Genomic DNA, 144,179 nt, shown 5'->3' with positions numbered 1-144,179 from the left:
CGGTACAAATTTACATGCTTTCTAGCTGAAAGGAACTATGATGCAAATAATTGGGGCAGAAATTAAGGCGTTTAGTTCTTATTTTTGCAGCAAGATTATCTGGAGCTGGATTATGCCTGGGGGAGCTAGTGTGCACTGAAGTTACTGCCATCCTGCCTTAGCTGCTCTAAACGCAAGCTGTGTTGATTCAAAATGCTTGCACATGGTGCAACTGTTCCTCCCACTCAGAGCAGGGCATGCCCTCTGTCCCTTTGTTTTCCTTCCAGAGTATTGCTTCATTATTACGCTAAATTGCTGAAACATCGTTGAGTGTTTCATCATTCTTAATAGCTGATTTAAGTAGTTTTATTCTTATATACTCCAACAAGCCCTGTTTAGCAACGCTGTGTATTAGCTAATTCTGGTGTAGCCACTTGGGTTTAACCTTTCTAACGAGAATGGAGCGCATCTGTTATATGAAGATAGTAAATCACTTTAGTGGTTCCAGCAGAAGATTAGAAGATCCACCAGCACTGTCTGCCTGTACCTATCATCCAGCTGTAGCTTGCTGTGCAGTTTTTGTCCCAGTACTGAACTGTTTGAAGATTTATGGTTAAATACAAATTTGATCATAGAGTTTACATTCCACAAGTGACACAAGCAATTTAAAATGAACTTGACCTGACTTTTTAACCTTCTTACCAAGTTATGCAGACTGTTTGTACTGGCAGGAGGATCTAATGGTTGGGGTAAAAAAAGGGAAAGAACAAGACTCAATCATCTTATCTTAGCTGAATCACTGATTCACTGTGTGACCTGTGCAAAGCCCTCAGTCTCTACTGCCTTACTGACTTTTTTTTTTAAAGAGTACTCTAAGAGCCAAATATACTTCTTAAATTTATATCTGCTTTCAGAAGAATTATCTAAGCATAGAACATGTTGTACAATGCTAAAACCAACACAGACATACTGAAAATAAGATTATTTCTCTATTTTTAGTGTTCCAAAACATGAATTGGGCTACTAGTACAGTAACCTTATACTCAGGGCTGCCAATAATTCTTGAAAGTCACTACATCTTGCGTGGGTTTGGTCATAACTTTGATTTTTCTCACAATCCCCTGAGTTCCCAAGGACTGTCAGGTTCAGTCCATTGATCTCAACCTACGCTCTTTTTCTCAGAGCTAGATCATAAAAGTTTAGAGCCTCAGAACACTTTGAAAGCCTCCTCACCTGTCCATTCAACAAAGGCATGTCTGGCCCAGCGGCTCTCAGCTGTCTGTCTCAAGAATCACAGTATGAAGAAGATGACTGAATTGTGCTCTGTATGGTAGAGGCAGTGTCATGGAGATATTATTTATCCAGGAATCCCTCAGACTCTTGCGAGCAGCAGCTGCCATTTTGTATGCTGTTTCACACCTAGAACAATTTGCTACATGGACTGCTGTGTTCTTTGTAACAGCTCATTCTTATTTCTTATCCTTAAATTGATATTGAGGTAATATGCATTCAAAATGAAAAGACTGCTACTGAATCTCCTGACCTTGATTTTGCCACAAGCCTAGAGCACTCCTAGGCTGTGGCTCAACATATATGCCGCACTGCTTTTATTCAGAGTATATTCCTTGTAAGTATGGTCCACATCTTGCCGTCTGGCTGTGGGAAAAAAAAAAAACATGCCACAGATAATATTAGCATATGATGGAAATGCACTGACAAGAAAATAATGGTTGCAATATTAAGCATTACAAATGAAATACCTATTTCATTCTTCTTTAAAGAACAGCAAGAAATAACATCTTACCCACTTTTTCTTCTAAAGCAATATCATGGGCTGTCCAGGCTGAAGCAAGGAGGAAGGTTCCCTTTGTCTGCTTTCTTCACGACAGCAGCACTTGTACTTCAGTGGAGGTATGGAGATGGGCTGAAGTCACACCTTGCAGTAAGGATGCTGCCTTTTCAGTTCTCTTAGGATTTCCAGAGACAGACTGTCTGTGTGTGTGCAGCTCCACACCATCTCCCACAGTACAGAACAGGCTGCCCTTGCCAGAGCGGGACTGGCTGTGGAAAACTGGAGCAGAGCTAGGGGAAGGGGAGATGACAACTGTGGAGAGAAATAGCTGCTCAGAGTTCCCAGCAAGGGAAGAGAACTCTGCACCCTCTGGTCAAGTAGAGAGGAGAAAAAAAGTGTAACTACAGACACTTGATTTGAGCCACATATTTCTCTTTTAGAGGTTAATCAGTGTACTCTCTTACCTTTGTTGGGATTCAGAAAAGAACAAGAAAATAAAATGGTTTTGAGCAAAAGTCAGGTACATAGCAGTGAAAAGGTCAGTGCTGTAAGTGCACAGGGAGTGCTGCTGATCCAGTGATTAGAAATGAGCCACTGGGGTCACGAGCATGACTGAGGTATCTGTAAAATCTTTCATTACCCAGAGAAACCAAGTTTCTCTCTGTTAGTGTCCATTTAGTTCTTCAGCATGAACAGGACTGATTACACAATGCTGGTTTTTTTTACATTACCTTAGCAGCTTCTAAAGAGCTAACTATATGTTCATGTGTTTGATACTCACTGAAATTATATGTCATAGATCTTTTGGATAAATTTTGGTTTGGTTTGTGGGAGGGAGTTTGTTTTATTTTGGTTTGGTTTGGTTTTTCCTGGAAAGGCTCTGATACTAAAATTGTTCGTGAAAAAAAGTAACTGAATGACTCTGGGCACCATTGTGGGAATGGGGACAGAGGGTGGAAAGGGAGTGAGTAGCGGAGGATGAAAAGAAAAATACCATGTTCGGATTTAGACAAGGCAGGAAACAGAAAGACAATAGGAATATTGAAAAATATAATGGCTATGAGTTCTCTGTTGTGAAATTATCGTGTCCTTGCAGGTTTATTCTTTATGGATTTTACACTTCTTTGTAGGTCATCCATTCATCTTAAAGGTCACATCAACAACTAGGTACTGGCTGAAGCTTGGGAAATGACAGATTTACTGTTTTAGAGGAGTTGCAAAAAAGATTTTGCACTAACAATCTCACTGCTGTGCAAAGGGAAATAACTTCTTTGTTATGCATCTTTTAAACTGAGATGTGTGGTTACCTCTGTGCTGTAATACACTGGTGCAGGTATCCTCATTAATTGAAGGAATGCTAAGTCCCAGGTCCATCTCTATCTGAGCCAAGTAGCACTTCTTCTGTAAGACAGGTGGTCCCACAGCTACCTCTTGTGGGGTTCTTGTGATTCCCAGAATAAGCACAGTGGCAATCCCCTAAACTAGATAGATAAACTAGATGATAGACATCAAGTCTGATGTGGTTTAACATGCCCTCTTTCCCTGTTGGAAGCACCATGATGGCCGAACTTTCCACTCACACTATAGGTAGTTTGGGTAAGAGTGATGCAAGTTTCACTACAGCGACCCAATGGGCACCTCAGCCTGCTTGCAAAGTACGGGGGAGTTCAGTTGACTTATCTCTGCTGATTCTGTGCATGTAATATCTGTCAGATCCTAAGATGTCATGAGATCCACTGGGAATATTTCTACAGGACACAACACAGATCTTCACCAGCAGCTGTTGAAGTTTCACATCAGCTGCAGGAGAAGGCCAGAGCACTTGCCACCTCTCTGTGGAGCAGATAAATCATTGAGCAGAGGACAAGCCATTGAACAAGCCCTGTTCTTGCTGTGGGCTGGATTCTCTGCCCTGAGTGGCAGTCAAGGGGGCAGCCATCTGCACCTGGTCATCTGCACCAGGAGAGGTGCTAGGGTCACTCCTGCAATACCACCAGCATCACCCACTCTGCTGCAGTTTGCACCTCCTGCAGGAACCAAGGAGCAAGACCCCACCTCTTCCTGGCTCCACTGCAATCCTTACCCACTCCTGGAGCATCATACGAGTCCCAAGAACCAGAGGAAGAGATCACTGCTCCTTTACCAAAGAGAGGGGTAGTATTTAGTCATTATTTATCTCACCGATACAGTAACATTTCCTGACTCATAAAGTGGCAAAAGTCAGTGCTACCCCTAAAAACGGTCCACCTGCACCATTTGCAGAAACGGTATGGTGGTTACTGCCCAGACTCATGCTTACTTATTTCATGTTGTAGAGAAGGCAATGGGGTACATGTATTTTTGTGTGCATTTAGAAAATTGTGACACCAGGCTTCTTTGTACCTTTCTTGTTTCGATTTTAAATTGTGGTGCTATGCCACTTCTATGACAGAAGCTTCAAAAATAGGTCTGGAGGAGTGAAAGGAATAAAAGGCGTCAACATCTGGGAAACAAAAAGAACGGAAGTCCTCAGAACTCTATTATAAATTGTTACTAATGTTAAACTAAGGGAAAAGTGAAGGCTTGCTTCTACTGTACCCTTCCAGGGCACAACAGGTCACCTTTGATTTCTAAGATAAATTCCACATTTTTTAGTGTCCTCTGATTTCAAAGCTTTTTTTCGAGGTGAAAAAACATCATCCACATATAATTAATGGGAAATAGCAGCTGGAAGATCTGTTCAAGGTTGTACAGCATCTGAATTTCAGAAACTGGAAAGAAAATAAACCAGTATGATTTTGAGTATCTTCCCCTGATCTCTGGCTCATGCAGCTTTCCCCTGGGAGAGAGTGATTCTCATTGTCTGCTCAGTCATAGTACAGGCCCTGCATCTAATGGGAGGTGGAAACAGTCTCCTGTCTCCATCCCACTTCAGTTATAGCTTTTAAATCTGCACCCGTTCTTTCCAAGACAGCTTCCCTGAGAGAGCCGCGCAGTCTGCAGAATGCACAATGGGATGAGCTCAATGCTTTCTATAAAAAATCTCTGAGAAAGAAGGACAACACTTTATTGCTATAATAAAGGCCATGACACTGCTTTCTTACATTCACACTATATTTTTAGAAAGATCACACAGCCCAGATCACAAAAATAACAAATCTCCATGAGAATGTTGAGGCTTTCTCTTGCAGGCAGTTTACATTGTTAAGCTACTCTAAGTCACACTAAGATTTCACAGTCTTAATCAACTGTTGATTTTAATCGTTAAGTGTAATCCATCTGTTCCAAAATCCACAGGCTAGCAATGAAATTAGGATGGATGGTTGTATTGCATTAGACACTACAAGTTCTAAGCAGAGAACTGATCCTTGGTGCATGAAGCACACAACAAAAAAGAGTCTCCTCCCAAACACTGACACCTCTCAAGAATTGTTTGACACCTTGCAGGATGAGGACGCCTTGAATGCACTATTGTGCGCTAACCCTACTGCATCGATGTCCTCATCAGTGAACCTCTGAAGCCCAGAGCTCCTTTGCCATGGATAATGCTGCTGGGCATTCTTTTCCCCAGGACCCTGACTCAGGAGGCTTATGCCTGCTATCATCCTTCACTTGTCCAGTCCAGTCTCTGTAGAGGAATTGCTCTGCTACACTTCACCAGAAGCCACTTTCACCAGGTAGAGAGCAGAAGAGGAATAAGCTCCGTTCATGATTCAAGCAAGCCTCCAGAAAGCTGTGGAAATTCATAGCGGCCAAGCCACCAAATGAACCATCTGTCAGCAAGTGGCAGAAGACAACTATACCCATGGTGACTAAACATCTCCTTGTTACTGTCAGTAGAACAAATCATTAGAATTTTTTTTTTAATTTACACTTGTAGGCATTGTTTGTGGTGCTCAACGAGCTTTTGTCCAGTATTGTGCTGGGGCTGACCATTTTGAGAAGTATAGCTTCCACCTCTTCCATCTTGGAAAACCAGTAGAAGGGGAATATTCTGACTTGCACAGTCCCAGCTCTCAGTGAAGCAGGAGGACAGTACCATATGTCTTCTGCATCACCCCAGAGATAACCACTTACCAGGTTATCACTGGCAAAGAGCATCATGAACATATCATCTAGTGCAGCAACACCCACCTGTAGTAAAGAGGGGAAGCCAGTGGTGGGTAAGAAAAATGGGAAGGAACTGTCAGCGGTGGTCTAGGAGGTGGTACGATAATTAGGAGACAGGACTGGGAGTTAGCAAGGAACAGACTTGTCTCTCTAACTTGTCATGATAGGAAAATAATGAGTTATGACACTATCACAAGGCTTTAATCCTTTAGTATGTTGGTGTTGAAGGATGACACTTGGCGGCATTTGTAGGGACCACTGCAACAGTAACAACTAGCAGCTTATCATTGCAGGCTGAATGATCTGTTGTGCAGATCTTTTGTCTTTTTTTTTATTGCAAGTGTGTTAAACAAAACTTCTATCATGTTCTATCTTTCTACAGATAGGATTTCTGTTTCATACCCTCAAAGAAATACTGATGTAATCAAAACAAACAGAAACAAAATTGAAAGACGTCAGAAACATGGAACTTTAACAATAGTACTACCTTTGCAGACCATTTGTCAAATGCATTTGCCTTTTTGATGGGACATCGTTTGTTCTCTTTCTTTATATGTGTCTATACATATATATATATCTCAATTTTCAAATCATTATTTTCAAATAAACTATTTCCCAGGCCAGTATTCTGCTCAGTTCAAAGGACAGAACAAAGGGCACATTTGAATTCCTCTGCTGAAATCCATGAAAGACATAATGAAAACATGTCACTTTATATCAGCTGAGCGCAAATAAAAGTGACTGACACATTTATCTTGATTTCTTTCTCAACCACAGAGAGGTTAATGATTACAGGATTTAAAAAAAAAAATTAAATTGCTTCATTTCAAACTGCATCATTTTCCAAAGTGTGTTTAGTGTTTATTTGAAGGGTTCTGCTTCAAAGTATATCCAGGTACTCTAGAACAATGGCACTGGCTTAAAAAACATTCAACAAAACCACAGTGTCACTGTTTGGACTTGTCAATGGTCTTCCTTAAATATTTTTACAGTAGTGTGACTTGCCAAATCTAGCAGAGAGGCTTTCATAATCATATGTGTCATGCTTTATAGTTTTGTGCCACTGGCAATGAAATCTAGCATTTTTGAAAACAGAACCCCCTAGGAGCAAAAGAAAATCTGTCCTTGACATCTGACGCATCCCAGATCTCTAAGTCAGGGTCCCAGACACTAGAACACAAGCTCCGAGAAAAAAAATTTCTTTTTTCCCCAAACATGCACTTTGCAGTTAAACCCTCAAGAGTGCAAAGGGCAGCAAGTTAGTTAAGACGTGTAAGAGACATGATTTATTTTTGTAGGACAAAGACAACTTTGAAATGTACCTCTTATTCTTTCCCACCAAACTTACTCAATGTGGAAGACACGAAGACCAGTGAACACAAAGCAGCCGCTGCAGAGCCACGTCTAGGCAGCCCAGTGCAGCTCAGTCGGGTATGGGAGCACCGCCTGCCTGCCTGCCTGCCTGCCTGCCTGCCTTTGGCTGCATTCTGTAGGTAACCACAAGCTGCTGAGAGAGTTTTTTCTCCCTCATTTAGCTTGTTCAGTTAGAGCAACACTCTGCATTTAACTGCTACTCTTTTAAGGCTGCACCTAGACAAAATATGAAACTGATAAGCAACTGAGAGCTACACTTAAGTGGTAACAAATTGATCTTTGCATTTTTTAATAAACATAACACTCAAAAGAAAACCAACCAACTAAAAAAAAAAAAAACCAAAAAGAAAAAAGAAAGGGAAAAACCAGCTCTCTAAATACATTCAGGTTCTTTTACTGTACTGGAGAATAAAACTAACAAGGAATCTCTAGCTAAAGTGAGAGGAAAGCTATACGGCAGTTGTAATACAAACCGTATGGATATTTATGGCCTACTGCTTCTAATCCTTTTACACCATGCAGTTAGCAGAAAAGACTTTGGATAGATGTAGATGGATGTTCAGGCAGTGGAAACCACAAAGCAGCCAAAAGAGACCACACTGTATGGTTCATAGTCAGGCAACAGAGCTCTTTTTCCATCACAGGTCTGCAGGTGTAACTGAGTGCTTCAGAGAGCATCACCACTGCAGCACGTGCGTAATCACACCAGTCAAGACTTCACTGAATGAAAATTATCTGCCATGGCAGGAGGCATCAAGGAATGCAAAAAAAGGCACCTGCTGAGAATATTTTCAAATGTTGGAAAAGAAAACATCAGCAGTTTGAACTTTTCTGATCCTCGAATTACCAAATCCCCAAAATATCTCAGAGAAAAATAAATTATTCTGATTGTACCATTTTGTTTGTTTTGCAGAGCTTTTTTTTTTTTTTTGCTATTAAAAAAGAAAAGTGTAACTCAGTTAGAATTATTAGAGTGCTGTAACTCAAACTGGAATGTTTTTTTTTCTTTCCCCTTAATGTTAGGATTTTAAAACTTGCAGCATGCATGTTCTGAGTAAAGCCAAGTATTGTGTGAGCCTCGCTGGTTGCAATACTGAAGGCTGGCCATCTTGGATGTGTCTACAGTTTCCTTCACAAAGGGCTTGTGTCCAAACAGAAAGCCTGGAGCCAGGAAGCCCTGATACCTGGCCCTCGACATGACACAGACTCACTTGGGTAATCCGTGTAGGCTCGATCCTGAAAGATATTAAGTGCCTCCTGTGAGGTGCAGAGATGTGGCCCTGGCATGGATATCTGCTGAGGTGTCTCTTCTGGAATACCATCCATCTTTGCTGTTGCTGTGGCGAGGAGAAAATGATATGGAGGAGTTGGATGTTGCAATATTGTGCTTGCACTGCTGACATGCCAGATGGCAAAACAATTTATAGCACTGGGATGGATGATGTTGCTAGCTTGTCCTTTCTGCCTATAAAGGCAAAGAGAACAAAAACTACCTGTAACAACTGCCCTCTTTAAAGAGGCACGTACATGTCCTGGAGGGGCTAGGTGCAACTGAGCCACATTGGGCTCAAATAAGCAAACACTGGTTGTTACTGTTATGTATGTATTTTAAAATAGAGGAAGGTAGACTTAGATTAGATATTAGGAAAAAAAAAATATTTACACTGAGGGTGGTAGAACACTGGAACAGGTTGCCCAGAGAGGTGGTGGATGCCTCATCCCTGGAAACATTCAAGGCCAGGCTGGATGAGGCTCTGAGCAACCTGATCTAGTTGGAGATGTCCCTGCTTTTTGCAGGGGGGGTTGGACTAGATGACCTTTAAAGGTCCCTTCCAGCCCAAAATATTCTATGATGCTATGATTCTATGAAGAGCTCTTACACCAGATTAACTAAACCCAAGGTTGGTTTACAGGTCAGTTTACACAAGCGTGTACAAATGCACTGCTGACTTGCTGGGACGCTGAACAGTAATTCCCAGCTTCCTCTCCTCCTCTCCCAGCTTTCCCACCCCACAGCTCCTCACCAGGGACAAATTCACATCAGGCTTGTGTTCCTTTCATCCACTTGATAATTGTGTTACTTAAGGAATAATAGGCGAGCACTGAAGTTTGAAGCTGCTTTCCCTCCTATAACCATATTTACAAAGTAGATTACAAGATTTCAGCAGAGCATGCAAGTCTGGATCTCACGTAATGACAGATAACTTCTGGGCTTACATTACCTTTGCCAATGAATGCCTCCCACTACTGCTCTCTCATTACCTTTGCCAATAAATGGTGGCTCAGTTATTGATGCCTAATAACCGTACTGTTAAATAGGTCTATTTATGTAAGAACAATTCATCAAACAGAGCATGCAGATGTCAGTGGAAGTGGCAATGGGCAGGGTATCAAAGGCTCTGGATGTTTTCTGCTACTGGATGACTGAAGGTAGGGGTGACATTGCCCTCTCGTGGGTAATCGCTGAAATGGAAAATGGTAAGCACCAGTCCTGCTTTATTAATCCCGCAAGCCTCATTACAGCAGGCGCTTAAACCTCTCAACGTTTTCATTCCACGTGCTTAGGAGATTCAGAGTTGAGAACTCGTGGCACGCTGCCAGACCGGGACTTAGTCTTGGCTAGAAAACTCAGTGTGTTGGGTAGGACTACACCTCAGAGGCTGTGGCCTAGAAGCATCCCCATAAACACCAGGTATTTGAGCTCAGGATTCTCTTTACTGTAAGAATATGGGGAAAAGCACCAGGTTTTAGTGTTTTAACCTGAGAGTGAAAACACAGAGCTAGGCCACTGAGAGTCAAATCTGGCTAGGACTGCTTTGCTTTAAAAACACCCCTTCTTCTCTGTTCATCACCAAGTGTTTAACCTCAGTAGTTAAGAGGAGCTGATACAATACAGAGTGGAGGGGTGGAGGCTAGATTGGATTCATTTCAGATTATACATTATTTATTTATTTATTTATTGAAAATCTGTGGTATAGAGTGGGTGACAGGCCTGCCATGATGGTTATGAATTTTAAAAATGGGCCGTCCTGAGGTTAGGAAACATATCACCTTGTTAATCTGCACACAAAAGCCATAGTCATGGGAGAACTTTGACAGCCTCCTGCTTCTAAGAATTGCTAGAAATTTGACACTTATGCTTGGAAATGACAGGGCATGTTATAAAGAGACATATTATAAAGAGAGATGATTTTGATTTTTGCCTATATCTTTTCACAGAACCTGGTTGTAGAAGATGAGCTATTCAACCAGTAAACCTAGGATGGAGGAGGAGAAAAAGCAAGCAGGAGAGGGTAGATTGAGGACAGGAAGGCTGAGGACAACTTGGTTTTGCCTCTAGCAAAGCACCTTGTTTCCTGTGCCCAGAAATGTTTCTGAAGTCCACATTGCTGCAATGACAAAAATGCCATAATTGCTAATCTCAGAATATTTTCATGAAGGAGGCACATTGTTTATACAGGTGGGTGACTGTCAACAGCATACACAGAATTGTTACAGTAAGCATGGCTGCCACCCATTAATAAACATTCTCTTCTCGACACCAGAATAATATCCCCAGCTCCTGTCATCCACTGTGAAGAGCAGCTGCTAAGAACCACAGCAAAACTACATAAGAATACATTAAACTAGCAATGTTCTGGTTTTAAAATGACTTGTTTATCTCCCATTCTCCCCATATATATATAAAAAATGTTGGTAGGAACTGCAGTGACTAAGTAAAACCTTAATCTATCAAAGTCCTTGTTCAAAATGTCTCAATTTCAATTTATTTGGGATGGAGGATAAATACTGCGTGAACAAGCAGTATCTTGCTCAGAGAACAAACAGTGCTTTGAAGATTCAGCTGACTGTTGGAAAGGTGACATGAGAGATAAGCAGACTATCTAACAGATCAACCCACACAAAAAGAAACCACCTTGAGACAGCTTGTCTTTCAAGATAACACAATAAAGGAGAATGCAAGCACTTTTAAAAAATAGCTACCTCTATTGTGTTGGATATTGCATGTATAAGGTGTTTAGAGAGAGAGGAAGGGTAGTGCATCTCTAGGTGAAGCTAGTTGCATTAAAGTTGTGAGCAAAAGGAGCTATTTCAGGTCCACTTTTATAGTTGCCAGAGCTTAGCTAAGGAGATGATGTCATGCTGAGGCTGGCAGAGCAGCACCTGGGTTTGGTCTTGTGCTGACTCTGGGAGTGAAGGACAAGCAGCACAGCACCCACGTCTGCCCCTCATCCTCTGCCCTGTCGCAGCACAGCACCACAGGGCACATGAACCGAGCGGTACCCCAGTTTCCAAACCAGAGCTGGTCTGAAAGCCCCCCAGTGCCCCTCACCATCTCTTCTGGGCAGCAGGAGTCCCCAGGGCCCTCCACAACACTACAGGAGAATCAACCCTGGAGCTGTAATGGATCCTTCCTGACATGTCTGCTGGTGACAGAACACATTTTCAGTATCAAAAGGAAGTGCCTGGCCTCCTGGCTGTAGTGTTGTTTCACCAAGTTCTGGGTACCTGCTCACAGACCTGAGAATGTATTGTTTTCTGAGTGGGAAGAGGGTGGAGGTGTCCCAGCATAACCCCATCCCTCATGGATCCTCACATAACACACAGCCCCCAGCCTCTCCTGCTCCAGTCCCTGCTTGTCCTGACACTGCCAATGTATCCCAACTTAAAATTACATGGCTGCAAGAAAAAATTCAATTTCTCCCATTCTGGATCATCTCAATCCTTTCAAATGTCTCCCTATGTTCTTCACCCTGAGCTGCAGGTCTTCCCCTGTCTTCTCATCTGAGCCTGAGCTCTCTGCCCAGAATCCAGATGCCTGTTGCCCAGCTCCTCCTGCTTTGCTGCTCCAGGTACTGCTGCTCCCCCCGCCCCACACCACAACTCTGGCTCCTGCTTTCACAGAGATTAAAAACCACAGACAAAAGCTGCTTTTACCAAAAATTTGCCTGGACAAGACTCTGAGAGCAGGAAATGAGAACATGTCCTGGAAAAATGGGTGCAGTAGCCGCAGCACAAGCATATTTAAGTATGTGGTTAAGATAACCTGCCAGTATTCCCGTCTCTTTAAAATGGGCTTAGAAGGTACCTGCAATGACTCTACGTCCTTCCCATGTCCTACATTACGTCTGGTGTCATGAGTGTGCTGGAACGTCACCATTTTTCTGAGAGTAAATATTCTTTTCATATACTGGAACTATATAATTTTTCTTGGAGTAAATTGCGTTCCTCTCTTTTCTCTTTTTTAGGACATTCATACATTTGGTGCTGTGGGTGAGTATGTAATTAACATATCTTGCTGTCATGGTGTTTTTCATTCATACATCCCTGAAGAGGAACACACAGATCATAGAATCATAGAATGGTTAGAGTTGGAAGGGACCTTCAAAGGTCATCTAGTCCAACCCCCCTGCAAGGAACAGGGACATCCCTGACTAGATCAGGTTGCTCAGAGCCTCATCCAGCCTGGCCTTGAACGTTTCCAGGGATGGGGCTTCCACCATCTCTCTGGGCAACATGTTCCAGTGTTCTACAACTCTCATTGTAAAAAATTTTTTCCTAATATCCAATCTAAATCTACCTCTCTCTATCTTAAAACCATTACCTCTTGTCCTATCACAACAGGCCCTACTGAACAGCCTCTCCCCATCTTTCTTGTAGGCCCCCTTGAAGTACTGGAAGGCTGCTATAAGGTCTCCCCAGAGCCTCCTCTTCTCCAGGCTGAACAGCCCCAACTCTCTCAGCCTGTCCTCATAGGAGAGGTGCTCCAGCCCTTTTATCATCTTTGTGGCCCTCCTCTGGACCTTCTCCAACTGGTCCATGTCCTTCTTATGTTGGGGGCTCCAGAACTGGACACAGTACTCCAGGTGGGGTCTCACCAGGGCAGAGCAGAGGGGAAGAATCACCTCCCTCGACCTGCTGGCCACACTCCTCTTGATGCAGCCCAGGATGCGGTTGGCCTTCTGGGCCGCAAGGGTGCATTGCCTGCTCATGTTAAGCTTCTCATCCACCAGCACTCCCAAGTCCTTCTCCTCAGGGCTGCTCTCAATCCATTCCCCGCCCAGCCTGTATTTGTGCTTGGGATTGCCATGACCCAGGTGCAGGACCTTGCACTTGGCCTGGTTGAACTTCATGAGGTTGGCACGGGCCCACCTCTCCAGCCTGTCAAGGTTGCTCTGGATGGCATCCCTCCCTTCCAGCATGTCGATGGCACCACACAACTTGGTGTCATCGGCGAACTTGCTGAGGGTGCACTCTATCCCACTGTCCATGTCGCCGACAAAGATGTTGAACAGGGCTGGGCCCAACACAGACCCCTGAGGGACACCACTTGTGACTAGTCTCCACATGGACATTGAGCCATTAACCACCACTCTCTGAGTGCGGCCATCCAGCCAACTCCTTATCCACCGAGTGGTCCGTCCATCAAACCCATGTCTCTCTAGTTTAGAGAGAAGGATGTCGTGCGGGACAGTGTCAAAAGCTTTGCACAAGTCCAGGTAGATGATATCTGTTGCTCGTCCCTTGTCCACCGATGCTGCTACCCCGTCATAGAAGGCCACCAAATGGGTCAAGCACGATCTGCCCTTGGTGAAGTCATGTTGGCTGTCACCAACCACCTCCTTGCTCTCCATGTGCCTTAGCATGGTTTCCAGGAGAATCTGCTCCATGAAGCAGATGCATCAAGGCACAAACTCATTTAGCAACTGCAGCTAGAGGCTTTTTGGCTTTATTATATTTCATACTCACAGCAAAAGGTGGTGCTTTCCAAATATTTAGTCCCAAGAGAGCACAACTTTTCACACTCCCTTACGACCAACTTTTCCAATTGAAAACAGTATAAAGGAGGTATACTTTTCTGAATCACTTGCAGATAATTTACCATAGTTGTGCAATGAGTCCACAGACATAGTTTGGTAACCACTGGCTTAGGAATCAAATTGCACCACAATTCGTGTTCAGGTTCTGGCATCGCCACAAATTTTGCAGGCAACCTCCCTAGACACTTTCATTATGTCTTATTTTCCCCATCAGGAAAATGAACACAGATCGTATCAGCTGCTTCCCAGGACTATTGGGATGACTTGTGTTTTGATGATGGTGAAATCAGGGTGAATGTGACTAGACAGGCACAAAGTATCATTATTATATTTTACCATCAAATAAACCTTTCAGTTTAGAGTTAGTCTTCAGCAGACTTCAAGGAAAGTGGATTAGGAAATTAAAATAAATAGCCAAGGACTAAACAGCGAAGAATGCTTATCATCTTTCATTAAATCAGGTTTTGAGAAAAAGACTTTGTTTAACAGTCACGGAAAACAGGCAGATTCATCTACAAGAGAAGAAAGTCAAAACAAACAAATAGTCATGCAGGAAAAAAAACCCTCTGCCTTTAGCTGCTGCCTTGCCTTCCCTGCACTTGGGTAATGGCATCATTTGTCACAATGTTTTCAAACCCAGAATGCTTTAGCCACTAAAAAATGTTCATTATTCTTAATTTGTGACAACTTTCAAGCCATCATTTCCAGACTAGTTTACAGCTTTGCAGCTTCTAGTATTTGGAGGGAAAGGTTTTTCTACAAGACTAAATGAAAAAAAAACCAGGATTGCTACATTGTTTCTCATAAGACATTGTCTTCCTAGTGGGTGGATCATGTTGTTTAACTGAAGGCTAGGAAATGAACCTTAAAAATCTGCCCTGGAATCTGCTATTTTTCTTGTGCTTACTAGTTTCCATTTGTGAATCCATTTGCTAGTTTCATAGTGAGAACAATGATCTATGCATTTTTGCAGTTATGAGTCCTACGAGAAAAAAAACATTCTACTTTTCATCATTGCTACTTCCATCAATTTGCTTTTGCTGTTATTACACTCTATAGCAGCCCAGCTGCAGACTTCCACCTAGTGCAAAATAATGCAAGGGTACTGCTGATCCACATTTGCAATATTTAATGACAAGAATCATTATTTCTGAGCATATAGATAAAAATGCTTAGGCTTGTGCACTTTACATGGAGAATAATAGTTACTTTGGTACATAATGGGAGCTACTTTACATTGTATTTTCCTCTAAAATTATGGCTAATGTTTATGTCAATTCTGGAGACGCTCTCAACCAGTAACCACAAGTAAACTGAGAAAACAGTGTCCACAGAGATCAATGTCACAGTTGTGGTGAGATCAGTGCCAGGACAGAAAGATCATTTTCATTGCTGTGGTGAAAATCATCACTGAATTATTTAAATTCCATTTAAATTCTCTTTTCATAATTAAATTTAATTTAAATTAGGAATGGACCCTGTTCTAGCATAGGGGAGAATTGCTTTTCAAGTATCTGGTCTCATATGGACATTTGTGCATTCCAGGGATGGTTTATGAACGTGGTTTAGGGAGACTTTCACCTACCTGAGACAGACTGGTGAAGAGCTAACTTTCTGAGCACTGTCAGCCATTCCAGACATGCCTGTAACTAATAATATGTTACCTCACCCTCTGAACTAGAAAGAAGAGAGGGGAGGGAATAAAAAAGATTAATTGTTAAATTCATTTTAAATATAAACACTGGTTGATGATTGCTTTTGTTTTATACACAGGAGCAGATTTCCTGCTATGATAAACTAGAAGGCTGAGGAACCACCTGGAGTATTCGCACTGGGATCAGACAGTTACCTTGCAGGACATCAGGTCAATGAAGTTCTGTAAGTATTTATCACCCAGAGACAGAAATTAAAGACTGATAAGCAATTTTCTTGCAGCAATTTGGCATCGGATTTAGCAGAATCAACGACATTTGGATCTTCATGCAACGTTTAATGGAATAAAGTAAAACATTTCTTTAAAGAAGTGGTTCTTCATCCTGGGCAATCACTTCAACAGAGGGAAAAAAGGTGTGTGTTTCAAGGCTGTTAAAAATCTAGTAGAATAGTTTTTGTGCCTTTTTAAAATCTCAGAAGACCATAATAAGGTGCAAGCTTTGTGTGTCCATAATCTTTTTTCAATAAAATAGATTCTTAAGTAACACTTTAATTTTTGAAGATACGCTAGAAGATAGAGGGATTCTTACTATGGTGTGTATCAGGAATAAAACCAGTAAGAGTGGTGCTTTACTCAAGAAACCTAATAAACATGGAGTCAAGAGTGCACCACCAAATCAGTATAAGTGAGATGATAAATTTTTTACATCTATTTTTTGTTAAATTTTATATTTGTTACCTAGTGTCCCATTCTAGGTAACTGATACAAACCAGAAATGCTTTCCTGTCTGATTGAGTGGCCTCTTTGCTTTCTCAGAATTCTAGGTTACCCATGGTCAATCATCAGTTTATTTTCAAGGTCCTGTAACAGCAGTTCTAGACTTAAAGAAATTTTCTGAAGTATTACAAAAAATAAAATTAATAATTACCTTCATGCAGTTAATATACTGTTGGATAACTTAGTTTTTATGTGCTTTAAGATGAGCTATTTCTGGGGAAATCACTTGATATCGAATTATATAAATCGCAATTCTGCATATTTAAATCAGACATACCTATCCAGATCTTAAATTTTAAACCTACTTTTCCTTCTTAAGTTCCAGACTGTAACTCACTGATATAACTTCATACATCCACTTTTTTAAAAGAATCCATTTTACTTATTACATGTGTTGTAAATTACACCTAATACAAACAAAATAAGTCTGTTAGAAGATTTTCTCTTACTAATGCATGAAAACTTAGGAGCTAGTGTACTTCAGTACAAATAGTAAATAGGAGAGTGATAAATATGGATGACAAAAACTGGAGAAACACATGGGAAAGTGAAGGTTATATGCTGAAAACCAGCAGACGACTACTGCTCCAGGGCCGACCTCCCACATTAACTGACCCTGTGTTTTGTGGAGTCTGACACCTACTGAGATTAAAATAGCCTTTCTCAGGAGTCCTCAGGAACTGTGAATCTCTTCATTAGATAAAACTTATAAGGATTTGGAGAGGTATCTGAACATCTCAAGACAGCTGAACAGATAGGATTTCCCAACGTGGGTATAGCACGGGGCAGGAGAGCAGGTTGTGACAAATACAGTCTTTTCCCTCCTTCACCTTGTCTAGCAAAGAATCAAGCCTGTCTCTTTAAAACCCTCAGATGGGGATTCAGGTTTGGCTTCCGCTGCTGGGTCTCAGCTTTGTTGTTCCATATAGAAAGCATAGGCAATACAGAAGGGTAGGACTGGTCCCTCTTCTCTTCCCTCCTCCCCTCCATCCCCTGCTCCTTAGTCTGACCTACCCTTGGCCTTGGGTGTACAGCAACAGCTACAAGCCCGAAGGCAACTAGCCAGGCCAGTAGCAACTCCAAGCTAACAGACCTTCTGCCCTTCCCCTCTCCCTCCTAGCCAGGAGCAGCTGCAACTGGCTGTGTCTCTTGCCAGCTTGCTTAACTCTCAAACACCCACTCCCTTACTATTTTAAGTAGAAGAGACCCTCCCACATCCCATTTCAATAATCATCCTATTTCTATCCAGCATGATAATTGCACCACTCTTCTGAAAGCCAGGGGGATGCTTCTGGAAGCCCTGCATTAATGGATTATCTACATGCTAAGTGCAGTTGGGGTGTAGCAACAAATTGTTTGTCAACAAATACAATTTGTCAACAAATACAGCTGGCAATATACCATGGCATATTCAGACTGCACTTGATGGTCCATCAAGTTCTTTCTTTTAAGCTCTAACAGATTAAATACTTCTAACATAGCTCCTAGTGTCCTCAGATTTTATATTGCATGTTGTGTTTTGGCATCTGACCATAAGATAAGAATGTTCTAGAATGAGATTGAAAATATATACCTCAAACTAATAGCCTCTTTCAAACTCTTGTTTGAAATAGCCTCTTGTCAACTCTTTTTAAAACAAATCTGATAAGCAGATTACAAACCATAGCTTGATTTGTGAGCAAGGAGCATTCTGCCTGGATTCACAGAGTTGAATTCAGTCAGTCAGAAATTCCCACGGTTGAACTACAATAGAGCATAAATTGCCAAGAAGTGGCCTGAGCTATTACACTTTTATGCATTGCTACAGAAAATACCTGTCACAGAGTAAACATGCAGTCTACTATGCAGATTCAGGTCAGGTGGAAGAAGTTTATTTCTACAGCTATAGGAGAGAAGGCAGAGAGACAGAGATTCAGCCCTCTGTTCATACGAACTCTGACTTAACACAAGAGTACTAGGGTTTATATACATTTACGGCAGATATAAACTGCTCTGAGAAGGGCCTTGATATGGCAGGGCAGCATCTGCGTAGAAGGGAACTGTGTTCCAGCAGATGCACCCGTTTCTTCCTGATAACTCAGAAACTGCAGAAACATGCGGCCTCCACATACCTCTCACCATCTCTCACTCGTGATGCTGCTGTGTCCTTGACCAAATTTTAGGGATTAAGTGAGGCCTGCTTCCACATACCTGCCAGAAAGTTGCTTGGTTTTGGACGTGTGCTACAAGATTCAGATAAAGCTGGTGCTTACTCTCTCGACATGAGCAGAAAACCAAAGGTTTGAGGGCTTTTTCTTTTTTGGCCGATCTGGTTCATTTTCAAAGTCCCACTATCTTGAGCATAGGAAGATTCAAACAAAGACAGTAGAATTTTATTGTCACAGTCCCACACCTTCTTCAGCCTGGAGTTCCAACAACTTTCTCTGTAAGCATCTTTCACTGCAGTTACAGCTACTTCTACAGCAAGTAGTTCAGTTCTTTCTTCTTTCCACATGGGATACTTCTGCCTTGGTCTCTGCATGTGACCTCTCCTTCTGCACCACCCACAGTAAAATCCTCCACATACTCAAATTCCTGTGTGACTTTAAATGTGCAACTGTTTAGATTTCAAAACAGATAACATTTAGAAAAGAACAGTCTATTCTCGTGGAGTAGTGTGACAATGTGTCAACTTCAAATCTAAATTCAGATACTGTTAATGTGACTACTATGCTGCTGATAGGTGTTAATTAAGGGTGCTGGTTAAAGCAGCACTCATCACAACCACAGACTAGCTGCAGCGCTGAATATGGAGCCAGGGAACAGAACACGCGTGTTTCAGCATCCTGGGACACCAGGATACAACCAAGATCTCAACTCATTCTATTTGCTTACCCTTCCTGTCTTTGCTTTCCTCACCACATCAGACTACGTGTGATAGCAACTTCTGGAATTTGTAGAAAGAAGATACAGAGACTTAGAGGATGGAATTTTGCTTTGGTGCTGTCAACAGGATACAGTTGCATGCCTCCAACGGATATAGACTGTACTGGGTAACAAAATGTGTATGCACTGGCATTGCATCAGCTTACCTGGAGTTCCAGAGCACCCTTCAAAAATCTCAGTCCTCAGGGACAGCATTCGTTGTGTTACTATATTTTACACTGGGAGAAACTGGGAGCAGAGACCGAATCACTTGCACAATGAAATAGAGATTAGGAGCCCTAAGGTACCATTTGAGGCTTGGAATATTGTTTTTAATTTCAGAGTAAGAGGTAAACATAACCAGTAGATTGCTGCATAAATGAAGCGTAACTAAAAATATCTTCTTCTATGTTTAAGCAGGCAGGCTAATTGTTAAGGAAAGCTTAAGCCTCACACAGTCCTGTGAGAAACCTGGGTGCATTTCAACACCAAACTGGAAGTAATACCAAAGCACACAATCACACTAAACAGTCTTGTTTTGGGAGAAAGCACCACTTACTTGAGTAAAATAATTTCATATGAAAACAATTTTGATCTAAGCATAGCAATACTGATAAATTTTATTTTTGCACAGGAACTGTGCCCTCACATTATACTCAGAAAAATACTCATCTCAGAAAAATATTTTCTTTGATGCCCTATGTGTGGACTTAAGGTTACTGGTATGAGGTGGGTTAGGGAGGTTTAACTAATGACTACACAAAACAGCTGTTTATTGTTTCAAGGATCTATTCATTCATCAACATCTTACACTTACAAGTAGGCACCATTACTGGATCAGCATAGTAGAAACATTTCCAGGGCAGCACTTGTATGTATTCACAACCTGCCTACAATTTTGTTTATCTATCTGAATGGCCAGTGCTCGCATCTCAGTTCCTACTAGACAGGAGTCTGAGAACACTCCTGTGCTAAATTATTTCAACTTGTATTTGAAGTATTTCTTTGGAAGTGTGTTTAAATTCAGTTTTTTGGATAGAAACAGCATTTCCCATAGCAATTTCTTCAGTTGACAATGGCGGCATTTCTTAGCATCAGAGTCATGAATTGTATTGAACTTGATCTAGGGTAATTTAAATGAAACTGAGGCAGTAGAAGGCTTAAATCCACATCTGTATGTCCATCTTCATGAAAATTGACAGAAGAAAGTTTAGGGTTGCCTATTTATTAATACTGCCTGCACAGAGAACATGTAACAGCTAGAGCCGATTCTTACCAGTCTTAACAAATAATGCAGCTGTGCAAAAAGCAAAATCAGGTTGTGGACAGGGTGGAAATCGTACAAAAATGAAAAAGCTGTCATGAATGTATGAAATGTTACTTGTTTTTTGAAGAACAGGTGTTTACAGTCTACTCTTTCCTCTTACTGCAAAAACAGCTACTGATATTTCATTTTGTGTATACTCGTAGTTGACATGCAAAGTGAAAGATTGTTTATATTACAAATCCATATTCGAAAAATCATCATAGCACTTAAAGAGATTTCAAAGTACCCACTTTAGATTTATATTCTTCAGTCTAAACCTCAAAATTATAGAGTTTACGTGTCACAAAAACTTTAATTTCCATTTTTCTATTCCTAAAGAAAAAGTAGGAGTTTTGAGATAACCATAACTATTTTGTGCATAGGTATTTATCATGGTCCCATCACAGTCTAGCATAAGACTTTCAGTTTTTTTCTCTGAACTCCCAAAGGAATCATCTGTACCCAAAAGCTAAAACATGCAAGCCTGAAAACTCCTTTCATCACAAGTCATCAAAAAACTTGCAGTTAATATGAAAAAGTAAACACAGATTTTAAAAATATCATTTATGCACATATATTTTAGTATGTTCTTTGGACACCATCTCTTTACAGGATGCTATATTAACTTTGTGTGAGGCAGCCTGATACAAGCTAGAAGAAGGAAGGTGACATAGAACTTTCTACTTGCTTTGCCTTTGATTCTATTAACACATTCTGAGTCTTACTGAACTATGCAGAATGTGTATGTAACCTAAGCTGTTCTGTAGTTTTTAATGTATAACTATGCTCAGTAATAAGAGCATCCACAATTTACACTCTATGCAAGTGATGAATTGGAAATACAACATTGTCTTAAGCCCCCAATGTATCTGACTTGATATACGTCAAAGTCCTTCACTTTTGACTCCAAAACCTAATTCCAGGGGTACGAGAAGAGGTTCTCAGTGGACAGGGGTATGCAGCATTTCAGAAATGATTTGGATGGAAAAGTGACTGTCAACCACAGGAATTCTCTCTGTTAGACAAAAACTGGTAGGCAGATCACACAGGTAAAAGTGGCAACCCAAAGTATTATTCACTTGGGGTGAAACAAACCCAACCCCTTCCTACTCTGTCCAAAAATGTGAACCTTGTCTTAGACAAAAGCTGAAAGAAGAATGCAACTTTCCGTCAAATTAGAATCATAGAATTGTTGGAGTTGGAAGGTACCTTTAAAGGTCATCTAGTCCAACCCCCCTGCAAGAAGCAGCGACACCTCCAACTAGATCAGGTTGCTCAGAGCCCCATCCAACCCGGCCTTGAATGTTTCCAGGAATAGGGCATTATAAAAAAATACTTTCCTTATATCAAGTCTGAATCGGCTTCCTTCTATTTTAAAACCATTACCCCTAGTCCTGTCACAACAGGCCCTACTGAACAGTCTCTCCCCATCTTTCCTGTAGGCCCCCTTGAAGTACTGGAAGGCTGCTATAAGATTTCGCTAGAGCCTCCTCTTCTCCAGGCTGAACAGCCCCAACTCTCTCAGCCTGTCCTCATAGGAGAGGTGCTCCAGCCCTCTGATCATCTTCATGGCCCTCCTCTGGACTCTCTTCATCAGGTCCACATCCTTCTTATACTGGGGGCTCCAGAACTGGACACAGTACTCCAGGTGGGGTCTCACCAGAGCAGAGTAGAGGGACAGAATCACTCCCTCGATTGCTGGCCACGCTTCTTTTGATGCAGCCCAAGATGCAGTTGGCTTTCTGGGCTGCAAGCAAACATTGTCAACTCATGTTGAGCTTCTCATCCACCAGCACTCCTTCTTTCAGCTGTTCCCACATCCAAGCCCTCAATGTCAAGATCAAGGTCTGTTGTTACATTCTAGCTCTTTTGAGTATTTTTAAGGCCCTCATAATCTCTACATCACTATGTTTTCCAGTCTCTCTCTTACAACTTCTTCCAGAAATGCCTCACTCTAATAAGTGGTTTAGTGTCTCACACTGGGAAAAATGCTGTGTAAAAAGGTTTTTCAGGACTAGCTCCTTCAAATTGAAAGTTCTTATTTATTTAATTTACATTAAATTAATGTAAGATTGGTGCACCCTTTGTAATGTAATGGTTTCTTTGCCTTTTTTTTTTAAGTGCATTCAAGATACTCAAGCTTTCAGTGGCTAAATCCAATGACAGACTATTACTATTGCATTACCAGCTAAATGATATCTGATTTTAGCACAATTGAGAATGACCTGAAATTCTGTAACTAGATCAATGAACTGCTTTTTACTTTGTAATGCACAGAAAAGATGACTGTGGCATTTTATACTTGGTTCACACTATTAACTATGTTATCCACAGACTGATAATCAGCAGTTGTTAGAACTTAAGTGACTATAGTCACAGGCAAGCTTAACTTTCAGTTGGTGATCATGAGGAAAGGAATAAAATGTAATCTTCAAGTATGCACATGTGACACCAATTTTAACTCAATATAGATGTTAGACCAACTCAGCAGTTCTGCCTGGTTCGTGTTCTTCCACAAGCCAGCTAGCAGCAGTAGCAGGGCAAGAGAGGTGCTGCCAAACAGCACTGAAGCAAGAGTAGACAGCCATGACATCTTTTTAAAGTTAGTTTTGATTTAGAGCCCTTTTCTGCAGACTACGTAAGCATATACTTAAATTCCAGTGGCCACTGCAGCAAGGTGAAAGCAAACTTAAGTTGGCCCCAAATCCGTTCATTTTAACTATTTAATTTTCTGTTTTGAGGGTCCCTGTAACTGCACAGGAAACTATCCACAGGCAACATAATTTTCTATTCTTTTTTAATAGTGTCAGAGATTTGTTTTACTATTTTAACCAATATCGTTTACAATAATGATACTGCAAGACAAAGATGAGACAAATACAAATTATTTTGGTACAGCACACAAATCTGCGAATTTACACACATACATAAATTACACCTCAGAGAAAGCTAAGAGTGTGGCATCTCCCACAGAAAAATTTCCTGCAGTAAAGATTATTCAGTAGGGAGATAGCTTTGGTGATTAATGCTGAAAGACTTCTTGGACCCTAACTTAGAAAGAATCAAAATCACAGAAGAATTAAAAATTAATCTATGTCTATAATGTCAACAGAGAGAAGGTGCTTGAGGATTTGTATTTGAGAGACCAATAATGGAAAGAATTACTCTTGAAATTTTTGCATCTTGGGCATATAGCACTATTCTACCTTTTAAAATACATAGCACTGGTAAGTAATCTTGCCTTTAAAAATTCTACTAATATAAGCTTTTTTTTTTGACAATATTGGATGGGAATAGAACTATTAAAGTTTGACAACAGCAGGTCTCCAGGAGTAAAAAGGAATGCCTACTGAGTAGCAGGGCTGTACATGTTGGAGAAGTACAAAAATAAAAGATTAACAAAGAGAAAGATGGTGGTTGTGTATGCAATGCTAATATTTATCTCACATCTGAATCTGCCACCATGCTTTGCCACTTCCAAAATGGTATGTTCAGTGGTCACAGGAGAGCCTGCAGCATTCATCTGCAGCTAGTCAGCCTCCTCGAAAGTCATAGTATGGATCAATTCACAAAGTATCAGCTTACAATCCTTGACATTTTTCCTAGCAAAATAATTCTCCATAAATTTTACTAAAAAAATCAACACAGTAGATTGTTAAGCAATCTTAACATACATTGCTTCATAAATCATTTACTAATAATGGGCAACATCTTGTCCAGTGGAATAAGGACACTCCTCTTAACTTTAACCGATTCCTTTGTAAGTGTGCAGCATCTACCAATATCACCATGCTACTGTCTGTTGTCATGTTTTTTTAAAAAATACATTTTTCTTCCTCATTCAGAAAATGCACTAATATTCAAGGCAACTGCAACTCAAGGCAGAGGGTAGAGAGTTGCTAGTGAATTGAAGGTATTTAAGAAAGTCAAAGAGACAATTCTGTAAATTCAAATATTCATATGCTGCTAAGTTTAATTCCCAATGGACACACATTCAAAGTAATAACAAGCCTTACAGCTGTGTCACTGAGATCCCTCCTCTAATTTCACAAGGTGCTGCTAATAAGAAAATATTTTCCACTACCCTGTACTTAGTCTATATCATACATTATTTTAGCACTGACAAGGAAAACAAATTTTCTGAGCTTCCAAACACCGATGTGCAAAACCAACAGCCCTTGACTGAAGTCAAACCAGGTATTTTGTATAGTATACATCTTTGCTTCATCATTATGAATTTCCTAGCTGAGTTTATTTGAATCTGTGTTACTGAATTGGTGTGCCAATTATCCAAAGGACCCAACTCCATCTCAGTTTTAAAATACGGAGTTCTTCCATATACATACATATAGACAAAAAATGAACCAAGCTATCTTGGGCTAAGTGATGCCTGATATCTGTAAATTGGTCACAGTGGATGCTTTTGATAGGATTTATTGCCCACTCAGGCAAAATTATTTGTAAAAAACCTTTGAAAGCACTTTCATTGTTCTTTTCTCATCTTATGTTTGAAATCATTTGCCATTAGCTGGTCCCAGAACAGAGGCAGTGCCTACATATCACTTGCACAGAAAATTTAGTAGAGAGCTTAGCATTCATTAGAAAAGTACCTGAGCATTATTTATATGGTTAGATGGTGAACATTAGAAATTGTCTGCAGTATCCTCACCTCCCATTTTAAAAATAGCGATATGATGCTACAACTCAACTCCGCTGAACACTTCATAGATCTAGCACTTCTCATTTTAATTTCACATTTTGACATTTTGTGAGGAGTACAGGACTTTTTACATATATTCCCCGCCCCCTGCACACACATTCTTCAGGAAAAAAAAAAAGTGTTTTTCCTCCATTACAACAAAATGACACAATTGTGTTATTAAATGATAAAATTATCCACACATACTGATCTCATGCCTTCCTTGCCTTTCTCATGGTTAGGCAGAGGTTCCTCAACAAACAAGTGAGAAAGTTGTGGATCAGGTCAGTAAGGCAATGGCTTCAGAAGGGACATAGCAATCAAACAAGGCTGAAGTGGAATTCCTTCAAGCACAAGCATGCAAAGAAGTTTCTGCAGAACAACCATGTTCCACTGTTCTGGGGAGTCTGCACTTTTTGGTGCCTCGCTGAAATGCCTCTACACTAATGCATGCAGCCCAGCGGACAGAGTCAGAAGTCTGTGTGCAGTTACAGGACTCTGACTTCCTTGGGATCACAAGGATACAATGTATAGCTCACACAACTGGAGTGCTGCAATGAGTGGATACAGACTCTTTAACAAGCATGGGCTGCAAAGGCAAAGAGAGGGTACCCCACCTCATGTGAGAGGTTAGAGCAGCTAATCCCCCCGAGCTCCCCTGCGCAGGGGTCTCACTCAAGAGCCTACGGGCCATAATCAGCAGGCAGAACAACACAAGTGCTCCCGTAGCACATATTGTAAAATCAGCTTTCTGGTATCCCTGACCCTTGAGACCAGCAGAAAATCTGGAGCAAGGAAGACTTACCCTCAGAAGAGGGCCACCAGAGTATGAAGTACTTCACTAGCTTTGACACAGGCAAGTCCATGGGGCCTGACATGTCACACCCATGAGTGCTGAGGGAGCAGGCTGATGTCACCATGAGGTCATGTCCATTGCAAGACGTTCCTGAGGCTTGCAGAGAGAAAAGGCCACTCCCACCTAGCTGAAGAGCCAGGCCCAGAGGGTTGTGATCAGCAGCACATAGTACTGTTGGAGGCAAGTCATCATCTTCAGTAAAACACCATTAACATTAGAACCAAAGGGCAAACATAGCAAGAGAAGGGAAGAGTTAGTGTGTCAGTTTTAACTGTATCTTTACTGGCTGTGACTTGTAATAGTTAAGTAACCTGGGCTTGAAGTGTTGGTAGTGTAACTGCTAGTAACTGGACTACTAAAAATTATGTTAGTTTAAAGTCTTTAAATTCTAATTGACAAACTCTTGGCTTGCATAGGAAGTGTTTCTTTAGGGCACCAATTGCATTGATACTTGGCCTGGGACTCCAACCATGAAGACTGGCTGTCAAATTTGAACACGACTGGTGGAAAACAGGCAAACCAGGCTGTACTTCAGATGCAACATAAGCATTCGTCATAGCAAGCTGGTATAATTTTTGAAGTTTGCTTCTACACACTTGGGCAAAAGGACGAAATGGAAAATGCTTTCTTCTTAGACTTGACCTAACATTAACTTGGGAGATAACAACTTAGCTTACAGTGACAAGTTTAAAAATCCAGGGGTAAGGAAAACTCAGCAGAACTTAAATAAATCCCACAAAAAGTAAAATAAAAACAAAGAAAAGTATTTGTTTTGTACTGACAAATATGTCCTACTTTAAAATCATTACATTTTCTTATTAGCTTGTTAAGCTAGACAAGGAAGACACATTAGACACATACACTTCATAACAGTTATTTATTAAAGCAAACAATTTCATTCTCTTAATAAAATATATGTGCTAATTACCAGAAAAAAAACTGTCATCAAGAAAAATAGGTTTGTGCATATATTATTTTACTGTACAGACTTTGCAAAGCAAATGTTTGCATAGACTTCATAGTGCTCCATTATTACTGTCTAAACTAGCCTATCCTCCTGAAGTTCTTCAGTATTATCAGGAATGCTTTGGTTCATATGAATATAGTAGACATAACACAAATGAAACAGTAATTGCATTTTATGACTTACTGGAATAGCTAAGCTTCAGTTGAAAAGAAAATTGGTTTACAAGCAAAGATAAATAACCCTTACCCTTCTTGTTCTGAACAAGGCAACAGTCCTTTCAGAGCTCTAAAGTTTTCCGTAATGCCTTGTCTAGCTTTCATCTGCCAACTTCTTAGCTAGAAAAATTCTGAAAGATATCTGCACCCTCAAGCCAGTTCCGAAAACACGATAGCCCTTTGTCTCTGATCTGTTTTCTTCCCTTGTCAGTAATGACTTCTCCAGTTTGTTTCACAATCACCAGTTTAGGAATTGCTGTTATGTTGTATTTCTTCTTCAGATCACTGAGGGGAAGAAATTAAAAATAAAACACACCATTAGGGAGCATTTTAAGAAAACTCCTAGTCTTTCATGAAGAGTACTCTGGTCAGGATGCATGGGAGAGCAGGAGTGATGAGTGCCTGGGCTTCCTCAGAGCTTGAGGCAGTACACTGGGTAGTACAGGGAGATGAAGGCTGCAGCTGGGAGCTTACATGGTGAAACTTAGCTCAGTGAGTTTGAAGAGCTGCAGCACCCTTCCCATAACCTCTCTTCACTGTTGCCCATGGTCTCCACCACAGCAGAGACTGACTCTCAGAAACTATAAGTCCATGGAAAGAAAGTGTGACACACTCCTCCACTTTGTTTTTACTAGTCAGAAACAGATGTCTTCTGGTCCCCTTTTAGTGGACTTGGAGGAGAATCTTACTTAAATTAGCATTACACATTTATTCTGTACAAAGATGTTCAAGTGTGCCAATCCCACAGAGCTACTTCCTCTAATCTGCATTAAAGCATGATGCATAATCCTTTAGTATAAAAAGAAGAGATTGCAGAAATGCCTTAACATCCCTCAGCAAAACAGGTGTTCTAGATACAGAACACCTAGATACAGGTGTTCTAGATACAGAAATAAAAGCAATGAAAAGATCTGGAATAAGGGCCACCCATCCATCCAAGCTGTCTAAGAATAAAATTTCAACTCCTCCGCTGTCTGTCACATAGATGATAGTGGCCATTTCTGTATGTCAGGAGACAGAAAAATCCAGACAGTTTCAAATAACTTGGTCTTAAATAGCATACTGTTTTGTCATCCTCAGCACATCTATTCATTGAACTAGATTTTCACATTAGAGACCCACAAATGAAACAATATAGATGCTAATGAATTTATAATGTCCATTTTGGAAGGCAGAAGTTAGAGAAGATATCTTCTAGTACATTGTCTTCAGAAGTGATATTCCACAATTTCAGCAGTATGAATGCAAGCTATGGTGACAGACATGCTAGTATCTATAAGGAAAAGCGAGGAAAACAATCTACACCTAATACGCAAGTTGTGTAGTCTAAAAGAAATCCCAGAAAAATGTAACTAATTTTGAGGAAGAGGTCATGTGTTTCAGAAGTGATGTAAGAAATAGGTTAAGTGAACTGCAATAGATCAGCTAAAAGTAACAACCTCCCCAAAACAAATGTAATCTGTTGTATGGAAAATTCCATCCCTGCATTGCCTTGTATCAAAGTAAACAGCAATTAAGCACCTTTAGAAGAACCAGAGGATAGAGACAACAAGCAATAATGGAACTGCCACCTTCCAAAATATGTATAACATCACTCAAAGTTAAACACTAAATGGAAATGCAGTGCCTGAGCACTCTTACTACAAGGAACATCTGCTGTGTGAGGTTCAAGTGCCAAAAATTTTTGGTTAAGTAGAAAAAGAGATTTGTAGATATTGTTAAAAACTACAAGACATTAATATACAGACATTCTCTATGACTTACTGGAAAGAGTAGGAGTCTTAAAAATATAGACAACAAGACTTCAGTAAAATACTGGCCCAGACAAGGCATTCCTGAAATGCATCCTTCCTTCTGTATTTTTTCTTAAGAGAAGAAAAATCAACAAGTGAAGGATACTGTTTTGCCATTAAGTCAGATGAGCAACAATGCAGGAAGTATTACAGAAGCAGCAATAACATGGTCTAGCAACAGGTCTGCTTTCTTGGGAAACTCTGAAATAAAAGCCAGCAACTAAGAATCCCATAGTTCTTTCCAAAGTCTGCTAAAATGGGAGAAACCACATAAGATTATCAACTCATACCACTTGTATGACAAACAAGATGGGTGGAAGATGCATTTTACTGATTTTGTGGACAATAAAATAGCTTGAGATGCCCAACACAATTGTAGCAATCAGAGATGGAACAGTAGGAAATAATGTAATTTGCTATGGAAACTAACATTTTGATTTCCTAAGGGAATGTATGTATAGCTTATCCACTCCAGCACAGGCATCTTGTTTACACAGTTTCTGGGCTGAATGTTGCTTGCATCAAACTAGATCAAAGCACACACAGATTTTGCTTACGTTTGTGTGCAACTGGCAAAATGAATGGACCTGAAAAAGGCTCAGGAACAGTTCTGCAGATAATGATTCTTCATCACTTTTTAAGTGTATACAGGTGCTTACAAAAATTAACCTGTTAAGATCATCCTCTCCTACAGGGATCTCAAATCCTGTGACTCACCCACACAAACTATGTATGTATCATGGGACTAACTCCAATGACAATGATTAAATCATTAACCCTAAATACAAATATCACACACGCTACAAAGACAAACTCAATTCTCTTACAGTAAAATACCGTGATGTAACTAAAGATATTCTTAGAAATCAGTTACCTAGCTATTCCGAGACAGTGTCTTACTGACTGGGATAATCTAAGACCCAAACATGACAAAGCAGAGGAGGAAGACACAATAAATGGAAGACTGAACAAGTAACCTCTGTACAGACATAAGGAATCTTTTAGCCAAATACTTTGAGATATCAGACCTTGGCCACACAGTTTAGAACAGGAGACAACCTGCATTTGCATATGAAATATCAAAAAGATGAAATTAAGATTAAGTCAAGCTAGAAGTCATTGCAATTGTTAGGTCTTTTGATCCTTATGAGAAGGCTGGATGAAAGTTTGAGAGCACAAATTTTATATTACTAGGCAGTACTGGCATTAGCTGGGATGGAGCTTATTTTCCTCACAGCAGCTTGCATGGTGCTATGTTTTAGAGTTGTTTTCAAAACAGTGTGACAACACACTAACGTTTCAGCTGTTGCTGAACAGTGCTTACACAGCACCAGGCTGCAGCTGCACAAGAAGTTGCCAGGGAATGCAGTTGAGAGAGCTGACCCCAACTGACCAAAGAGATATTCCACACCATATGACACTGTACTCAGCAATAAAAGCTGAACAAAGGAGGAGGAATGGACAGATGTTTGTAGTTAGGGCATTCATCTTCCCAAGCAACCATTACACATGATGAAGCCCTGCTATCCTGGAAATGTTAAACATCTGCCTGCCAATGGTAAGTAGTGAATGAATTCCTTATCTTATCTTGCTTTGCTTGTGTGTTCACCTTTGCTTTATCTACTAAACTCTTTATCTCAACCTGTAAGTATTCTCACTTTGGCCCTTCAGACTCACTCCCCTGTCCCACTGGGGCAGGAACAGACCCAGCAGCTTGGTGGGGCTTGGCTGCCTACCAGAGCTAACTCATAACATAGGTGAGTATTTTTACATAAGAGTTTAAGATCTATACACAAGAGGGTTTTTGAGATACAGACAACCCAGGGTAAAGTTAGTATCATACTGGGAACATAAATGGTACATTTTTTACACACTTGTGTAATGTGTTATCTGACAATATTTGAATTTTAACAGCTTTCACTTGAAAGTGACAGACACTTTGCTAATCTGCTTCTAGCAGCATCTATAATACACAGCTGTATGTCTATTTTCTTTTAGCTGTGAACTTTCCGCATTGTTAAGTGTTAGTCACACAAACAAGCACATAATGTGGATGGGATTCAATTTTGAAGTGCCTGAGATTTTGGGATAGTAGTCTAAAAAGACTAAGAACAGGCAACAGCTATTAACTGCTCAGACACTTTCATTTACTTTCACTCTTCTCCTTTCACCTTCCTTTTTTAGCCCCCCTGCCCCCCATATATCCCAGTACATGCCAATCCACCCTCATACCTAAAGCTTCCTAATTAAGACATAAGCATACCCTTTTTATTTTTCTTTTTCAAGAATTCTTTGGGATTCTCATTTTCACTAAGGTCTACAGGACATGGACTCAGTAAATACCTATCTGGCACTGTGCAAGAACTACTAGCATGTACTAATCACTCTCACAGAGAATGAAACCTTTCACAGTAGAGCTCAGTATAAACACAGGAGTATGTCTTTGTATATAATAATTAAAACATCAGTCCCCATTTCCTAGCATTTGTTGTTGACACGTTCTGTCCTACTCTTGCTCTTCCTCTCTGCTATTCCCTTTCTCCTCCCAGTGCTCACTTCGTACTAGATTGTCTTCACACATCCCTGCAAGCACCAAAAGCTTGTGCCCCAGGCAGTGAAAATCAACATTAAAGCTGCAAAGAGTCAAGGCATCAGGAGCAGTATTTCGGATTAGACATGCCACAGACTACATGAAGTAGTAAAGGTGTAGTCCCACGTCAGGGAAAAGTCAGAGCTGACAGCATGGAATAATCTTAAGATCCTGCTCCACAGGTATATGCAAGGCATTACACTTCATACACTGCAAGTATGAATGCAGGCTATTTCTTAAGATGATAAAATTAATTCCCAAGAAACTCCACGCTTCCATCCATGAAATGTGTTTTAGATGGCAAACTTAAGATTGGCTCTTGTACCTAGAAGAGACTTCAGCCTATGCTGCAATTACGCATCTCAAACATGGAAGTCACCAGTTAGAATATTTTAACTTCACGGAAGACACTGAAATGCCTTCTTTACATAATCCACAAGAGAGCAACCAATTCAAGTTATTTACAATGGAACTTTAAATATATTAATGAATAACAAATGTTAATAAATATGTCAATTTTAATAAATATTAATAATTAAATTATTAATTTATGTGAGAATTTAAAAATTGTATTCCTACTTAGAACTAGTATCCAGCCAGAATTATAGTTTGGTTCAGTGAACACACATCCATCTGCTTTAAGTCTACAACAATTCACTACTATCTCTGAAGCCAAACTACCAGTTAATTCAAACCAAGCACCCTGAACATCTCCTTTATTGTTATATGCAAGAAACAACTTCAAAATTATTGCTTTTTCATATCCCTCTGCACTTTGCTCTTCAGTAAGCCACTTCAAACACTATGATCTCACAGCTATTTGTGACAGCACACGCTGTGTTTCTCTAAAGGATTCTGAAGACCATTACAGACTGCCACTGCAAAGCCAATTAAACCATCTCTGTACCTCCATTCCACGTGACCTGGTCAAGAGCAGAGTCAGAAATAGACATCTAATCCATAGAGGCTGAAGCTGTAAGCACATTCCCATGGTCTATACGAAACAGCTTGCTGGATGCACTAACTTCAAGTGCTACCTTTCCATCAGGAAGTTTGCCTGAATTCTATTAGGAGCAGTAGTTACCAAATACAGTTACTGCCTGCGGAGCCTTTGGCTTAAAAATAGACTAAAATAGCAATACTGTTTTCCATCATTCTCCAATGGAAAGTGTTGTTGAAAAGGCCTAACCTTAATTGGCTGCTGACATACAGGAATGAGCTAAGGAAGAACAAAATAGTTCCTGGCTTCAGGTGATTTGCTCTTGAGGTTGTCAAAGTGCACTGACAAAACAAGATTAGCAGACCTGCTCCACACTGAGTGAGTAGCCAGGGTGTTACTCAGCTCTGTGCCAGGTGGCACACAGGGATGGATCTAGAGTTAACAGAACACTAGCTGGAAGCACTGGAATAGAGTTCTCTGTTCAGCTAGGAATTTTGCTGCTCCTTCATTTTACTTTTTCCAGAGCACTTACAAGCTAGACAGCTAAGAACAAGCTTAGTAACAACTGCTGCTGTGCTGACAAAAGCAATCATAGAATAGTTAGGGTCAGAGGGGACCTTCAGAGGTCATCTAGTCCAACCTCCCCTACAACGAGCAGCAACATCTTCAACTAGATCATGTTGCTCAGAGTCCTGCCCAACCTGGCCTTGAATGTTTCCAGGGATGGGGCATCCACCAGCTCTCTGGGAAACCTGTTCCAGTGTTCTACCACCCTCATTGCACAAAAATTTTTCCTAATATCTAATCTGAATCTACCTCCCTCTATTTTAAAACCATTATCCCTAGTCCTGTCACTACAGGCCCTGCTAAAAAGTTTTTCCCCCATCTTTCTTCTAGGCCCCCTGTAGGTACTGGAAGGTCACTATGAGGTCTCCCCTGAGCCTTCTCCTCCGCAGGCTGAGCCACTTGATCCTCATTTGCCATTAGTTTGGTTTTGACGTGCTATTCACATAATCTTGTTAATATCTGGGGTCTTCCTTAACCCTTCCTCAAAGACTCTTAAAATCCTACATTAAGTACACAAAACTAGTTTTTCTTCATCGTGTTCTTCACGGATCTAACAGGCTAAAACCAGGTTACTGCTCTGAGGAAAGGGAGCTGTTGATTTAAGGCTGCTTTGCGGCTCACGCCCTTGGGAGCGCAGGGCGGGCCAGCGGGCGGCAGCCGCGGCTGGGCGGGCAGGAGGAGGGCACGGCCGGCCCGACGGGGCGCTGGACCCGCGCTTCACCACAGGGAAGCGGCTGCAAGCTGGGTGCCAGGGCGTTCAACGGGAAGGGAAGGGGCGGACCAGGAGGGCGGGGTGGGGGAGGTGTCCCGGGGAGGCTTCGCATCAGAGACGCCGCCGGTGGGTTACGCCGCTGTTAAAGGCATCGGCGCCCCGAGCCCCCTGTGCGGGGCTGCCCGCACAGAGGGTGGCGGCCGGGAGCCAGCCCACCCCGCCCCGACGGGAAGGCCCGGGCGGGGTCGGAGGTGGCCGCCGGCAGTACTCACTGCTTGTAGGGGTCGTGGAAGGGCAGGGCCAGCCAGTCCCCGTGCATGGCACGCATGTAGCCCGCCATCTCCTCGGCGCTGTGGTCGGAGGAGATGAAGACGACCTCGAAAGGGGCGGGGGGCTCGGTCTCCTCCAGCAGCTCCGTGTAGAAGTCGCAGAGGACGGGGGTGAAGTCGCGGCACGGCGAGCACCAGCCGGCGGAGAAGTACAGGCCCACGACCTTGTTCTGCAGGGCCTCCTCGGGGTCCACGCTACGGCCGTCCTTGCTGACCAGGAGCCGCCCGCTGAACACATCCACCATGCTGCTGCTGGCACCGGCCGGCCCCGCGGGACGCAGCGGAGCGGCACCAGCGGCTGCAAGTCCGGCTGAGCCCCAGCGCGGCCGCCCCACTCAGCCCCCGCCCCCCGCTGCAACAGCTCTGCACGAACCCCAGCCCACGCACCCACACCGCGGTCTCACCCCCTCAGCCCGCCGCTTTTATACCCGCCTGGGTCCGCCCACGGCTGACTGATAACGACGCTGGCCAGTGGCCGCGTCAGGAGGGCGTGGCCCCGCCCCGCCTGCTGCTGGTGCGGTCGGTGGCGGTGGGGGGAGGCAGCCCGCGGCCGCAGCACCGGGGGGCCGAGGGGAGGGCGCTGGCTGGCGGCCCGGCGGTGGCTGGCGTGAGGTTGCCTGGCGGGGCTGTTTGTTCCAAAGGTGTTTCTTCTCTTGGGCTCTGAGTGCCAAATCGCCTTTTTTGGGGGGGAAGGCAAATGCGATTCCAGACTTCCTAAGGCTGCTGAAGTTACCCAGCCCTTAACGGGTTTAAGCAGTGATCACCTTCACACCAACATCAGGCCTCTCCAGTGTGCCATGGATGTCCCCTTCTCTCCCCTGAAGATCTCATCACAAGGCTTGGTCAGCTTTGGCACTGGACTTTTCTTTTTCTTGTACATATGGCACTGGATTTTTTTTTTCCTGGCACGGAAAACCAGCCAAATTCTGCTTGTAAAAGGGGTTGCCTGTTCTCTGTCCAAGCAGCGCAGGAATTCTCATTTTATTTGAGTGGTATTTATCATGTATTTTATTTGAATAATGCTTTTTTTCTCATTAGCTGATACTGAGTAAGAAGTTAATAAAAATAGCATTATAGGCAATCTATAGCAATAGATGAATAGGCAATCTCTTCTGCCTAAAGCAACCTGCAAAAAGGAAATAAAACATGATTTGGCTGTAGGAGACTTAAATTACAGTTTAATTAAAGAGTCATGACAGGGTGATAACCACACGTGGTACATTGTCTAATCAAGACCATCTAAGGAACCTGAAGGTGCACAAGTCTGTGGGACCTGATAAGATGCATCCGTGGCTCCCAAGGGAACTGGCAGATGAAGTTGCCAAGACACTGTCCATCATATTTGAGAAGTCATGGCAGTCCAGTGAGGTCCACACTGACTGGAAAAGGGGTAACATAACCTCAATTTTAATAAAGGCAAATAAGGAAGATACAAGGAACTAGAGACCAACAAGTTTCACCTCTGTGCCTGGCAAGGTCATGGAGCAGATCTTCCTGAAAACCATGCTAAGGCACATGGAGTACAAGAAAGTGATTGGTTACAGTCAACATGGTTTCACTAAGGGCAAATCGTGCCGGACCAATTTGGTGGCCTTCTATGACAGGGTTACAGCATCAGTGGATAAGGGACAAGCAACTGACATCATCCACCAGGGCTTGTGCAAGGCATTTGACACTGTCCCACACCACATCCTTGTCTCTAAACTGGAGAAACATGGGTTTGACAGATGGACCACTTGCTGGATAAGAAATTGGCTGGATGGCCACACTCAAAGAGTTGTGGTCAACGACTCAATGTTCAAGTGGAGACTGATGACGAGTGGCATTCCTCTGGGGTTGGTATCGGGACTGACCCTGTTTAACATCTTTGCTGATGACATGGACAGTGGGATAGAGTGCACCCTCAGCAAGTTCACTGACAACACCATGCTGTGTGGTGCAGTCGACATGCTGGAGGGGAGGGCTGCCATCCAGAGGGACCTTGACAGGCTGGAGAGGTGGGCCCGTGCCAGCCTCATGAAGTTTAACAAGGCCAAGTGCATTGGGCCAATCCCAGGCACAAATAGAGGCTGGGTGGAGAATGGATTGAGAGCAGCCCTGAGGAAAAGGACTTGGGAGTGCTGGCGGATAAGAAGTTCAACATGAGCTGGCAATGTGTACTTGCAGCCGAGAAAGCCAACTGCGTCAAAAGAAGCATGGCCAGCAGGTTGAGGGAGGTGATTCTGCCCCTCTACTCTGCTCTTATGAGACTACACCAGAGTACTGCATACGGTTCTGGAGCCCCCAACACAATAAGGACGTGGGCCTGTTGGAGCAAGTCCAGAGGAGGGCCACGGAGATAATCAGAGGGCTGGAGCACGTATCTATGAGGACAGGCTGAGTAAGTTGGGACTGTTCAGCCTGGAGAAGAGGAGGCTCTGGGGAGACCTTATAGCAGCCTTCCAGTACTTCAAGGGGGCTTACAAGAAAGATGGGGAGAAACTTTTTATCAGGGTCTGTTGCAAAAGGACAAGGGGTAATGAGTTTAAACTAGAAGGAGACAGATTTGGACTAGATATAAGGAAGAAATTCTTACAATGAGGATGGTGAAACACTGGAATGGGGCTCTGAGCAATCTGTTCTAATTGAAGATGTCTTTGCTTCTTGCAGGGGAGTTGGACTAGATGACCTTTAAAGGTCCCTTCCAACTCTAACTATTTGATGATTATATTTTCATTAATTGCACCATACCCAGTGAAAAGATTATATATCTTAATGTCGTAGTTCAGCCCTGATCGGGACCAGATTATGCAGTCTCTCTCTCACTCCCCCCACCCTCTGAGAGAATAGGGGGAGATGATATAAGAAAAACGGTTCAAGGTTTGAGATAAGGACAGGGAGAAATCCTTAAAGTTACCGTTACAGGCAAAACAGACTAAACTTGGGGAAAACTATTCATTTATTACTACAAACAGCAGGATAATGAGACAGACAACAAGATAAACCTCCCTCCACCCCTCCCTCTTCCCAAGCTTAACATTATCACTACTACCTTCCCCGCCCCCGAGCGGCACAGGGGGAAAGAGGGAATGGGGGTCACGGTCAGTTCATCACGCATTGTTTTACGCCGCTGCTTCATGGTCGGGGGAAGAACTCCTCACATTCCTTCCCTGCTCTGTTGTGGGGTCCCACCCCTACGCCACAGTCCTTCCTGAAACTGCTCTGGCGTGGGTCATCTCTTCCATGGAGTGCGGTCTCTCCAGAACGGCTGCCACAGTGGGCCCTCCACGGGCCACAGCCGCCTTCAGGCATCCACCTCCCCTGATGCGGGGTCCTTCACAGGCTCCAAGTGGATCTCTGCTCCTCCGTGGACCTCCTCGGGCTGCAGGGTGACAACCTGCTCCACCATGGTTGTCACCACAGGCTGCAGGGGTATCTTGGCCAGGAGCTGCATTACTCCTCCACCTCCTTCTGAACTGACCTTGGCATCTGCAGCCGTTCCTCTCACAAGAAAAGTTCTTCAAAACAGGCTGGCAGACACCTCTCAGAATCTCTTCACATCGTCCAGCTCGTCTCCTCTCCACTGCTTGCAGCTGGGCTGGGCCGAGTCGGGCCCAGTCGGCTGCCTGGTGAGAGGCCAGAGGGTGAGGCCTGCAAGGCCCGTGAGGCCTGTGGCTCCCCCTCTGCACTTCTGCCCCTGCTCAGCTTCTTCATATCTTCTCTTCTCTTTTTTTTTTCCTGTTTTCCCCTTCTTAAATAAGTTATTGCAGAGGCGTTATGATGGAACATTCTGCTACCAATTGGCTCGGCCTTGGCCAGCAGTGGGTCTGCCCTAGGCCTGGCCAAGTCCACTGGACAAAGGGGAGTGACTTCTAGCAGTTTCCTACAGAAGCTGCCACCTTAGGCCCCCCCTCACTAAACAAAACCACAACACTTAAACAAAAAAATTATCAATATCCAGTAAAACAAATTCTAGTATTTATACCAGATACTTGAGTGTCTAATCATGACAATATTTCACATTAAAACTGTGTATCTAAATGTGTTCTAGGCTTTTACTATTTCGTTGGTCCTCTTTTTTTTTAAGCTACAGCCCCTGAAAAATTTGTCAATTTTATTTTCTGAAAAGACGGAGTTGTGACAAGTGTGATTCAAGTACTGAACACTAGAATTGAACTAATGTTAATCATGACAAGTGCTTGGTTAGGTAAATTGCAATTTGAGTTCATAGTGAAACGAAGTCCAATTTCTACATCTGAGCATCCACTAACCGTGCAGCATGTACTGTAAGAAATGGAATTCCTGTAGCGGGTAAAAGGAATGATCCTGTATAGGAGAAGATAACTGTACTACTTTCCTTAAATCATTTTAGTTTGGGTGTGCTTCCTTCCTTCCCTAAGCATACAAACACCGGAAGAAAGGATAAAAGTTTAAAATGTGTGCAGAAGACTGTATGGCTTGAGCCACACCCTGTAGATACAGAAGGCAGGCACATGCACACATACTAGCTTGTGAAGAAAATTGTGAAGTGTTGTCTGATATGCTCCAGATCATAAGTCTCAATAACAGTGATGCTAAAGTTCTTGAAACTATTTAAGGAATAGCTGCTAACATGAGAAACCAGATACCTTCCTCGGGAAACTGAAGGTGATCAACTCTGTAAGGACATCACAGATTTACTGAAAATGCTGCATATCACTGTAAGTCTTATCTTGCACCTGCCTTTGATTTGACTCCAAAACCAGTTCTCTATGACACTAGCATGGACCAATATAAAAAGTTTAATTTTGTGATTTATACTGAAGAGTCTAGAGCCTGTTTTGGCTACAATGAGAGTTTATTCTCATTAAAGTAGTTAACACTAACATGATTCCCTGTCTGCACTTGGACTGATAATAATGGAGGTTTTTAATGCAGAACCTGTGGTCCTTTCTCAAGGGAGTGTATTAGCTCTGAGATCACACTATCAGAAAGCTTGTAAACAATACTCATCCAGTGGAAGCCTCTGGGGAAGTCTAGGGTAAAATAATTGAGATTAAAACTTCTCACCAGAAAATATTGCATTTCTTATTTTGCTAGAAAACAAGATTCTTATTATTGAATTTACTATATTATTTTAATATGCCGGTATTTAGTTCAATCTTTTAATCTACAAGCAAGACTTTCAGTGTATTTGTACTCACATGGCAAAGATGATCCTACTTCCCTTGTGTGTTTTGCTTCAATTAACGTTGGAGGTAATTACATATCCAGGTTTTGATAAGCAAATGAGAATTTTAAACAATATATTAAGAGCTTGCATCAATAAAGTAATGGTTTCAGTTGTATAGGGTAGCACGCTGAGAAAGAGATAGAGAAGAAATGAAATGGAAGTAAAAAATGTTCAAACTTGCCAACTCCTGTATAATATAGTACATGATCAAGGCAGCATAATTCCATACACCTCTGGTGGCATAGCTAAGATCTCTATAGGCTACATACAAGTTAAACGAGGAGAAGGTTCTGAAAGGCTGTCCAGGTCTTTAATGAACATACCCTTCGCTCTCTCTGTTGCTCACCTTTTCTGTAAGTGGCGCTGTTCTGAATAGTAAATAAGACAATAAGCAGTCTCTTATGAGTGCAATTATAAGTTGTGATATATGCATGATGCTGGATTTTTCAGTGAAAAAGTATTAAACACAAGGTTTTGATCTGCTTATAATTCTTAAGTCGTCTGTAGGAAATGCATACCTGTGTAACACAATTGGCATTGACAAGTTGTATGCACATCCAGTGAAGCCATGAGGCAAAAGCTGACTACATTTACTCAAAGGAGAGTGTTACCTGGACGAGAGCTTGTTGGACCTGTGTTCAATTTAATCATTAGCACACTGTGTAGTGAATTATACTCTAATGAAAGAATAGAACTGACAAACCTAATCAAGATAGGATTTGGTTGGGCAAAACTATATGGAATCCATTCCACTGAAGAAGTCAGATTAGAAACTGACCTCAGACAATCCCATTGTGTGCAAATACTAGCCAGTTAGAAAAGCAGACTCCAAAGGAGACATCAAGGGAAGGAACACATAGCATAAAGGAAACATACCAGTGGATTAAAGAGCTAAATACATAGCAATCTTTGATACAACTAGATGAAACAGTTGGTTTTTAATTCAGTTTCACAGTACATATCAATATGCCTTACAGGAGAGTTTTTATAATCTGACTTAGTGATGAGAAAACAGGTAAAATTACTTTCTATAGTGTATACGGAGACTTACAAAGGAGAAGGAAAGAAAGATTTTTAGTCTTAACTCAATATGTTAACCAGTGAGCTGGGAAAAGAGACCAGGGCACAAAGAAATACTGAGCCAAAAAAAAATTTTCAATTTAACCATATACAATCTGCCAACTAAAACAGTTTTTGGATATTCATAGCACTCCTTAGAGGTGCTGCATTTGGTACCCTGGTTCCTCAGCTGAGGTCAGGAGACTCAAACACATGGGTCGTTATTATACAATCAGCAGTTACCTAAATACTTTGTGAATGCTCCTTCACAACTGTTCTTGGATCTACTTTCCCTTTGTAACTGCCAAACACAAATGAAATAACAGTATCTTTTTTTTTCCAAGTAGGAAAATTAACCAAGTAAGTAGTGCATACGTTCTGTAGATCACAATTTTATTACTGTTATTCAAACAGTACCTACTGACATAGTACCTAGTCTACCACGTCTGGTACCTAACAAAAAATTGCAGATATCAAAGGCTAACTGTACGGTAATTTTGCTTTGCCTGGATAAGAGAGATACAGGGAGGTAGCTTATCATGCTTACCTCAAGGAGACCCAGCATCAAGTTGGGACTGAAGAAGAGCTGTAACAGCTACCAATTAACGGAAACATCTTAGCGCAGAAGATACAGTTTAGGTAAGGAATATCCTCTTTTTTTTTAAGCAACAGATTGTTACAAATAGCAAGTAATAATTATCATAGATAACAATTGTTATACTAACATTTGGAACATACCCCAGCTTAATATGCATTCTTGGCATAAATAAACAATAGCACATACAGCAAGGAGGGAAGAATGCTATTACAAAGACTTATAAATTAGCTGGATCTGAGAGATTTCAAGGAATACTTTCTATTTTAATCAGGAAATACTCAAACTTACTAATAGATTCTAACTAAGCAAGAAATCTATTACAAGAAGAGCAACAACTAGGGCTACATTCTTTGCATTACTCCCTGGGTTTGAAATTATAGCAATCCTGAACAGTGGGAAAATAGAAAAGGCATAGCCTGTCTCAACCATTCTTTTTGTCTAACTTTATCCTGGCTAGTGTGTACCAAATTGCCAAATAGTGTTAGATAGTTTAAATATCAGTGCTGTAGCATTTCTGACTTCCAAACAGGTACCACAGGGATGGAGTTCAGAGTCATCTAATACAGCAGCAGCAGCATGGCAACAAGGAACAACATTTGTGCCTGCAGCAGTGGAAAAATACTGGCATACAATTCTGCTCAAGTTCATTTGAGTTCAGATACTCTTTCCTCTTCACTATTTTTACCCTTTTGGCACTTTAGTGTAATTAAGTAAACTTTTTTTTTTTTTTTTTTTTTTTTATGGTGAGACCTCTGATTAGGTGCATCCCTTTCAGGATCAGAATAATCCAACATTAGATCCTGCATTTCTGTGCCTGATGAGAAGTGTAAGGCTGCGTGAGACTTCCTGCAGAATCCAGCTCAGTCCTCTACAGTCACTAGCAACCACCATCTAACCCTCTTAGATCCCAGAGCTTTCGATGGAAGGAGGAGGCCTGATTGTCACAAGGTCTCTTATCACAAGGAGGGACTCTAGAGTTTTGGTGGTAGTTTCAGTTGCTCTGCTTAAGTAACCTGGCAAACACAAAAGTAAATGGCCTCTGCTGTATAAACACATCCTCTTCTGGCAAAAGTCGAGTAACAGGCTTCAGTCATGGACAAGCAAGCTGCCAATGCAGCTATGTTGCAGCTGCTAGTAGGAGCTCCTGACAGTTTTGTCAGAGCACGTTGACCTCACTGTAGTCACTGGTTTCAGGGGTTTGCAGGTATTCTCTAGAGAGAGTTTTCCATCTAGCATGCTCATTTTAATAAGAAATCTCGGGTTTTGCTGCTTGCATAAAGGGAATTTTATTTTAAAGCTGGAATTCACTGTAATTTATATTATACATGCTTTATCTAACCACAATTAAATTCCAAAGACCTTCCCATTGCACAGACATACCCAGAATACATAATATCCCTCAGCCTTTAATCTCCTGCTTTCTAATTTTAAAACCATTAGAAACAAAGAAATAATTAGGGGCTAAGACACTTAAAACGTGGTGTGTTTTTTTGTATTGAGAAAGAAACATCACCAGAAAATTGGCATAGGTTGAAATCTCCACTACAAAAAGAACAAGCCTAGGCAAAGACGACCTGTTCATTTGGTTGGACATGGGTTAAGAAAACAGTGACTGTATTTTACAGCTCTGAAATGACATTTAACTTGGCAGAATGAAAGATGTCAAAGACTCAGGTGTCACCTGCTAATCTCTCCGCCTCATGAACTTTGGTTTTCATATAATCACACCACTTTCAATTACATCCAAAATTATCCTAGCCAAGGGAAAAAAAAATCGTACACAAGGCTGTTGAGTAGAAGAAATCCTTATGCTATTGTGGTGGGTTAACCTTGCCTGGATGCCAGATGCCCACCCAGCTGTTCTCTCAGTCCGCTTCCTCAACAGAACAGGGGAGAAAGTGTGATGAGAAAGTTCTTCAGCTGAGATAAAGGTTGCTTACCAATTACCATCATGGGCAAGACCTGAGGAAAAGTTAATTTATTGCTGATTAACAATAGAGTAGGATGGTGACAAACAAAGACAAAATTAAAAATACCTTCCTCCCACCCCTCTCCTCTTCCCAGGCTCAACTTCACTCCTGAATTTTCTGCCTCCTGCATCCCTTCCCAAGTGGTGCAGGGAGCTTGGGAATGGGGTTTGATGTCAGTTCATAACACTCCATCTCTGCTGCACCTTCCCCCTTGCACTTTTCCCCTGCTCCAGTGTCGGGTGTCTCCCATGGGATACAGTTCTTCATGAACTGCTCCAGCATAGGTCCTTTCCAAGGGGTGCAGTCCTTCAAGAAAAGACAGCTCCAGTGGGAGTCCCCTATGGGCTGCAGTTCCTGCCAGAAAACCTGCTCCAGCGTGGGCTCCTCTCCACAGGCCACAGTTCCTGCCAGGAGCCTGCTCCAGCATGGGCTTTCTGTGGGCTACAGCTTCCTTCAGGGCATGTCCACTTGCTGTGGTGTGGAGCTCTCCACAGGCTGCAGGGTGAGTATCTGCTCCTCTGTGGGCTTCCACGGGCTGCACGGGGACAGCCTGCTTTATCATGGGCTGCAGGAGAATCTTTGCTCCAGTGCCTGGAGCTCCTCCTCCCCCTCCTTCACTGACCTTGGTGCCCTGTCTGCAGGGCTGTTTCTTTCACACCTCTCTCACAGCTGCTGTGCAGCATTTTATACCCTTTCTCTAATATGCTTTCCAGAGGCACCATCAGCTTGGCTGATGGGCTCAGCTGTGTCCTGTGGTGGCCTCACAGAGGCCAGCCCTCCAGCCTCCCTGCTGCCAACACCTTGCCATGTACACCCAGTACAGCTAATTTACATTCTTGCATCCCAAGAATAACTTAATCCCCAAACTTGTTCTGTGGCTGAAACAACTCAGAAAAGCAATTATTTAAACTCAATCATCTTTATCTTCTACTTTCCTATGAAGACATGCTGAGAGAGTTGGGGCTGTTCAGCCTGGAGAAGGGGAGGCTTCAGAGAGACCTTATAGCAGTCTTCCAGTACCTCAAGGGGGCCTACAAGAAAGATGGGGAGAGGCTGTTCAGTAGGGCCTGTTGCGATAGGACGAGGGGTAATGGTTTTAAAATGGAGGGAGGTAGATTTAGATTGGATATTAGGAAAAAAAAATTTACAATGAGAGTTGTGGAACACTGGAACAGGTTGCCCAGAGAGGTGGAAGACCCATCCTTGGAAACGTTCAAGGCCAGGTTGGATGAGGCTCTGAGCAACCTGATCTAGTCGGGGATGTCCCTGCTCCGTGCAGGGGGGTTGGACTAGATGACCTTTGAAGGTCCCTTCTAACCCTAACCATTCGATAATTCTATGATTCTATATTCCAGAAATCGGAAGGCTGTTAACTCTGAGACCGGCTGCTCCAGGGACGGTTCTGGGGCTAAGCCAGAGGAACGGAACACTGCAAGTGGGACACTGTGAAGAGGCAGAGAGTCTAGTCCAGGATGCGAAGACCTGGAAGATCCACAGATCACTTGCTGCTAGAAGGGCAGATCTATTGTCTGTATAGATAGGGAGTAAAGTTCTAAAGATGCCTCAAAGCGTAAGTCTTCCATGTTCACAGTGAAACCACATCACATGCTGCATCTCCAATTGGCTGAGGCACAAATTTTCTGCAGTGAGATTTTTATCACTCTTTAAGTGTTTTCCTTCCTTCCACACGACTGTGTTCTGTAAAAATCTCAGGCAGTGCAGTAGTAATTCTAGAGTTATAATTTTGTAATCTGCAAGAGTGTTATTTGTTGAACTGAATTCAGAATTTGGAGCATATATTGTGTTAGTCTGTGCCATTTCTCTGCACAATTTTATTATGTTTTAAATATGAGAATTTCCATGTGTTATCTTCTCCCATCTACACTGCTAGCCTTGTAATATCAAGTTAAAGACCAGGATAATGATGTTTGAATTTACAGCATAAGAAAATATTGCCTATCCTAGGCAGCAATTAATTTCCTTTTCTCCTCAGTAAAACCTAATACATGGTGTTTATTATATATTATGAGAACCCTCTTGGTTATTCTTACTCTCATTCTTTTGGAGTGGACTCTTCTTCTCAGTTCATCATCAGTAGATACTGGGTCCATTTGTTTTTCTCCCTGCCATCAGAAATTTTGCATCAAAGTAGTTAGCTTTTCCACCTTTTTTTTTTTTTTCAGAAAACTGCACCATAACTCTACTTTTTAATTTTATTATTGCTGCCTGCCAGCTTCTGAGTAGACAATAGACTGAGCCTCACTAACAATAGAAGAGAATTTCGTATCAGGCAGAACGAATATCCTTTTAAGGCAGAAAACAGAGAATGAGTGAATGAAACCTGAGATTAATGAAGATTCCCAGCAAGACAGAGTTTCAACCTTCCATAATAAAACATGTGGTAACATAGCAAAAAGTTACTTGTGTAAGGTGCTGTTGCTATCCTTTTTACACTTTTTGAGCACAACCTTTGAATCATTATGCATTTCCTCCTCTAGTGCTTTTGCTATTAGTGTTTTATTTTGTTCTTACTGCTTAAAAGGTTATTTTGCGTTTTAATTAATGAAACTCATGGAAGTTTAAGTTAGACATATGCTTCTATAAGTTAAAAATGGCTAGGAGTTAGTAAAGAGTATTGCGAAATCAAATTAATTAGAATTTTTATGGAAAGCATAACAACCAGTGTTCCCAGTGCATTACTCCAGTGGTAAAAGATTAAGTCTTTGTGAAGGTAATTTAAGAAGTCATCCCACAGTCCAGTTCAAAGGTGAGTATATACCATCGGCAGCTAGTTGGTCCACCACGACTAAAAATCACTGGCCCCAAATCCAGTTGAGTGAAATGTGTAAGGATCTTACCTTTCCTTTCAAGGACATATTTAAAGGTCTAGCTGCAATGTCATTGAGCTATCTTCCATACAAACATTAGGAAAAAAAAAAAACACAGCCCTCTCCCCTCCCAAAATAGTAGCTGTTTACATGAAATAACTTTGATTTAACTTTAATGTGCATTTAAAGTAAAGTTGTGCTTATTGTTCTAATTTATGAACAAAAATATGCCTCTCAAATGTCAGGTCTGGGTGGAACATTCTTAAGAAGTAAAAAAATAAGTTTGCACGAATCAAAGTAAATGTGCAGATGTCCACATCCATTACCAAAATTAGCTTTCAACAAGTTAGTCTTTAGTGCAGAGACCTGAGGAACAACATGGCACCAAAATGCATCAAAATGTTCAAAAAGGACTTGTAAAAGCCAGACTCCATTGAATATAAGTAAATTTAAGGCTTAATTGCACAGGGGTGGGGTGGCTGGAGCCAGTGCCAAAGCACACAGGTTTTCTACCTGCCACGCTACAAAACCATTCACATGAATTGTGCACAAGTGAAGTTATCCAAATCATAACTTACTTCAGAAAAATAATGTCTGTAACTAACATCTAAGTAGAATACAGAAGTATTAAGTAGACACTATCTTATTTACAAAGGTGAGACCCCAGCTGCTTTCTGTGGTGCATACAAAGCTGTATAACGTGCACAGGCAGCTACGTACTTTGAATTTGCAAGAGGCATCAAGCAATTCAGAGGGCAGTACACTATTAAAATGGGAAGAGCAGAGCCTGAAAAAAAAATGCTTAGTATCATGATTAAACTTTCCCACACTGCCAATCCTGAAATGAATTAAAATTGTGAAGTATTCATACTGGCAGAGAAAAGTTAAGTGATGTAACATGTCAAGGCAGGAACTTACTAACTGAAAAAGAAACAAGTCAGATTGAAAAAGTGCTTCCAAGTGTGCAAAAAGGGGGAAATTATATTATCCAGTGCTTGAGGATGAAAGTACATACCTGTTGTTTCCTTGACCTATTCTTACTTATCCTTTTAGACCTTAATGATCTTAAACTGCAGCAGCCCAACCTCCTCTAAAATATCCTTACTGAAGCTTATTGTTTCAAAAAAAAAAAGTCCACTACAGTCATCAGCAACTCAAACTGCTTAACAGCACGAATATTAAAAAAAATACTAGATTGCAAAATAATTTCATTCACTGAGCAGAGAAAGCAGCTTTTTTTCCCCCCTGAAAATATAACCTGTTCATATGCACAGAGAGGAACCTGACAGATGTGCAAATAGAGTACACTTGCATTAAAGCTGTAGCTCTGGGTAGGATTCATACTCTACCCTCCTAAATCTGTGGGACATTACTGTCTTCAAAACATCAACATTTGAGCTGCCTGTTAAGAGAGTTCCTAAGCAACCAGCTTTAAGGGGCAGTTTCATTACTGCAGTAATAGAGAACAAGACCATCTTTGTTTTTATGAAAAGAGATGCTACAAAACTGAGGTTGGTTTATCAGCTGTAATACAGAACAGGTTCAGGCATTAGTCATAACATGTTAGTGTTTCTATTTTTAACCGTAATTTAATGTAGCCAGCACACACTGATTAAAATCGGCTTTTCGGATGTGATGATCTTGCTAAAGCAAAGTCTTAGCCTCTCCCTAATCGGCAGATGTACACAATATAAATCTTCACTGGGACCAGTCTCTCAGGCAGCAGGATATAATAAACAGGACACTGAACTAAGGGAACTGAAGAGGCTTGGGCATTCATCCCAACCGCATGCTGGCATGCTCCAAGATCTTCAGTATACATCTAATGAGCTTGGTGTCAAAAAATGTATTTTGGGATATCTATAAAACACTTTCCTCTTTATTATCAGAAAAGAGGCAGGAACTAAGAAATCTGTTCAATATTGAAAGTCTGCTTTAGATATTTAACAACATAAAATAATTATGTCTTCATGCATTAATTGGAAGATTGCTCATCACCTCTAATTTGGATCAACTTTGCTTTTTTAATCAGCAGTAAAGCGTGCTTAATTGAATTTTGAATTTTATTAATACAAAGCAGACAAATGTATCACCTAAACACTACAAATGCTTCTGCTGTTCCCCACTGCTGAAATATTTTGTGTGTTCTGGAAACAGAGACTTCTTCACAATCTCCCGGAGGGAGTTTTTCTGTGTTTGGTAAAATACAATTTAAGCAGTATTATTTCCCTTATCCAAGGGAAATAAGTTCCATCTTATCAGCATTTATACTTACTTGGAAAAAAAAGAATAAAGATTTGGCTTTGCAAGCAAACTTATTTCATAAGGTAAGTATTATACCAGCATATATAGCTCAGCATTAAAATAATACATCCTTTTTAATTAGAAAACTGGAGAAACTGCTTCTTCACAATCTGAAACCACATCAGTACATTTTGCTCATGAGAACAAAGTTTACAGTCATAAGTTGCACATAAAGGGTTTATTTTAAATGTTTTAAGGATAGAGTTACATCATAATTATAAAAATTACTTACAGAATTAAGTAACAGATTTAAAGTGTTTATACTTCTAAATGCAGAGAACAGGGAACTGTCTACATTGTTCAAAATAAAATAAAAATAATGAAACCAAGCTCTAAAGATGAAGTCATTACCTAATTTTAAAATGTGAACACGAAGACCTTTGAACTATACACATACCAAGAACCATCCAAATTGCACTACTGATGTAAAATACAAAAAGCACAGCATTTTCAAGGAACCAGAAACTGTTATTTTACCATCATTCTTTTCCCTGAAGCAACTAGTTAATTCTATCTGAAGATAAAGCCTCTCTTTCTAAACAATTCGCTTAAAGGCTTCTACCTGTTGCAATAAAAAGGGTTTTCCCCATTATCCACTCCAACATAGTTTAGGGTTTGGCACTCAAAAAGAAAGAAGAAAAATGTAGTGTTTTGCTAATCAAGAGCAATTTTTTTTTTTTCTTAAACAGAATACATGGTTCCTTCAAATGCTGTATGACACAAACAACTGGAAAATTACCTTCCGTTGGCACTATGCTCGTCTCACCAGTGCATTTAATCCTACTAACAACCATTAAAACAGCACAATAAGCAAATTCACAAAAAACTGAACACAAAATAAAAACAGAACAAAACAAAAACCTAAACATTTTAACATGCAACTTTAGTTTGTTACATTGAACATTCTAACCCTCTAAGCATGCAAAAAAGGATGGTCTGCATTTAAGTTTTTTTTTTTTCCTTTTCAAAAGTTTTACATGGCAGCCTGACGTCACACACACGCACACACACAATATACAACAATACTACAGCAGGTAAATGTGGAAGGTGAATAACTTTTTATACAAAGATCCATGGCTTGTACTATCACAAGCCCTATGTGATTTTGGAAAGTAATGTTGAACCCCTATAACAAGGAACCAACATTTAGTTACCAGAGTAACGCAAGCACTGCATGCAGATCTGAAACATGAGCCTAAAACAAAGCCCAGAGCAGATGGGCAGGGAGTGGAATTAGTCTCAAGCCTCAAAAAGGTGGTTTAAGCTATCAAAAAAAAAAAAAAAAAAAAACCCAACAAAACAAAAAAAAAAAAAAAAAGAGGGGGAAAGAGGTAAGAAAGATGAAAAGAAATATCCACGCAACAGACAACGGGGACATCTAAAAACAACCATAAAATTTACACTTTATAGATTACACTCTGATTGGCAGAATACACGGTGCATTCAAGAGGCTTGCAGAAAACCCACAAATGCAAGCCTAATGCTAAAAATGTTCCAGTAGACCTAAACCTCAGATATTTCAAAACAAACCTTGTATTCCTCATATATATAGCCCAAAGTTCAGTGTACTAGGTTATTCATCTATCTTGTGTATTATCAATACACTCACTCATTCTTGTGCCACAAATATCAACTTGGGCTCATGGAGCCAGGCTCAGCTTTGAGATTTACATGCAGGACTCTTAAGAGTCAATAGAAAACAATTAACAGATCTGCAGGATGAAAACACTGTGTTGCAAATCTGTTCACTTTGTTCAAAACACAAGGAACATTTACGACTCAGGTACTTAGTGCTTAAGGACTGCATTGAGAAGCTATTCACTGAAAGACAATAGCCTGCCTTTGGTTGCCCGTGATGAAATACTGGACATAATGCAATATAGTAGCAATGGATAAAGAATTAAGGTATCATATTTATATGAAGAGTATTTATTACCATTCAACAGCATAATGAGGCACAAGCCTTAAGGCTAAAATATGAAATCAGGCAAAAAAATGGACAGAAAGGGGCTTAAACCACTGAGTCTTCAATATCAAGAATACCCACAATAGAGGTCATCTGGACCTCTGATCTCTGATTAACAGCACCTCTCCTGCATCCTTCCACTAATGGCATACGGTTGGATATCAGAGTATTTGTTCCTTCCATCAACAGTGTTGACTGTCTTCACACACCGTATTTCTGTGAAGCAGTTCTTTGAAACTTACAGAGCTCTGCCTTAATGTAACTTGACAATTTTGTTACTGTGCTGATCGTTGTTGCAATTCTGGTACTTTTAAAAGCTGCCACACTTAAAAAAATCCTAATCTTCATTTACAACTATCTTGCAAGATTAAAACCGTGAAAGGATTTTGCTGTGTGGGCTGCTATTTACATCCACAATCTAATGTAGATAACTGAACCACTGAGACTGCCTATAGCTTCCATTAGATAGTACACCACTGGCATGCAGAACTCTAGTGTTCATAGAATGAAATTCACATTAACAGCATACCTCAAAGCAAGTACAATGTACACCACAAAGGCAACAACAGGTTTAAGCTGTAGATTTCTCCAGACACTCCTTATGTGGAAAAGCCAGAAAGAGAGTAAGTGGGGAAGATGCCTTCTTGAACCAAAATGGTTAAAAACAAAACAACAAACAAACAAACCAACCAACAAAGAAATGCAACAGACTGAGCAGAAGGAAACAAATACTTCTCTGTCTCTAAAGCAAGTCTTCAATGTAAAAGGCCCTCCACCCCCCGCCCCCTGACATGACATTGTGTTACCATGTAAAATTTTAACTACTGTTAGGCTCCTAAGTTCACACACAAACATTCAGGTTTCTAGGTTCTGATATTAAATGAGAGACTACTGATTGCCAATGTGTAGTCCTAAAGTTTTCTGAAATAGCATATATACTGTTAAAGTTGTGGCACCAAGCACTTGGGTTTTGCTAAGAAGTATGTATAACAAACAAAGAAAGAAGTATATTTAGGATTGAAGGCAGCCCTGTTGCATTTATTTTACTGGTTCCTATAACCTGTAAATACGGGCCATTAACCTGCATTGTCTATTTAACTGGTTATACAGATTAACTATATTTTTATAGTTCAAAGCCTTTTCACTGAAAGGTGCGCAAGTCAAACACTTGATAACCTACTGCCTTGTGACTCCTGAAAATGTAGAAGTATTTCCATGTACTGCCAAGTTCTTAAAAATCTAGATTTGAAATAAAGTGTGGAAACACAGCAGATTGATGTTACTTGGGTTAGGCACACCTCAATGCTGCACAAACTGTTTAAACCTTTCAGAAAAGTCACCTCTGTCCCAACCCTGAAAACAAGGACTGCCAATAGCCAAGAAATTAAATTTAATGTTACAAAAGAAGGCATATCAAAATATCAAACTACACTTGCATGTGGCAGTTGAACAGTGAGTGCAAGGCTGAAGAAAATTAAAATTTATGAAAAAATTTAGATTAATGATTACAATACTAGATCAACTTTACACAGCTTGAATTTGCAGCTGTTCTTTGCTTTTAACTCCCTCCTGCCCAAATATATTGACCTCCTTCAAGAAAAGGAGTTCTCTTACACAAAATGTGTCATGTTTGTTAATATTATTCAGAACAAAACAGTTTTGCTGGCAGAGATTGTGGGTTCGCAGGGACATTTAAGCTTTCATTAAACTGGAAAGCAGTCAAGTCTTTGTGTCTACAAATTTTACATTTAATAGTTCCACAAATTTGGCAAAAGTTCACGATGACGTCTAGGATGTCTTCACCAAATCGTAGACATAAATATGGAAATCATCATCAAACTTGATGAAATAGACAGATGGTTTGGCTTCAACTTGATGAATGACCATGCCAGTCCTTTTAGAGCCATCTTCTTTGGCATATTCCACTTGTTTGCCTACCAGGCTGTCCACAACTTCACCTGGTTCCCGTTCTGCAGGAGGTGAATCATCTGTAACACAAAACAGCATACTTTTGTAGACTTTAATGTAATTTTTCAATATGGAAGACAACTGCAGACTCTTCTTTAAAACTTATATAAAATAATCTGAAGTTTAAAATACACAATACGTAGACAACTATTTATGTTCAGACAAGCACCTAATTATTGCCACGGTTATAGAAAGTACCATTGCAGAAAAATTTTCAAATAATACTGTCTTCAGTTTTATTAAGACAAAAGTAGCACTCTAATTGATAAGAGAAGTAAATCTTTTGACATGAAGACTTATGCAAAAGTTATAGAAAATGTCTGTGGATAATCTAAGCCACCAGCAGAAAAAGGCAGTGGGTCTTCTTAGCAGAAAGGCAGCCAAACTAAACCTTCCTCTTGCCACATACATTATTCAAAGTTTCAGTGCACTGCAACAAAAACATCTCCTCTAAGATGACAGTAAGTGTAAACTCCTTATTAAAAGGGGCTTTTGAGTCCATACTGGAAAAATGGTGTTGGTGAAGTATAACCATACTATTTGCTTACCTAGCAAAACCTAGCTAGACTATCCTTGTACTTCAGACGATGTCTATGCTAAACCTGGATACAAAAAGGCATGATTTGTAACATGCCAATTGACGAGGCGTTGGTTACAGGCCAATCACAGAACAAATGTGATAAAAGGCCAAAGCACTGTACTGGAGAACTGGAAGCGAACCACACCTTCTTTCTCAGCTTGTCTTCTTTTTGACTAGTTTAGATAAACTTCTGTTTTATATTTCAGTGCGGAATCTTCTTAGTAATGGTCACACCTGATGTGGCTTTTATTCTGGAAATCCTTAGATTTTAAATTAAAGTCTTTGCTCCAAGTTTGTGTTGAGAATCCCTTGCAGATTTCACTCATTTGCTTTTCAGTTCTGTGAGCTTTCCCCCAAAGGAGAAAAGAAGCCAACTGGGAATTAACAGATTGGCTTGTACTTATATTTAAGATTCGTCCACAAACTTAAGAAGTTTCTCTTTCAATTTTTGTTTCAGTACCTCCATAAAGGTACTGCCATACATAGTTATTATCCTCTTAATACCAGTTTTATGTAAAGAGTCTTTCCTGGCAGAGATGCAAGTTAAACACTTACATTTTCATTCAGAAGGAACTATGAAGTGTTGACAAAGTTTTAGTATCAGATCCTGCAATAAATTTTTCACTCACCAAAAAAAAAAAAAAATTAAAAGAAATGATGCGACTTTGGTCACCTCACATATAAAGTCTGTCTTTGAGAACAGAGCTCTAGAAATTACAGTTATAGTTGTATAGTTAAAACACTATGACAAGTTCCACCAAACTTACAGACATACTTCCAGGTTTGAAAAAAAACACTCTTAACATCCAATCACTGACTTAAGGACACAATTCAGAAGATCTGGAAAGCATTCAGATTCAAGGAAGCTAGAAAATACTTAGAAGTGTTTTGAAAACTAGTAAGCAGTAGATAGCAGTGGTGAGCACAGAGGAAAAAGTGTATCAAAACCAATTAATTCTTAAATTTAAGCCCTTTCCCTACCCCCACCTCCAAAGGTGTAAGAAAGCAAAGCAGACTTAAAATACATTCCAAGTCCTTTTTAACAGTTAAGACAAAGAACAAATTATTTGATGGTTCAAATCTGAAAGAGCTTGCTTTACTTCTTTAGGAAGAGGAAGGTCACTTTTTTCCATTAACATTTGTGGCTCACTCTTTACAAGCAGTAGATACATTGCTTTTTGTTAGAAGTGGGGGTAAGATAAACACTGATTACTACAGACATTATGCAAGTAAGTGCAAGTAAGTGCCACTTGTTTATTTAGCCAGCAGACTGTAATCAGTGCTAGATCTGAAGTCCACAGAAGTCTCAAACAAATTAACTGTAATTAATAGTTATGTAAAGCACTATGTAGCCAACCACTACAGTTACCCAGTTATTAAATTTCTTTAAAGCCCAGACTGCCTCTGTCAGAGAAGAATGTTTTGGGTACACAGGACAAATAAAAACAAAATATTCCTTACAAGCTTTTTTCCCCTTTTTTGTACTAGTTATCCAAATCTCTTAAGCGATACTGACTCTCTGAAAATCCTTCTATCACATTAATAGGAAAAACTTATCAAAAGATCTGGAAAGCATTCAGATTCAGGGTGGAAGCAAAGACAGGTAGCCTGGGAGGATTACAGAGAGGCTGCGTGATGAGCCAGGTATCAGGTGAGGCAGACTAAAGTCCTGATAGAATTGAATCTGGCCACGGACATGTAGGCCCCTTCCAGAAGGAAATGGGTGACCTGGCTACCTGGGACATGAACAAGGCTGAGGTGCTTAATGACTTTTTTGCCTCAGTCTTCACTGATAAGGGCTCTTCTTGCGCCACCCAAATTGTGGAAGGCACAAGGAGGGACTGGGAGAATGAAGAACTGTGCACTGTAGCGGAAGAGCAGGTTTAGGAGCATCTGAGGAACCTGAAGGTGCACAAGTCCATGGGACCTGATGAGATGCATCCACGGGTCCTGAGGGAACTGGTGGAGGAAGTTGCCAAGCTGCTGGCTGTCATATTTGAGAAATCATGGTGGTCTGGTGAGGTCCCTGATCACTGGAAGAGAGGGAACATAACCCCCATTTTTTAAAAGGGTAACAAGGAGGACCTGGTTAGCCTCATCTCTGTGCCTGGCAAGGTCATGGAGCAGATCTTCCTGAAAACCATGCTAAGGCACATGGAGTACAAGAAAGTGATTGGTTACAGTCAACATGGCTTCACTAAGGGCAAATCGTGCCTGACCAATTTGGTGGCCTTCTATGACAGGGTTACAGCATCAGTGGATAAGGGACAAGCAACTGACATCATCCACCTGGGCTTGTGCAAGACATTTGACACTGTCCCACACCACATCCTTGTCTCTAAACTGGAGAAACATGGGTTTGACAGATGGACCACTTGCTGGATAAGAAATTGGCTGGATGGCCACACTCAAAGAGTTGTGGTCAACGACTCAATGTTCAAGTGGAGACTGGTGACGAGTGGCATTCCTCCGGGGTTGGTATCGGGACTGACCCTGTTTAACATCTTTGCTGATGACATGGACAGTGGGATAGAGTGCACCCTCAGCAAGTTCACTGACAACACCATGCTGTGTGGTGCAGTCGACATGCTGGAGGGGAGGGATGCCATCCAGAGGGACCTTGACAGGCTGGAGAGGTGGGCCCGTGCCAGCCTCATGAAGTTTAACAAGGCCAAGTGCATGTGGGTTGGGCCAATCCCAGGCACAAATAGAGGCTGGGTGGAGAATGGATTGAGAGCAGCCCTGAGGAAAAGGACTTGGGAGTGCTGGTGGATGAGAAGCTGAACATGAGCAGGCAATGCGCCCTTGCGGCCCAGAAGGCCAACCACATCCTGGGCTGCATCAAGAGGAGCGTGGCCAGCAGGTCAAGGGAGGTGATTCTCCCCTTCTATTCCGCTCTCGTGAGACCCCACCTGGAGTACTTCATCCAGCTCTGTAGCCCCCAACATAAGAAGGACATGGACCAGCTGGAGAGGGTCTAGATGAGGGCCACAAAGATGATAAAGGGCTGGAGCACCTTTCCTGTGAGGACAGGCTGAGAGAGTTGGGGCTGTTCAGCCTGAAGAAGAGGCTCCAGGGAGATCTTATAGTGGTCTTCCAGTACCTAAAGGGAGCCTACAGGAAAGATGGGGACAGATTCTTCAGTAGTGCCTCTAGTGACAGGAAGAGGGGTAATGGTTTTAACATACAGGGATGTAGATTCAGATTGTATATTGGGAAAAAAAATTTTACGCTGAGGGTGGTAGAACACTGGAACAGGTTGCCCAGAGAGGTGGTGTATGCCCCATCCCTGGAAATGTTGAAAGCCAGGTTGGATGGGGCTCCGAGCAACCTGATCTAGTCGGGGATGTCCCTGCTTCTTGCAGGACAGATGACCTTTGAAGGTCCTTTCCAACCCTAATCATTCTACGATTCTATGATTCTACTTCTATAATAAAAAAAACAGTGGAAAACTGGTTTGTCAGTTTCCATTAAAAAAAAAAATCCAAGTACAAACTCTTCTACAGTAGTATGTACATATTTTAATCAAAATTAGGAATAATTGTGGATCACGCTTTTCCAGCATATGTCACTGCTGATAAAAGTAAAATATTTCAGCAGTTAACACGGATGTTTCTTGTTGTGCTACCACTTTTTTTCGTTTTGATACTTTAAAAAAAGGTAAAATTAAAGGGAGTGACAAACAAGATCTTTGTCAGCTCTTCTGCCCATGACTAACCATAGCCAAACATGAATATAAAAAGTTGCCACTTTCCAGAAGAAAAAAGTAACGGGCCTACTTACTCGAATCAGGCATAATGCGAAGGTCACCTTCTTTATAATCATCTAAGAGTTGGTACATGTACAAGACGGGATCTTTCTCATAGGTAATATAAAACCATGTGTTCATAATAGGAGCTCGAGCCAAAACCATCCCCCTCCACTCATCTTTTGAGCCATCTTCTGTCTCAAACATGTGTTCCACAGCTTTACCAATCATTGTGTCTGCCAGGTGGGCATCACTAATTCGAGATGAAGCTGAAATGACAGCATTTTGTAAGTTTATTCAAGAGCACAGATATATGTCTTTGTTATTAATGAAACTTTGGGGTTTGGTTCCTCCTAATACCACTCTAGAGACTGCTAGGATTTGCTTTGCACTCACAAGAACCAACACCTTATTCTGTTTATAAACTAACGAGTACTTGGGGAAATATTGGAACTTTGCAAGAGTGAAAAACCTGCAGTTTAACAACCCAGCGCCGATTCTGAAAATAAAGAAGTTATTTCACGTAGAAAATACCTCTTCCCCTCAATATTAGAAGTATTTATGTGAAGTACATGATGAAAACTGTGACATATTACTGTCAGACACACACCACAGACAACATAGCCAGGATGACTTAGAGTTTAACAGAAATATCAATGTTGGCTTTACATATGGTTGGTTCTTAGGGATTAGACTCTAAACAAAAAATAAAGAATGTACTGCATACTACTTGAAGACAGAAGACAGTATTGCAATCGCTGGTATCATCAGATCTTTGTGGAATTACAAAAATGTAAATAGAGCATTTAGAACACCTGCCACGTGACAAAAATGAATTTGACTAATAGCATTAAGTGGTCAGATGTTATCTTGGGGGAAGCCGGGAGAGATTAGTAGAGAACATTTAATAGTAAATGTCAGCTTCTATGTATATGAATCCAGGAGGAAAACCCAAAACACTTACCAACTCTGTCTGGGAGAACTTCAAGTGCTGAAACTCTTTCATCTTTGTGCAGTTCTAGTCCATAAACACAGTCAAATCCATCATACTTTATAAGATAGAGAGAGGGATTTACAGGAACTTGATCAAGAACTGTGCCCTTCCATTGTGTTACAGGTCCACTCCCTTCTTTCCATCCATGCTGTATTCTGCAGCCTACAATATTTCTTCGAGGCTGAGAAATAGGTTTGCTTGGTCCCACATTGTTTCTATGCTTTCTGCACACAGATACAAACATAATATTAAACAAGTACATACATATTGAATATTCTACTCCAGACAAGAGCTGTACGCTTTAACATTGCCATATCTTTTATAGCTTTATTCAAACTAGAGTATAAAGCACAGTACAGTATATTGGAAGAAAGAAAAACACACTGAAAAGTAGTGAAACATTTTTTATGTACTTTATGAGATCCGTTTTCTAAGAGTTGTTTCTAAAACTAGTTTGCTTAAGCAAAAATAACTATTTTAGCCCTTGCTACACTGAACATCAGAAGCAAAACTCACCTGATAAAGTTTCAAAGCACAAGGCTAGCTGGCAGTTTTGTAAGTTTACTATCTTGTTGCTCTCTGCAGAATAGAAAATGCAACTCCTGCCCCAGGAGGAAGTCCTCAGTGGAAAGATTATCAGTGGCTTACTAAAATTCTTCCAAGGCATTTGTTCTCCCTAACCTGTGTTTTCACCTGAAGGAAATTTAGCTTCCTTCTGCATATACAGATATTTTTGACTGCAAGTATTTTTAAAGATGTGGTAGCAACATTTCTTTAGCATTTCTTTTCAGGAATATATAGTATAGCAGTAGAAATATGATATGTAATGGTAATAGCAACAGAAGGGATACACCTTAATGTGGAAAATAAATACATACACTTTTTTGTCCTTCCTGTATTTTCATGGAACTAGCATGGAAATTCCCTCTAGCAAATAACAGTTGTCGTTCTGATCAACAGTCATGTAAGCTATTTGACAGTTTCAAATCACTGGAAGTGTTCCACAAGTTTTGTTTTACACAGCTATTAAAAACCACTAATTGACAATTTTGAGTACAAATGGAAGAAAATAAGGAACATTATGACAGTATATTGGTGATAAGAAATGAGTTTTCTATCTGCTTTAGAATGTTACAATGTGCTTATTCATTCCTACAAAGATTATTGCCTGATCAAAAATCTCATGAATGCCAACTAGTTGTAAAATAAATTTTTGGGTTACTAGTTGTAGCACACTTCATTTAAATGGCAATAAAATATGAACACCACTAGCATGCTTAAAAGTAACATCTAAAAGAGAAAATCAGTTGCAGAAAACAATATTTGTCCTTAGAATAGAGACAGTGACCAAAGAGAAACATATCCAGGAACAATGAATGCTCTCATAGAAATCTCTACATGGTCCAAAAGACAATAACAATCATACCACTGAAATTCTGGAAGCAGTCTTGCAGAATAGGACAGTCACTACATGACATTGGAATGTGTAATGCTGAAAATGCACTCATAACTACTAAAAACAAGACGTACTATTCCTTCCGCAGCTTGTCCTACCTGCAGGCTTTCATTCACCATGAAGATCTTAGCCAGGCGTTTTGTCAAATTTCACTTTTGTTACCATCTGACCTTTTCAGCAAGATCAAACTGCAGTTTTTGTATTCCTAACTTTGATAGCACAATTAGAGGAACTCACACCTCTTCCAGTTAAGAGGCACTCTTCCATAAAGTTGGTTCTAATTTTATGCAGAAACTAGGACACACTTTCAGATTCCAGTTCTTACTCAAGTGTGTGTATATATATGTATATTAAAAAATTGTTGTCATCTCAGCAATAGTTTACTATTACAAAATTAGATCAGAGATATGGTTCTTGGCACAATAAAAATATGTTTGTTTTGCATGCGATTAATTTATTTAGTTGTAATGAATTATAGTTCCATTCTGAAGCAGAATAAAACCAACTGAAGATTAAAAAAGTTAAAATACATAAAACAACGTCAGTTTTAAACAGTATGTCTATGCTACTAGTCATCTCATTATTGAAAAAGGTAACAGTAATACTGTTCATGTTCAACCTCACAGTCAATTTTACTTTCTGCTTATAAAGCATAATTGACTTTAATGTTTAAATTGCAACAATTAAGTGAAAAACTTCACACTCATTTTAAAAGGTATGATGGAAAAAGACTACATAACTGAGCTGAAACTGGTAACTACCTTTAAAATGCCTCAGAGAGCAGAAAGCAGTACCAATGTAATTACAAGTCAAGTACCTGCCAGGTGTACTTGCAGTTCAAATTTTTGTTTGAAAGTTGTACTACTGAACAGTCATTCACTCTCATTTGCAGTGGTTCATAACTAGAGTTTCAAACTAGTAAATTACCAAGCAAAATCTACTTCTTATTGCATCTGGACATGTGGTAAGAAACGCAAGCACAGGTTTCTAACTATCAATAAATAATAGAACAAACAAATAAATAAATAATAGAATATAATTCCATGTAAGACAGCCAAGTAACCAACTCAAACCCCTTATGTTCTCAACAGGGTGTCATTTCTATGATACACCAGGTAATACAAATGTACATAAGCTTCTATGATGCTATATCCTGAAGGTTTAACACAATTTTTTCCTTCAGTTTCATTAGAACTATGTTGAAAATTCCACAAAGATTTGGTCTTGAAGACTGGATAACAATTTTCCTAGACATGTAAAACATGGAGCCAGGAAAAGCAGAAAACGGCAAGACTTGGAAATAGCTCTTGACACATCAGACACATCCTCATTGTCAATGGCCCTTGACATTGACATTTCAGATCCTCTTCCTTGTCTTGAAGTTAGAAGCTGGTAAGTAAAACCCAGTTATGTGAAAAGATTTCATTATCAGAACAAGATGCTTTAGAAACTTTATAGAGACTACACAGGCAGGAAGAAATCTTCCCAGATTTTAAATCTCTATTTATATGGCCCTCACACAGGGCTACCAGGGAAACCTATGTAGTGCAGAACTGGAGTAGCAGCAGGAAAAAAAATCAGCTGTTGCTTCAGGCTTGTGCTTAAAAGACAAACTAGCATTTATAAAAAGGAGAATGGTAACTCCCAATAACTTATCAAGGAAAGCTATCCATTTAGGTGCAGTTGTTGGTTTTGTTCCCCCCCCACCCCGATCATCTCATCTCAGAAAAACACCACAGGGTAGAGCTAAGGAAAAAAAACAGATGGGTGAAAGAAAACCATATCCTTCAGATGTGCAAAAAAAGGCACAACTGTGAAAAACAGAAAGGAAAACTATAAAACAGTATAGCAGCAATGGTCAGTACAATTTCAAGTTTTTCACAGTGCCAAGTTATTAAAATAGACCCAAAACTTATTACAATTGTGATCTTATTACAGACTATCATTAATAGCAGAATGGTGATAAGAGAGTTGTTATTAACTACTTTTTATAATATACAGACTATGAGGCACATTAGTTGAGTCAAATTTTAAAGTACTTTCTACACTCCTTCAAAACCCATCATACAGATGTATGTATGCATCTTCAGATGCTGCCAGAACCAAGACTACAAGTTAGCTTAAAGTGCGATCAGAAATTAAAAATGGTTAAGTTCACTTTAGTTAAATTGCAGGTATTTATATATTTATATAACCTGCACCTCAAAGTCCTTGAATTGCCAACTACAAGAAATCTGGAGAACCTATGAAGAAAGGATTGTTTTACACTTACACTATTTCTTGTACTCTTCCCTTATGCACCAAAGGTGGAAAGAATGAGATCTGGGAGATTACTGACTGATCTGCTTGTCAGTGAGGTCAGCTTCATACTGGCAGAGATCACTGCCAGAGCACTGACACCACTGACAGTGCACTTGGTTACTGCCCTGTAACCACGGGAACCCTTTCCAAAAGGCACAACAGTTAGCTACCATACAGCAAAGAGTTCAGAAGACTCACCCACACTGCTCTTTCTATCACATCCTCAATTACTGAGTCATGCCTTGTTCCATCCTCTTGGCTCCCTCCTACAAACCTTTGAAAACTAGTTCAAAATCTCATTGATGGCCTTTGAGTACCAGTATGCTTATTCCTCTGTATCTTGACATGAGGAGTAACTAAATCAGTGACCAAGTATGCAATACTAACTCATAGTCTACAATAACAGCTCAGAGTAGTATCAGCGTATATTATTACATGGTCATCCATATACTACTCATTTATGGTAAACTACTATGGTTTACTACTTTGCTTCATTCTCAGAGAAGTTAGTGAGAAAAGCACACAAGAAATCATCTTGGTTTGGTACAAAAAAATCTTCACTAAACAGTTAATTGACAATTGGACTATGCTAAATTAATATAAAATTAAGCTGGATGGTTAAGTCAAATGCCTCAAAATCATGTAACTTAGGATCAAAACTTCTTACGCCCCATAAAAGCCTTTATGTGAACAAATATACAGCCTATTTAGGTATTTAAATAACTGTATTCCACCACAACAATAAAGACAAATCTAGCCACCCTCAAGTACAAAAGGCAACCCACCTCTGATAGTCTTCCCATCATACACTCCTTTCTCTGAGCGGTTGAAAGAGAACAAGAGAAATTAAGTTTTAACCAACTCTACCTGCCCCTAGACAAATAAATGTTTCTCTTTGCCTTCTATGAAGATAGATAAGAATGGATAATGATGAGCTGGTAGAAGGGATCAGATCAGTTTTATGCCAGGTGTTGTTTCTGGGACACAGTTAACACTGTTAGCAGTGATTGACTATGTTAACTGGTAGAAAATACACTTGCTGAACAAACTGCCTTTGATTGGTGCACCACTATACAACTTTACGCTTAAAACACAACCAGTAACATTTTAATAAGTTTCACACTTACCCAGCTTAGGTTTGTCCCATCAGAGATGTAGCCAGATATGATATTTTGCTGTTCGGCACTAAGACCAATTACGCTCAAAACATGACCTTTATTTTCACACAACTACTCACCAATGTTCAGCTGCTAACATTTAAAAATATTGTAGAGAGAAAAATACATGCCATGAATGTGTAGGATAAGCAGGTACCTCTCACACACAAATAGCAGCCTCCTTACAGAAGTATTTCTGTATATTCCTTATTTTAGAAAGGTGAAAAATCCTTTCAAAACTACAGTTGTAGTGAATTCAAGATTTGGTATTTCTAAGATTATTTGCAAACTGAGTTATCAGTTAGCATGCTTTGCAGTTTTTATCAGCCTGACGACAATGCAAGAACTCTGTGTCAGACAACAGAGATCCCACAGTATGCACTGCTAACTTCTAGCTCTCCACTCCTCTCTGAATTCCAGAATTACAAAATTGCATTCAAAGATAATTTCATACATACAGTCAAAACAATGTTTAGAATTTACTGTGGTGCACTGTTTCCTACCACGCTCCTGAAAGAGTTGAAAGTCTGACTCTACACACACATACAGACTGAATATTATTCCACGATTTTCAAGAACAAAGCGAGTAGAACAATACATACATATTTCTAGAACAGTACTTCCAGTTACTGAGAGCTATACTGTAGTAAAAATATTAACAACTTACTTGTGGGAAGTTCTTTTCTTCATCATGCTGGCAGACACTCCTGCATGACCTAAAATACAAATTATGATGGAATTATTGAAAAATAAAGTGTATATACAACGCCAAAAAGCCATCTTATACAGAAGTCTTCCTTTTGAATGTTAAAATTTAAAGAATTCAAACACTGAATTGGATTATGATTGATCAATGAACTGCTACAACAGGAGAAGGCTCTGCTGAGACAAACAAAGGCTACACGCTCATGAAGCTCAGGGATGAACAGAAGGAATTACTGACCACAACCATTAAAAAGAAAGTTGACCTTAACACAGCAGGGCGTGTGGTCTTTGTTCTAGGAAAATGGCTGCAACAGTTGAGCTGATCAATCAGCTCCAACAGTTAAGTGAATCAACTGGCCGTGTAACTGTTCATCCTTGAATTAAAGGGTGCATACAAATACATGTCTTCCTGAGTTAGCCAGACCAGCACTGGGGAAGTATACACACACCTCACCCTAACAGAGCATATAAACACCAAACAATGAACAAAACCAGCTTTGAGAAGAGCAACAGGCTTGAGCTGGCTTCAACCCATGTACTCCTTCTTAGCACCCGCGGACACTCAGGGCTGTGATGGTGAGCATGTTATAGAGACCAGTAAATAATATCACATTTGTATTGAGGTGCAATTCTATATTTCAATTATTATATTCTGCTACGTACTGGTGATTTTATGGTTGCAACGTTCTGCTAAATCAAAACCTAGTGCAATATCAACCCCCCCTCTCTTTTTTTTTTCCCCAAAAAAGCTATACAAACATTAAACTCTCCATGTATGCAATACATAAGAGAATCTGGTCAGGAGACCAGCGGATTCTTGATGCCAAAACCATGATGATAGTCTGTGACATGACAGGGTGAATGCTATTTACTAACAATTCAATAATACGGGGAATTCTCATTTAGCACTTCCGTCATGAGTAAGGGCCTAAGAGAGGTGCTATGAGTAAGGAAGGGTAGCAAAAAGATTGTCTGCAGACAGACCCCTTTCCATCTAGAGGGTGTGAAACATTGTGAGTGCTATCAAAGGCCAGAAAAAAACAGCTGATAAATTTGAAAAATAAGAATGCAGAAATCCTAAGTGGGATTTTTCATGGACAGAAGAACAATGAACTGATCCCAGTGGTACTTTAGGATTAATATGAAAAATAGAAAGCTTCTAGTAAGTTGGAGAGAAGAAAGGGAAAAGCAGGCTTGTCCTGCTTGTTTAGCAAGCTACTTGTGAGCAGTACTGAAGAAGTCAGCAGAGGAGACATGCAAGAACACAATGATTAAAAAAAAAAAAACAGTTATATCTTTTTGTAAGGTAACATCTTTTTATAAGGTGATGTGCACCTAGAAAAAAATCAAAATAAGTTCTTAGAATGAAAACTGCAGCCTCAGATCACATCCAATGCCCACATATGTAGGGATTTACTAAGGTCAACTCATATAGACCCTGTTGAAGTGATGGCTGCTACGTATAATAAGGATAATAAATGGCCAGGAGATGTCTGGCTTGATGCCGATTCCCCCAGTCTTCTCATTGTACTGGTTTTGGCTGAGTTAAAGTTGTATTTCTTCACGGTAGCTAGTATTGGGCTACATTTTGGATTTGTACTGAAAACAGTGTTGTCAACTCAGGGACGTTTTCATCATTGCTGAGCAGTGCTTACACAGAGTCAGTGAGTAGGCTGTGAGTGCCCAAGAAGCTGGGAGAGCACACAGTTGTGACAGCTGATCTCATCTGACCACAGGGATATTCCATACCATATGACATGATGCTCAGCAATAACACTAGGGGGCAGGGGGAAGGTTGTTGGGGGCCACTGCTCAGAAATGGGCTGGGCATTGGGTCTGTTGGTGGTGAACAATTGTTTTCATTTGTACCACTTGTCCTTTTTTCTTTGTTTTTCTTTTCCTTTTTTTTTTCCCTTACAATTTTTATTATTATTCTTTTTTTAATTATTAAACTTTTTATCTCAACTCCCAAGGTCGTGTCCCGTTCCCCCCCCCCCCAGCTTTTACCCTTCCAATCCTCCCCCTATCGCACCTTGGAAGGGAGTGAGCAGGTGGCTGTGCGGTGCTTTGTCGCTGGCCAGGGTTAAATCACAACACTCATGATGGTTATTCATATGATTCAGGAAAAGAGTGTAATTTTAAAGTGGTTGCTCCTGTAATAAAAACTGAGTAAACACCAGATGCATCCCTTTGTGAGAGGTTTTAACTTCTTAGTTAACTGATCTCCAAACTAAATTTTCGGTTACACCAGGAGACATACTTCTAAAATGGATGACTTCTTTATAGGGAGAAGGAGCAAATCAGGTTACGTTCGCCATGGAGGAGGCTCCAGATTTAGTACTAAGGGCTGGGGATTCTCCTACAAACCCTGCACTGCAGCAAGCAGACTTGCTATGGGGTGGTGCTGTCTGCCGGGCCAGGCAGCTCTCTACCAGACATCAGGGAGGGATTGGGGGCAGGCAAGGGAGATGGTGGTGGGAGAATACTCAAGAGTGGCAAATCTCCACGTTGAAATCTGCCATCTCAGACACACTGGACAGATCTGAGCCTGCAGGTCAGGACAAGCAGCTGCCAAGTCTCCTGCATGCTAGAGCACAGAGTTGGTCAGTTCGAGTCAGCCATGTGGGTTTTTACAGGGCTCAGGACAAAAGGCAGTGTGGTGGCTCACAACATCAAGGGGCCACTGTGTGCAACTGTTGTATTATGATTGTTACGACTTCACTATATTGCTCTGCTAAATCAGAATGCCATGTAGTGTCAAATACTTGCAATTTGTAATAAAACATTAAACTCTTCTTGTCTGCAATATTTGAAAGAACCTAGTCAGAATGCTGGACTGGCACAAGTGTAACTGATGTCTCACGCATACGCCTAGAATTTCAACTATGAATGCTTAAATTAACACCTACAGAGAAATATTTGAGTTTCTCCATAAGTCTAAACAAACCAATTTTTTAAATTTAACACTATATTCATGTTTCAAGCATAGTTTTGGAATATCTGTATTGAAAACTTTTATGATAGTAGTAGCATCACACAAGAGAGTGAAGCACTAAAATTATCATTAACCTTCAAAGTCTTTATTTTAGTCTTTGAATTTTTGTGTGAAAAACTAAAGAGGACGTATAAAAAGTCACAGAAATGGCAGAATTAAAAAAATACTACATCTCATGGTTTCAACACTCAAGCTCACATAAAATCCTCAGGAACTTGTATTTCCTGCTGTAATGAAATCTGAAATGTTGAGTTTCAAAAATTATGCCTTACATGCTAATTACTACAACACAGATCCTATTTGCAATTTTTTGCTGTTTTAAGACCAAATAGTTAAACTGTATGTTTATACGAACTATTAGCTGAAAATTAAAAAACAGTATTACAAAAAGATTGATGAGAAACCCAAAAGATTCTGGGACTTGAGTACAACTTCTAAATAAGCTTTCTGACCACACTGTCAGCTACCTCTCCTGCATATGAGATAGCTGCATTTTATTAATACATAATACAATAAAACATGTTTTATTAAAAATATGGTGGTGTTTTATTAGAAACAAAATACTTAGAAAAATAAATCTGTTCTTATAAAGTAGAGGAACTGCATTATCCGAACATGAATACACATGTGTTTTACATTACTGGCTGATGAGACAAGGTAAGGTTTTACACTAAATCAGCTCAAGCAGTTAAAAACACTACAGAAATAACATCCACATATTCTGCAGAACTGTTCAGCACAAATGTTGCTTTCTATCCTCCACTCAAGGACTTAGAACTGGTGCATAAGAAGGGAAGCCCAAAGCATTTAGTCTTCCAAAGCGAAGAACAGGAATGCTAGACATACACAGAAGGAAGATTTACTGCAGAAGCTGCAATAAACACAAAGGAGAAGCCATGCAGACCTCTGGGAATGGCTTGCCATGTCGCTAACTTCTCACCTTGGGAACCTCCTATTTTTGATAGAATTCAACTTGTTTATGTAGCGAGCTCTAAACCAAAGCAAATTAACATGACTAAGCATTGCTCAGCTTCTTATGTCAGTCAGTAATGTAAGATAGCTTCCAGTTTCACACACAAACTTATGGCATCTGGATGTTTAATGCAAATATAACAAGCTTTCAAGAAGATACCATAGCATGTATTTGAAGATCCTAGGACAAACGCACTCTCCTACAAGCCTATTTGCCAGAATTTATCTTTGTATTTTGAATTGTGTGAATTCAGTAACGAATGTCTCAAGGAGATGCAAACTGCTTTTAAAGACATCTCAGGTTACACTACTGAATTATGTAGCACTGCACTTCCCTAGGCAGTTTCAGAAATGGTAGCAAGAGTTCACTGAATCATGAACATTTCTGTCCTCTACAGCAGCTCTAAACAGAGGGAGAGAACAGCACAGAATCCTTACATTTAGTGTATTTTAGTAACAAGGTCAAAGTCAGAATTATCTGATAAATTTGCCTGCCTGAATCTTTCTTTATTCAGTATAATTCCTTCAGCAGTAGTTTTTCCACTGCTATTGGAAAGCTGCAAGAATTCTACGAGCTACTCACAGGCCCAAAGTTCAGTAACCTCTAGAGATTGGAGTTGTATCTAAACTTTGGGTGGGGAAAAGAAACATGGCACAGAGAGAGGGAATTGCTCAAGATGTCAACAGTACCACTTTATTGTTTATCACTTCAGACAGCATCCTCCTTACTGCTAACAAGATACACTCAATCAGTATACCTACAATCCTTGCAAACTTCAGTGAGTATTTTGAAATTAAGCCAATTAAAGAAGTCCACTTAAGCAGTTCATGCATATGTAACAGTAAGACAATCTGATGCAGCAGGAGCTTACACTGGCAATGGCACAAGACGACAGGCACAAGCATCAGCAGTGAAAATACAAAAAGTATGCTGAATAGCCTCTGTCACACAGAGAAACAGCTATGGACCCAAAAGCACCTCTAACTATTATCTCTTCCCTGTAAAACATGATCTGACCCATGCCAAGATATAACATTCGTTGAAAGCAGCTAATGTGAGGTAGTCTTTGAGTGGTTTCAAAAAAACCTACTCCTCTGAAGTGGTAAAGCCCATAATAATCAATTCACAATAAAACTATTTTAAAATGCTGCTTATTTTTTCTTTTCCCTACAGGAATTAAGAAATTAATTGGAAATATTAAAATTCTTCTGATTTGTGAGGATATCTTAACTCCCGTGTATTTTGCTTTTTTTTTTGCAAGAATAAAGCAAGAAGTAAAGCTACCACAAAACAAAACAAGCACAAGAAATCAGCTCTGTAGAAGACAATTTCCTAATTTAGAACTGCCAAGAGCTTGTAGCATTTTCTTTACAGAGATATTTATTTATAAATGCATGACATTTTAATGACTGATGCCTATGATGTTGTATTGCTATGACTTAACAACTAAAAACATTTTGAGAGAAAATACTTTCTTTTTCCATTAACTTTTACCATACACATATATTGCTATCTTTGGCACCAAATGATTGCAGAATATAACAAAGCAGTAACCTGGCTTATACAAATTCTTCCAAAACCTCCAGTACTATCTAAACAGCTTGAGAGAGAAGCCTAAGAAATATGAGTAATTAATTCTCTGTCAAGCCCCCAGTTCAAAGCAGAAAGGCATGTAAAAAATCCCTAACATTTCAAGGAATCTTCACACAAATCTTTCAAGAGAAAAGTACATTTACACATCAAGTGTTTTGTGGTCAAGCACAGTCTGGTCACAAGTGGTAATGTGACTTCAAAGACGTTAATACTAATTAGAGAACAATAAAGGAGCGTTATTACATTCTACACAGCATGAACTCCACTGACTGAATAGGTTTAAATTCACATTCTTTACCTCCTTTTAACTATGTAAAGGCAAGTTCTAATTAGAACATTCAGTGAAATTCCATATTTTAGATAATATTCAAAATACTCTGTACAATTAAATTGCCCTGAACATAAAAATAGAAAAAAATAATACTGAAAAAAGTAAATGGATTAGTTATAGCCTTGGTTGAAATAAGCAGCAAAGACTCAAACTTCAATGGATCTGAGGAAAGAGAAAATATTTCTCTCAATCACTTCTATAAGAGCACAGGAACACTTTTTTTTTGTAATAGAAAGTGAATACAAACTCCAACTTCCAGCCAAGAGCAAGAAAATTAAGCATTTGTCACATAGTCTGTAAGTTTTTGGAGGTTCAGTTAATTCTGCTCATAACAGATCCTTAAACTTCAACAGTAAAAGTAGAAACTAGGTTTCTGACTACTTCTCCTTTACTCTAGACAAAGACTTCAAGGGAAGTATATATGTCATTTCAGCTGGTGGCCATAGAAGGAGAGAATAGGGAAGGATAGGAGAAAGCTACGGGCAATATTTTTATTATTGTCACATCAGATAGCACCCTCTACTCAATCCATGAGAACCAGATAGGATCTTCAAAATACACCACAGTATCTTACACCGAGCAGCAAAAGCTGGATATTTTAAAGTTCTATCTCAGAATCCTCTGTGGTAATAGCAATAATCTCACAGGAATTACTCTGTATCTGGAGGCAACTTCAAAATTACTCTCAGGGACCTAAGAAATACGTCAACGTGCTGATTCACACCCAGTATTGCCTGACCTCAACTTAAAAGAATTCTTTTAGTCAAAGTAGACCAGAGATGAAATGAAATTCTGACTCTGCCAGGAGATTTCACTGCAATTCTAAGCAAGTCACATCTAGGAGTGGGATCTCTTTTCTTAGCTCACAAAGACAGTACTGAAACAACTTGTTTTTAAAGGCAAAAAAAAGGGACAAAAGATTGTATATGACTGAAAGTTCTTTTCTTTACTAAGAAATCACCATCCAGTAATGGCATTACAATTGTTCCTGACCATCAGGCAGTTTGGCAGGATTCTGTACCTCTGGAAGATAACTGCTAGGAAGGACTCTAGAATACCATGCATTTCACTTACACAGCATTAAACATGTGATCACTAGACTAAATAAGGCCAAATACAAATGTAAATAAAAGGGTAATCCATTTATTTTACAATGAATTACACTATATAATGTTAAGAAATATATGTATTCCTCTATATTGGAGACAGATACACACCAACATAAGAAGGATATGGACCAGCTGGAGCGAGTCCAGAGGAGAGCCATAAAGACAATCAGAGGGCGGGAGCACCTCCCCTGTAAGGCCAGGCTGAGAGAGTTGGGGCTGTTCAGCCTGGAGAAGAGAAGGCTCTGGGGAGACCTTACTGTGGCCCTTCAATACTTAAAGGGGGCTTGTAAGAAAGACGGCGATAGTTTTTTTAGCAGGGCCTGTTGTGATAGGACAAGGGATAGTGGTTTTAAACTAAAAGAGAGTAGATCCAGATTAGACATAAGTAAGAATTTTTTTTTTTTTTTTTTTTTTTTTTAAAACGATGAGAGTGGTGGAACACTGGAACAGGTTGCCCAGAGAGGCTGGTAGATGCCCCATCCCTGGAAACATTCAAGGCCAGGTTGGACAGGGCTCTGAGCAACCTTATCTGGTTGGAGATGTCCCTCATCTCTGCAGAGGGGTCACAGTATATGACCTTTAAAGGTCCTGTCCAACCCAAACTATTCCATGATTCCATAAGTTCAATAGTAATTTAAGTAGGGTAAATCCTTAATGCTCCCAAATAAGGAAAAATCCAAACTCAACCCAAAACATCATGATGACCACTTTAAAAGTCTACAAAAAGTCACAAGGATCACAGTAACATAGTGAATCCAAACACACAGAACATGGCCACAACTGCAAGACTGAAAGTCATTCTTCCCTAGTAAATAACCTGTTAACACAAAACTAAGGTAACCAAATTATCCTTCTAAAAAGAAGTGGGAGAGTTGCCACTTAAGCCACCCTGTTACTTTACCTGGTTGTAATTTTGATAGCTTTCTCCCTTTGAGACACTTTTTAAAAAATACAAAAACCCCAAACAATAATAATTTTAATTTATATCACATTGCAAAGTCTCTCTTCCAGCCATTAAAACACACATTTTATAAACTGATGAACTCAATTACTGCATTTGCTGTTCTTTTCAAAGGAAGAATTTGACCACTATCAGTGAAACTACTGCTGTGACAAACAAATGTCTCTCCTTCTTGCTCACTAGCTGCCTAAGTCCCTTGTCCAATCTTCATTGCAGAGTGGGCTACGCAGTCTCCTAATGACAACTGCCTGCTGTACTCCTTCCTGATGTATATCCATAATCAAGAAATAAATAGCAGATAATTCCACATCGCTTCTTTGCCCCCTCCCTACCCCAAACAGTAAAAGCTATCCAGGTTCAGCCCACCAAATATGACCAGGAGGAGGAGCAACAGCATGGAGGTCAGCAACTGTCTTCATCAAGAATGTAATAGCTGGAGACTGAAAGCCAGCAACATCCAAGCCTAGGCCACAGTTACACCAAGAGTCGAGGATGACCAAATACGTATGATTTATGGGTTGTATTTAATGACAGTGATGCTACAATAATTAAATAAGTTAAGGACTTCAGATGGGTTCGCAGAGAAAAAGACAAAGACAAATTCTAACTGTTGTAGAGGGATTTTAAAAAAACAAAAATGGCATCTAAAGTGTGTCAATTTTAATGTCAGTTTGTCATGGTGCCAGTTATATGACAAGCTATAATGGATAAATAATGGAAAATGTGACTCTTTCAAAATAAAAAAATGAGAGAGATAATTTATAGGCTTTTTTGAAGAGTCAAACAATCAGGAAGAAAAACTTTCTTCTCAAAATTTTCTTCTCAATATATTTAAATAAAATATCCTATCTTAACTATTTTGGCTTTCAAAAAAAAAAAAACAAACAAACAAACAATCCAGCCACATAGTCATTCTCTATACAAGTTTCAGGTTATGACACTTCAGATCTGTGCTATAGTTTTGTGGCTCATTGTAAGTGACACTGAACTAGTTAGGTAAAATTATTCCAACAGTTGCCTTAAAAAACTAGTGTCTGAATTCTCTGAACTTGGGCACAACAGTGCCCAGTTAATACTCAGTAGGCTGGACTGAAGTTAATTACCAGGTCAAAGCCTGCTCTCCTTTCTTCTCTTACAAATACATTTCTACCCCTACAAGGATTCCGGCAGTGTCAAGAGGAAGGATGACTCATCAGCCGATGGAATGGAAACTCACTGAACCAAGTGTTTAAGACTTTGCACGGGTCTTTCCTTTGAAAGAACTTATTAAAAGTATTTGCTAAAGTTACCTTTGAAATCAGTAAATGTTTCAACTGAGTGACAGTAAATTAACATTAATGAAAACTAATCACAGGCAAACATAGTTTTGAAAGTTTCCAAAGAGTTTCAGAGAAATTTTCCAGTATCAGTTGCTTCAGTTATCAATGAACTGGATGAGTATTTGAAAGCACCAGAATGGACTATTGCTTCAGTATTTTACAAATTAACTTTCCAAATTATACATGACAGTTTCTTGAGATTTTTAGAAAAGCACCAATTCACAACGGTTGGTGACAGAAAATACGCTGCATCATGTGTCTACAAAGTCTTTCCTTGCACAGGTCACTGACTAGGGAGTTTTGCTGCAGTACAAAATAGGAAGGGCACGTTCCTCCCACTGAAAAACACAAAGTAATTTCATAACAGAAAAAAAAAAGACTATATATGCAAAACTATTTATGTTATCTAAATAAGCTCAACTAAAAAGCAAATAATTGAACAGAAGAATGAACAACACTAATCTGTAACCTTTTAATCCTCAAAATGTTGGTCTGTAGAATAGCTGACTTGCAAATGATAACTTCTAGTCCCTGTCCCACACTAGTTCAAGCAGAATGCACGGTCGAAGCAGAGTCTAGCTTAATTTATACAGGACCAAGTATCAACCTACAGAACAATTCTTCATTGATCACTTGATGCTTTTTTTTTTGCATCACTGCTGAAAATCCTTACTACAGAGCGCACAAGACTGAGATTCATTATTCTTTCAAGCTGCAAAACTTTGAATAAGCCTAACTAGTCATAAGAGGATGAACGCTTACTCATATTTTGCATTTCTCTGAATAAAAAAATTACTTTAAAATACTTTGACTAGCCTATTTCAGTTTAGAGAGCACACAAAGTAGCAACAATATTTGCATTTTTTTAGTGTTTTCAAGAGATTCTCGTTTACAATTACTAGCTGACCAGCTTCCATAAAACCACGAAGTTTTACTCTAAGTTATAAACATATGGTGAATAAATTCCTGTTTACGATCCAGCACCTCTGCGATGAACAAAATAAATTTTCCCCTTAATATGTCAATGTAACCCTACAATAAAATTGATTTTGTTCCTCTTACAGTTCTAAGAAAACAGCAATATTATAGACCATATTAAACACTTCTTATATTTATGTCTGAAAATAAATTTGTGTATGCCTTTTCAATACATCAACTTTGATGTAAAAAGTAAAGGTTATTTTAAGACAGGAATGGTAACATCTCCATAAAACCATTAACATACATATATATACACATATAAATATATATATATATATATAAAAAATCTATAAAGTAAGAACACTTTTTACTCTCTAAAACCAAACAAAATCACCTAGAAAAACACCTCACCTGCATCAGCTCTGGACCGTTGACCTGGTGATTTTCCAAATGGGGTCTTCATTCATCTGTGTTTAAGTGAGCAGCAAAGCTGCTGAACTAGGGTGAAAATCCAGTTCTTCCCAACTCCCAGAATATAGTCTTACTCTTAGAATAAGACAGCTACTTATTAATCCACCAATCAATCATGAATTTGTCCTTCCTTAAATGTAGAAGATGCACTTTCAATTACAGTACTCTGAAAAACAAAACAGGTAAAGTATAAATAGTGTGATTTGAGACTTGGTTAAGGTAAGCATTAACTGACCTGGTTAGATAAAAATATTTTGCTTCACTTTAATGCTTGTATTCGTACTCACTAGGAAGTTCATTAATTTTCTATTACTCTGAAAACATTAAAACAGAGGGCATATGGGCAAGAATACAGCAAAACAAGTACTGGGGCTTTTACTTTTACCTCATGTTGATAGGCAAGTTCCATATCACATCAAAGTCAACTACATATAGAACGGAAAGCTTCTTAAAAACCACTGAGCCTCGTAGAGGGAAGAATGACCACCAGCTTAGAAGAAATTGTACTATGTTCACCAGAGGTAAAGCACAAATCAACTATTTCAATTTATTAGGAAAAAAAATCCTCTCACTCATACAGCAGAATAACTTTGCCTCACAGATGTTGAGGAAAAAAAAAAAAACAACTCTGGTGAAAAAATAAAAAAATCCAACACATAAAAGGTACCAAAACAGTGATTCCACTCCAATGACTACTCAAGCAACTAATTTTGTTGAGTAAGTCATCGGTTCATCGAAGATCTGCCGAAGTTTCTGGCAGTTCTCTATATCTAAACTCATGAGATTCCCTAAACATTTCGTCACCACATTCCTCTAAACGAGGGAGATAAGCGAGGACGACTTTCTAAAGTCCTTTTCAGAATTTAATTACAGAAACTTGTGGTCACTTGAAAATGTGAAGCATTATAGATTAACTTATTTCAGACTAACATTTTTGGACAGGAAATGTTCATTCAGATTACTTCAGTGCTGCACATGCCTAAAACAAGTGAGGTCAGATCATACTTTTAGCCTCATTTCTTTAAGAAACATCATTACTGTCATGATGCTCTCTGCAATCTGTTTATCAGTGCTGCTCTTCCCTCTTCTACTTCAGTTTTGGAAGTCAATTTTCAAACACATGTTAAAAACCAAGGAATATCCCTAACTAGTGATCCAGCTGAGGAAAAAAGCCTACCTTATGCTACTGCCTTACTGAATAAGGGAACATACAAGTACATGTCTTGAGGTATAGTAAAACTATTATGCAGAAAAGTGCACTTATATCTAACAACACTTGTCAATTTTTCCATGAACTGTACCCATTAACTTCTAGTAACATTAGAGCAATAGAGAAGAATACTCCTAGGAAAAAACAGCAATAGAGAGGCAAACATTCAGTAATTTGAAGTTTTTAGAAAGATCCGTACTTTGGAAGAGCTAACTTAGACATTCACAGTCAGGAATTTGTATGAATATGTGAAATTAAAGTTAAAAATTCATTTACAGGAACTTAGTAGTTTTTACACTTTTCATCTCTTCCTGAAATCCACCACTGTATACACAACAATGCTGAATGATATCAAGGCAACAATAGTCAACTTCTAAAAAGCACTTGAAGATGCAATAGGAAGCCTTTAGCTTGCTTAACTACTTCATTAGAACACAGTGTCACGCGCTGGTCACGGACTGGAGTGAGGTTTTGCTCATATTCTTGGGAACAGAATTAAGACTCAAAACAGAGTCGAACACCAGGTAACTTTATTTGCACAAGTAGTTCACAAATGCAAGAGAAAGAAAGGAAAGAGCAAAAAAAAACTTCCCTTGCAATAGCTACCACCACAGAATGGCAGTGTCCCACTGTTATGTCCGATGTTGGTCACTTCTGTTCTTTTATTGGGTCGTCTCATTGCATATTAATTGTCCTTTCAAGTGGTCTGCTTAACCGCACCCCTCACCTGGTGGTGGTACACATGCCCAATTGTCGTAGTTCAGTCCCAATCCGGACTAGACTACACAGTCTCTCTCACTCCCCCCACTCTCTGAGAGAATAGGGGGAGATAATACAAGCAAAACGGTTCAAGGTTTGAGATAAGGACAGAAAGAGACATAAGAGAAAATCCTTACAGTTACTGTTACAGGCAAAACAGACTCGACTTGGGGAAAACTATTCATTTATTACTACAAACAGCAGGATAATGAGACAGAGAACAAGATAAACCTCCCTCCACCCCTCCTTCTTCCCAAGCTTAACATTATCTCTACTACCTTCCCCGCCCCCGAGCGGCACAGGGGGAAAGAGGGAATGGGGGTTGCGTCAGTTCATCACGCGTTGTTTTACGCCGCTGCTTCATGGTCAGGGGAAGAACTCCTCACATTCCTCCCCTGCTCCATCGTGGGGTCCCACCCATATGCCACAGTCCTTCCTGAAACTGCTCTGGCATGGGTCATCTCTTCCACGGGGTGCAGTCTCTCCAGAACAGCTGCCACAGTGGGCCCTCCATGGGCCACAGCCGCCTTCAGGCATCCACCACCCCCGATGTGGGGTCCTTCATGGGCTCCAAGTGGATCTCTGCTCCTCCGTGGACCTCCACGGGCTGCAGGGTGACAACCTGCTCCACCATGGTCGTCACCACAGTATGCAGGGGAATCTTGGCCACGAGCCACATTACTCCTCCCCCTCCTTCTGAACTGACCTTGGCGTCTGCAGCCATTCCTCACAACAGGCTGGCAGATGTCTCTCAGGATCCTTTTTACATCTTATTCACTTCTCATCTCCTCTCCACTTCTCGCGGCCGAGCTGGGCCAAGTCAGGCCCAGTCGGCCGCCTGGCAAGAGGCCCATGAGGCCTGCGCCTCCCCCTCTGCGCCTTTGCCCCCGCTCAGCTTCTTCACATCTTCTCTTCTCTCTTTTTTTTTCTGTTTTCCCCTTCTTAAATATGTTATCATAGAGGCGTTATCACAGAACATTCTGCCACCAATCGGCTTGGCCTTGGCCCGCAGCCGGTCCGCCCTAGGCCCAGCCGAGTCCACTGAACAAAGGGGAGTGACTTCTAGCAGTTTCCTAAAGAAGCTGCCACCTTAGGCCCCCCCCACTGAACAAAACCATGACACCAATACTGTCTCTGGGCCCCTCTTTTCCTGGCCTTGAGTCTGGGCGCATGCATGGGGGTAGGGCTAAAGTTCTTGCCACCTGCTGTGCATTCAGGTTCACAAGAAAATAGAAAGCCTCTAGTCCTGTGGTTTGACTGGTGATGGTTTGTGTGGTTTGGCGGTGATGGTTTGATGTCCCGAAAATGCTGAGACAGACCTCCAACACAGTCTCTTACACCACCCTGTGGCTCAACGTTGTTGCCTCAGGGACGGGGTTCCATGGCGGCATAAGTAGTAGAGGAAAGGAGAGACAGAAAGGAAAAGAAGGAAAAAAACTCAACCATATTGTAATAGCTCCTTGCTTTTTCTTTATACTATTTAAAACATTATTGCTAGGCAAGTTACAAAACTAAAAGGAAAGGAGAGGTTTATCCAATTATAACTATAAAACTACAACATCAAACTATATATGTAATGTGACAAGAAAGACAAAAGTGAGATAAAATGCGGCAAAAAGGAAAGAGTAAGATAAGATGCTGGTCACAAGGAGAAAAAGAAAAAGCATAGAGGTAGAGGATGTGTGAGCTAGATCTATATAGTGCAAGCAACCTGGTTTCCTAAACTTTGTATGAGTGTCCGAAAAGATATAAAAGCTCAATAAAAACAAACAAAAATATTTTCTCCTAATTATAACATTTAAATAACATTTTTAAACTGATAAACAATATTTTCCTTAACAATAACATCTTAGATAAGAGATTGTTAATCAGCTCAAAGTAAATTATCTTAACACATCTAAATCTAATTAACAACATTTTATCTTATGAAACTAAATATGTGTCTCAGGCCAAGTTTGAGGCCTATGGCTCTGTGGTATCAGAAGAAGAGGGTGATTGTCCACAATGGCAGTCACAAGGCAAACAAATATAAATCAGGCTGGAGAGGAGGGCCCGTGCCAACCTCATGAAGTTCAACCAGGCCAAGTGCAAGGTCCTGCACCTGGGTCATGGCAATCCCAGGCACAAATACAGGCTGGGCGGGGAATGGATTGAGAGCAGCCCTGAGGAGAAGGACTTGGGAGTGCTGGTGGACGAGAAGCTGAACATGAGCAGGCAATGCGCCCTTGCGGCCCAGAAGGCCAACCGCATCCTGGGCTGCATCAAGAGGAGCATGGCCAGCAGGTCGAGGGAGGTGATTCTCCCCCTCTACTCTGCCTTGGTGAGACCCCACCTGGAGTACTGTGTCCAGTTCTGGGGCCCCCAACACAAGAAGGACATGGACCAGTTGGAAAAGGTCCAGAGGAGGGCCACAAAGATGATAAAAGGGCTGGAGCACCTCTCCTATGAGGACAGGCTGAGAGAGTTGGGGCTGTTCAGCCTGGAGAAGAGGAGGCTCTGGGGAGACCTTATAGCAGCCTTCCAATACCTCAAGGGGGCCTACAAGAAAGATGGTGAGAGGCTGTTCAGTAGGGCCTGTTGTGATAGGATGAGGGGTAATGGTTTTAAAATGGAGGGAGGTAGATTTAGATTGGATATCAGGAAAAAAATTTTTACAATGAGAGTTACAGAACACTGGCACAGGTTGCCCAGAAAGGTGGTGGGTGCCCCATCCCTGGAAACGTTCAAGGCCAGGCTGGATGAGGCTCTGAGCAACCTCATCTAGTCGGGGATGTCCCTGCTCCTTGCAGGGGGGTTGGACTAGATGACCTTTGAAGGTCCCTTCCAACTCTAACCATTCTATGATTCTATGATTCTAAAAAGACCCTTTTCCCAAGTAGAATACAATTTTTCTGCATCTTTGAAACCACAAGAACAAAATCCAATTGCCAGAACAGGGCCATCGGGTCCTTGTTGCCACTTGTGCAGTAAGAGTCCTGAATTCACAAATCCCCATTCTATCTGCAGTGGGTCTGTAGGGTGGATAGGTCTTAAAGCCTGGTGAGTCACAGCCTCAAAAATTAAGAGCCGTAAAGCCTCATCATGAAGGGGAGTCCACTCCCAAGTTGCTCTTTTTCACAACAGACCATATAAGGGCCATGCAATTATTGCAAAGTCTGGGATGTGTTTCTTCCAGAAGACCAATAATCCTAAGGCGTGCTGCAACTCCTTTTTATTTTCTGGAATTTTCACTTGATCTAGTGCCGAGAGGGTGTCTTGATGAATACAGACTGACCCTCCTTTCCACCATATCCCTAAAAATTTCACCTCATTTGCAGCAATTGTATCTTTTCCTCGGGAATCTTGAGTCCCAGCAACTCTAAGTGCTGTATAATCTTTTCCTATGTCACCTGCACTGGAATTTTTTGATCTCCTCCTATCAAAACATCATTGATACACTGATAAACTCTAACTCCTGGTTCTGGGGGAATTTGGGCTAATTCTTGTGCCAAAACATGATGTGCTAAAGTGCGAGAATGTTTGTAACCCTGAGGGAGGCAAGTGAAAGTATACTGCTCTCCCTCCCATGTGAAGTTAAAACGATTGCAGTCCCCTTCCTGCAGTGGAACCATAAAAAAACCCGTATCTTTTGCATCAATTGCGGCCATCATCTGATGAGCTTGTTCCTGAATAAGCGAAATGAGCTCAGCTATATTAGGCACTGCTGCTGTCAAAGGGCCAGTATCAGCATTGAGTCAACCATAGTCTATGGTCAGTCTCCACTTATCGTTTGGTTTATGCACTGGCCACACTGGGGAATTGTACAGGGAGTGGATGAACATTAAAACTCCCCGTGGTTTAAGATCCTCAATCACAGGAGCTATCCTTTCTCAGGCCCCCAATGGCAATGAGTAGCGTTTCACATTAGTCGTCTTGGACAGGGGAAGGGCAGGTGCCGCTTGTAATAAACGCACTTCTGTCCAGGACATCTAGGAGTTTTCTAAGGAGTGCCAAAAGACCGTGAGTTTTCCTGGATGTAGAACAGAATCATAGAATGTATAGGGTTGGAAGAGGCCTTCAAAGGTCATCTAGTCCAACCCCCTCATACCACTGTCTGCCTTTCAATACATCTATTCCCAAAAGACTTGTCAGAAAAGGGCCTATTGCAACCTTGGTGTGCACTGGATCTTCCGCCCTGGGCAACCATAATGTTACTGAGGCCACAGATACGATTGGGTTTCTCCCACAGCATTCAATAAGGTGTTTCGACAAAGTCAAAATTCCACATTGCTCTGCCTCAATCTGCATCAGTGCGGTGATTTGTGCTCCCGTGTCAATTAAAAAGGTTACTGTTTTTTTTTTTTTCCCCCGTGGCCCTACAGCCACTGTAATCAGTAAGTCTCCTCTCACATTTAAGGTGAGTTCTTTTATGAACATCCATCCCCTGTTTCGCCCCCCACCTTCGGGGAACGGAGGACCTAGTTTCCCTTCGCCCTCTTTTCTGCATCAGCTTTTTCCCCAAGGTTTATCAACGGTGGGGCACTTGGGGTTGTTTCAAAATTGACTTTTCACCCCAACCATGTTTGTACAAGTTTCTCTAATTTCTGGGTTGGAAGCCCATCCATTATATCTCAGGGAATGCCTGTCTGGAGCACCCATTGCCACCATTCCTGACAGCTGAGGTGTGTCCCTCTCCCAGGATCAGTAAGTTGGATCGACTTTGAATACTGACTTCTCTTGATCAGCGCCAGCCACCCTTCACTTTTTTCCACGGCTCGTATGGCTCTGTTTCAGGTCTTTGCCTGGATCACCAACGGCACTGTATTTCCTTCCGAAGTTAATGAGTTCTTGGACTACTTCTCCCGATTTCCACACCTTCCTCCCTGTCCTTCTATGATCAGGGGTCACTGTTCCCTCCAGAGCGCCTGTAAGTCTGTCTGCTACAGGAGTACTTTGTATCTTCCCCTGTAGCTGGATCCCAATGGGTTTCAGAGAATCAGGAAGTCCTTGAATTAGAGGAGTCATCCATTCTGAATCCACAGGCATCATCACTGGAGAGCCCTGGTTAGGGCTGAGCTCTCTATCATACATCATCTGCAAACAAGCCTCTTTTTTCACACTCTCTACCAGTTGATCCACCATACCTGTAACGGCCAGGGGGTCTCCCCTCTCCAAAGGGTTCGGCCCCCCCAGCCCAATACGCTGTCCTCTGTGTCAAAGATCACAGGGCCCAATAATTGTCAGTAGTTAAAAATACACCTGGACCCAAATATCCTTCTGTTTCCTTTTCTGACAACAAGATTCCCTCTCCCTCCGACAACGATACTCTCCAGACATATTCTGTTTCTGATTCCTTTGAAGTCCTTGCAAAATCCTTCCTTAATTTTGCCAACTCAGTTGCTGTAAATGGAACCTCTTTAGTAATAACTTGGGGACGACTGTCGGTTTCTCCCTCATACACATATTCAGTTTTAACTAGGGGATACATGTAAGGAGGGTTCTCTACAATTTCTTTTGCTCTCTGCAAGTGCCCCTGAGGGTAGATTTGCCTGATCGCTCTTCAACTTCAACTCCACCTCTCCACACTAGTTGTTTTCTCTCCACAGTTCTTCCCTCAATGTTTCTTTTAGTAAAACATTCTGGTGTTTCTCCTCCTCTAAAACATTCTAGTGTTTTTCCTCCTCTAACAACTGCTTGGTCTGTTTTAACTGCTCTCATAACAATTCAACTGCCAGTTTCAAAGAGTCTATCAGGGCATCATCTTGACACAATCTCTGCCTATCTTCCATGGCTGCTGCCAGACTTGCTCCTAAAACAGCACAAATTATAGATTTTTCCCTTTCCAGGCCTAAGTTTAGAGTCCTTCTGTAATATCACGATCCTATACACTATAGTCTGCAGTTGGAACCAATGATTTTTCGCCCTTTCTCGCCCTTGAAGAGACAGCCAAGCATGACAGTTTCCCAAAATGTCATCCAGTTTATTTACATCTCCATTCAATACATTCGCGGGGACCTCATCATGAACATTTCCAGATTTGCAGGCACTCATCCCACCAAAGAAGGGTTACCTAATCCTGAGAGGGCTTCACCTTAAATTTTTTACCGCAATTCCCCTCCACACTCTCTCAGGAGACCACACCTTTCAAATTTCCCTCAGAGACTCATCTTTTGCCCAATTCTATCACTCAGTAGCAATAAGCTATACTGTTACTGAAAAGCAGAAATTCCTTGTTTGGATGCATATAAGACAACTTATGAAACGATTTTTTTTTTTAGGGCAATTCTGTCCATAGCAGCAGATGCAGTAAAACCAACACAAGTAGCTTTTTTGGATCCAAACTGACACATCCGGAACAACTTATACTGGTCTTCTGCTAGCAACTTTCAGGACACAAGTGCCACTGCCTACGACCTACACACCAATTTCCCCAGCACCAAACAGCACAGGTCACCAGCAGTGCAGCTGCATGTTTCATTTAAACACAGGCCTTCTATCGACTTTTCATCTTGGCAGCTACTCACCAGCCCAGATGTTTTGCTTGTTTTTACAAACCTTCCTATATCATAGCACATTTATTTTAAAAATGTGGAAATTAGAAGACTACTTTGTCCAATCATGTTCTAATTATTGTGGAGTATTTCACAGAAGGTTAAGTGCTAGACTAAAAATGCAAACCCTGCAAACTGGCACTCATACCACTTTTAATAATAATAGTACAATGATACTTTCAGAGTAGGCAGGAAAACACAATATTATGACAGAAAAAAAATAAAGCTGTGCTGAAAAATTATTTTTGCAGCATAGAGGCAAAGGAAGGAAAAAACAGCATACACAGACTGAAGCCTTTACTATAAGCCAGCTTAACCCCCTCTATAAACTTAGTTGTTTAGAAACATTAAGATGCTTTTTATGAGCTTTTAACTCCTTGAAAGTGTAAGGACCTGAAATAATTCTCTAGCTTAACTTTCAGTTACCTTTCATGCTTGTTTTTTTTCACCAAATTACATGCATTTCACTGTAGCACACAGCACAATGTTTTTTACTGCGTTCCAGTGAAAGCTTCATGACCTTACTGTCAACGCAGGAGGGACGTTAGAGTTGTGAACATTAATCCTAATGGCACCAAAACCACAAAGTTAAGTGCTTCACTCCTAAATAACAAAACTAAATTTTACCGTCATGAACACAGAAGGCAATAGTATCAGAATATTGCTTTCAGCTTAAAGTTTGAAAGGAGAGGGAGGGTAATAGCACGTGTTGCTTTTACCTGCTATATACAGAACTGCAGATTCAGACTGTGCACCCTTTGATGTTGGTTACAGGCTCGCACCCCCTGAGGAGGCCTGCTGCTGCCGCCGGAGCTACCAGCGGGCCGGCCTCTGGCACCACCTGCCGGACTCCAGCACTGTAACGTCAGTATCTACAACATCGGCCGTGCGTGCAACTCCCCCACCGCAACTCTGCACCCGCAGCTGTTCACCGGGGGACCAGCACACCACATGATGCCACAAGACTGCTTCGTGGAAGGAGTCACTCTGAGACGTAATGCATCAGCTGAAGAGATTCCTTAGTAAGCAGTGTTTTGATCTCTGTAACTCAGCTCAGAACTACTGGTTCATGTCTCAGCTTCAGCACCATGCTTGCAGCACTAGCAAGCTGGATGGAGCATGTGTTACCCACGATCCCTAATTCTTACAATACAAAAAGAAAGAATCATCCTGTGCAAGTCTTCTGCACCCCGATCTCCAAAGTCAATGTTAATGTTAAAATATCCCCTAAATAACACGTGGAATAAAAATATATGTCCAGTTTTAGTTTGTGTTACCTTGTTTTTTTCTTCTCTAATAAAAAAAAAAAAACCCCAAACACTTTCCTGTGGTATAAGAATTTAGCCACTCAAATTCCATATTTATTTTGTAGTACCCTACAGGCTCAAGTAGCTTATTGGTTATTAAGAATGTTTTAAATTCACTAGGATTTTGTATGGTTAGTGACTTCCCATGTCTGAGAAGAAAGACTACAGTATGTAAACGCTGAACATAAAAGTGTCTCACAGCTTGACAACCATGAAGCGCAACATATTTCAGCTACGGATTTACGAGCTGAAAAACCCCAAATCAAGTACTGCTATCTCTCCCCTATGATAGTCTCCTACAGTTTTTCCTCTACCCATAGATATTTGTCTACAACTGTACAGAAACAAGCAGCATGGGCATGTAACTGTGTGTGTATACACATAAACACACACACAAATGCACACGTTTGGCTTTGAGCAACCTCATATAACGCAAGATGTCCCTGCCCATGGCAGAGGAGTTGGAGTAGATGATTTTTTAAGGCCCCATTCAACACAAACCACTCTGTGATTCTATGACAGGTATAAAAACATAAATAAAAATTTTAAGTTACCTTCACATTACAATGCTACAGTGATGCAACCACAGATTACTCAGCAGTGGAGTGAAAAGAACCTGAAATTTGTGCGAACTACTCTTGTTGACAGGGTGTCTATTCAAGTGGCTTTTGTTGAGAATGGGACTGTAAATACTGTACAGTTTCTGCTAAAGAGGAAGTACTATATGTGTACACTTGAACTCCAGGTATCAAACTGTTACACTACGTGATGATTCTAGAATTGAATAAAAATGTTTTTAACCTGTAAGCAAACTCCTGTATTTTAACTTTGTGTTAACAATACAGAGTGCAAGACAGCACACTGACATTTATATTTATAAATAATTATTAAAACATTTTGGCATAAACAAATAGACTATTTATCATAATGTAGAGAAAAAAAAAGTTTGCTGTTAAGTTCTGAAGAACTTAATATTATAGCACAAACCCAGGAAAGTTCACATAATTTAGGAATCTTAAAACTGAAAATGCTATAGTAGAAGAACAACTATCAACAGTAACACTGTTTTGAAGAATTATCCCAATGGTTCAGAATTAGCTAGGTAGCTTTACAAATGATACTAATCTTTCAGAACTCTATCTCAGGCAAGTTTGAATAAGTTTGGTTTAAACTGTCTTTCAGCATGTGTCCTTACCATAAAGTCAGAAACAGAATTTCATGATTTTTTTTTAATTAGCTTCATTAACTTGAAGCATTAGTACAGTTCTACAAGAACATATGCAAATTGTAACTTTTAAAGACTACACTCAAAATTCTTATACATAAAAAAGGAAAAAACATAAGGCAAAGCAAGAGAACTCAAAGTATGATTTCCAGCGTTTCCTATCCATGCTTTTTTTTTTCCTCTTGAATTAGCAAAAAGTAGCCGTTACTGAGACAACAATATAGTTTTGTTTCCACTGCATTTTCCTCATGACATACACCATTTAAGCAGTGTCTCACTTAATTCAATTTAGCATTTTAGAACTTTTATTTTTGCAACAGATGTAATTTGAAATAAACTCTGACAGTGTACACTTCAGTCACTTTGTAAAGGCAGCAGTAAGAACTTCATTAGAATCGGTATTATAAAACAGCACTTTAAACAAACTCGCTTCTCGTTTTAAAATTTCAGGGACTTAATGACCACCCTCTCAGTATCAGAGTAATTTTCAGAACTCCCACTCTACAGTTCTAAATTGTAATAAGAGCCCCAGCGAAGAGCAAAGGCGAGCACAGGATTCTCGGTCCCTATGTCAGAATGCACCTATTTCTGATTAAAAAGAAATTACATGTTAAATGCTAAAAAGATGTTATTCCCTTCAAAAGCTTATAAAAGTATTTTTAGCCCTGTCTGCATTACCCTTATAGTTACATAAAAAGTTACTGAGGGAGATGCAAGGTATAGAAGTGCGTTCTCGTCTGCTTTAGAGCACTCATCTATCAATAGCCTGGAACACAAAAAAAAAGCCAAGTAGGATTTTTCACTCTCCATGAAAAAACACCAAACAAAAAACCAAAACCCAGAGTAATCACATTTGACACTACTGTCCCTGACAACTGCTCTAAAATATGGGGAGAACACACTATATCCTATTGGGACATATTGTGCTGGCATCTGTTCCTCAAAATGCCCTGGATTACTAGGAGACAGATCAATTTCAGGAAGTTAACCGAAGCACCCTTCAATGAACAGCAGGGTGTTTGTCTTAAACATTCACACAAGTATACATTGCATTCTTAAAATAAATAAAATCCACAGGTGAAAAATAATGCTAACATGTAATTTCCCAAATGTTTTCCAGCCCAGGAAAACAGCTGATGGACCTGACTAGTGCCACAACAGTGAAACTGATTATTAAAGTTCAGCTGTCTAGAAATTAAGTACTGAAGGAGGTAAATTCTCTCCAGACAGTAAGAACAACTTTTTTGAAAGTTTAGGTATCTAGAAGTGAACTCCTACTTTTCAGAAATATATCAAGGTGGCACTTCCTAAAGCACGTCTAAATCCTACTCCAATTAAAAGAATTATTTCAGACTTTCTGATCAACTACAAATTACAGTGATATAATCTAATTCTCATCTGACTGGCTTGGTATTTCACCCTAGCCCTCAGTATAAACTCCATGCCCAACACCAATGTGGAATTCTGCCCTCAAAAAGTGGCAGTCTCCACAAGGGGCATAGCATAAACATAGTTCCAAGGGAATCTCCATGAAATGCACTGTATTTACACATACCAAAAATTTTACTCAGTGGGCCACAAGTGGAACTAGAGAGTAAATAGTATAAACTTCCTGGAGATGACTCAACTAGCAAGTCAGCTGTTAGCCCGGTAGAGCCTAATAGCTATCTGAACTTATGTACAGTGAACGCACATAAGTAACTAACTCAGATATACTTCAATTTACCTTCTTTTTTTTCCTGATTTAGAGTAAAGCTATTACAGGTAAGTAACTTTTGACCATAGTAGCAGCCAATATATAGGCACATATACTGTAGTACAGCCTGTACTGCAGTGCAGCCCATATGCCCTTCATATTATTTCTTCACCTCTTTCTCTCTCAGTTCCATCCTACCACTCTTCAGATAATCTTTACGTGTTTGCACAATACCATTGTTTTCATATGCCATTTGGGTAGTCCTTATAGAGAATACTTGGCTTTCCTCCTTTGCAGAACCTTTCATGTGGATGATAATATTTTCAGCATATTCAAACACATGACTTAATATTTTAAGTATGTACGAACATGTCATAAGAGAACTGGTATTTACTTTTGAGGTTACGAAGCCCTAGGTTGTACCAGTCTAGTTTTTCTATTTATTCTTCAGTGGGGGAGGAAAAAAGCCCTAAGAAAAAAATTTTTCAAACATTCTTAGCAAGCAAAAGCACAAGTCAAGCCAGATGCATCACAGACCTGGAAGTATCTTCCTACAGTTTCCTGCATATAAAAGTTCGGTAGGAATCTCAACATAACCTGTAAGAAGTTCCATCATTAACTCTCCACTATTATCCAAGTGAAAACACTGTGTGGGAAGCTTTAATGCACAGCAGAGTAATGAAATCCTACTCTAAAAGTCTACAGAGGTACGAGGTGAATATGTAAAAGTCTTCCCACACAGAGATTTCTTCTCTAGCTCGAAATTAAGACTGTAAGATGAGGATAAAGGATCAAGGCCAGAACTGATCAGAAGTTTAAAAGTGTCTTAACCGTTAGGAAGTGAGCCACATCTATTTTCTTACTGACTTCACAACTAGTCAGAGGACTACTTTTAGAGAGCACCATGACTAGACATTAAGAAGTTAAGTGCTACACAGAATTAGCTGTTACCCTACACAGAAGTTATGAAATTGAACTGGATGTCTCTGCCACTTAACATAGGAAGATCTGCAAGTGTTCTCAGAGGCTACATATTATGCTTCAGTGCCATCAACACTTCATGCAGCAGCAAAACGCAATTACCAAATTGTTAATAGTGACAATTTTAACACTGATATTATTGAAGTTTCATAACTAAACTTCATCACTTAGGTTATATCAAAATGACTTTACATATTCAAAATTGCCTAAAACTATGACTTCAGATTCTTTTAAAAAAGTAAGAGTGGTTAAATCAAAGAGAAAGTGGGAACGAGAACCCCAATACATACGTTTTTGATCAATGAAATGTGATAGATAAGCTTGCTACACAACATATGTTAAACTAGGAGACAAGTTTTCCCTTGATCTTACTTCAGCAAATTCTGTGCTACTAATGACACTGTAAAACACAGCCCATGACCAAGTTACAGAACTGCAATATTAACTGTTATAGCTCAAGCTGTTGAATCTCCAAGATAACAATGTAAATAATATTTAGATTTTACTTAATTTCATATTTTAGAGCAATAAAAAAATCTGTTCCAAGAATAAGCAAACAAAACACAAAGTGAAGAAGTAGTGTACAATACAATGCATCTTAAACCCAATCTAAAATAACTGAATGTTAGCTAAACAATTATATTTAAGAAAAGCACAATTCAGAAGTCAAACCCTGGAAATATCAAAGCTAAATTCAACTTTTTTTTTTGCATACAACACCACTTAAGTTAAAAAAGGATCTGTACTGGTTTTGGCTGGGGTAGACTTCATTTTTTTCATAGTAGCTAGCACAGGGTGTTTTGGATTTGTGCTGGAAACAGTGCTGGTAAGATACGGGTGATTCAGTTACTGCTAAGCAGTACTTACGCAGTATCAAGGCCTTTTCTGCTCCTCATACCGCTTTGCCAGCAAGTAGGCTTGGAATACAGAAGAAGCTGGGATGGAACACAGCTGGGACAGCTGACCCCAACTGACCAAATGGATATTCCATACAATATGACGTCATGCAGCCACAAAAATCAAGTAAAGATGACTCTGACCAGGAATAGAGGGCTCCTGCCTTTGGACACGTAGAAGAAAGGGACAAGAGGATTCAACGGACTGTGTAGATTCAATGGCCTGGCACATTAGTTCCACAGGAATATAAAGCTCTAGTGGACATCAGTGCACAGTGTACTCTAATACCACGAGACGACAGAGGGGCAAACCCCATCTATTTCTGGAGTGATGGCAGGATCCCACGAACTGTTTGTGTTGAAGGTTGAGGTAAGTCTAATTGGGAACGAATGGCAACAACACCCTATTGTGACTGGTTTGGAGGCTCCATGTATCCTTGGTACAGACTATCTCAGGAGAGGGTACTTCAAAGACTGAAAAAGGGTACTGATGGGCTTTTGGTATAGCTGCCCTGAGTTCAGAGAAGATTAAACAGCTACCTAGCTTACCTGGGCTCTCATAGGACTCATCTGTGTCAGGGCTGCTGCAGGTTAAAGAATAGCAGGCCCAACTGCTACCATGTTATGTTGGTTTTGTTTAATGAGAGAAGGCTATGGTACCAGCTTCTATAACAAGCTGCTAGAAGTTTTCTGTTCATCCAGTGGACTGTCGGGCCTAGGTCAGTCCTGCTGCTGGCCAGGGCTGAGCCAACTGGTGGCAGAATGTTCCCTGATAATGCCTCTGTGATAACATATTTAAGAATGGGAAGAATAAAAATATATATATATAAAAGGAGGAAGATGTGAAGAAGTTGGAGCTGGGGGAGAGAGGGGGAGGTGTGAGCCTTGTGGCCCTCAGCCTCTGGCCTCCCGGTGGGCAGCCATCTGGGCCCAATTTGGCCCAGCCTGGCTGCAAGAAGTGAAGAGGAGACATGAAGAGAACCTGTGAGGTGAGGGGTGGAAAGCTGGTCCGTAGAGGTGAGGAGTAGGACCTATTCTCTTTGAATTGCTGGAGCTCCCAAGACAGTTTCTCCACAGCCAAGACAAAGGAGGACAAGATATTTTCTTCATATTGCCAGAGCTGACCAGCCAATTCATCCACTCACTACACAAAACCAACACGTATGTTCATGCACCAGGGACAGTGTCACACCAACAGAGACTCCCTGGTTCCCATCCATAAGCTGACACAGCAACTGGAGAGTCAAGGAGTGATGAGGAAGAGTCATCCACCCTTTAGCAGTCCCCTATGGCCAGTACAAAAATCAAGAGAGAATGGAGGCTAACAGTGGACTATCAAGGCCTGAACAAAATTGATATGAGCCACTGAGTGATGCAGTACCAGAAACGCTAGAATGCCAGAACGAAATGGAGCCAAAGGCCACCAAATAGTATGCAACAATATGCAACAATGAATATCACCAACACTTTCTGTTTGGTTGTTTTTTGTTGTTGTTTTTGTGTTTTGGTGGTTTTTTTTTTTTTTTTTTTTTTTTAGGATCCCTTTGACAGCAGAATGCAGGCTACAGTTTGCTTTCATGTGCAAGTGGAATCAACTGCTCCGGGGGTGGAAACACAGCCCTACCATTTGTCAGGTATTGATACAGACTGCACTGGAAGACAGTGAAGCTCCGGAACACTTGCAGCATACTGATGACATCATTGTGTGGGGCAACACAGCAGAGGAACTGTTTGAGAAGGGGAGAAGAACAATTCAGATTTTTTTTTGAAAGCTAGTTTTGCTAGAAGACAAAGCAAGGTCAAAGGACTTGAACAGGAAATCCAGTTTTTAGGAATAAAATGGCAAGATAGGCATTGTCATATCCCAATGGATGTGATCAATAAAATAACAGCTATGTCTCCACCAGCTAACAAAAAAGAAACAAGCTTTCTTCAGTGTTGTTACAGAATGCATATTCTAGGTCACAGTCTGATCATAAACCCTCTCTATTGAATGACCCAGGAGAAGGACTAATTTAAATGGAGCAGCAGCAAGCCTTTGAACAAATTAGACAGGAGACAGTCTGTGCAGTAGCACTGGGCCAGTCCAGACAGGACAAGATGGGAAAACATGCTTTACACCTCAGCCAGGGATAATGGCATCACTTGGAGCCTTAGGCAGAAAGCACCTGGGGAGAGTTGAGGTCGACCTCTAAAATTTTGCAGCCAGGGATATAAGGGATTTGAAGCTCATTACACTCTAACTGGAAAACAAATATTAGCAGCATACGAAGGAATTCCGAGTTGCTTCAGAAGTAGGTGGTACTGAACTACAACTCCTTTCGGCACCTCAATTGCCTGTGCTCAGCTGAATGTCCAAAGGGAGGGCTCCCCTCTCCACATCGTGCAACTGACGTTACATGGAGTAAGTGGGTCACACCAGTAACTCAATGGGCTCGAATGGACAACTTTCTAGGGATTCTAGGAGTGATCACGGACTGGCTGGAGGGCCAAAACTTCTGAGTGCCACCAGTCACGCTGAAGACGTCCCTCTGTATAATAAATTACCAGAAAACAAAAAGCAATACGCCCTGTTTACAGATGGATCCTGTCATATTGTGGATAACATTTAAGGTGGAAAGCTGCTGTGTGGGGTCCTACAAAACGAGTTGCAGAAACTGCTGCAGGACAAAGTGAATTGACTCAGTCTACAGAGGAAAAAGCCACTCAGGCTGGCTTTAGATGCTGCTGAATGAGAAAAATGGCTAGTACTTCATACTGACTCGTGGTTGGTATCAAATGCTCTGTCGGTGTGGCAACTGACATCGCAGAGGTAAATACATCTGTGCTGCTGAATTATGGCAAGATATTGCTGCTTAGGTAGAGAACCAGGTCGTCAAAGTACGTCATGTAGATGCTCACATACCCATGAGTCATGTCACTGAAGAACACTGAAACAATAAGCAGGCAGACCAGGCTGCTAGAATTGAAGTGGTTCAGCTAGATCTGGATTGGGAACATAAGGATGACCCATTTATAGCCTGATGGGCCCAAAATGCATCAGGACATTTAGGAAGGGATGCAACATACAAATGGGCTCCTGATGAGGGATGCACTTGACTACTGATACCATTGCATAGGTTGTCCATGAATGTCAAACATGCACCATAATCAAACAAGTCAAGCGGCTAAAGCCTTTTTGGTACAAAGGACAACGGCTGAAATATTGTGATAGGGAAGCCTAGCAGATTAATTTTACCACTCTACCACGAACCCACCATGGCAAACACCATGTGCTTATAATGATGTAAGCAACTACTGGGTGGTTGGAAACACACCCCATGACCCATGCTACTGCCCAGGTTACTATCTTGGGCCTTGAAAAGTAAGTTTTATGGCGACACAGCCTCCCTGAAAGAACTGAACCAGACAGTGGGATGCATTTTCAAAACAACTTCATAAACACCCAGGCCACGGAGCATGGCAGCGACTGGGTCTATCACATACCAGCCTCCAGAAAAACTGAACGCAATAGACTGCGAAAACCTACACTTGAGACCAATAGGTGCTGGGACATTCAAGCACTGGGATACAGATTTAGCAGAAGCCACTACAGGATCTGTCAGTCAACCTGGTCCTGCCCTGGTCCCCTTGTGCACTGTGGCAGGAGGTAAGATCCCCATAGTACATACAAGGAACTTGTTGGAAAAAACAATCTGGGTTATTCCTTCCTCACAAAAGGTAAACCTATTTGTGGGATTGTTTTTGCTCAAGGACCAGGGACACTTGGTGGGTAAGGCAGAAGGATATGGGAGTTCAATGTGCACCCTCAAGGTGATAAAATCCTGGGTGAAAATAATCCATGATTTGAGTTGCATGCTACGGGAATTACTATAGCAGGAATTCTTTGTTGCTACCTAGGCTAAGAACAAGGGGAGGAGTTCACTGCAATACTAAATCCTATAACCTGGCCTAAAGGGACCAGCAGTGGAGATTACAAATCCATTACAAATTGTTGTAACACATGATTCAAGTTGCATGTTACAGGAATTACGATAGCAGGAATCACCTGAACCAACGGAGAACAAGCCTTAGAAGAAGCAGTGCTAGCGCAGCAGTGATCGAACCTGAGCTGGCTTTGGCATCCAATGACTCAATGCAAGACACCACCTCTCCTGGCCTGAGTGACCACCGTAACAGATCAAACCTGAAGTCATGAACTAAATGAGCTCAACTGACATTTTATGGACATTTTACAGAGGTAGTCCATAGACTAAGGGAATAATATCTGTGTATTACATCAAAGGATGGGAAGGGTGGTGGTAAGTAATGAGAATGTATTGGATAGTGTGAGACCTGAGCATGACTGAAATGGTATGGAATAAGAAGTGGAGAATGTACTTGTTCCGTCTGGGGTAGAGTTAATTTTCTTCACAGTAGTTAGTACGGGGCTATGTTTTGGATTTGTACTGAAAACAGTGTTGCTTACTCAGAGATACTTTTGTTACTGCTGAGCAATACTTAAATAGAGCCAAGGCCTTTTCTGCTCCTCACACCCCTTCATCAGTGAGTAGGCTAGGGGGTGCACAAGAAGTTGTGAGGAGATACAGCTGACCCCAACTGACCAAGTGGATATTCCGATATTCCACACTATATGGCATCCTACTCAGCAATAAAACTAGGGAAAAGGCTGGCGGCAGGTCACTGCTTAGAGACTGGCTGGGCATCTGTCAGTTAGTAGTAAGCAATTGTTTTCATTAACATCACTTGTATTTCTTGGCTTTTATTTCCCTCTATTATTTTCCTTTTCATTACAATTTACTATTACTATTATTTTATTTCAACTATTAAACGGTTCTTATCTCAACTCATGTTCCTCACTTTTAACATTCTCCTGCGGAGGGAGTGAGTGAGCAGCTGCATAGTACTTAGTTGATGGCCAAGTTTAAACCACAAGAGGCTTTAAATTACTTTAATTTGCTTAAAGACTTTTATTCTACAAAACTCCGGGAAATTTTTCTCTTACTCTAGAGTATGTAAATAATTACAAACTTTTTTCTCATAGTAGGATCCTTGGAACTTGCCAGAGTGCATTGCTATTTAATAAGAGGTAAACAAATAAGAAATGTAAAATCATGCACCTGTTACACTTACTTCACTCTAATCAGACATAGCTTTCTTTATAAAAACACAATTAATTCTTTCCATGTTCTTGAAAGTTCTGCTCTTCTCGCATTTCATAATGTTTTAAGTACATGGATAATAACTGTTTTAGAGGTGAGATAAGCCTTACAAGTGCGTAACAGAAGTGACTATTAATACTGCAAACGTACAATCAAGCGCTTCGATTGAGACTATCAGGTTAAGAAGTCTGTGCCACTGTCAGCACCTACCTTGTCTGGCTCTGCCAACATTTATTACACACCAGTTACCCTTCTAGATTGGCTGCCTCTCTTTTCCACAGTTTCCAAAGCTATCTGCCATGCCAGAACATTGAATTAAAGCAATAAAGAAGTCTTAACTTTTCTAAATGCTATTTAAAGACCTTGCTTCCCAAGCACTGCCTTACACTCCTTCTGGATTATTGTGCTCCTTAACTTCAGCTTCCAGTTTCCCTTGCATTTACATATGTCATTTTACCATTGAATTGCTTAGAAAAAATTCTCTAGTCATTTGACAATGACCAATTCAATTAGCTGCCCAACTCTTTACTTAGTTCCTCATATTAATACTCTCTTGGGATCACTGCAGGATTTTTTTCCTGTCCTAGCCTGTTTACAAAACTAGCTGCAGCACATGCTTCTCTGTGGTTTCTGGTTTCTCAGAGGGCCACTCATCGCTGACTGAAATGCAGAGTTTTTCAAAGGTGATGGCTAAAAGTTGTGACAAAACCATCAATAAAGACCCCCACCATAAAGCAGAATATATAATACAAACAGAAAAAGTCTTATTAGTTGTCTTCAGCAGCACAAAAACAACACTCCCAAATTACGTTTGCAATCCTTTAGCCCATGCAATGCTGGATAGAAAGAAAACATACATGGGGACTTCGGCAGCTCTGCTGCCAAACCCCAGTGGGTCTCTAAGTATGCACGAAAATTGTCCCGTCCTTATTTGTCCAGAGTTGAAGTTTTTCATTAGCAGTTCTCTAGGATGTTTTTTTCAATAAAAACATGTCATGCTCTTATCAAAGATATATATATACACTCCTTCTACTCTTTAGTTTCACCTCCCTCATCTAAAGGTTAAAGTATTTGATCAAGAAGACTACGGTTTCTTTCTGCAGAAAAAAAATGAAATTACTTTTCCTAGTTATATCATCATGGAGACAATTAAGCAATTTTGATTGATGTTTTATTTGAAGTTCACTCCAGAATAAAACGTGCAAATCTTAATGGCTGATCTCAGGCAGTCAAAAGCAATTGCAAACAAGCCCTCTCAAATTTGCACATATAGTAGCTTCCAGCATACATAAAACCATGGGCAGACTCACAGCATCAGTCCTCCAGCACCACAAAATTCTTATACATCCTCTTTAGAAGCATTTTCCAACCACACCATCATACCACCAGTCCAAAATGCAATAAAAGGAAGCAATTTTTAATCCCTAATATTACACCAGTGTATTTTGACCGGCTCCTACACACTGTTCATAATTCTGTTATAAGACAGATGTTTCTCCACAAAGTTACAGAACCAGTTGTCTCTTTCCTCTCAATGACCCCTCATTCAGAATTAAATTAATTAGACGAACCAAATTAATAAAAAGTCTATAGCAGAAATTCAGTTAATCAGCTACTACCCTAATAAAAATCTAAAGGTGAATATGCTTTCTAACATATTGTCAGCTCTTAGTTCACAAATACTCGGTTACAGTGAAGTACTGAATCTTCATTAATTAATGATGTTTGTCAGAAAACTTAACTGATATTTAACAAGTATTCAACAGTTTTAGCCAGCCAACAGCAAAATGCAGGATACACATAAGCAAGTAAACTGCAGTTTAAGTTTAAAAAAGAAAACATTTTAAAAATATTAGTTAAAAAAATTAAAGTATCCAAACTATTGTCTTTAAATGACAGCAGTATTTTCCATTACAATATAGAAAACTCATACACTTGATCTTGTATTACTAGCCACAACTTTAAGAACAGAAATGCAACACAGCATTTTAAAAATTTCCTTCCTGTTTAAAATAAGTAATTTTACCAAATTCTGCAAATAACCAAAATCAGTTAATATTGTTAAGAAGCAAAGTCTTGCCAAACACTTACTAGCCCTAATTTCACCAGCATTCCTCCCTTAATGAGTGAAAATGCAACTGAAAATAGCTGATTTTCCTCACCTTTCAGCCGCAAACACTTAGGAAGACAGCTAATGAAAACAAGCACCGGTCAGAATTAATTTCAAGCATGCATACAAAGGCATACACAACTACGTACTGCAAATGAGGGAACTATACTGGTTAATTCAAGTGACTTCTTCACCTTATGGGTTTAAAAGGTGGAACAGCTCTAAGCCCAGAAAGAACTTTACTACAATTGAGAGAAGGGGTTAAAAGAAAACTCCTAAGTAGGTATAAGCATTAATCAGTTGCAGCTGTGCATACTAAGACAGATGGTGCTTTATGCTTTACTAACTAGCCATTGTGTAGACTATCTAAAGCGAGAAGTCTTGTATCCCTCCCAAGGACAGTTCTTGATAAGAGCTGAGGGGCCTTCTGTATGAACCAGCTAGAACTGACCCTGCAGGTTGGACAAGAACCAAAGCATAACTGAGTCTGCGCAAAAACGAAGGGTTACTAGCGATGACGAAGAGGAGCAGCTCATCTTCATCCCCACGACCCCCCGACGACCACCACCAGGAGGCACTGCGCAAGCGCAGATGGGGGGAGTTTATGAAAATGACCCCTTGGGACTAATTTTAATACGAAGCAAGGATAGATCATGCATATGTATAGGTGAATTACAAAACTTCATGTATATGTAACACCTGGTTGTATAAATTCAAAGTGAGTTGCCGCGTCAGGCGCGCACGGTTTTGGCGGGGCTACCCCCGTGCTGCCCAGCACTGAATAAACATACCTACTTTACAATCTTACAGATTGTGGAGTCCGTTTTCCGCATGTCACTATAGCTAAAAACAAAATACGATTATCATGATAGATAAGCACTTTGCATACATAAAGCAAAGGACAGTCTTAAAGTATACAAAATGAGTAAGATAACCAATATTTCTAGAGAAAGAGCAAAATTTTTCCTATTTTATTGTTTTAGTCAGCAAAATAACTAAAGCTATCAGTTGCAGATCTACAGGAAATCCATTCCCATTCCGCACATGCAGGGGACAGTTTCCCTCTTACAGAGGATAATCAGGTAATACTGTTTTCTGATCCGACTACTACTCATTGCTTTAAGCATATCACTAACTACATAGGATTTTCTTCCCTGTTTTCTGCAGATAAAGTTTTCAGAGCAGAAACAGTTCTCATTTATAGTTTTCTTACTTCCAATAGTACCTTTTATAATGACTTAGGCATGACTTTTTTTTTACTCCACATGGCATGGAACCTGTAACAAAAACTACTGGTCTTAGAAATGCTTCAGGGATTGCCAGTCTCCTTTTTAGAGGCCAAAGAGTCCAGCTGTGAACAAGGCACTGTACACTTGGCCCAATTTTTCAGGAACTCAGCATCTCCCTCTCATGCTGTTTTTAACAGGAGCCAAGTATTGCAAAATCCGTTTTGGGATTCTCTACAAATACAGCGGTTTCTAGAAGGCCTTCAGAAGCACAAGTATTCCTCATGGTAGCTAGTTCCACTGGCAATGCATTGCATTGGGGGTTTTTTTGTTTGTTTGTTTTGTTGTTTGGTTTTTTTTTTAAGTTAAAAATTATTCTAATTCAGCCTCAAGCATGTGAGTTGCACTTCCTCATCAAATAGTCATACACAAGGCTGGGTCTTGCCAGTCCTCTAAAACAAAAACTAACTTTTCTAAGTTTAAAAGTCAACACCAAAAGGTTCTCCAGATCACCTGTTTTAACATTCGGCATAAACAATCATGTATTTTAAAACTCCCCATTTATATTATATTTAACATCTGTGCACCTGTAAAGCTGGCTGAAATCAAGTTCCTCTGCTGACGTCTCCTACTAACCCAGTATGATGCTTAAAAACAAAAGGCAAGAGTGTGACTTAATGTGATCTTGGTTTTGTGAAAAGTATTACAAAGGAATGCTTTTCTATATTGGTAGAATTGGGGATTGAGCTAATGTCTCTGCTGTAAGACTAAGATTTGGCCGAAAGTAAACCTTTCTGCTTTCTCTTCCCTAAATTCCCCAGGACACTGGCAATTAAATTACACTTCACTGACAAGTTGGTAAATTTTATTTCTTCTGTTACAAGCCTTAACACTTAATTATACTAATATGGAGGTAGTCCTGTCACCTAATAGAGTATAATAACCTCGGCCCTCAAAGCAAGATGAATTTATCACACCATAGAACTTTCTTCATACGGCTTAAGAAAAACATTATTCTAGCTTTTTTTTTGGAGAAAAGTGGAAGAGCAACTTTTTTTTTTTCCTCTCAACAGCAGACAACATGATCCATACAGCCCCACACCATTAAAAAAACCCGTTATACAAAAAAATCCCAAACCCTAACCAAACAAAACCCCCATAAACTAACTAAACTGAACTCTCAAGTTGTATTTGAGTTTCATCAGCATTAAAAATTTGATCATACTCTGTATGCTGAAGGCTTCAAAGACAGATAACAAGTGCTTTCCCCCTCCCTGTAACATATATAAAGAGAATCTTAGAGAAGTATGCCTTAAAAAAGTCCTCAAAATGACCACCTATTTTTAAGCAGTTTCTCTGATGGTAGGTTAAACTGATTACAGCTAAAGCCTATTTTCCAAGTCTTGTGTTTTCTATTTACTTTTCCTCTATACTTTCCAATTATATTTTTACAGCAGGGTGCCTAAAATTCTTCTGTCAGATTTTGTAAAATTTTCCATTTTATCTTTCAAATCACTAATGGAACTTTAATGAAAACTAATGCAAGGACATACTTAAGTATGGTTTATTAGAACTCCCCAGAAGACTACGTAACAAGTTATACAGCTTCTTCTACAGCTGAAGAAGCTAACGTTCCTAACAGAAGCTACCTCTCGGTGTGCACCTACAATTTATTTCTTATACTTACAGCTTCTGCAAGTAGGTTACATTGAGCGATGTTTGCATCTGAAGGCGGCTAACTGATTGATGAAATCAATCTGTTCTGATACAATACTTCACCGTATTTAAGAAAACAACTTCTGTTTGAAGAGATTACACATTTTCTTTCTCAAAATTCACAAAAGCTCTTGTAACCATTGTTACAGATCCTTAAGAGTAAGAATACAGTAATTTTTTCAAAACACAACAAGTAAATAATGGTAATAGTAATGACAAGTTTCCAGATAGGCAATCTGGTATACACAAAAACCTGAAAACTCACCACATATTACAAATGGCTGTAAGTATACCTCAATTTGCATCATGAACACAGACAAAGATGACCAGCCCAAGGAACTGCAACAGCAAGAACTCCTTCATTTTGCCCTCACTAGTTTTTAATAGCTGTGATTGACTGGACACCTCTCAACCCTCAGACAGGCAGCAATGAAACATGCCTTATTAGTTCTAATGACCAGAACAATGCAAGGTGTGGGACAATTCCAGCCCATTAGTGACTGATACTGCTGTTTAAACTGCTCAGAGAACTCTGAACTAAGAGGAGAAAGAATCATCCTTCAGCATGGCAGAAAAGTGTGGAAATAATCAGAAATACCATGCTTCAGTAAAATCTGTGAACATTTAATTGTCCATAAAATATTCTAGCACAGCTCCACAACAACATTTCAACTTGCAGCCTTATTTATGCATCAGGGCTAGAAGTCACTAAATTGAAAACAATACAAAAACCACTTTTATACTTAGTTTTGTGTTGGATACAACCAACAAATTAGTAACAGTTCTCTGAGCTTGCATAGCATGCAGCCTCTGTCACACCTCCATGTACATCACAGAGAGATGTTTGCAGTAGCACTGGAAGTGCAGATACACAAAATTGACTTCTCCTCCCTCTCTGCTACCAAATAAGCTAACCAGAGGCCTGCTAGTTCTTCCATCTGTGAAATTAAAAAAGATGGACATAGAAGAACAAAGGGGATGACTAACTTCACTTTCACCAGAAAAAGGTATACTTTCATCATGCTTTATCTATTTTTCAACTTTTGTTTTTCATATGAAAGGCAGCAAGAAGTTCCATTGGTGGATACATCGTTCAGACCAGTACTGTTTTGTAGGCTTAGCTCACCTCTGTCGAGAGGTTTTTGAAGTTCTTCATCTCTCTTGATGAACACCCTGGTGCCTCTGCAATAGATGATCATGTTGGCTGATCCAGCTCAACAGCCCATAGATCAAGGCTTCTCCCCATCATCTGGGTCTTTGAATCAACTGAAAACAGTTTGGGAAGCTCTGACCAAAGCCGCCTTCTTTATGTTTAATTATGTGCCACTCTATGTTCCTGGAGTTCTTCAAAAAAAAGAAGAAGAGCCAGGAAAAGCCTATAACCCACTACTAAAGGAATAATACATCAGTGGTTATGGAATTTACATCCAAAGAGCACTAATCTTTAAATGCTAATCCTCAAGTCATATGGAAAGTAGGTGACAGTGATAACACTCCATGTTCACTAAATCGGACAAGCTATCAATACATCAGCTGATGGCTACAATTAACTATAGAGATAGGATTTTGCCTGGAATAGAAAAGAGCTAATCACCAAAACAATGACAAAATAATTAAAGAAAAACTAAATTCCTGACATAAAAGCAGTTGAGAGTGGGAAATGACATACACATGCAATATCCAGAGTGCAGTAAGGAAAAACAACCTCTTTTCAATCACAGATTTGGAGTTTAGTCTCACAATAAACACAATTAACTTTCTGAAATTCTCTCCAAGTTTCAGGGAAAAAGGACTATACACCTATCAATTTAAGAACACATAAATGAATAACCTAGAAAACAACAGAAAGTTAAGTTGTCCAAAGACGTGTTCCAGAAAGCCTTGCAGGTTTAGTCTGGTTTTTAGGGCTTATTAACAATAAAGCTAGGTATTAAGCAATTGTCTAAAATTCAATTGTAACAGTTTCTTATTTGATCTGCCTCCCACCTTAGCAATGTCACAATCAGATTCAATAATAGTTGGCTAAGGGACTCAATGACATTTTTGCCATATGCTTGCCCTTTGAAAAATTCCTTCTTTCCCATATTAGTCAAAAAAACATACCAGAAAATAAACACAAGAATCTCCCAAATCTGAAATCTAGTGTTTAAAACACACATGCAATGGCTGTTCTACTAAACAGGAATCAAGCTAAAGCAGGAAAAAGATAATTGACCAGTGCCAAATGAGCTTGCAACAGCTTCATTACAAAACCAGAATGTGCTTGTCAACATCAACTAGTACAGGTTTTTAAATAAAAAGGTTTCTAGTCTATTTACTTTCCCACAGCTAAGAGCAAGTGAAACATCTATCTATACACAAACCTTTCAGTCATTCTTTGGCACAGTAAAATTAATTTTGAAAAAAAATTTGCACATTACTGCAATATTATGCACATCTTTAGTACTAGAACAATAAAGATACATACACCTAAGAGCTAGTTTAGAGCTCTAGTCTACTCTTCACTCAAGCTGCATGGATAAGCACAACTTCTGTTTATTGTGAATGATCTATTTATATCAACAGAAGGCATAGTTCAATTTCAGTGTTCTTCTGTCTTTCTACTATGGAACCATCATAAACAGCTATGAGAGTCTAGCCAAACAGCTTTAAAAGCAGTGGAAAAATTTAACACTTACTTAGTAATATTAAGATAAGATGTAATTTATTTTCACCACATCACTACAACTCTCCTCGTGACTTTACACAATACACCAGCACTCTGAAGCATAATGCCTTTTAAAAGCATCCACACAATTCCTTTTACAGGCAATGCAGAACTACTCACTGACTAAACCTTGTCTATGTTCCAATCTACTGATTGATCGATCATTTAATAAATGCACAGGCCTCCATGCTTAAAGAAATATTACAAGATAATGCCTTTATAAAAATTTGAAGAGATCTATTACTTATTCAGAGCCAGTAGAACCTTGCCCTTTATCCAAAGGTAAATTTTAGCTCACTGCTAACTGTTCAGTCTACTGCAAATTAGCTTGCATTTAACCACAAGGCAAGAACATGCACAGACATCAGGGTAACAAGCTGTCACAGGTCAGTGCAACTGCTTTAGGTTGCACACTTTTGCATCATGGCAAATACCAAGCAGCTTAGCTTCACCTTATTGATAGGTAGATATCTTCCTCTTTCCTTGAATCAAAAAACCCCCACATGCACAAAATAACCACTGCCCAGAATATGACAGCAGCACATTATTACTGCAGAAGCCATATGCCTGCTATTATTCTACGGTAAATGAAAGTGGACTTTAAGTTTTATAATGCAAGTATTTTGTCCTTACTCATGTTCTTACAGATGGAGTTGATCCAAATAATTTATTACAACTGTAATCAAGTTTACTTAGTTTGGTTTGCTAAGTTACAAAGACAAGTCTCTGGAAACTAGAGACGGAAAGGTCTATTTGAAAAAGTAAGACATTTATTTGTTCTCTGCCTAAGTGACTCCTCATAGGAGATACTTAGGTTAACTGCCTTTCTTTGAAGATTAAGTTTAATTGCCATCATGTTTGTCTGAGAAACATTGTTCCAAAGTCAAAAGGATCACTTAAACATTCTGGAAGAGGAAGACCAGGGCAAACATACCTGACCTTGCTGTTAGAAGGTAATGGAGTCGTAAGTTACTGCACTTAGCTATGTCTGTTAGATTACTTAATAATAGCAAATCAAACCCTTGGGTTCACATCTCTTTAGGAGGGTGGTTGATCTTTCCAAGTGATATTTCCAGAGTACAACAGACAGTTCTCAACAATCCAGCCTAGTAACGCTGCTACACACACCTTCCAACACTGAGGGAATATAAGTTTCATATAATATTTTAAAGAGCAGGGGCAAAAACAGTATCTACCATTTGACAAGACCACTTTGAACCTTTTTAGCTCACCAGTTGTCTGTGGATCATAAGCAACAAATTATTCTTGGACCTGTGTTCTGAGACCTTACAGCCTAGCACTGAGAAGACATCACCGCAACACTAAACTGGAAAATAACCATAATTAAAATATTTTCCTAAACCAAGTTTAAGAATTTGTCACATCAGTTAGTTTTGCAAAAGCAAATATTTTGCTGACATATTGAAACATTTTTTCTCTCTAATGCAGCAGGCTTCTACAATTCTATTTATTAAGACCTGAAGTAAAGAACATATTTTTCCTTCTGCATTCAGAGATGACAACTCATGCTTTAACAATCATTGATTCTAATGGTTTACATTCAATTTCTGCAGCTGTTTTATAACTTACTCCTGGCAAAATCACTATTTGTCTTCTAGATGAGCAGAGGCAGGCCACTAATTTGGGGAAGAGGGCCAGAAGACATCAAAAACAGCATGAGTGGAAAGTAAGCCAAGTATTATACATCAATACTTAAAGGGTTGTGCTACAGCAACTGCTTACCAGTTTTAAAAGCAGATAAAATAAATAAGCATTCCAATTCTTATTAGGACAAGCTATTATCCACAGCGGTGATTAGGAAGTCAAAACTTAATTGTTATGAACCTCAACCTAAGTAACCAGTATTGACAAATAAATAGTAATTTAGCACTTAAAACAAAAAAAGCAAGGCCACAAAATGCTTACAGGGACCAGGTAAGAAAATGCAGTTACCCACACTAGCTCCTTATATAACCAAAACTATGACAAGCTGTACTATGAACCCAGTATTCATAGATTTGAGACACACATGCCTAAACTTCTCCTGCATTCAACACCACAATAACTACAGCCATAACAGATAGTGTTTAATGAATCAGAGGTATCAACCTGGGTCTCTGTCAGACACAAATACTGACTGCCTATATGCCAATAAAAATGTAGTTATCTTTCTTAAATCAGCTGGGAGTAGAGGTAGGAATTAGAGTGAAGTTACCAAGTAAAGAAAAATTTATAAACATGATGATACAATTTAAATAAGTAGTAATTTTCATCCTATCTTTGAAATGATCAAGAAAAAACCTCACAAGAATAGGACTCAGACAAAATGACCTCTTGCCTTTAATCTGCATCTTGAAAAAGCTAAGCAATGAGTTATTAATTGAATTTGTCTTACCTATTTTCTTCACCTTCAGCCACTTAGCTTAGACTAAAGCAGTTCTCATACAAATGCATTCAAGTAACTGTTTACACTGGAAACGTAAATCACTTAAGTGAAAGCACTTGCTCTTAAGAACGGCAAGTCTCTTGCCATGGCTACTAACCAATAATGTGATCTTTGTTTTTCCAGAACAACTGCAGAATATTCACTCACTGTCTACAATGTTAATACAAGTCACAAGCTAAACAGGTTATCGGCTTTAAATAGTGAATAGCTGCAATATTACATCAGAATTGTAATATGAAGTAACAAAGCACTGAAAACAGAATTCAGTACTGTATTACAACCTCTAGCTATAGCTAACTACACCTTTTTTTTTATAAACGTGGAGGGTCAGCAGAACAGTACTTTAAAACAAAAATTGTTACTTATAGAAGAGTAGTATAGCTCTAAAGAAAATATAACAGAGATTTGTAATATCAATAATTTAAATACCCAAGTTAACACTGGGCTCATCAGGCAGGACAATGATTACTTAATAAACTGGTTTTTTTCTTAAAAGAGTAAAACCACTCAGCACTGTGAAATTATGTGGTATTTTTTCAGCTTACATACAGGTCTTTCAGATTTTCAGTGGAAAACACAACACAGCCTGCGTAAGGCAGAGAAGCGCGGAGGGGCAGGACAACAGGGAGAGAAAAATCAGGCTGTGAAACCAGTGACTCTCCATAAAAACCGTGGTGACACCAGAGCAGACTGATCCTCATACTGCTGGTGCTTTTCAAAACATGGAAGACAAATGCACAAAGTACTAGTTCTGAAACTGGTATGGTGTCTGCATACTTATGAAACTAACTGGAAGATCCTAAAATATTTAACAGGATGAAGAACTGTTTCAAGTCACTCTGAAAAGTTATTCACCAGACTGCAAAAAAATGTACTTTAAGAGAACATCTGCATGAGTTTGCATGCATTACATTTTTGCCCCAGAAACAGCTGCCTTAAACCACTGAATTCCTCTTGTTCTCTGGTAGCACAAAGTAATATCCAAAAGGAAGTCAAGACTTCAAGAACGAGGACCACCTTTGAACTACTTGTTCCCTAAAATACCTTGCTCCCACAGCAAACACACTTTCTTTTCTTAGACTTTGACAATAAGCTCTGATCAAAAACTCTACTTTGAAATTACTTCACTGTACATGCAGCACGAATAGAAACAAAATGAGAAAGTAAATTAATTTAAATAGGACTTCAGAGTGAGAACTTTCAGCAGCAGCAATAGGTAGAGGTAGACTTTTCTGTTTTTAGCTTTGTAATCCAATTTTCTCTCCAGAAAGCTTTGCATCTGACCTGAACTAGATTCACTAACGTACTTATTTGTATTTCCTGAGATTTTTGCATCAATCTGACAATACTGACAATAACAACAACCACAACCCCCCCAAAATCCCACACTCCTTTTTCCTCTTGTAAATGCACATTCACAGAGAGGACTAAATTGTCCTGTAGTACTTGAAATCAGGCTGAGTCTACTCAGCTGAGGAGCAGAGAAGAGAGACAGAAATTCAAAAAGGGAAAAGTGAGGTATCTTCCAATGGAAACAGGATCTTAGAAAAGAGGATATCCTTCCTCATAAAAGCAGGTCAGACTTTCTACAAGTCTGTCCTACTGATAAACAGAGCACACACAGGAAAAGGCAACCATGCCTCTGCCTTTTATGCTGATCCCTGCTTCATATTTAACCTTACACCATGCCCACCCAAAGTGTCCCAGAAGTGTGGTTAGAGTCTTAAGCATAACTGAAAACTATGACTTTTATTCACAGCAGTGTCTCCCTCCTGATTTCTCCTTCAATTAATTTTATACATATAGGGAGAAATAAAACAAAAAAAATCCACCTCAAATGAATCCATCTAAGTTCTGTTCTTCAAGCATGTTGCCTAAAACTACCTGTAATGCAATGCTTCCTTCTCAGCTGCTTCCTCAGTAAGGTCACAGCAAGACACTACCATTTAAAAATGTATTTTTCAGCCAACCATGTGTCCCTAGCTATACAAAATAAGTACAAATTCATTTAAACTCTCTCCATACAAGCCACAGAAACATACATATCATACCTAACTTACGGTAGGAGTGAATCCAGCTTGAACAGTTTGGAGTACACATGAACCAGAAGAGCCTAACTTTCCCTCTCTGTCTTACGGTTCGTACCTAACAATAAAGTATGGTTTTATTGACAAAATGGAGGCGCAGAAGATAGAGAGATGCAATTCATCTGAGGTGTGCTCCTGCAGTCTAGGGACTAAAAGAGATTTCTACCCTTATTCACTCCTAGAAAAGCCTTCTCCTGCTCCCTTCAGAAGTACAGAGATGACTCAGAGGACAGATATTGTGAATGCTCCCTCCCCCTACCAACACCATGTCAAACATACGAGCATCCAACAATCTGTGGTTTCCAAGTATATCAAACACCTGCATATTCCTTAATCCAAAAAGCACTTGAGTCAGATTTCTATGAAGTCGCATGAAAGGCAGAATTTACTGTTAAGCTATTTTTTCAATACACTCTTCTTAACAGAACATGGATTTCAACCGTCTCACAAAACCGTAGCTCACTAACAGGAAAACAACCATTAATGAATTTGTGCATCATCTTTCACCATTAAGACAAAGACTTCTGAGGAGTATTAAGGAAGGATAAAGTCATTATGTCAATAAAGGTCTCTGCAATTGGAAGGTTTTGAGAAGGAAGCAGTAAATTTATCTCTAACACACTTTCTCCCATTCTGATTTCACTTTAGTGTTCAGATTATGCCCTAAAACACACCTGGTTATGAAACAAGACAGGCAAGCAATAGTCCAGAATCACACAGGCATAGGCAACTGTCTTCCAAGTATTGGAAGTTACATGACTAATTGATTTTTACCATTCCTAAAAAATTTAATAAAGACAGTCTAATCTGCAAACATTTTTACAGTTGAAGCTGAAGACCAGAGATAAGTTACAGACATGCAGAAGAACAGACAATACTTGCAAGCATATGGTAGGTACTTACCTTTGAATACTAGAAGCCTAAGCACTGTATTGGATTTTAGCAGATACTATGTTTGTCAAGGCACTCAGAAAGGGTAACAAAAAAACATAACAGAATTAACAGAAATGTCACCAGGGAACTATTCTAGAACATGCCTTTTCCTATCCTACTTAGCTCACAACACTTACTTTAAGTCTAGAAAGCTGGAAATTTACATATTTCAAAAACTCAATAGCAAACACAGACTATACACTGGACTTAAGCTACCTTTGTTCCACATACTAGGGAAGAATTCTGTGCAGGGAACACAAATACTAAATTAGGAAAATGAATTCTGCAACAGAAATAATCATTTGATTTTAATAAATACCAGACCAGAAGTCTGACATCTAATAAATCTTTCAGTTCTTATCCACCTAGGGTAAGAGATTAGCATTCAGCAAAGTTCATTCTTACATTTACATTGGATCAATACAAGTTTGCAGGAAAAGAAAGGGTTTTTTTTTTTGAAAGCGAGTCAAATTAAAGTCTATATAGTTGAACTTACACAGACCTCAGCATGATGGCATAGACCTGTTAGAATAGCTTACTATGCTTTAGAACAAGTCAAATAACGTTGCTGGGGAAAAAAAGTCAAGCTTACTACTTATTCATTTTATATACAACTGGTCATATCTGGGAAGAGTAGTATCCCTCTAAGAAGCAGCATCAATGGTGGACATCAAATTGCCAGGCAATGTTACACTTTACAATCTAGTTAGCATAGTAATCTTAAAACAGACTGAACTTACAAACATTTCCTGTATCCATTAATCCTTCTGCTGTAACATGAATCTAGGAGAGAAAAAGCACGACAAGAGATAGGAAAAAAAAAAGCCTCTGAGGTACACATTCAGAGAGAACTGTCATCTTAACAGGCTACTCCCAGAGTTACATAGTTACTTAGCCACGATTGGGATCTCACAATTCAAGACTACCTCTGAGCCATTAGGAAAACTCTCTGAAAATAAAAGGATCAAAGAGCAAAACATTTCATTGGGGGACTTTAATTCTAAAGCACTTCCAAACTTGCAGATAAAAGCAGTCAGTCTTAGCCTTCACCAGACAGGTTCTCCAACACTCTGCCACTAAAACAAACTCCGGTGGAAGAGTGGCTGGAAAGCTGCCCAACAGAGAAGGACCTAGGGGTGCTGGTAGACAGCCAGCTGAACATGAGCCAGCAGTGTGCACAGGTGGCCAAGAAGGCCAACAGCATTCTGGCTTCCATTATGAACAGTGTGGCCAGCAGGAGTAGGGAAATGATTGAGCCTCTGCACTTGGCACTGGTGAGGTCGCACCTTCAATATCATGTTCAGTTTTGAGCCCCTCACTACAAGAAGGACATTCAGTTGCTGGAGCACATCCAGAGAAGGGCAACGAAACTGGTAAGGGGTCTGGAGCACAGGTCTTATGAGGAGCATCTGAGGGAACTGGGATTGTTTTATTTAGAGAAGAGGAGGCTGAGTTGCTCTCTACAACTACCTAGAAGGAGGTCATAGGGAGGCAGGTGTTGGTCTCTTCTCCTAAATAACATAAAGAACCATAGAATAGTTAGGGGTGGAAGGGACCTTCAAAGGTCATCTAGTCCAACCCGCCTGCAAGAAGCAGGGACATCTCCAACTAGATCAAGTTGCTCAGAGCCTCATCCAACCTGGCCTTGAGCGTTTCCAGGGACGGGGCATCAACGACCTCTCTGGGCAACCTCTTCCAGTGTTCTACTGCTATTACCATAAAAAAAAATTTCCTAATGTCTAATCAGAATCTACATCCCTCTACCTTAAAACCATTACCCCTCGTCCTATTGCAACAGGTCCTACTGAAGAGTTTCTCCTCGTCTTTCCTGTAGGCCCCCTTGAGTTTCTGGAAGATTGCTATAAGGTCTCCCCAGAGCCTTCTCTTCTCCAGGCTCAACAGGCCCAACTCCTCTCCTCATAGGAGAGGTACTCCAGCCCTCTGATTATCTTGTGGCCCTCCTCTGGACTCACTCCAATAGGTCCCGGTCCTTCTTAAGTTGGGGGCTCCGGAGCTGGACACAGTACTCCAGGGGGGAGTCTCACCAGAGTAGAGTAGAGAGGGAGAATCACCTCTCTCGACCTGCTGGCCACACTCCTCTTGATGCAGCCCAGGATGCAAGGGTGCATTGTTGGCTCATGTCAAGCTTCTCATCCACCATCACTCCCAAGTCCTTCTCCTCAGGGCTTCTGTCAATCCATTCTCTGTCCAGCCTATATTTTTACCAGTGATTGCCTCAACCCACGTGCAGGACCTTGCACTTGGCCTGGTTGAACTTCATGATACGACAAGAGGAAATGGCCTCAAGTTGTGGCAGGGGAGATTTAGGTTGCATATTAGGAAACACTTATTTACTGAAAGAGCGGTCAGGCACTGCAACAGGCTGCCCGAGGAAGTGGTGGAGTCACCATCCCTGGAGGTGTTCAAAGAATGTGTAGAAGTGGCACTTCAGGACATGATTTAGTAGGGATGGTGGTATTAGGCTGACAGTTGGACTCGATGATCTTGGAGGTTTCTTCCAACCTTAAGATTCTATGATTAAGAATAGTTAGGTTATCGCACACCATTAATCACTCAAGAAAGGTAGCTGTAGTGATTGAACCAAGGGCCCCCCAGCTGAGGTAGCTGGCACTGTTAACAATGGGACTACCAGCTACAACACAGTCAGAGAATAAGACCTGCCTAAAACTAGGCCAGAAGTGGTGAACTGAAAATGAAGAGACGACTTCAAAGACGGCAGCTGGATTCAACAGTTGGTCACCAATAAAAATAAATGTACTCCCTATGCAAGGCCACCATAAGTTAGCCATGTAAGAACAACTGTAAAACTAATGGAAAACATAACAACAAAGGAGTTACTAAAATGATACAATTCTATTTTGTTCAAGCTACCATATGGAACCACAGGTCTAAAGTGCAGCAGGCATTCTGTGTAAATCAAGTATTTACTGAATAATTCAAATCCACAGAACTGCCTCTGAAATAAGTATCTGCTCTCACCAGTACTTGTAGGTGCAGGTCCTTGAATACCATATTGGAACACTCAACAATAATGTTTAAAAAAAAAAAAAAAATCAAACAAAACAACCAAACAAAAAAAAACCACCCAAAGAGCTAATCAGCTCTTAGGAGTTATAAGCTTTATAGTCTTTCCAAAAAGACTGTAAAAATCTACTTGTAACTGCTTACAGTATACTGTTAGTAACTCTTACTCTACAAGCAGATCTCAAAAAAAAAAATTCAGAAGATACGTCAACAACAGCTCAACCACCTCGCAATACCTGCAAAGATTAGAACATGATTAAGTAATAATTAAAGCTAGTAATCATCATAGGTAACGACAATAATTTCTATTTATTTCAGCATTTTGTGAAACCATTTCAATAACGTTTCCACATAAGTAAGTCAAACAAGATGTCATATAGCACAGATTTATGGCAATTTCACAACATACATTAAAGGAAAGAAACATAAAAAGGTAACCTGGATTTGCAGAAACATTCTCCACAACCTGATAGCCAAATCAATTTATCTCCTGAATGCCTCATGCCATCAGCAAATTCACATTTTACATTGCAATGGAAAGTTAATTGGGACCACTACATGGTGAAAGGATTAAGTTCCAATTATATTATTTCATTATTGTTTGAAATGGATCAGTGACAAGGCCCCTTTGTCACTATAGTAAACTGTTCATAAATAAATACAAATCAGTGAACTACATTGTTTCAAGGAACTCAGCACTTATCCATGTCATAGAGATGTGAATGGAAGCAGTCTGCACATTTAAGTAAGGTCACATTCCCCATTCCTTTAATTCACATGGTATGCTGATAGCAAGTCGGAAACATCTTGATATACAGAAAGTACTTATTAGGAAAACCAACGTCAAGAAAGATAAGCATTTGCTTTCCAATCATAAAACCACCGAACTCTGAAGAGTAGTAAGGGAAGGAAAATGAGAAAAACAACAAACCAAAAAATTCTCTCACACCTCATATGAGAAACAAGCTATCTAACCATACAACAGGAAATAACTTTCCGTAACAGTGATGCTCTTATCTTGGTTCAGCTTCAGTGAACAGCTTTGGAAAAATGGTTTTTAAAGCACTTTGTTGAATAGGTTTTAGTCATCTACAAAAAAAAATATTCTTATGTCATACCACCAAGAAGTCACATTTGATCTTTCTAGTACCAGGGGAAAAAAAAAAAAAAAGAGAGGAGGCAAGGAAAATAAAAATGAAAGCATGAAGAGTTTACAGCAACAGGCTTCACTCTAAAGGAAAAAAAAAAAAGCTGCTTTTTTTTTTTCAGAAAATCTTACTGAAAATCTTTCATTTGTCAAATATTAAGCAAATTATGCATTACATTAAAAAACACTTTAAAACCGCTGTTGAATGAGGTAGATGTATACAGATCTGAACATGGCAAGGACTGCAGCTGGGCAACAGCAAAGAAAGATACAGGATAAGAAGCCGCTGGAAAAATACTACTCAGACTGAAAAAATACACAAAAAGTATTGATGTATAAGATCAACTAAAAGCATTTATTACCTTTAGGACTTTATATTGGTGATTTCATAAGTATTTAGAACTACAGTGAGTTGTGATTTACTCGATCAAAGATTGATTGAAAAGAATTTCTTGTTAAAAGAAGTTAATTTCTGACACCTTCCAGCAAGTTGATCATTCTTTTTTCCCCATCAGTCTCACTGCCCAATAAGAAAAAGTAAACAGTTTTGGAAAAGATTTTCTGCTACTTCATTTTTAATTTTGTTAAACACAGCCTAGTGTTATCCATAATGACAGAAACATTGGAGTGATACCAAAACCACACAGATTTGGCAAGTTCTTCGACTACATCAGGTCTTCATGGGATACTAAGACTCACAACATTAATTTTTGACCAACTCATCAACACAACCAAGATAGAAAGAAAAATCTTCTAAGTGTAATAGGAAAGAACACAATTGCAAGGTACAGCAAAAAAACTATAAACAAGAAATGTCAAAAAGCTAATGACATAGAGCTGAATTTTACAGAATAAAATTCAGCTTTAGCAACAAAACTACAACATAACATGACTGTTTTAAAGTGATCCATTATTTAAACAGGCATGTTGCAGCCAGTCTGTTTTTATTTTGTATGTTTTGCTCTTCAGCCTAAGAATCAGCTGAAGTATCCAAAAGCCTATTCTGATGGAGGAGCATTTCACACTTTTAGTGAGAGCAGTAATTTCAAAATTTGGTGGCTCTCATAACAAATGATTGATTAGCTACAACTAGTAAACTATTCTAATGGCTTTAACAATATTGCCTTCAGGTCATTAAATGTGGGGAAAAAAAAAAAAGTGCTGTAGGAATCTACTGATGTATCAAGTTACAGACTTGTGCTCAGACTTTTCCATCTAGAAGTAGTACAGTTGGCTCAGGAACCATGATGTAGATACACATTCCAAAATGATCTTGTAACTTGGATGACCCCTCAAGTTTTATGTTGTTGTAAACTCATTATTATAAATCACTTTCTCCTCACCTCTGGTTAATCAACGCTTGTTAATGGGGATGGAAAAAGCAGCAGGAAAAAAGTATAATACATGATACTTAATTCTAGCATTGAAGTGTAGTGTTTATTTCTAACTCAGTGTCAGTGCTTCTCCACTAGAAGCTTCCAAAGCAGAGCAGACAAAGACAACAGCTAGGACATTTATCACTTTAGGGCAGTGCTCATATACTAACAGAAGCCATGGCCATCCATGTGTATATGACTGAATAAAGATCGTGTCTTTAAATATAATCTCTGAAAAATCAAGCATTTACTATGGATTACAGTAACATCTCTAGAAAGCAGTATAAAGCATAGTGTCCTAGCACCTTCAGCATTCATCCTTAAGTTACAACCTAAATATAATTCTGGTCCAGAGCAGATCACTTTAGATATGCCCAAACTACCTTCAAACGTTATTTTGGTTTTACGTCATAAACCAAGGAAAAGAGAGAAAAAAAAAAAAAAAAAAAGCCATATTCATCGAAGCCAGAAGGGGGTGCTCTGAATGACTGAGGCGAGGGGGTATCGAACTGAGCATTTGCCTTGTGTTAGAAGAGGTCAGAAGCACGCTGCGTGGTTTTAGTTTGAAAGCTCCCTTCAAGTTCACGATGCCATGCCTTTTTTACAAAAAAAAGGAATCTGAAAAGCAGGAGCACTCCTTTTAGCTAAAAGGAAATGCTTCGGTTTGTGCTATTGTCATCACAAGGGCAAATTAAATCTGTGACAGAAAACTAGCAACACAAAGACCCAGCAAGCGTTAATTCCAGTTTTGTATCCCATGATCCGCGAACAGTTTAAGATACTGACATGGAGATACAGGGAATGCAAAGAAATCCAAAAAGCCTATGCTACGGTTTTTACCTACATAATGCCTATTCTGACATAACTAGTTCCGGTCTTTTTAATGTGACTGCTGAGTTGATACCTTAATATCAAACTACGTCCCGAAATGAAAGAAATGGCCCTAGATCATTCTGCAAGTCTAACATAGTATTCCATCTCCGCTAACACTTTGGTGCATCAGCCTCCTCCCACCCAAAAGGAGAAAAAGATACGCACATTCCAATCAAGTCTCTCTCACCGGGGCTCACCCAGTTCCCCTCTCCTTCCCTCCCTTCCTCCCTCGCCCCAGGCCTCGCCAGGTTCCCAAATCCCCTGGTTTTAGGTTTCATTTTGTTGTAAACAGCAAAACGAAAGGAGAAAGCGTCCAAAGCGAGGATTCTTACCCTTGAAATCCCGCCATGCGCGCAATAAGGAAGTTGAATTGTTTTTCCTCTTTTTTTTTTTTTTTGGATGGGAGATGAGGGGGGAGGGGGAAGAAACAAAAGCCTAAACGGAGGAGAGGCTAAGCGGTGGAGACAGAGGGAGAAGGCGGAGACCCTGGCGGAGGAGCAGGGCGAGCGTCAGCCATGTTGTGTGTGTGTTGGTCCAGTATTTACAAACCTGCAGCTGCAGCAGCGCTTGGAGTCTGGGAGCGAGGGGAAGGAAGGGAGAGAGAAAGGCGAGGAGGGAGGAGAGGCAGGCACAGAGAGCGGGAAGGGAAGGAGGGAGGAGGGGAAAGCGGCGGCAGCGGCGCCGGCAGACAAAGGATCGCAGCGCAGCCCGAGCGGGGCGGCACACGCTCACGCACGCACACGGGGCGCTTCAGACCGCGGCAGCGCTGCCCTCAACCCTGCCGCCGCCAGCCCGGGGCAGCAGCGCTGCTGCTCCCCCCTCCCGCGGCCCGGCCCGGCCCCGCCGCACCCACGCCCCCCTCGCCCGTGGAGCGGGCACGCTTCCCCCCGCCTCCCCCGGTGTGTACTATCAAGGGGTAGGCTTATCTGCCGGCGGCCCCTCAGCGGGCCCCAGCTCATATACAATAGCACCGCAGAGAAGAAGGGGGGGCACACTGGCCCCGACCCCTCCCCTCCGGCAGCGGACAGGGGGTGGATGCCGAGCGGGGCCCGTGCCAGGGGAAGGCGGAAGGCCCCCGGAGCCCGGAAGGGTGGGGGTTGCCAGGCAGCCGGGGCGCTGCGGGGGAAGGGAGAGCAAAGACGGCAACACGAGCCCGGGGCCCCTGCGGCCCCGCTCCCGCCCGCCTCCCGCGGCTTCCGGGCGGGGCGGTGGGCCACGGCGGAGCAGGGGGCCAGGGTCCGGGAAGTCGCGGGTGGATACATAATGTGAGCCCCGGGGGAGGGGAGGCGCGGCCGGACGGGGCTACGAGCGGCGGCGCTGGCTCCGGCTCCCCCCACAGCGACTCCCTCCGGCTCTGCCCGGTACTGGGCCGGGCCAGGCCAAGGGCGGCGCGACGGGCTGCGCTCTCCCCCCAGCTCCCCCCCCCCCCTCACCGCCGCCTCCCCTCCCCCGCCTTCCCCGCTCACTCACCTGCCGGCGGGACGGGCGCCCGGGGGTGCCAGGCGGGCGACCCGAGGGTGCCAGCGCTGCAGCCGCTGCCGCAGCCCCCTGCCTTGCCAGGCCGCTCAGCTCCTCCGCGGCGGCAACGGGAACGGCCGCTCCCCTTGTCTCGTTTGCCCCCCTCCGCCGCCGCTGCCTCCTGCTTGCCTCTGCCACATTTGGATCCCCCTCTCCTTACGCGAGCTCCACCGCCAGGATAGAGGCCTCCTCACCTTCCTGCCAAATAGTGAGCCACCCGCATCGAGCCGCTCAAAACACAGGGCCGGGCCCCGCCCTCCTCCCCCGCCCTGCACACCCCCCAACCATCCGCCGGCGCGCAGGCGCACTGTGGCTCCCAAACTGCGACAGGAGCGGAGGAAGAGGTCCCCTGCCCCGCCCCGCCCGCCGTCGCTGATCCCAGCGCGCTTGCGCGGCTACGGCCGCCGCCCGCCGCCTTGGGACTGCTGCTTCACCTGAGCGCTTCGCCATTGCCAGCTACCCACCGTAACGGCGGTGCCGCGGGTCGCTGCCCGAGCCCTCCGTCCGGTGGCCGGCTGCCGGGCCGCCTCGAAACACGGCCTACACGGCCCGGAGGCGGCGGACGGCCCTCGCCCCGCCTCCCTCCTCCCGCCCGCCCGCCGGCGTTCTGCAGCGCGCCCAGCGCCGCCTCACGGGCGGGCCGCGGCGGCGGTAACGGCTCACCAGCAGCGGCTCCTCCCCAGGCGTGCTGGGGTCCCGCGGCCTACCGGGGGCCCAGGGCCGCGGCTGGCAGCCTCACGGGTTTCGAGGTGCCCAGCATTTTCCCGTGAGTGGCTGCAGTGTCCGCGGTCGTTTCCCAGTCCTCAGTGATCTGGGTGGTTGTGTTCGTCCAGAGAAGCCTAAGGGTCTGCAGCTACCGAACAGCTAACAAGCATTTCACCTTACTAGGCAAGGTGTTATAGAGGCTCTTGAGCATACAAAGTGTAGTGTGATCTCCAAAAGAAAAGCAAAAGACTGCATTTTGCACTAAGTTGTCCTCTTGTCACACTTGAGGTGTCATTAGTGGAATGGAGAAGGCGTTCCTTCAAAACTTGAAGGATTTCTCTAAACACATGTCCTTGTTGTCTATGGAACACGGAAACCAGAAGGGCAGGGGAACACTTCAAAAATCCCAGCTGAACAAAAGCTCTGTTTGCAAGTTGTTGATGGACCATCCTGGGTGCTTCCAGATTTTGGCTACCAGTAAGCCAACGGACAATACGTGAGAGACCAGTTGATGGAAAAGTTGATCTGGACAGGCCGGAGGTGAGCTGTGTGAGGTTCAACATGGCCAAGTGCTGGGTCCTGCACTTGGGTCACAACAAACCCATGCAACGCTACAGGCTTGGGGAAGAGTGACTGGAAAGCTGCACGGCGGAAAGAGACCTGGGGGTGGGACCTGGAGGTGCTGGTAGACAGCCAGCTGAACATGAGCCAGCAGTGTGCCCAGGCGGCCAAGGCAGCCAACATCATTTTGACTTGTATCAGGAACAGTGTGGCTAGCAGGAGCAGGGAAGTGATTGCACCCCCATACTTGGCACTGGTAAGGCCACACCTCAAATACTGTGTTCAGTATAAGAAGGACATGGAGTTGCTGAAATGCATCCAGAAAAGGGTCTGGAGCACAAGTCTTCGGAGGAGTGGCTGAGGCAACTGGGATTGTTTAGTTTGGGGAAGAGGAGGCTGAGGGGAGCCCTCACTGCTCTCTGCAGCTTCCTGAAAGGAGGTGGGTGTTGATCTCTTCTCCCAAGTAACTAGTGATAGGATGAGAGGAAATGGCTTCAAGTTGCGGCAGGGGAGGTTTAGGTTGGATATTAAGAAACACTTCTTTACTGAAAGAGCGGTCTGGCAGTGGAACAGGCTGCCCAAGGAAGCGGTGGAGTCACCATCCCTGGAGGTGTTAAAAAAAGGTGTAGATATAGCACTTGAGGACATAGTTTAGTAGGCATGGTGGTGTTAGGTTGACCTTCAGATTGTATGATTCTGCGAAAACCTGCAGGTAGTCAAGACCCTTGTTCAGCAATTGCCAGGCCACAGATAAGTATCATCTACTGAACCGTTAGTGTTAAATCCTGGGACATCTATAAGAGAAGCAGCAAGCTTCTTAACTATCACGGAGAGCATTTTCTAATTCATGAAATGTGCACAATCTAGATAGAGTTAAACACGAAGAGGAAGTTCAGCAAGCCGTACCAGAAATCTTCAGATTAAACTCTGTGGAAGCCTTTAATCTTAGGAAAGAATAAAGTAAAATAATCTGTAGGCATTCTGATGAAAATATGACACAGTGTCATCAAATCCTACATTATTTGGAACATTGTTCAAGCATGGACTTCTAAGGGCCATGCATAGCTTCAGACTGACAACAAAATGGAAAACATCAGTGAGTAAGATCATGTTCTCCTCTTGATGTGTGGAAAACAGGCTCACAATCTGTAAGACTGTAAAGTAGGTATGTTTATTCAGGGCTGGGCAGCACGGGGGATCGCTCCTCCAAACGTGTGCAATGTGTTAAGCAACAGGTACAGTATTTATGCATCATAGACATGCATATTCATAGAATTCCCACGGACTCGGTTATGTATTAATTAGGTTTCCGAGAAATCATTATAATAAGTTTCCTCCCAGGACAGGTTATTCCCCTGTCTCTGCGTCCATCTCATGTCTGTGCTCAGGAGTCACAGTCTGTCTGGTGGTCGTTCTCTCCTTCTTATCACTATGTCCAGCTGCGTGGATTCAGACCTTTGTCCTGCTTTGTTCTTGCTGCCAGGGTGGTTTCTTGCTGACTTATCTTTGCTGGTTCCCAATTTCCTTGGTTATTCCACCCTGTCAGTTGGTTCTAAACTTCTTAAGTCCCCTTATCTTGGCCTCAGCCAGTGTGTCTGTACCCCCTCAGGGTGTTCCCATCTAACTTATTTTAGCTCTTGCTAAGAGCATCCTGAAAGTATCTTGTTAGGTTAAGTTTATGACTCTGCTGTTCTTTTTCTCAAGATTAGTAAATCATTGATCACTATTTATCAGCTTGATTCCTTAGTATTAATTCCTTCTTTCACTCTGACAAAGTTAAGTAATTTGTTCAACAATGAAAACAGGTGGACAGCTGGGGCATGGTCTGCTTTAAGAAATCAGATGGGTACTTTTTTTTGAACTAGAGCTTGGCATGTGTGTCATGATATGGCTTTTTTTTTCTGTTGCAACATCATAATACAACTTCCATTTATTAAGGGAGCCATAAAGTATTGCTATGTGTAGGGCTTTTGCTTGTGGCTAAGAGCCAGATGTACACATGGAGTCCAGGAAATGAAATTGATTTGGGGACAGGATGATTTGATTCAAAGGATGGGTACACATTTGGGATATATGAGTTTGACAGTAGTAAATGGGTAAGATCCAAATTCCCAATTCACACTTACAGATCACATCATTCATAAATGCAGAGTCTTTGACAGAAAATAAAATACAGGAACATGTATATACAGGCATACATATTTTGCTTTATATTGTTGCTGGCAAAACAGAACAAAAAATTGTATCTTTAGTCAGCCTTTTGTTAATTTCACAACTCCCAATTTCATCGAAGAGGAACTGTATCCCCAGTATTTCCTCTGATATATGGGTTCCCTGGAATCTGGGACATTACCTATTTACGATTTAAAGAAACTTACACAGGATGTCTTAACTAAAGAGAGAAGCTTCGAGAGCATTAGGAAAAGAGAGGGAAATAGATTGAGAAAGCCTGAAAAAGAGAGCTTCACTTTTGACGTGCGGAAAGCAGACTCCACAATCTGTAAGATTGTAAAGTAGGTATGTTTATTCGGCGCCGGGCAGCACGGGGGGTAGTCCCGCCAAAATCGTGCGCGCCTGGCGTGGCAATTCACTGTGAATTTTATACAACCAAGTGTTACATATACATGAAGTTAAAAAAACACGCCTATACATATGCATGAGCTCTCCCCGCTCTGTATTAAAATTAGTTCCAAGAGGTCATTTAGGTATTACAATTAGTTCCAAGAGGTCATTTGGCCAGTTTTAGCTGGCTCCTGAAGGAGGCCCCTTGGTTCTTACCAGGACTGTCCTTGTGCGGGAGGTGCAGGACTTCTCACTTCAGATAAAGAGTTCAAAGCACAAAGCAAGGCCCCTCGGTTGGGGAATGCAAGACTTCCCCCCCTCGGGTAGTTTTTACAATAGCTAGTTAGCAAAGGATAAAGCGCCATTTGTATTAGCATGGACAGCAATAATCAATAAATGCCATATCTATTAAAGTTTCCTTAGCCCCTCTTCTCACTTTCTCATAGGAGTAAAGTGAGGAGAATTGTTCCTTCCTTTCCTCTTCTGCCTCCCTCTTTCTGTCTCTGTCTCTCTCGTTGTATGCAGACTCCGTAGTTATTTGAAAAACTTGCACTGATTCTTGTGGAGTCTTTTAAGATTTACATAGTATAACAAAAAGAGGCGCTTAAAAGCTCTGTTTGCAGCAGTACCTGCAGACAATAAAAGTTTGCTGTTAATCGTGGGCTGAGTTAGGGGAGCCATAGATGTCTTCTTCTCTAGGGAACAAAAGGGAGGCTCCTGGAGAGCCATTACCTTGGAAAACCCTTCCAGATCAGGATCATCAAGTGCTAACAGCTCTTTCAAGAGCTAACTGCTTGAGAGAAGGAGTTAAAGAAATCTTAATAGATATGGCATTGATTAATTATTGCTGTGCATCCTAAGGAATCAAGTTGATAAATAGTGCTTAATGTTTTGTTAACTACTTGCTTAATAATTTGCTAACCATTGTGCAAACTATTTGAAGCAGAAAGTCTTGCAATTCTTCACGAAAGACAGTTCCCGGTAAGGACTAGGGGGGTCGCTTCAAGAACCAGCTAAAACCGACCCTGCAGCTTGAATGAAAGCCAAGGGATAACTGAGTTTGCGCAAGAACAAAAGGTTACTAGCGGTGACGAAGAGGAGTCACCTGCCTTCATCCCCACGACCCCCGACGACCACCACCAGGAGGCACTGCGCAAGCCCAGACAGGAGGAGTTTATGAAAATGACCCCTTGGGACTAATTTTAATACGAAGCGGGGATAGGTCATGCATATGTATAGGCGTATTGTGAAACTTTATGTATATGTAACATTTGGTTGTATAAATTTAAAGTGAGTTGCCACGTAAGGCACGCACGGTTTTGGTGGGACTACCCCCCTGTGCTGCCCAGCGCTGAATAAACATACCTACTTTACAATCTTACAGATTGTGGAGTCCGTTTTCCGCACGTCAGTTTGGCGAGCCAGCCAGGAGGATCTCTGCTTGGCTGCGGGATCGACTGCGGAGCGGACGCCCCTAGGCGCGCCCCGAGCACTTTCCTCGGAGGAGCCTCCGCTGCCAGCCGCTCACCGCAGGAGCAGACAACAACCTCCTGAAGCCGCGGGCCAAACGGTATGTTTAATGGTAGGGGCCTGTAAGTCGTACGCGTGGCTGGGGCAGCTGGTAAATCGCGCAGAGACGTCTGGCGTGCAGCATAGTCCTCGTTGGTTGGGTACCCAGGTTGGTTTGGGGCACCAGAGGGGACTCGCTGACCGATAGAGCGGCCGCTAGCGATCTTGGGGGTAGATCGAGCGAGTCCGAGGTAACCGCTGCATCCCATTGCTGGGAGCCAGGACGGACCTGCTGATGATCGGTACATGAGAAGCAGGAGAAGGGTAAGCGGGCCTCTTTAACCCGGATTTGGAGATAGTTTAACATCAGTAGGTGAGTTTGTTCTTGCAACCATTTTGCAGCTGCTTTAAAAGGCTGGTATGAATGAGGGATCCCTGTGCTGTATGGTTAAGAGAGTGTGGTTGAGTGATTGATTGTAAGTGTGGTGTGGAGGAGTGAAATAGTTAGTCTAAATTTGAATCATTCATTGAGACCCTCTCACAGAGGAAATATAAAATGGGTAACACTCAAGGGGGAATATTAAGGAAAAGCCCCCTGGGCTGCATACTCGCCCACTGGAAAGATATTGCTGGGGGTGGAGGTACGGAAAGTAAAAAGACTCTTATTAAATATTGCAATCAGTGGTGGCCATTGTATAAGTTAGAGGGTGAAGTCAAGTGGCCGTTCAATGGAACGTTGGATTACAATACTTTGTTGCAGCTTATGTTGTTTCTTAGAAGAGAAGGGAAATGGGACGAGGTGTCGTATGCAGATATGTTTTTTACCCTACGAAATCACCCAGAGTGGCAAAGGGACTGTGGGATGATATCCCCGCAGGATCCTATGGTGCTCGCACTCGAACGGGAGAACAAGGCGGGTGGGGGCAGGTTAAAAAGGTGCTGTTCATCATGCAGCATTGGGCAGAGGTGTACGAAAGCAGATAAAGTACGCCAGGTTCCAGAACAAGATTTAAGTGATTTGTTTAAACCTCCCCCCCGATCACAGGACCAGGACGCAGACTCGGAAGGGACATCGAATCCCCCTGATAGCCCTGTATCTTCCCGTACTAGACAGAAATCTGCTCCGACAATCTTACAAGCACCCCTCCGGGAGGCGGTGGGGCCGGATGGCGGAACAATGTTAATTAAAGTACCCTTCTCCACCGCTGACTTGGGAGAGTGGAGAAAAATTGCTAAAGATTACAGAAGCGATCCGGTAAGTGTGGCTAAACATTTCCAGTTCATTGTAAAACAACATAATCCGGACTGGAAAGACATACAACTGCTATTAGAATACATGACTGAAACGGAGAAGCAGTTGATTTTAAAAACGGCAGGAAATCTAGCCGAGGATTATTATAAAGTTACCGGGGGAGATGTTAAGGAACACTTCCCCCTCCAGGACCCGAAATGGGAGGTAAACGGGTCAGTACATATGGAAAGATTGCAGGAATATCAGGAGTGGATTTCGAAGGGGATGGAACGGGCAATCCCTAAGACTATAAATTGGTCAGCCTTATATGCAATTAAACAAGGTCCTTCCGAGTCTCCATCTGAATTCCTGGATCGACTGAGGGATGTGATGCGTCGTAGCAAGCCGCTGGACCCGGGGTCTGAGGTAGGGATACAGCAACTAGTTTCTCTGTTCCTGGGTCAGTCTATGGGGGACATAAGACGAAAGCTTCAAAAGTTGCGTCCTGCGGAAAGCAGGAATTTAGAGATATTGCTGGATGAGGCTTGGAGAGTGTTCAGTAATAGCGAAGAAGGGTATCGGCATGGACAAAGAAGGTTGGTGGCTGTTGTTCGGGGAGATGGGGAGTGGAGAGGTAGGCGAAATCAGCCTCGGTTGGGGTTGGAAAAGGATCAGTGTGCAATGTGCAAGGGCTTTGGCCACTGGAAAAAGGAATGTCCAAGGAACAAGAAAGAAGGCCGGAGGATCCCGGCGAATGTGAGGATAGCTAATGTGATAGAAGTCTGACGGGAAGCTGGGGAGTCTACCCTAGCGGATCCACTGGTTATAATTAAGCTAGGGGAAAAACAACAACAAGTAGAATTCTTAGTAGATACAGGGGCAACATATTCGGTTCTGAATCAAGCTTTGATGCCCCTGGGAAATGATTATGTCATGGTAAAAGGAGCGACTGGCCAAAGTGAAAAGGCATATTTTTGTAAGCCTCTAAAATACAAATTGGGAAAACAATGGGGTATCCACAAATTTTTATATATGCCCAGCTCCCCAAAAGCACTTTTGGGGAGAGATCTATTGGAACAATTGGGAGCAAAGATTATATTTGAAAAAGGAGAAATTACTCTGGAGGTAAAAGATCAGCAATATATTCAGATATTGAGTCTAACCTTAACCAGTCTCCCCTCAGAAGGAAAAATTAATGAGGAAATCCTAAACCAAGTGTACCCGGGGGTATGGGCTACTGATGTACCTGGAAGGGCGAAAAGTGCTCCACCTGTTGAAGTTAAGGTTAAGAAAGGCCGACGACCGGTAAGAATTAAACAATATCCCCTAAAGAAGGAAGACAGAGAAGGAATCCGGCCAGTGATAGAAAAATTTCTACAGTTAGGACTATTAAAGGAGTGTGAGTCAGAATTCAATACCCCTATATTACCTGTTCGGAAACCCGATGGGTCATATAGGGTGGTCCAAGACTTACGGGCGGTGAATAAGATAACTGAGGACCTCTACCCAGTAGTGGCCAATCCATATACCCTGCTGACTGTGTTGACACCTGAACTAATTTGGTTTACTGTTTTAGATTTGAAGGATGCTTTCTTTTGCCTCCCTCTCCATGAAGCCAGTCAAAAATTGTTTGCATTCGAATGGGAAAACCCTAAAAGTGGTCGGAAGACCCAGCTCACTTGGACGGTGTTGCCACAAGGATTTAAAAATAGTCCTACCATTTTTGGGAATCAGCTTGCAAAAGACTTAGAATCCTGGGAAACCCCATCTGGGGAAGGAAAATTGTTGCAGTATGTAGATGATATCCTGATTGCCACGAAAACAGAGGAAGACTGCATGGCATGGACGGTGAGTCTGTTGAATTTCTTGGGACTCCAGGGATACCGTGTCTCTAAGAAGAAAGCCCAGGTAATGCAACGTAAAGTGAATTATTTGGGCTATGAAATTAGTGCGGGGCAGAGAACTTTGGGACAGGCCCGGAAAGAGGCAATATGCCAGACTCAGAGACCTCAGACAGTAAAGGAGTTACGGACTTTTCTGGGAATGACCGGGTGGTGCCAATTGTGGATCTATAATTATGGACTGCTTGTTAAACCACTGTATGCTCTGACAGCTACTGAGCAGAAGCACCTTGAGTGGAACAAAGAGACTGAACGAGCCTTTGAGCTACTGAAAAAGGCGTTGATGTCGGCCCCGGCCTTAGGACTCCCAGATGTGAGTAAGCCGTTTCTTCTTTTCTCCCATGAGAAACAGGGTATTGCCCTGGGAATATTAGCACAAGATCTGGGTCCATGTCGACGGGCAGTTGCCTATCTCTCTAAGCAGTTAGACGCCACTGCAAAGGGTTGGCCTGGATGCCTACGGGCGGTTGCAGCTGTGATACTGAACATACAGGAAGCCCAAAAGTTTACCCTGGGCCAGAAAATGACTGTTTTGGTGTCTCATACAGTATCAGCAGTACTGGAAGCAAAGGGTGGGCACTGGCTCTCTCCACAAAGGTTCCTGAGATATCAAGCTGTATTAGTAGAACAGGATGATGTGGAAATCGTGGTCACTAACATTGTCAACCCAGCTTCTTTTCTCAGTGGGAACACAGGAGAACCAGTGCACCATGACTGTTTGGAAACCATCGAAGCAACATATGCAAGCCGCCCAGACCTGAAGGATAGCCCCATGGAAAATGGGGAAAACTGGTTCACAGACGGGAGCAGTTATGTCTTAAATGGCAATCGACATGCGGGATATGCCATCACTACCAGCCAGCAGGTAATAGAGTCAGGGCCTTTGCCCATGAACACCTCCGCACAGAAGGCAGAAATAATTGCCCTAACCCGAGCCCTGGAGTTGGCCCAGGGCAAAACTGTGAACATTTACACGGACTCAAAATATGCCTTCGGAGTTGTGCACGCACATGGAGCAATCTGGAAAGAAAGAGGACTATTGAACTCCCAGGGAAAAAATATCAAACATGCAGAAGAAATTTTGAAGCTACTAGAAGCTGTCCAGCTCCCTGAGAAAGTGGCAATTATGCATATTAAGGCACACCAGAGAGTGAGCTCCGATTTGGAGAAAGGGAATGAACTGGCGGACAGAGAGGCAAAACAAGTGGCCAAAATGAAGGTAAAAATAGAAGGGGCTCTAATTCTTGATAGGCAAATCTCTCTAGAAGGTAAGCCAGAATATACCAAGGAAGATCAGAAACTTATCACAGACTTGGAAGGGTCATATAATGAAGAGGGGTGGGCTTATACCCCACAGGGAACACTAATTATTCCCTCTTGTTTACTGTGGCACTTGATACAGGAGGAACATAGAAAAAGGCATTGGGGAACAGAGGCTCTGTATAAATATTTGATAAGGGAAATCGTGGCTAGAAACTTATATACCACAGTGAGACAGGTGACTCGACAGTGTGACCTTTGCCTCCAGACTAATCCAAAAAATACTCCCAAACCAGAAATGGGCCAGATTGGGAAGGGCAATGGGCCTGGACAACAATGGCAGGTTGATTTTACAGAACTTCCAAGAAAAGGGGGGTATCGCTATTTGCTGGTATTAACTGATACCTTTTCAGGTTGGCCAGAAGCGTTCCCAACTAGGACAGCCAAGGCTCGGGAGGTAACTAAAGTGTTGGTACAAGAGATAATACCACGTTTTGGGGTTCCGGCAACCATATCCTCAGACAGAGGACCACATTTTGTCTCAAAAATAGTGCAACAAATCAGCCACCATTTAGGTATAGATTGGCAACTTCATACCCCGTATCGCCCTCAGTCGAGTGGCCAAGTAGAGAAAATGAATCACTTAATCAAACAGCAAATTGTGAAATTGGGACAAGAAGCAAACTTAACGTGGCCTCAGTCACTCCCTTTAGCCCTTCTGCGTATACGAACGAGACCAAGGGCAAAGGAAGGACTGAGTCCCTTTGAAATTTTGTATGGACGACCCTATGGAATACAGAGGGGAATGTCTACGCAAGCTGGGGATGAAATTATGACTTCCTACATGGTGGCATTGGGCAAACAGCTCAATAAAATTGGAAAGCATGTAATTGGGACCCGGGGAAGAGGTCTAGATGAACCTGTGCATGATATACAACCTGGAGATTATGTATATGTAAAGTCTCTTGCAGAAAAAACCTTGGAACCACAGTGGGAAGGACCATACCAGGTACTCCTCACCTCCTTTACAGCAATCAAGATCAGAGAGCAGAATGCCTGGATACACCACACTAGGGTAAAAAAGGCACCACAAAAACTCTGGACTTCTGAAGTTCAGGGACCCGTAAAGATTAAACTGAGAAGGTAGAATGTGGATTAAGGTTTGTGTAATCCTGGTAAATCTACAAATGATGAACATAGCTGACAGTAAAAGAATTTACTAATTTTCTAGAAAAGGGGGGACTGAGAGAAGGAGTTAAAGAAATCTTAATAGATATGGCATTGATTAATTATTGCTGTGCATCCTAAGGAATCAAGTTGATAAATAGTGCTTAATGTTTTGTTAACTACTTGCTTAATAATTTGCTAACCATTGTGCAAACTATTTGAAGCAGAAAGTCTTGCAATTCTTCACGAAAGACAGTTCCCGGTAAGGACTAGGGGGGTCGCTTCAAGAACCAGCTAAAACCGACCCTGCAGCTTGAATGAAAGCCAAGGGATAACTGAGTTTGCGCAAGAACAAAAGGTTACTAGCGGTGACGAAGAGGAGTCACCTGCCTTCATCCCCACGACCCCCGACGACCACCACCAGGAGGCACTGCGCAAGCCCAGACAGGAGGAGTTTATGAAAATGACCCCTTGGGACTAATTTTAATACGAAGCGGGGATAGGTCATGCATATGTATAGGCGTATTGTGAAACTTTATGTATATGTAACATTTGGTTGTATAAATTTAAAGTGAGTTGCCACGTAAGGCGCGCACGGTTTTGGTGGGACTACCCCCCTGTGCTGCCCAGCGCTGAATAAACATACCTACTTTACAATCTTACAGATTGTGGAGTCCGTTTTCCGCACGTCATGCTCTTCCTAGTTCTCTGTGGATACTGGGAAGGAGACTGCATGATCATGCATTCCTGTCCCTTGCCCATCACAGGTGTGGTGATCTCTGAGCTGGCATGAGAGAGTGTTCACTTGATTGAGAAGCATTTGAGATTGGCTGCCCATCAAGCCCATTTCTTCTTTCTTCTGAATTGCTAACAGCTCCTGCCCAACTCACCCTTAGGCATGGCAGTGCAAACCTAACTTCTTAACCCTTGCGGCTTTGGGTCTGGTCTTCTGCTTCAGCCAGACTGTGTCAGTCAGTGGATTGCCTGAGTGCAAGCTTTGAGCTCTGGGTTACACTTTTTGCTCCATGTTGGTTGAGCACCTTTCAGGGAATTTTGCCAGCGAACGAACTGTGAGTGACAAGAAGTCAGTGTCTCAAGCTGCACAAGTTTTAATTTCTTCCAATAAGCCAGCCATAATATTGCAAGAACCGTAAGCATTTGAAATAGTAAAATTTTTATTATGGGATGAAGCATGATTGAGAACATTTGGTTAGCTGAGGGTGACCAGCTGAGCAGTCTCCCAACGCTCATAATTGCCTGGCCTGCCTACCTAAGCAGTGATGCTGGAATTCATTGGTTGTTATGGAGGAATTTGAAGAATGCTGTTTCTGATTTGCTTTAACCAATCAAACTGTTGGTGTAAACTGGAGTGAGTGAGTAATGTTTCTAGGAAGGTGAGACCTATATGTAAGGAAATAGGAGATAAAATTTGGTAAATTTGAGGATACAGCTTAATAATGCTATACTATCCAAGAGATAAAAGTTAAGAGTTAACCAATAGTAAATGAATGTATTGTATAAACCTGCATGCTTTCCCAATCACATCTCTCTTGAAGAGGAACTTAGAAGGATAACAAAAGAAACATCTTGCCCCAATAAGATCACAAGATTAATGGACTGCCAACAAGGCGTGAAGTCAGCAGGATGCAACAGTAACTGGGGAGAAGGCAGGAGGGGGAAGATTGTGATCAGGGACTTAATTCAGGGTGAAAAAGACTTGCCCTCTTGCACCTGTAAGGAGCATGCGTACTAATTTACATAGCAAGTGAGGATAATTTAAATATAACTAGCCAATGAATCTAAACTTATGCAGGCTTTCACCTATAATGAGATAAATAGATTGTAATTTCAGTGTCCAACAGAGCTAACTTTGTGGAATACCACCTTCCTCTCTTTTCTGGCAGAACTGTAGATAAATACCTTGACCCTGGATGTGTATCGGTTTTCTGTACTGGGTAAAGATGCTGCATTTTTGGACAACACAAGCAGGGCTATAAAGTCAGTAATCTCATGTATATATCACTGAGATATTACAAGAGAACTGTTCAGATAAGCAACCACTGGTGCATTTTCCTAAAATTAAAAGAATCATAGAGTAGTTTGGGTTGAAAGGGACTTTCAAAGGTCATCTAGTCCAACCTCCTTGCAAGAAGCAGGGACATCTCCAACTAGGTCAGGTTGCTCAGAGCCCTGTCCAGCCTGGCCTTGAATATCCCTATCTGCCACCTCGCTGGGCAACCTGTTCCAGTGTTTCACCACCCTCATTGTAAAAAATGTCTTTGTTATGTCTAGTCTTAATCTACTGTCTTTTAGCTTAAAACCATTGCCCTTTATCCTATCACTGTAGGACCTTCTAAAAAGTCTGTCTGCATCTTTCCTATAACCTCTCTTTAAGTATTGAAAGGCGGCAATAAGGTCTCCCCAGAACCTTTTATTCTCCAGGCTGAACAATGCCAAGTCACCTTTCTTCCTAGGAAAGTTGTTCCATCCCTCTTATAATTTTTGTAGCCCTCCTCTGGACCTGCTTCAACAGGTCTGTACTTTTCCTGAACTGAGGGCTCCAGAGCTGGAAGCAGTACTCCAGGTGAGGTCTCATGAGAGCAGAGTAGAGGGGGAGAATCACCTCCTTTGACCTGCTGGTCATGCATCTTTTCATGCAGCTCAGGGTATGACTGGCTTTCTGGGCTGTGAGTGCTCATTCCTGGCTCATGTATGGTTTTTTATCCACCAGTTCCTTCATCCTCCAGGGTGTACTGATGCCAGGGATTATCTCGACTCATTTGCAGGATCTTGCACTTGGCTTTGTTGAGTCTCATGAAGTTCTTAAAGGCCCACTTCTTGAGTTTATCTGGAGAAGAACGTAAGTAAGTACAAGCAGTTCTGGTGCACAAACGATCTGTACTAGCATAAACTATAGAGGAGTTATTCTCCTTTACTATATCAAATGTACAGAAGGAAGAATCAGTGAGATGTGGCAACAAACAAGTGTTATGACTTTCTAACCTTTGATCTTCACCAACAAAACCAAGAGTTCTGTTTGTGACAAGCTTCCACATTCACAGTTTTAAAGCTTTCTCGGTATCATAGTGGTTCATCTCATTAGAATACATACTGAATCCTACTTTGCTTGTAAACCCAAGTGGATCACAGAATATACTTTCAATATGTCTCGTAGCATCTGAAATGAGAATTACAGAATCATAGAATGGTTAGGGTTGGAAGGGACCTTCAAAGGTCATCTAGTCCAACCTACCTGGAAGGAGCAGGGACATCTCCAACTAGATCAGGTTGCTCAGAGTCCCGCCCAGCCTGGCCTTGAATGTTTCCAGGGATGAGGCATCCACCACCTCTCTGGGCAACCCGTTCCAGTGTTTTACCACTCTCAGCATAAAAAAAAAATTCCTAATATCTAATCTGAATCTATCTCCCTCTATCTTAAAACTGTTACCCCTTGTCCTGTCACAACAGGCCCTACTGAACAGTCTCTCCCCATCTTTCCTGTAGGCCCCCTTGAGGTACTGGAAGACTGCTATAAGGTCTCCCCAGAGCCTCCTCTTCTCCAGGCTGAACAGCCCCAACTCTCTCAGCCTGTCCTCACGGGAGGGGTGCTCCAGCCCTCTTATCATCTTTGTGGCCCTCATCTAGACCCTCTCCAATTGGTCCATGTCCTTCTTATGTTGCGGGCTCCAGAACTGGACACAGTACTCCAGGTGGGGGTCTCACGAGAGCGGAGTAGAGGGGCAGAATCACCTCCCTCGACCTGCTGGCCACCCTCCTCTTGATGCAGCCCAGGATGCAGTTGGCGTTCTGGGCTGCAAGGGCACATTGCTGGCTCATGTTGAGCTTCTCATCTACTAGCACTCCCAAGTCCTTCTCCTCAGGGCTAGTCTTGATCCATTCTCCACCAAGCCTGTATTTGTGCCTGGGAATGCCATGACCAACATGCCTGGGCACGGGCCCACCTCTCCAGCCTGTCAGGGTCCCTCTGGATGGCATCCCTTCCCTCCAGCATGTCAACGGCACCACACAGCTTGATGTCCTTGGCAGATTTGCTGGGGGTGCACTCTTCTACTGTCCATGTTGCCGACAAAGATGTTGAACAGGGCCAGGCCCAACATGGACCCCTGAAGAACACCACTTTTGACCGGTCTTCACTTGGACATTGAGCCATTGACCACCACTCTCTGAGTGTGGCTATCCAGCCAATTCCTTATCCACCGAGTGGTCCACATGTCAAACCCATGCCTCTCTAGAGACAAGGATGTCATGCCAGGTCAGTGTCAAATGCCTTGCACAAGTCCAGGTAGATGACGTCAGTTGCTTGTCCCTTGTCTGCCGATGCTGTAACCCCATCCAGGAGAATCTGCTCCATGACCTTGCCAAGGCACAGAGGTGAGGCTGACTGGCCTGTAGTTGCCCGAGTCTTCCTTGTTCCCCTTTTTGAAAATGGGGGTTATGTTGTCCCTTTTCTAGTCATTTGGAACCTCAACACACTGCCACAACTTGTAAACATGATGGCCAATGGCTTGGCAGCTTCATCCGCCAGTTCCCTCAGGACCCGTGGATGCATCTCATTGGGTCCCATGGACTTGTGCACCTTCAGGTTCCTTAGATGTTCCCAAACCTGCTCTTCTGCTACAGTGGGTGGTTCTTCATTCTCCCAATCCTTCCTTTTGCCTTGCGCAACTTGGGTGGTGTGTCTATCCCCCAATCATAGTTGATTTATGTCTAGATGATAAATAGCACTTAGCAAATTGCTGCATTCAATTAGAGAAATTTCATTCATGGTTGGTGGAGCTTTGATCAATGCTACTACCTCTGTAAGAATGTTACCCATTCTGGCTTGTCTAATCATGCCAGTGATTACAGTCTGTAATACATTCTGAGCTTGCATATCTGCGATAGCCATAAATATATTATTATCCAAAGATACTGAATACTTGTAAGCATGAGCTATTCATAATTTCCTATGATATTTTCTGATGTTGGAAGATTTTTACTAGTGTCTTGCTGCCTGGTGCCCAGTTGGTCCATATAATTGGCATGAGGTCCATTCGGTTTTTCTACTTTTTGGTAGCATAAGAAAGCTTATTAGGAATGGCTTAATTCTGCAGTGTTAACAGGAGACAAAGCTGCTCCATTAGGACCTATCTAGACCTTCCAGCCTTTTTTTAAAGTTGGATTTGAATGCTTTTGAATGCAGTGGGTTGGTCCATCTCATCCATCCCTGTAGGCTTATTTTCCTTTAGGAAGCACAGTAGAGTAGGATATGGTTATGGAGATTTTCAAGCCATCTAATTGCACTTGGACTTCTTTAAGAAAAATTTTTGAGTTTGTGAGGGTTTTAGTAGGCTGATGTAGTTTTAAGTACATGGAGACCAATAGTGGGATACTTTAAGTCATAGAGTGATGTGTCATTAATGAAAGGATGAAACACATGCATTGTTTGATTCGTTCTTCCCCAAACCAATCTATAATTCCCTTCTAGATCCTAACATTAAATGACACTTTATTGAAGTTTCTGAAGTGGGTAACTGACATAGCTTTTTTGGAAGTGGTTCCACTCAATGGGATGAACCAGTCCAGGACCTTTCTTATTCAAATCTCTGTCTTTAATTGTCTAGTTATAGGGAGTTCATTCTGCCATGACTTTAATGGTTTTAAGACTGCTGGGGTTGGTCAAACCAAGGTACCATTGCTTGGCTCTTTTAAGACTTGAGACCCTGTTTGAACAGCAAGATAAAAGGAGAACTCAGAGCCTAGGCGATAGCTGACAGCACCACCTTACAAGTCTCAGCATAAACATCAGAGATGATACTGGCATCTGGGTTTTTCTCTGCGTAATTCTGCAATAGTTTACAAGCCATAATAATTCCCTTTTGATCACCTGGTAAAGGACGTGTGCTGTAATAAAAGGATAGCAAATCTCCAGAGGGATGCTGGATGCTTTTAGTCCATCTGCCCCATAGAAAACATGGGGGCATTGGTATGTTTCAGTCTTCTTGTGACCATCAAACCGTTGCATATGACAGTCCAACACAGTACTGCTTCATTCAGCAGCTCCAAACGGTTAGAGGCACAGGTCTCAGTTGCTTATCAATGGATTTAGTGATCTTGGCTGTTGTGGCTCTCATTGCATATATCAACCAAATGCGCAGATGTGACTACATTTTTCCTGTGAAGAACAGAGCTAGAGAGGGATGTTATTGCTAAGCCACTTGCCACCCTCACTCCCTGGTAAAGGATAAAGTTATAATGAAAATGTTTGGAACTATTTATGTTCAAACACCTGTTACCACACCATGAAAAGATGAAATTAGTGTTACTCAAGTCCATTCTGGGAATTCACTTGTCTGTGGCAGCTGAAGGTTCAGCTTTCTGTTCCTTCAGCTGAAAAGCAGGGAAGTATTTTCTCCATGGCCTGCCATGCCTGCCCTGTGAAATTTCACCCTGATAAACAGCAGCACTAACCTTATCCATAATATAGGCTGGTCCATCCTACTGATGTGTCACAGAATGTTTGTTCACAGGGAATTTTCTGTACATTACTGGCTGGTGTACACCACATGTAACTGGTTTGCTGTCACATCCTAACCTCTTGTCTGTGTCCAGTTGGGCTTTCCCAACTTCCTATGTCTTGGTGAGCCTCCACTGTTTCTTCCACTAATGTTTCTACCCACTTATCTTTAACTACCTTGTGTTCCCAAGGGTGGGTAACTATCCCCAACCACCAGGACTTGAGCATTTTCATTTGCCACTCTGTCGTAACTTGGAAGAGAGTATAACCATGAGTTGCTTTAGATGTTCACAATGCTGATAAAATAATGCAGTTTCTCATCCCAATTCCTGCCATTAACTTTGCACTATTTTCTTAAAGCTTCCTTAACTCTGCATTTTCATATGTTCCAGTAAATGCGAAAACGTGGAGTGCCCTGCTGGGTTCCCTGCAGGGTGGGGAGCCCTGCAGGGTGCCCTTTTTTTCTTAGGACTTTGCACTTTCACGTGTAACTGTTCAGACAAACATTCTAATCGGGTGCCACGATCAGAATCTGTGGTGTGGGGCGTACCTCATCATGAGAAGATTTTAAGTAACAAGTTTGCAATGGTGGTTGTAGCGTTGGTTTTTCTGAAAGGATCTAATACTGTCAAGATGAATTAGTTGTTTCGAGCTGTCACTGACAGATGTCCCACAGTTGTACTCATGAGCATTTAATACATTGGTGCTGGACTGAGACATTTACTCTGGAGTAATCTGCATAGGTTGTGCACAAAGAAAGGCATTTCTCACACCAGCGATCTACATCCTTCTTCCTATTAGGCCACAAGCCAGTGTCCTTCATTCTGCTTAGTGTTTGCCTTAGCTCTATGGCCTTGTGTTATAGTTTAGCCTTGCTTGGGACCAAACTACGCAGTCTCTCGCTCACTGCCCCCATCCTCTGAGGGAATGGGGGAGAGGTCATATAACAAAAAGGCTTGAGGTTTGAGATAAAGATAAGGAGACATCTTTAAAGTTACTGTTACAGGCAAAACAGGCTTGACTTGGGGAAAACTGTTTATTATTAAAACCAAAGCAGGATAATGAGAAAGAGAACAAGGTAACTTCCCCCCCACCCCTTCCTCTTCCTGGGCTTAACTTTGTTTTCAATTATCTCTACCTCCTTCTCCCCCAGTCAGCACAGAGGGGAATAGGGAATGGGGATTATGGTCAGTTCATCATGCATCTTGTTGCTTTACACCGCTCCTTCCTCCTGAGGGGAAGAACTCCTCACATTCCTCTTCTGCTTCAGTGTGGGTTCCCTCCCATGGGCTACAGCCCTTTGTGAAACTGCTCTGGTGTGGTTTGTTTTATTATGGGGTGCAGTCCCTCAGGAACCAGATGCCCCAGGGCGGGCCCTCCATGGGCCACAGCCTCCTTCAGGCATCCACCTGCCCCTGCATGGGGTCCTCCATAGGCTGCAGGTGGATCTCTGCTCCTCTGTGGGCTTCCATGGGCTGCAGGGGGACAGCCTGCCTCACCATGGGCTGCACCAGAGGCTGCAGGGGAATCTTGTCAGAAGCAGCTTTACTCCTCCCCCTCCTTCTTCACTGACCTTGGCATCTGCAGCCGTTCCTCTCACAAAAAGTTCTTCACAGTTGGCTCAGGCAGATGCTTCTCAGGTTCTCTTCACATCTCCTCTTCACTTCTTGCATCTGGGCTGGGCTGAGTCAGGCCCATTCGGCTACCTGGCAGGAGGCCAGAGGGTGAGGGCCGCAAGGCCCACAAGGCTTGTGCTTCCCGTCTCTGCCCCACTTCAGCTTCTTCACGTTCTTCTTTTTTTTTTTTTTTTTCTTAGCTTCTTTAATACCTTATCACAGAGGCGTTATCAGGGAACATTCTGTCACCAATTGGTTCGGCACTGGCCAGGGTCTGCCCTGGGCCCAGTCAAGTCCACCAGACAAAGGGGAAACTTCTAGCAGCTTCTTACAGAACCTGCCACTATAGCCCCCCCCCTTACTAAATAAAACAAACACACCTTGCTAATGTATGAATTAAATTACATGCTGTGTATTCTGAAACACAATCCACTGCTTACTGTCTTCTCTGTCTGCAGCCCAGTAGCTGTTACCTTCCCATACTGTGATGAATTGACCTGATTGATCTTTTCCTGTTTCAGCCAATTCTTTAATCTCCACATCTCCTTCTGGAAGGTACGTAAATCCAAAATTACTTCCAGTTCTGCCCTGAGTGTGAGTTATGACAGCTGCAACAGGGACGGAGTCAGGATTCTGCTTTGTGCTGGGCTTAGACTTGTATACAGTTTACTTGGCCGTATTATCAGCAGAATTTGTTGTTACAGTATACTGCTGCTGTTTGCTGTTTACTATGGACAGGAGTGTGTGTGATCCAGATTACTCCTTTTGGGGTCTAGGTTAGATTAGGTATTTGTTGCCATTTATTATTGTGTGCTACTGGTTTGCCATCTGAAGACTCTAGATTTCTTGCTAAGCAAACAGGAGGCCAGACTGTTGCCAGGCATGGTCCAGTCTGAGACCATATAAACTGCCGGAAGAACATTTATCAATTCAATCTCAAAACCTCAGACATTGCCTGCAGCTCTGAAGTTTATGCATATTGAGGACATGCTGGACCAGACACAATACTGTACCACCTAGGACATAACTGCTTTGTATCTTGTTTTGGTAATACCCTTGTCATGAAAGGGGGATCCATCTGTGTAGCAGATAGTAAAACCTTTTTTATAGCTTCCTCTGTAAAGGAAGGCTCAGAGACTTTACTTTGGGGAAGGGAAAAGTGTACTTCTCTCTCCACCAGCAACTCATATAAGGCTACAGGTTCTTGGTGTGCAGTTTTGAAGCTGGTGTCATGATTTACTAAAGCTGGAGTCCACTGTGCAATTCTGGGGTTGCTAACGTGACTGTCCTTGATTTTAGCTGAAATTATGCCAAAGAGGAGTGTGCAGTTTGTGTACACCTTTGGAACTTCCGATTGAATAATTCCAATGCTTCAGGCTCCATACTGGGGCAAGGCAAACCTTTTCACATGGGCTGAACTTCTGTTTACTTACACCCAAAAGTCTGAATGTATATGCAATAACCATTGGTTTCCCTATTGAATTTGAGAAAGGGTGCCTCCTGTGCTTCCAGGGGAACAAGCTACCTGAAAGTAAAAGGGAGGAGAAAGGTCTGTGTGGGCTAATGCAGTGGCCGTATTTAAGTCTTTTAAATTATGAGTGCTTTGCTCTGTTCCTTTCCCCACATCCATCTACATTTTTTCTTGAGTAGCCTCTTATCCACCTGTTAAAAGTTTGTATCTGGATTGACTAAAATGCTTATATCTTCCCTAAATGTGTGTACATCTGTATTAGACAGACTTCTGTGAGCCAGCTGGGCTACCTCTAAGTACATCTACATTTAAGCGTGAATGCATGCTGCACACTCAAGTGCACAAGTCAGAGTGTTTCTGTGTAAAGAACCTAACTGATCTACAGTGGACTTCGCCTCGTGGGGCTTCTGTTGGACTGTTTCCCTTACTTCTTCCTGAACACTTGTTCCTCTATTTCCAGTCATAGAATCATAGAATGGTTATGGTTGGAAGGAACCTTCAAAGGTCATCTAGTCCAACCCCCCTGCAAGGAGCAGGGACATCCCCAAGTAGATCAGGTTGTTCAGAGCCTCATCCAGCCTGGCCTTTCAACCTTTCAGGTTACTGTAGGGTTAATGGGATGGAGTTCCTTCAGCTCAGGGCTGGAAGGAGCTCCTGGCCGTGTGTCTTTAGGAGAGGTGTAAGAGACTGTGTGGAATGTTTGTGAAACATCAAACCACCACCTAAACAATGGAACATCAGTTAAACCACTAGAGTCTTCCTGTTTTCCTGCAAGCCCATCCCCTTATCTTGCAAGCCAATTCCCATTATTTTGCAAGCCAGTCAAGCCACAGGACTAGAAGCTTCCTGTTTTCTTCCTATTTTCCTGCAAACCTGAATGCAGAGCTGATTCTGAGAAATTTAGCCTTACCCCTACTTACGCGCCCAGACTCAGGCCAGAAAAACAGAGGGGCCCAGAGACTATTGGGCATTCGTATCACCACCAGGTGAGGGGTGTAGTCAAGCAAACCCGCTCTTGGAATATGTGACATGATTCTTGGAAGGACAATGAATATGCAATGAGATGAACGACAGAAGGACAGAAACAACCAACATCGGACAAAACGTTCTCCCACCGAGTCAACTGGACTGTCAGGACGCCGCAGCTCCGTGGTGGTAGCTGTTGCAGCTGAAGCTTTCTTCCCTCTTTCCTTTCTTTCTCTCTTTTCCTTGCATTTGCGAACTTCTTGTCGGGTAAATAAAGTTACCTGGCGCATGACTTCGTTTTGACTCTTAATTCTGTTCCTGAGAATACGAGCGAAACCTCGCTCCGGTGTATGAGAGGTTAGTTCAGCCGCCCCTAGCCTCCCAAACTTGTCTGAGGTCGGCTAGAACGCAAGGGAGCCTTCCTCTCATCTGAAATCGGAGCATGACAAGAGGGTTCCCAAATTTCAGAATAAATTCTTGGGCAAGAAGGTTTGCAGGTTAGGAAAATAACAGGAATTTCTTCTGTCCTCACAACAGTTATTAACCCTTCATGCAAAGAAATATTTCAGTTGGATCTTCAATTATTGTATTGTACTGATGCATCAATTGGATCACTTTACATTGCTTTGCTAGAAACTGAGCTGCTGCTATAGTTTGTTTTAAATAACTTTCTAAACCCTCCTATTTCTAATCTTGCACTTTTCCAACATCTAACTCTAGTTGTTTAGTTTGTAAACAAGATCTAAGATCTTCCTCTTTTCTAATTAAGGTAATGTTTTGTTCTGTTAATTTAGGAATTTGATCCTCCTTCAGTTTCTGAATTTCTTTTTCAAAGTTCTTTGTCTCCTCAAATTTTTCTCTTGGAAGATCCCGTGCGTGATATGAGGTGTACAACAGCGTCCAAATGGCACAAACTTTGTTTATACAGCCTTTCAGTTTTGCCGATTTGCAATGACTAATATATGCTTCACAGGCAGCAAAGATGGAATCTGTTGCTTTAAAGCAGCCAGTGCTCCAATAGAGGACCTCTTATAGAGGTTGACACACTTTTCCTCCTTAACATATTTTTTAGAACAACCTGCATGGTCTGTTTTATCTTGTGCTCTTCCTGTACTGCCTTTACACAAACACCATCAAGAATTTTGTTCCTCCAACAGGCTAAGTTACAAGCCCATTTGTTTTACCACAGAGCAGGATCAATACAAAAGGTTCAAATACCAAAATACTCCACAAACTTAAGTTTTGCCTGATTTATTAAAATAGAGAAGGTAATAAAGGATTAGTAGTGATTATCAACAGATTTAACAGGAATAGCATTTAAAGGTAATGCATCTAATCATTACTACGTGAAAATAAGTATAGTGACTAAGAAAGATGCATCACCAATTGCCCTATTAATACGTTACCATCATCCAGATCCACAGTCGCTGAGGAGCCCTAGTTGCAGTGAGGATTTGGAGAACCTGTCCCAGCAACTGGGAGATCCTAAGCAGAGTGTCTACTCGTAGGTGAGGTCTCCAAAGTGGCTGCAAGAGGGTCCAGCCTTTTATAGTGCTAAATAAAGAACTTGCTTTCATTTTTCTAAAATGTGGAACCACCTGGTTTCAGTTAGCCCGTTGGCCCCCCATCTAGAGCTTGGCCAGAGCTCAAAAGAGGAAATAAGGCAGTTGCTGTGATGTAACACTTCTCTCTTGCATATCTCCTGTTTTTCGTGCACAAGGCCAAAGAGTTGTAATCCATTCTTATGATGTACTTTCTCACACTCTGTGTATACTGAAGAAGTTACAATTAAAACAGCACAATCCTGCTGACCATAGCAATGCCATACGGATCATCCATGGGTCAACTCTGTTAGTCAGGCCTGGTCACTTCACCATTACAATGATATTGTTTTCTGTAAGAACCAATTCCAGATATACTCTTCTTTACAGTTCCGTTGCTTTTGAGCATCCAGAGAACCAGACCAAAATGTGCACTGCTGGTAACCTGAGTTACCGCCCTCAGTCACAAGCCTTCCAGTTTTACCACAGGACTTGTTTCTGAGTTTATGGGCCACAAACCAAAGATGGGATGTGGCTGCTTCTTGAATGAACTACTACTTGAGCCCAACCAAATGTTGTCTTGTTGTTCCTGAAGTCATTAGACCAAATGTGAAATCAACAAAAGTAATTTCTGGAGGGCTATCTGTGCTCAGGAGCAATGCTGTGACTGGAAAGGAGCTGTATAGCATGACCTCCCTCCCTTTGGGACCAATGACTAAGTTTGAGAGAGAGAAAGAGAGAGAGAGAGAGAGACAGGAGATATAACCACCTGTGGATCCGGTGGTGTCCCGTTGGTCCTTCTTACTCTGGGTGTCTTGGTGATGGGGGTCCCACTGTCGCTTCTCATGGTACCATTTTTATACAGTCCAAGTAAAAAAATTTCCACCCAGTTCCAAGAAACTTTATGCATATGCATGATGTGTGTATTGCCATGCAAGGATGGGTGTGGTTGGTTTGGCGCAGGCTCCGTGTATCCTGGGTGGTGGCATGGAGACTATTTCGGGGGGTTGCATCTGACGAGACCCTCCCAAGGTTGATGATCTAGCAGCCTGCACATGCACAGTTAGTTGTTCAAAACCACAAAATACCTTCTCAGTTCTGCTTCTGCAAGGCCGGAAACAGGTGTCTCTCTCTTGTGAAGTCTGCAACAGCTGCAGTTAGTTGTTGCATCAAAACCGCAGAATACCATTCTTGATTGTGATTGTGCAGTTATTGCATCAAAACAACAAAATACTGTTCTCAGTCCTGCTTCTGCAGGGCCAGAAACCGGCTTGGCTGTGGTTATAATGCCTGCTACGCACATGGGTCTCTTGCTAAGTCTGGAATGTGTACAGTAAAGCTCCCATTCAAGAACTGTGTAAGACAAATGTCTACTCATTTGTCTTCCACAAGCAAGGACTGTGTTCAGTCCTACACACCTTTATGGTGTTAGAAGGAGGGCAACTTAAAAGGGGAACTACTGTTAATCCTGGGCTGCATCACGATAGTTGTAGGTATCTTCTTCTCTTGGGAACAAATGAAGGTTTTAGAGAGCCATTATGCTGGAAAACCCTTCCAGAGCAGGATCATCAAGTGCTAACAACTCTTTCAAGAGCTAACCACTATTCCTAGTTCTCTGTGGGTCCTGGGAATTGTCCACATAAGCATTGTCCACAGCATTTTCATGCCTTGAACGAGAACTGCTAACAGGACAGCCAACTAGCATCTCACGTGACCTGGAAAAGTGTTTGTAAGTAATAGAGGCGCTCAGATGTTGAGAAAAGCAAAATTAAAAAGTAAATTATGTGCTAAATTGTCTTCTTTATGGAGGACAGCCAGCATTATTTTTTGGGATGGAGGAGGAGTAGTTCCTTCAAAAGGATTCCTTTAAAATTGTGTCCTTCTTGACATCTATGGAACACAAAAGAGGGTGGAGGAACACTGCAAAAATCCCTGCTGAAAAAAAGCACTGGTTATGTGTTCTTTACACAGTCTTGGTGGACTTGGTGGGCTGTCCTTGGTGCTCCTAGCTTTTGTCTTCCATTAGGCTGGCAAGCCTTCCATTAGAGCTTGGCAAGTATAGTGTGACATGATATAATTTTTTTCTGTTAAAACATAATAAGACAAGGAAATGTTAATGCCTGAAGACAACCATAAAACAGGCTTCATTTGGCTTCCTGTACCTTAAGAGTCGAGAATAGTTTGATTGGAGGCCATGATATTGTGAAATCAAAATGCAACTTAACATAATTAATAAAATCCTGCAAACTGTCTTTTAACTTACCAATGTTTAAAAAAAAAAAAAAAAGAAAAAAGAGTGCCATACATAAACTTCCTAGAATTTTGGAATGCTTTAAGTGCTACGTAATTTTTCTAGAGGCAGAATAGCTGAACTCTTCCACAAGCTTTGAAGGATGCTTTGGGTGGGAACCAGGTTCCTTCGAGTTCCAAAATGCTTTTCTTTTCTGACATCCTCCCAGCCTAAGAAGAATCAGCCTTAACTACTGAAGAATTAGAGACCTCATGACTTATGGTAGAATTAACAACCCTCAAAATCCGAGTGGGAAGATCTTTGCTTGATCTGAATTTGAAGAAGGAATGGCATCTTGCCTCTGAGCCTGGTTTTCAACCAGCATCTTTAAATGTTGAGATCAGTCAGCCAGTTCTGTTTTAACTTTACTTTAAGGGAATAATTAAGGGGACTTTATTATTTTATTGAAGGGTAACTTTAATTGTCTCACTGGCCAATTTGTCTTTTCCAAGTAACTTGGAAAAGTTACTACTAAGTAGTAGTACTACTAAGTAGCTATAGAGCTAACAGAGAAATTATTTACAATTGAGAGAAACAGAGGCCTCCTTTCAATGTGCTTGCTGAATGATATGGTTGCAACATTCATGAAATGTCATGCCCACAGGAACCAAAGACATATCTTTTAGCAATTTCAATAAAACAGCAATAAGCTTCAAAGTTAGATGCCCTGTATTAAAAAAATCCTTTTTTAAAGTTAATTTTTGCATACATCAGGAAGTGGTGAATAAAGCTCAGCTTCTAAGGGAAGTGCTCCAGTCTCAGTCTATCAAATTATTAGGTTTTTCTTCCTGTCAACAAAAGCCTTCCTTTTTAGTACTGTAGTTACATCCCTTTTGTAAGTAAATGGTCTAGTAGTATGTTTCAAGGAATGATGAACTATTGAAGGGGAAAAAGACTCTAATAAATGTGCTTGGAGAGAAGAGTCACAGATACTAATCTGATGTTCTGTTAAAACAGATATGACTTTCTATCATATAAGATGAGACTTTTCTTCACAAACTTGCTTTGATCACAGCAAGAGAAAATACAGGTATGCAGGGGACAAAAGAAAATCCAAGGAGAATGTAGGCCCCCTCCGGAAGGTAACGGGTGTCGTGGTTACCCGGGATGTGGAGAAGGCTGAGGTACTCAATTACTTTTTTGCCTCAGTCTTCACTGATAAGAACTCTTGTCTCCCCACCCAAGCTGTGGAAGGCACAGGCAGGGACTGCAAGGATGAAGAACCGCCCACAGTGCTCGAAGAGCAGGTTCGAGATCATTTAAGGAACTTGAAGGTGCACAAGTCCATGGGGCCTGATGAGATCCATCCGCGCGTCCTGAGGGAACTGGCGGATGAAGTTGCCAAGCCACTGGCCATCATATTTGAGAAGTCGTGGCGGTCTGGTGAGGTCCCCGATGACTGGAAGAGAGGGAACATAACCCCAATTTTTAAAAAGGGGAGTAAGGAAGACCCGGGCAACTACAGGCCGTTCGGCCTCACCTCCGTGCCTGGCAAGGTCATGGAGCAGATTCTCCTGGAAACCATGCTAAGGCACATGGAGAGCAAGGAGGTGGTTGGTGACAGCCAACATGGCTTCACCAAGGGCAGATCGTGCCTGACCAATTTGGTGGCCTTTTATGACGGGGTAACAGCATCAGTGGACAAGGGACGGGCAACGGATATCATCTGCCTGGACTTGTGCAAGGCATTTGACACTGTCCCGCACGACATCCTTCTCTCTAAACTAGAGAGGCATGGGTTCGATGGATGGACCACTCGGTGGATAAGGAGTTGGCTGGATGGCCGCACTCAGAGAGTGGTGGTCAACGGCTCAATGTCCAAGTGGAGACCGGTCACCAGTGCCGTCCCTCAGGGGTCCGTGTTGGGCCTGGCCCTGTTCAACATCTTTGTCGGCGACATGGACAGTGGGATAGAGTGCACCCTCAGCAAGTTCGCCGATGACACCAAGTTGTGTGGTGCCGTCGACTCGCTGGAAGGGAGGGATGCCATCCAGAGGGACCTGGACAGGCTGGAGAGGTGGGCCTGTGCCAACCTCATGAAGTTCAACCAGGCCAAGTGCAAGGTCCTGCACCTGGGTCGTGGCAATCCCAAGCACAAATACAGGCTGGGCGGGGATTGGATCGAGAGCAGCCCTGAGGAGAAAGACCTGGGAGTGTTGGTAGACGAGAGGTTCAACATGAGTTGGCCATGCGCCCTTGCGGCCCAGAAGGCCAACCGCATCCTGGGCTGCATCAAGAGGAGCGTGGCCAGCAGGTCAAGGGAGGTGATTCTGCCCCTCTACTCTGCCCTGGTGAGACCCCACCTGGAGTACTGCGTCCAGTTCTGGAGTCCCCAACACAAGAAGGACATGGACCAGTTGGAAAGGGTCCAGAGGAGGGCCACAAAGATGATAAGAGGGCTGGAGCACCTCTCCTATGAGGACAGGCTGAGAGAGTTGGGGCTGTTCAGCCTGGAGAAGAGGAGGCTCTGGGGAGACCTGATAGCGGTCTTCCAATACCTCAAGGGGGCCTACAGGAAAGATGGGGAGAAGCTGTTCAGTAGGGCCTGTTGTGATAGAACAAGGGGTAATGGGTTTAAATTAGAAGGAGGTAGGTTTAGATTAGATATTAGAAAAAAAATTTTTACAATGAGAGTTGTAGAGCACTGGAACAGGTTGCCCAGAGAGGTGGTGGATGCCCCATCCCTGGAATCGTTCAAGGCCAGGCTGGATGAGGCTCTGAGCAACCTGATCTAGTTGGGGATGTCCCTGCTTCTTGCAGGGGGGTTGGACTAGATGACCGTTGAAGGTCCCTTCCAACTCTAACTATTCTATGATTCTATACCAAATGAATCATACTACTATTGCAGAAATTTAAACCCTCCTCCTCCCCTCTTGTATCTTCCCTCCTCCCTTTCACACACACATGCACAAAAGCAGTAGTCCTCAGCCTTTTGGTATTCAAAGTAGAGCAGTTTTTTCCCTTCATAATTTCCATGTAGATAGAGGAAATCTCCACAACAGACAAGGAAGACGTGTACTCCAAAATATACCTTTTTTTCATAATTTCCTTGATACGGCTTTTGAAACATGAGAAGCATGATGAGCAGCTTAATTTGCAAATACATGATATTCATTTCCATCCTCAGAATTTTTGCTCTAAAGGAGGTACAGAAGCATTTGAGACAGATGTGCTGTGTAATGTGCTTTACAGTTTTCCAGGGGAACCAAAGAATAATACAAAATGTACACAGCAGGAAAAAAAAACTTACTGCGAGAAATCTGGGAAAAAGAGGCATAGCATCCCAACTTACTAATAGCTTTCAAATAAGGTAGGAAAACTCTGTTCTTAAAAAGATTTAGTACTGAAAAGAGAGAAAAAAAGTATGAAATACTGATCTGTTTTTTTTATGGAAGCCAAGTTTATTTCCATTCAAGATTAAAAATGCAGTGTAGATAATCTTGTGTGATTTTGCTTCCAGTAATGTTGGGTTAATTAGGAAATATTACAGGCTATTTTAAAGTTACATAATAAGCACAATCACAGAAACATAGAATAGTTTGGTTTGGAAGGGACCTTCAAAGCTCATCTAGTCCAACCCCCCTGCAAGAAGCAGGGACATCTTTAACCAGATCAGGTTGCTCAGAGCCTCATCCAGCCTTGAACATTTCCAGGGATGGGGCATCCACCACCTCTCAGTGTTCCATCCACCTGTTCCAGTGTTCCAACACCCTTGCTGTAAAAAAACTCTTCCTGATATCTAGTCTAAATACACCTCGTTCTATATTAAAATCTTTACCCCTTGACCTATCACAACAGACCTTGCTAAAAATTTTCTCCACTTCTTTATTATAAGCCCCCTTTAAGTATTGAAAGGCCGCTATAAGGTCTCCCCAGGGCCTTCTCTTCTCCAGGCTGAACAACCCCAACTCTCAGCCTGTCCTCCCAGGAGAGGTGCTCCAGCCCTCTGACCATCTGTGTGACCCTCCTCTGGACTCACCCCAACTGGTCCATGTCCTTCTTATGCTGGGTGCTCGAGAGCAGTACTCCAGATGGGATCTTACAAGAGAAGAGTAGTGTATTTTTCACAA

At 41.4% G+C, this 144,179-nt stretch overlaps 2 protein-coding genes across 4 annotated transcripts; both read right to left on the bottom strand.

Annotated features, from left to right (window-relative positions):
* Positions 1 to 27,255: 27,255 nt before the first annotated feature.
* NXNL2 (nucleoredoxin like 2) lies at positions 27,256 to 34,700 on the bottom strand. Its single transcript, XM_086770959.1, has 2 exons — positions 34,308 to 34,700; positions 27,256 to 27,718 (listed from the first exon to the last, which is right to left on the bottom strand). The coding sequence occupies exons 1-2, from the start codon at positions 34,607 to 34,609 to the stop codon at positions 27,550 to 27,552; spliced, it is 471 nt and encodes a 156-aa protein (XP_086627085.1). The 5' UTR covers positions 34,610 to 34,700; the 3' UTR covers positions 27,256 to 27,549.
* A 13,773-nt stretch (positions 34,701 to 48,473) lies between these two features.
* SPIN1 (spindlin 1) lies at positions 48,474 to 115,385 on the bottom strand. Of its 3 annotated transcripts, XM_086770290.1 has the most exons (7): positions 115,277 to 115,310; positions 114,765 to 115,010; positions 73,803 to 74,028; positions 63,152 to 63,200; positions 57,541 to 57,794; positions 56,612 to 56,845; positions 48,474 to 52,268 (listed from the first exon to the last, which is right to left on the bottom strand). In XM_086770290.1, the coding sequence occupies exons 3-7, from the start codon at positions 73,852 to 73,854 to the stop codon at positions 52,069 to 52,071; spliced, it is 789 nt and encodes a 262-aa protein (XP_086626416.1). In that variant the 5' UTR covers positions 73,855 to 74,028; positions 114,765 to 115,010; positions 115,277 to 115,310; the 3' UTR covers positions 48,474 to 52,068. The 3 variants fall into 3 exon arrangements, with proteins under 3 accessions (XP_086626416.1, XP_086626418.1, XP_086626417.1); XM_086770292.1 differs by lacking the exon at positions 114,765 to 115,010 and having other exon boundaries at positions 115,277 to 115,385; XM_086770291.1 differs by lacking the exons at positions 114,765 to 115,010; positions 115,277 to 115,310 and adding an exon at positions 113,627 to 114,104.
* Between the last annotated feature and the right edge of the window lie 28,794 nt (positions 115,386 to 144,179).

This window comes from Chlamydotis macqueenii, chromosome Z (assembly GCF_036417535.1).
Source record: "Chlamydotis macqueenii isolate bChlMac1 chromosome Z, bChlMac1.mat, whole genome shotgun sequence".
NCBI lineage: Eukaryota > Metazoa > Chordata > Aves > Otidiformes > Otididae > Chlamydotis > Chlamydotis macqueenii.
Note: the sequence above shows the minus strand (reverse complement) of the source record. Positions and strands in the feature narration are given on the sequence as shown.

Coding starts and splice junctions, on each gene's coding strand:
- NXNL2 (XM_086770959.1), bottom strand. CDS start 34,609: ATGGTGGATGTGTTCAGCGGGCGGCTCCTGGTCAGCAAGGACGGCCGT. Junction 27,719..34,307: donor TTCCACGACCCCTACAAGCA/GTGAGTACTGCC, acceptor TCTTCCCCTCAG/TGATCTGAAGAAGAAATACA.
- SPIN1 (XM_086770292.1), bottom strand. CDS start 73,854: ATGAAGACCCCATTTGGAAAATCACCAGGTCAACGGTCCAGAGCTGAT. Junction 63,201..73,802: donor ACGGTCCAGAGCTGATGCAG/GTGAGGTGTTTT, acceptor TTTGTATTTTAG/GTCATGCAGGAGTGTCTGCC. Junction 57,795..63,151: donor AAGAAAAGAACTTCCCACAA/GTAAGTTGTTAA, acceptor ATCTGTGTGCAG/AAAGCATAGAAACAATGTGG.